The following is a 143,113-nucleotide window of genomic DNA, read 5'->3' as shown; positions in this document are numbered from 1 at the left end:
CGTATACGTCTCAGTCCTCTCCTCACGTTGGCGCCAATTATGTAGGGGAAGCAGTGTGTAACTGCAATTAGTAATCACTCTCATAAAATTACTATTTGAAATATCTCATCACAAATTTTGTATTTTAATAAATAATTAGCGATTAAACATACAGATAACCTGAAGGTTGGAGTTCTTCGGAAGACTGATTTGACTCGGCTCTCATGTCATGCAACACGAAAACAGACACCGGGTTTAATAAGATAATTTATTAAACAAAACTGAGAATGAATGCTAACAAGGGATGCTACATGAAATGCTAATCACGGAATGTGGGTGCGTGTACGTGTACATGTACGCGCGTACGTAAGATTTGTTTTAAAACAATGGTGTATGTGTGCGTGTCGGTGCGGGTATGCGCGTAATTGCACCAGTAATTCTTGTCTCTGGACAAAGGGGGAGGACACACGGTGTGCTTGTGTAGTGTGCATTAGTGGTTATTAGTTGAGTTTTGAGGAGTTAGCTGTGGTTTGGAATAAAACACGTGTGTGATTACTCTACAGGTTACATACGCGATAACGGTGAACCGATTCACATAAATAAGCCACACAGTTAACAAGCATAGCTAACATAACAACGCGAGCTAATGTTGCAAACAGAAAACATAAATTCACCGCAGTCGAACCACTTGGCGCCACTGGCAAAGATGACAGCCATGCGTCTTGCCCTATACATTGTGATATGGTTAGAGAACACATTTGGAGGGATTTTTACCATTCCTCCATGCAGATCTTTTCACAATCATTGATATCCTTGGAATACACCCCTCTTCAGTTCAGACCATAGGTTTTCATGGGATTTTACCTAACCATTTCTGTGTGGATTTTGATGTACGCTTGGAGTCATAGTCCTGCTGGACAATCAACCGTCGACCAACACTCAGCTTCCGAGTAGTGCCAATCAAATTTTGTGCCAAGATTTCCTGGTACTTTGTTGAATTAATTGTGCCATTGATCTTAAATGGTGCCTCTGGAATACTGGTTGCAAAACATCTCCAAAACATAAATGACCCACTGCTGTAAGGTGAAAATGATCAAACATTCACATATGAACAATGAGGTTGTATTCCTCTGGTAGTGGGGGCATAAAATCAGAAAACTCGCTGCGACAGGGGCAATATTCTTTATGGCACAGGCAGGTTTTCTGCAGGGCCCCAGGCATGATTCTCTTGAACTCCCCCCATAATTATTCTCTGCCTTTCAGCTCTCCCTCATTCCTCAGTCACTGAAATGATGCATAAAGCATTGGCAAAGCCAGTTTAGATAATATTCATGTTTTGTATAATTTTCCTTGGCTCAGTGCGACTGGTGCAATGGTCTAATTTCCGTAACAGTATACCTAGGACATCATAACTGTCCAGGAACCTAGGGAAAACTGTACGTCTCAAAGCCATTTGCCTCGACCCCCTGACCAAATTCCACCTCCTGGGGAGGTATGGCTCTAAATTCCAAATGGTTATAAATGCCACATGGTTCATTGTGGACCCATGTTTATCAGGATCAAAGGCCTGGTTTGTGCTTTTAAGGAGAACAAACCAAGCAATCTGGGAGTGTGATTAAATGTGATTAACTAAGTGACCTACCTGTTAAAATAAATTGTCAAAACTTGATCTGTGTGGTTTCACTTACTGACATGTATTTACACAGGGAATGATTAGCCACCATGATTAGCCTTATATATGCCATAGACTGTAATGGCACTTATGTATAGATTGTATAGATATTGTTAATTGTATAGATATTGGGGGGTTTTTTGTATTAGCTATTGTATTGTTGTACTCAGGGTATTCTAGCTGCCAACTGTGGTATGCTAGTTTGGAAGTTGATTGTATTCTTCAATGGTTTGGATTATCTGTATGTTTACACTAGGACTCGGAACTGTACTGTCCTCTCAGGTCCTCTTCGCACTTGTACTTGTGTTTGATCTGCACTTCGTTGTACGTCGCTCTGGATAAGAGCGTCTGCTAAATGCCATGTAATGTAATGTAATGTACTCTGACAGTAAATCAATCTCCTCTGCCTTACCTTATCATTCATGTTGAGAACAGGGATAGCTAATCATGGTCTTCTTGGGTTCCTGAGCCACCAGTTGGACACACCCAAAAGTAGCATCTTACGCAACCTCTGAAATGACCGTAGACATCTAGCCAGCTCGTGAGACGTGCACATAGCGTGCGATGTGACATGTGGTGGGACCAGCAGAGGACTGTTCAGGGAGTACATCTCAGTACAGGATTCCTGTAGCGATCAAGTCTGAATTATAAATAAGAAATCTTCCAAAGGTAGATAACTAATCAAATTTAAGGATTAAGGGCCTTGCTCAAGGGCCCAACAGCTGTGCTGATCTTATTGTGGCTACACCGGGGATCGAACCACCAACCTTGCGGGACCTTGTGGGTCCCAGTCATGTACCCTAACCACTACGCTACACTATTACTTTTTAAAATATATAAATGTAAATATACAAAGATGTTTATTTAGAACATACTGGCTGTTTAAATTAAATAAAAATATGCCCAGGTTTCCAAGGTTTTCAGCAACCTTTCATAGCTAAATTTTCACACCGTGGTAAAGTACTGCTTTGGGGAAAAGCACATTTCTTTGACGGACATAACCAGATAACATTTCAAATTTGTTTTAGACAAAAGATTTGACATCAAACGAGGTCTCCACCCTACGTTTACCACCAATGACCCTAGGTACCAAGAATAAACTGCTAACTGGGCCATATCAGGTCAGAATGTCTTAATCCCTGCGCTTCTCTGTAAACACAACCCCTCGTAATGTAGTGTGTAATACGTAGAATGTGACATGCTTTTAAGGGAATACTTAACATGAAATGAAGTGAATATAGGGTTTGAGTGAGAGTCTGTGAGCAGTGCAATGGTGAAATAGAATAGGCTAACAGCAGAGCCAATTGACATTGTAATTAAGGGTGAGGATTAATGTATGTTCAATGAAACCTAAATAAGTATTGAAGTGGTATTGAACAAAGTAGATAGTCTAGCAATATTGCCAGTGTCAGTTCTGCTGTTAGATCAGAATTAATGTTAAATGTTGTCTAGATTAACCCCTGTAATCCTTAATATTTTAATATGTGACAATAATTACTATAAACTGCTATAATAAATCCATAATGCCTGATTCATATGACAATTGCCTAGTTTTTATTTATTTATTTATTTTTGCACAAGGCTCCTACATCATAACAAATCAATAGAAATATCTCCCTTTGGGGAACAGCCTATGAGTAGAATAATGTTGTTGCCGGCACACCGCATCTCAGTTTCCCGCAAACATACGGGGAATTTGAAATTGCAATTAAAACGGTGATTCTTATTACGGAACGCCTGTGTTTCTATTTCAGCTCTATCCTGAAGATGGCGCTGTTTCAGTTTTAGTTGTTTTAGTGAAGATGAGCACTATGAAAAGTTTGTGTTCAAAAGCGGAAACAGCTACAAAACTGCTGGTCTTAACTGTGTGTAACATAAGAATAAATTCTTAAACATTTATTTGAAATCTTGGAGTCTACATGTTGACATTTTACTGATTTTTTTTTTTACATGAACACTGTAACAGAGAATACTTCCCAGTGTGCACATACCATTGTAACTGAAATTAACAACGATACTTCCAAATGAACAGACCTTCCTGAAATGGTCGCACACAATGCACATAATATCAGGAGGTCAGCAGATCAGAGACATTCAGATATTAACTTGGTTGAACTGTATGCCTTCTAAGGTGCTTAACATCATGCATTCTGGTTTGGTTAAACGTATTTCAGGTCTTGCACATGTTCTGTTCACCACCGAGCAAATTAATGGTCAATAGTAAATGGCTATATTCTTATTGTGCCTTTATCCAAAGCACTGTACAGTTGATGCTTCTCGTTCACCGATTCACACACACAAATGGTGATTGGCTGCCGTGCAAGGCACCAGCTCGTCAGGAGCATTTGGGGGTTAGGTCTCTTGCTCAGGGACACTTCGCCATACTTCGGGATCGAACCGGAAACCCTCCAACAGCCAGACGGCTGCTCGTACCTCCTGAGCCAATGTCGGCAAATTGTGTTTCTGTGGAAAGCTTGACTTGAGGTCTTGCATCAGACCAGATGGCAGATAAAAAAAACCCCATGAAAACAAACCTTTTTAAAAACGACAAGCAAATTTTATGAGAAACAAACCACATTACACAATTCATCAGACAAATTTATTGGATTTGCGTCCAAGCAGGTCTTTTTCCTCAGAGCTAAATCTGTCTTTTTACAGTCTGCCTAAATCTGCCTTAACATAATCAATCCACACTTTGCACTTGAACTCCACCATTAAACTAGCAAAAGTGGATCTGGCCATGCCCTAAATGCACTCACAATTTGCGTTTAGACTATGCTCTCACGCTTTGCGCTTAGACTACGCACTGAAACCACTAAAACAGCCCATTTCGGCTTTGTTCTTTCCCTACAAAAATAAAATACTCAACAACTATGTGCTTGAAAATGCGTTTCTTTATTAAATGGTAAATGGTTGGCATATATATATATAGCGCCTTTATCCAAATGCGCTGTACAATTGATGCTTCTCATTCACCCATTTACACTTACACTCACACACCAACAGCTCTGGCTGCCATGCAAGGCACCAACCATGCAAGGCAGCCCCCATCTATTGAAGAAGATGAAGGGAAAAGCAAACTGCAGTTTAATCAAGAGAATTGCATTTGTCAGGCACTACTGCATGTTTTTTTTAAAGATATTTTTTAGGCCTTTTTCAGCTTTATTGGACAGTATATAGTATAGAGAGACCAGAAGAATGGGAGCGAGAGAGAGGGGAAGACATGCGACAAATGTCGGACGATCGGATTCGAACCGCCGACGTCGCAGCTCGCAATGAGCATGCGGTCAGTGCTCTACAGGCTGCGCCACTGAGACACCCCAGGCACTACTGCATGTTTAAGGATACTTATGACAATAAAATAGTCATTTGGGATGCAAACTCGTCAACAGCACACTTCAGGATCTCCTCTTCTGGAGTGATGACCCACAGGAACCCCAAGTCGTAGCTCACGTGCTTGGCCTTGCCAGCCTCGGTCAGCTTCACCCATTGTGTTCCTGCTTGTTGAAATTCTGTGATGCCATCTCTGTTGGCAGAGCGATGGACACATGAACAGCACAGCTCAATGACGCTGATCGTGCACTCTTGAAAACGTTCATATTTCCCCAACAAATTTTCTCTGTGTTGTACTCAAAGTGAATGCAAAGTAAATGACTTATTAAGTGTATGCTTTGAGGCATGTCCCATGGATGCACCGCTCCACAGTGATGTTTCTAAGGATTAATGTATTTCATTGTAAATGTGACTGTTGTGAAACAGGTTTCTAAAAAATGGAAAGTTTGTAAAGGGTGGTCAAAATGTACTTTAAATCAAATGCAGTTTTCATTGATTAAAATCATTCACACTTTTATACTGAAGTTGATCGTATGCAATATTTGTGACTTGTTCAGAGCACTTGATAAATATCCTGTCACTACGTTGGCAAATTATTGATATTAAATAGAATCACATCAATTTTCAATTTGAAAGCTGCATGGTATAAGTAGCATACACCAAAATTATGTCTTTCAAGAAATGAATTGCCACATTTTTATACTTTGTGTAAACATTTACACAAATGTACATTCCATCAAGAGAATTTATGTTAATGCATAGAAACCATAAAATTTTATTTTTTACTCATCTATGGGAATGTGATCCTATAGTCTGTTTGAATGAGTATCTTACCTGTAAAATACAACTCCCTCTTTATTGACTCCATAGACACTGCCATCCGTTCCCACCTCGACCATCGACAACTCCCCTGGAACCAGCACCCATTCCTCACGGTCGCCCACCGTGCCCTCGCACTGTATCGGACTGGTCCACTGTAAGCACACAGGCACAATTCATTGACTAGGCATCCAAACATGTTGTTCAGGGTACTAGACAGGTATTAGACCTAACTTAGTAGGTATTACAATACAGGTTCACATGTAGTATAAAACTGTTTATAGGCTCACCTCCCGCAACCAGATCCTCTGGTCATCACTGGTGCCCCAGCAGGCAATGGGACCACAGCTGTAGTATGACAGAACCCCAGCCACCTTAACCCAGGGTGTTTCAGAGCTTGTGCTTCTGAAGTTCATAGCGGGGTCCCGGTTCAAACAATACGGTTGATGTTCTTTGTTGACCCCTGCCACAAACTCATCTCCTCCAGCATCCACTTGTTCCAGGCTGCCTGAAAGAAAATGAAGACAGAAAATTACAGAGACGTCATACAACGTATGTTATATATGAATTAATGCCTTATTATCCCTTTTTTTATTATCCCTTTTATATTAATAATCTGTCCTTTGAGGTTTGCATACATATATGATCATGATAATATAGGGGCCTTCACAGTACAGTTACCACATACAAAAGTCTCTCTTCTCACACAATTGTGCAAATATCCTCACCCACCTGGCACTTTAATCCAAGATGTGCCCCCAACAAACTTGTGGATGGTGTTGTCAGGCTCGATCCCCCAGATCCCAGAGGATCCCACAGAAACATGCTTCAGGGTCCCAGGCACCTTGGCCCATGTGTCCCCAAGAAGGATGTAGATTTTGTTTTCTGAATTCACTCCAACAACAAGACCTATCCCTGCGTCGATCTGCTTCAGATGCCCTTTAATTGTTTTACATTTAATTGCTGAGGAGATAAAAACAGATGAAGTGGCATTCCGTCAATAATACACAAAACAGTCACTTATACTGTGTGTCTGACTCAACCGGATAGTAACTGGAGCTCCACTTAAACTGAATTTGGTTTATTCCAGGGATTCTATTCTGTGTAGGATTGGACCAAACACCTACATTGAATAAAAAGCAATTAACAAAAAGCTAACCTTTATACGCATTGCCCATTTTATAAGGTACACGTTGTATTCTGGCTGCAATTCAATATATAAAGCATGCAGACATGGTGAAAAGGTTTATTTGTTGTTCAACCAAATATTAGAACAGGCAAGATACATGAAATGACTTTGACCTTCTTGGTGCCAGACATGGTGGTTCCAGCATCTCAGAAACAGCTAACAGGATATTCACACACTACAGGATGGTAGATGACCTTGTGGTGATCTGCCATTCTGTAGGATTTCAATCCAGTCCCATCAAAGCACACTTCATTCAACAGCTAGAGATCTTGTTGAGCTGATAATTTCTTGCTACTGTTGTTACTTGGCCTAGTTGCCATATGTACTGGAAATGATGTACATGGCTGTACAAAGGTTTCATTGTGAATTGAAGCAAAAAGCAAAAGTTTCCACAAAAGTTGACAAAAAAGATAGATACTTTATTGCCCACCTTTGTGAAAATTTGCTTTTGGCTTCACCATAGTTATAATAAAAACAAGCAGACACACAATACAGGCTACAAACAACACAATACTGACAATATAGGTTCGGACAGAGCATCAGGTGACCAGCTCTGGTCAAAATATTAAGAATTTAGAAATTGCATATTTCTGAAATACATATGTTAAAACAGTGCCATCTGACGACCTGATGCTGAAACGAGCCCTATACTGAAGCAATGCCAAGGAATAGGGGAAGAGACGATGTTGGGGAAGCTACTCTGAAAATGTACTCAACACTAGAAGTAATTACCACACAGCTACCAATATAAAATGACTTCAATAAACTAAAGCTACTTTTCAAAAGTAATTAACTACACTGAGGCTACTTCATGGAAAAAAGGGCCATACCAGATGTTGGATAATGCTGCTCTTTTTAATACTTAATACCATCTTTCAACGATAACAAAGGAAAAGCCAGATATTTTCAATTGGATTTCAGCAGATGAATGCTTAAGATGAGTTATCAGAAGTTACATTGTTCAGATGTAATAAGGAATAGTTAGCAAGTTAACAATAGCTAACCAGACCTATTTCTGACACTTTTCTCAGCCATAACCAAAGTGACCCTTTTCTCAGTTTCCTGAACTGACCAAGCTAAAACAATGGGCTACTTAGTTACACTCCTCAAATGGCAGTTTGTTTATTAAAATGCTAATAAATTGCACCTCTGATTACTAAATAATTTAGCAGTCAACTACAGTTATATCAGGGATGCACCAAAAGAATGTGGAGAGTACAGCCAGGGGTGTAGCACAAAAATGAGGCCCTGTGCAAATGCAGTCTCTGTAGAGAGGACTGGAACATGCTTTATTTGATCTGAATAAAGTCCAAATTACTTTTGTCAGAAATTCAAATAGAATTATTCCATCTCTGTTGAATAACCAACACTGGCAAATGTAGATTTTAGGGATGAATTAAGTAGGGGGCGTGGAATGGTGTGCATGTTGGGCAAGCGCACAGAGCAGTAGGATAGTAGAAGACATGTAAAACTGTTATTGAGAAGAAAATGAATTCCCTTTTGCTCAAAATGAAGGAGCTCTTGGACCATTCAAATGGGCCCCCTGGACCTCACTCTAAAACTGTGGACTGCAGCAGGCCTGCTCCTCCCTGCTCAAGCCCATGCTTCTACACATCCTGGAACTACGAAGTCATCCCCCTACCCTCTGAACTCCACACTCTACATCCCTCCATAAGGACTAGTTTACCGACTAATTTCACACATCAAACTTACAGACGAGCGGAGGGAGGGCATGCCCCTATAGGTGGGTTCCTCCCGAGTTTTTTCTCACCACTGTTTGAGGGTTTTTCTCCCCTAAGGGAGCCGTTTACCTCATATGCTATTGGGGGCTTAGGGCTAATATGTTTAATTATCCTATCTTTGTGACAGGCTTCTGTGAAGAGCGCTATACAAAAATACATGTAATTTAATTTAATTAATTGAACAGAAAGTGGCCTATGTGTAATTCGGAATTACATGTGGATTCAAAATTCTACAATGCTTTAACCCTATTGTAGTCTTAACATTCTGTATACTCCCCTTGTCCAAAGGGTAAAAAATTACCCTCCTTCACTAAACCCCTAAAATAAAGCTGCTTAATTCTATTTTTCTAATCTATTTTGCGTGAAGAAACAGCCTGTCACTCACAAACTTTGTCATCAAATTTAAAGTTGAAAAAAGATTTAGGGGGTTTTCTCTGCTGTCAAAGTATTAAAAGTGGCACCACCACAAATAAATAAGCCCTCTGATCAGATGTGAGAGAAATGAATATTGCGTTTATCCAGAGTACACAGAATACTCCTAGTTCCAAGCATTGAATATCATTTTCCCTTTATAACAACATCCCATCCATCCATCCATTATCTGAACCCGCTTATCCCGATCAGGGTCGCAGGGGGGCTGGAGCCTATTCCAGCATACATTGGGCGAAAGGCAGGAATACACCCTGGACAGGTCGCCAGTCTATCGCAGGGCACACACACCATTCACTCACACACTCATACCTATGGGCAATTTAGACTCTCCAATCAGCCTAACGTGCATGTCTTTGGACTGTGGGAGGAATAATAAATACATAACATAATACATAACATAACGTAATAAATCAAATTGTTTTGCTCACATCAAAAACATTATTAGGCTACATTAACATGAAGTACTTATTAGCAAATAATAATAATAATAATAATAATAATAATAATAATACGATACCTTGGTTTTGCTCTGTAAATATCACCAAGACACAAGCAACGATTAAGATAATTTTTAGAGTCATCATGCACTTGTTATTGTCTTCACCTCTGTTCTGTACAAAAAGTTTCCTGTTACAAACAATATGAAAGGCTCTTGCGGTTTTCCCTGGTTCATTCTGATGCTCAGTCGTATTAAACCCATCATATAAATCTAATTCTCTGGCCCAATTCCCCCCCCCCCGGGTTGTAAGTTAATTTACGACTTGCGCTCGGGGTCATGTTATGAAATCATGCGTGCCAGATATTATATGTGCTAGGCACTATGTACAACACCCTTGTGACACATGCATTCTCCCCATTGACAGTTGATTTCAATAAATATGCACGTCAAAACGCTTAATCTCAGTTACTGTGTAAAACACAAAAACTAAACTCTTTCGACAGACTTCTACTACAAATATATTTTTTGTACCCATTACCAGACTTGAGAGTCAATTACCATCTGTCTCTTCTGTATTGACAGGTATTTGGCTTCTCCCATGCTGAAAGATGACAAAGGGATTTTGCATGCTTGTTATCTCATTTTTATACTTTTTATATAGGAGTGATGGAATGTATCTGAAGATACATCTGAAGAAAGCCCTTAAATTATCCTAAGCGCTGTAAAATCAATGCTTCCCATCCAACCGTTCATACACACACACACCACACACCAATGGTGATCGGCTGCCATGTAAGGCACTAACCAGCTCGGCAAGAGCATTTGGGGGTCAGGTGTATTGCTCAGAGACGCTACGACATTGGGCGGGAATTGAACCGGCAACCCTCCGACTGCCAATACAAGGACTCTAACAAAAGTGTGAACAAACACAGGTTTTGAGCCATCTCATGCATAATTTTTGAAAGATATAAAAATAGTGTGGAAACTTAGGGGAAGGTGGGAATATCAAACAATTAACTCCTCAAATCCAATGTTTAAGAGTGCTGTACTGCAAATGCCATTTCAACTTTGCTATTAATTTCAACTTTCAATAAATCAAAACCTCAACCTTCCTTTACCATTATCATGACCTCTTCTGAATTAGAATCCATGAAGTAATCATTTTTGCTTTCAGTCTTGAAACTTTGCAGGGGGCTGGAGCCTATCCCAGCATACATTGGGCGAAAGGCAGGAATACTCCCTGGACAGGTCGCCAGTCCATCGCAGGGCACACACACCATTCACTCACACCATTCACACCTATGGGCAATTTAGACTCTCCAATCAGCCTAACGTGCATGTCTTTGGACTGTGGGAGGAAACCGGAGTACCCGGAGGAAACCCACGCAGACACGGGGAGAACATGCAAACTCCGCACAGAGAGGCCCTGGCCGACAGGGATTCGAACCCAGGACCTCCTTGCTGTGAGGCGGCAGTGCTACCCACTGCACCATCCGTGCCGCCCAGATATAGAATCTGCAAAAAAGAATTTCCCCAGAAGGGTTAATACAATTTTTTCTACATGTCAGGCAATGGAACCACCCAAGCCGGCAGATCAATTATAAATACAAGAGGCAAAACTTTTGGATGAGGAAAAAAAATCTTGCATCAGAATAAGATTTGCAAGCTCATGCAAATCACACATTTCCTTATACTATTTCATTTTTAAAATTACACACTTTGCATCAATAGGTAAAACAGCAGATAATAATGCAGAGAACACAAAGTGTACCCTAATTCCCAACACATTTACAGACATTGGGAGGGTATGTTTTAGCCGGGAGCCATTTTGAGCTCTGCACCTGTTCTTGTACTGTGTCCAATCGCTGGAAGGGAGCGAGTGGGTGTGGTCTAATGACAGTTGGATTCAGCATAACTGGATCTTACTGGGTCCCATCGCATTTTGCGATTTACATTTGAGCTAAAGGGAACACTGTGGTTATTCTTTTCCAGAATTTTCCAACTAGAAAAACGTTTGTTTTTTTCCTGTTGGATTGAATGATGCTCAATGCACACAGAACCGCTGCTCACTGGATGTTTTTTTGACAGGAGTATTAAAGTAAAACTGTGTTTGCTTTTATATCGACCGCATATAACGTTATTATATGCCGTCGATATGACGATTTTTCCTGTTATTGTTGGTGTTCTTGTTATTTGCTGGTTAACAGTAGCATTGACCAGTATGGGAACCTTTCTCATGCAACCGCTAGCTGTGACGCATAAAACATATGCTGTGTTGTTAGCTTTTGGCTAGCGAAATAATTCATTAACATTACCGCACATTTATTACAGCCACAGAGCTGTTCAGCAAAATGTCAGGCAAGATTAGGCCTACTAGCAGAGTGGCCAGTGTGCTCATTTAAGACAACTAACTAAAGTAACGAAGTAATCTGGTTAGATTCTCTCAGAACACGCTGTGCTGCTTTGTGAAGGCAGGACATCTTTCCGGTTTATTCTGGCTAGCCAAAACTTCCTGGCTTGTCTTAAACTCCTCGTATCCTCTCTCTCTTATTCTCTCTCACCACTGGGATTTTATAAAAACGCAATTGCCTACTCCTGTCACCATCGGATTTGTTATGACAACGATACATTACACACGTTGTGAATATTTTCTAAGAAAAAGGTGAACAGAAAAATCTATCATTTTACATGTTTCTAATTCTACTCCACAGAGTGGTGGGCGTTTTCGTGTTAGTGAGCGGTTAGTCTATCATACAATATGGTGCCTAGCCATTGAACTGACCTCATCATAATACTCTGAATAGAGCTTTTGATCCAGACATCCATCCATCCATCCATTATCTGAACCCGCTTATCCTGATCAGGGTCGCAGGGGGCTGGAGCCTATCCCAGCATACATTGGGCGAAAGGCAGGAATACACCCTGGACAGGTCGCCAGTCCATTGCAGGGCACAGGCACCATTCACTCACACACTCATACCTACGGGCAATTTAGACTCTCCAATCGGCCTAACCTGCATGTCTTTGGACTGTGGGAGGAAACCGGAGTACCCGGGGAGAACATGCAAACTCCGCACAGAGAGGCCCTGGCCGACGGGGATTCGAACCCAGGACCTCCTTGCTGTGAAGCGGCAGTGCTACCCACTGCACCATCCGTGCCGCCATCCAGACATCCATATATGAGTAACGGTTTCGCTCTAGGTTATTTCAGACTTCGAAGGCCTATTGCCTCCAAGCATGTCAAACATGTGCAGATAATTTAGCCTATTGCAAACACTATTCATTACATTATTTGTGGTAAACTACTTTATTTGAAATTAGTATTGTGTCACGTTTCATGCTTGTCACGTCATGTTTCATGTTTATTAATTGTCTTTGTTATTTTATTGTCATGTCACGTATTATGTTAGTCTAGTCCGCCGTTTTTATGTTTTATTTCTTGTTACGTTTCATTATCATTTCATGTTACATTTCATGTTTAGTTGTTACGACTTAATTGTTAGTCTTGTCATGTCACATTATGTAGATTATTGTCATAGTTTTGCAAACTTGTTATGTCACGATTTATGTTTGTTTCATGTTATGTTGTTCTGTTCATTGATTAGCATACAAATTTCATGTCTTTCTGCAAACCTTGCATTCATGCTTTTTCTCTCTCCCTTTCTGTCACTCACGCTTCCCTAATTGTTTCAATTATCCTTGTCTTCTTACTAATCAACTAACTTTAGATCAGGATTGGGTAATACTAACATTCTAACCATGTGTTCATGTTACCTTACGTTTCTTGTGCATGTAATTTACTAATTTACTTACGCTAGGGCAGGTTTATTACTAACAATGACTAATTATCTTGTTGACTTGTCAATCCTCCACACCTGATTTTAATTCTCATGCTGCTCTCAAGCTAATTGTCTGCACCTGTCTACACCTGAATATAAGCTCAGTTTCATGTCAGTTTTTTCTGTGGCTTTTTCCCCTTAATAAAAAATATCAGTCTCAGTTAAAATTACATGGCGACCTTTTAATTTGAACACCGTAAGTAGTACTTCTCTTCATGAAAAGAGCCCAATATTGGTTCAATGTCACATTCCAGCGTTGGCCAATGGTTGTTTTTGCTCATTGGTTCGATGTTGACCCAGCTGTGATGGCCCAACATTTTACAATGGTGGCCCAACCATTTAACTGCACCTATGGCCCATGTCACCAGACAACTATAATCCATACAAGATTCTGCCCTGGTCATAGCATTTAGTTCTGAAATGTTAAGCTATCATGGATGACCACCAAATTGGGAGAAAAATGTGAAAACATACTGTTAAACAAAAGCTTTGTGACTGACCGAGGAACACCAACTAACAGCCCACTTTACTTTTTTAGTCTTGAAATACCAATAACCATGATGTTGCTTTAAACAAACACAGGTTATGAGCCCATCTCATGTATAATTTTCAAAGATATAAAAATAGTATGGAGAGTGTGGGGAAGGTAGGGATATCAAACAGTTGATTAAATCCACAAATCCCATTTGCAAGGGTGCTTGTAACTACCTTTACAACGGCCATTAAAACTTTCAATTAATTAAAACCTCTTCCTTTATCATGACCTCTTCTAGGTTAAAATCCATAGAATAATAATTGCGCTTTCAGTCTTGAAACTTGCTCATTGCGGATATATTTTTGTTTGTGTTATACTGGATATCTTATGGAATTGACATTTGTGTTTAACCATTTGCTGCAAAAAATAATTTCCCCAGTAGGGTTAGGCCTAATACAGATGTCTCTACTTCCTTTCTGCAGCGAGGGCTCTGCTGGGACCCCACAGGTGAATTCTCTTTTGAGAAAACATGTCAAGCAATGGAACCACCCAGGCCGGCACATTGATTCTAAGGTTAAACTTTTGCATGAGGAGAAAAAAAGAATAAAATTAGCAAGATCATGTAAATCAGTGTCAGCTCTTGGCCATTTACCTGGGTGGGACACCACACACACAGGCACGCACAGGCGCACTCACACGCACACACCTTTACTCACCTCCAACCTTTAGAATTAAGGAAAGACGAAGCAATACCAATGTGAACTATATACAAAGACATTTATTTTATCAATATTAACTTTGGAGCCTAGTAAACTGTACACAATTAATAACATAACGAAAAATGTGTCTGGTGCTCCTCTTTAGATGGTATCAGTGTCCCAAAATAATGTGCTAATGCACTGCAGCCAGTGTTTGCCAAGAGCAATGCTACCCTCTGGCCACAAAGTGCACCTGTAGACCTAATTTAGCTGTTCTCTCTTTCTGAGCAGCAAATTCTTCAACAACATTTTGGTTGAAATCAACCTGCATGGCCAAGGCATTCAGTTTAATCCTGAGTCATGGTGTTCCTCAAGAAGGTTTCAATCCTTTTCAGGGTTGATAAGCTTCATGGGTGTAGTGATCAATATCTTCAGGAGAGTCACAGTCTCTGAAAAGGTGTCCTGAAGATTATTGTCCATGAAAAACTGAAACCGTGCTACAGCACCACGGCAAGCTTTGAAATCATCATTGCTGTAGATGTCATGTCCTGTGCCCCATAATTTGTTTCCATGTTTTTCCGTTTCTATGTAGTCCATGTTCCGTTTCATGTTTCTACGTTTGCATTTACCAACTTCCCAGTCATGAACTCTTCTGTGTTTCCTAATGTGTAATCACACTCACCTGAATGCCGTTGTGTCTCGTTACCTGTGTATGCAGTCTGTCTGTTTTATTCTGTTCTTTGCCAGATTGTTATGTGCCCTGCTTCGTGCCTGCATGCTCTCTGGTGGTTTTCTCCTGCAGCAGAAGAAGACCAATAAGTCTAAAAAATAAGTGTAATAACTACCTAATAAAGTGCTCAGTGAGTGTATATATGAATATATTAGACATATTTTTTTACTTCTACTGCTGTAGCCTATCCACTTAGAGTTATGATGCGTTGTATGTTCCGAGACGCTCTTCTGCATACCACTTGCATTACTATCACCTTCCTGTCAGCTTTGACCAGTCTGGCCATGCTCCTCCTTCGTCTCTCATTAACAAGTCATTTCTGTCTGCAGAAAACTGCTGCTCACTGGATTTTTTACAGTTTTTTTGCACCATTCTTTGCAAACTCTAGTGACTGTGCGTGAAAATCCCAGGAGATCAGCAGTTTCTGCGATACTCAAAACAACCTTTGTCTGCCACCAACAATCATTCCACAGTCAAAGTCACTTAGATCACTTAGATTCTCCATTCTGATGGTTGATGTGAACATTAACTGAAGCTCCTGACCCGTATCTACATGATTATATTAGGACACAATGTAGTTACCTGATCTTTTGCATGTTCTCTGTAAAATGCTGGATGTTCGCTTGGAGAGAATCAAGATTCCTTTTCTGGAATTTACCCCTGGTGTAAAATCCAGCTATCACCAGCTTGAAATACCAGCTACTAGGTTTTGTTTTTTGTAGATGGCTTGTTCTGGTCAAACCAAGTTGAGTATGGAGCTGGTCTAACTGGTCAACCAGCTACCAGCTGTTTCAAAACCTAGCTTGAGCTTATTTTTCAGCCGGGACCATGTAGGATGTCAACATGTTGTTGAACAGTGTCAGAAAAAGGCTGAAATCCACATCCTCCAGTGTACTCACAAATCCCTCTGCTTCTCTGACAGTTGAGGAATCAAATTCACCAGAGTCTCTGATTGTCTGAAAACATTGGATCAGTTCAAACACAATATTGACAGCGTGGCCTTAAAAGTGCCAACGTACTGTGCTAGCCCTTGGTAAGACTGTGGGTCACAATTTTTATCAAGCAGACTTGTTATATTTGGAGATCTTAACAAAACATTGTTAGACACAGAGCATGCTCAACTTGAATTGATAAAATAATAAAAACAGGGTTGTGGGTTTGTTTGTATTGGTTATCCTCCAAAGCAATCACGGAAAAGAAACGGGGAAAGACTTCTGTGACAAACAACCAGCCATACACATAACTGTTCCAATTCTATCCTGGCAATAGTCAAGCTCATTGCAGCATTACATCTGGCTTTTAATTCGAATGTACTACATCTCACTTTTAATGCACTGGATACGCTTTTACGTGGCAGCCAGTACATAGATATCGCCACATGTTTTAATGGCACTGTTTAAGGTCTGCCTCTTTTGCAAAATGCTGTTTGTAGGCAGTACCATTCGCTGATTGTGTAATGAGCTGTAGCCTTCGTAAATAAGACGTTAATTTCAGGCAGACTGTGACCGCACCATCACACCCTCAGCAGGCCTCATTTTGTGCTGCGAGTTTCATGCACGTAAATCTGGCCCATATTGTGCATTGTCATAGACATCCTGGATTTTGTTACGTACACCACCTCTGGCTCCCCTCATTACACTGGCCCTATCATATGCTTAAGAGATACACTTACCCTTCTGATCATCTGGGAGCATGATGTCAAGGCACTCAAGAATTGCGGTGGCCATTGCATTAGATGTAGCACTCCGTAGAGGCATAAACTCAAAAAACCTCTCCTGCACATTGTTCCCTTTGTCAAGCTATCGTGCCACGAGCACTTGCTGACATTGTGTGGATGTATCTGCTTGCATTGACAAAAAATCTGTGCCCCTGATTTCTCCAATTATGTGATCCCTCAAAACTGGAGTTATGTGTGTATCAAACATACTTTCTCATGTGTTTCTTAGGTTTTTATGCTTTAATCTGTCTTGATGGTACCCTTCAAATACAGTCATCATCCATGCCTCTGCTATGTGTTGCCACACAATGAAACAGCTTTATTAAATGAAGAGTATTCAAAACAGGCCTGGCGGGTATACACCTGGATTTTCTGGATTTCCTGAGTTCATGTCTCAGTCTCATGACCCATTAAGGCCAGCTGGAAGGCTCCACAGAATTTCACACAATGTATGATTTTAGATAAGACGTGCCGGTTCTTCTCAATGTCTTCATTGTGTTTCCTTATACCAATCCTGTACTCCACATCTAGCATGTTCAGAATTTGCCATTTGGCTCCTGCTCTGCTCCTGCTTCTTGCATTTGTCTGGACAATGCTTCAGATCTATCAATTCTGTGTGAGTCTACACTTTGAAACAGCAGACATGGAAAACGTACAGGGCATTACTTTCACTACATCCAGCCGGCCAAACTTTCTTCTCCTACTAGGTCTGTGAGAATGCCCAGGCGTATTGCCTTCCTTGATTTCCCAACAGCTGCTTAATGTTTATGGCCTGTCTGGTCCTAGCTCCTTCATTTTCAACTTGTCATGCAAATGTTGCTTCTGAAATGGAGTTGACAGAGCCAGATTTTTTTTTCTTCACTGACAGATCAGTGCGCCCCTATTGATCGGCTGCCACTGATGCACTCATACATTTTCTTAACATATCATTTTTAAAAGCACTCACTTTGCATCAATAGATAAAAACATGGTCTTTATCAGGTTGTGAATGACACAATCAGTTTTTTCCCATCTTTGACATTTTCATATGGTTTGAGTTATTTTCATTTTATATTGGTCTAAATATTGCAACAGAAATTCAAAAATGAAAATATTTATATTTGTATGTATTTGCACATATGTATTTTGTACATATTTAGTGCAAGTATGTTTTTCCAATGCAAAATATAAAATTAGGCTCTGCAGTAATGAAGAATCAGTCAAAATGTGTTTTTTATTAAGCTCACCGAAGCAGGCACAGTTGATCTGACAACAATTTTACCATATGGATGTTTTCCTTATTGGTAGCCTTTTGTAACATTCATGCTAACACGTACATATGGCAGATCTGTACATTAATATTGCTACATCAACACTGTGTTGTGGCCTACACCATTTGAGAAAGAATATGCATTCATTTTGACAGTTAGCTGCCACAACATCGAGCACATACTAGATTCAAGTCCAAATGGTTTATTAAAAAATATTCTTGAATCTTTCCAAAATGTGACCTTCTCCTCTGACTGGATTTTATAAGGGCAGCACAGGTGATTATCTTTTTCAATGTTTCCAGAAAACATGACTGGATAGATATAGCAGATATCACAGTAATTATTGAATTGACAAAGAGCTGCATCAATAAATGTAGACATGTAGATGTTTCAGGCCGGGCTTTGGCCTTGTAGAGGTTTTAGGCTGGGCTTTGGCCTTGTAGACGTTTTAGACTGGGCTTTGGCCTTGTAGAGGTTTTAGGCTGGGCTTTGGCCTTGTAGACGTTTTAGGCTGGGCTTTGGCCTTGTAGAGGTTTTAGGCTGGGCTTTGGCCTTGTAGAGGTTTTAGCCTGGGCTTTGGCCTTGTAGAGGTTTTAGGCTGGACTTTGGCCTTGTAGAGGTTTTAGGCTGGGCTTTGGCCATGTAGAGGTTTTAGGCTGGGCTTTGGCCTTGTAGAGGTTTTAGGCTGGGCTTCGGCCTTGTAGAGGTTTTAGGCTGGGCTTTGGCCTTGTAGAGGTTATAGGCCAGGCTTTGGGCCTGTCAATGTTGGGATCCTGCTGGGGGAGGGACTCGGTAGGGAGGACCGCCACACACAAAAAAATGCCCTGATCGCCTCAGAATCATGATCCGGGGCTTGAGACGATGCGGCTTGAAGAAGGCTTGTTGATCTCTTACCAGTGGCCAGGGGACGGGGTCATAGTGGTGTTTCCTGAACTAACATGGGTGATTGAAAAACACAGGGAATAATTGGCAACCGAAATGGGAAAAAATCTAATGAAAAAAAAGGGTATTCTTTTCCATAATTTTCTAAGTTCAATTTGATGTCAGACAACTTCACACAGACTCATCAAGCAATAAACTAGTTCACAGAGTTGTAACACATTTTCATTCTATGTTGTATACTGTATATACAGTACTGTGCTCAAGTCTTAGGCACATGTAAAAAAAAATGCGGAACTGAACATGCTTTAAAAATAATGAAAACAAACATACATACTATACTATACACAGCAGTAAACAGTTAAAACTAAATAAATATATGAAAACTGCATCAAGTCCCATTGGTACACAGTGCTGCAGTTTTATAAGAAAAGTGGCTGGTAGGTTGTTCCAAACATATTGGAGAACTTGCCACAGCCACATGTTATTATGTTGCTGTAGCACATCTGCTTCAAGGTTCTATGTATGTGTTGTGTGACCAGAGATACTCTTCTGCACACCACTGTTATAAACAAATAGTTCTGAACATTTTTGGCTTTCCTGATAATTGGAACAAGTCTGTTTCCCCTCTGATCTCTCTCATTAACAAGTTGTTTTTGGCCACAGAACTGCTGCTCACTGCATGTTGGTCCCACGGTGGTGGAATGACCTCCCGGTGGATGTCAGAACAGCAGAGTCTCTGACCTCCTTCAAGCGCAGACTGAAGACTCATCTCTTCAGGCTACACCTTTCCCTCCCCAACTCACCACCATGATTAGCCTTAGGCTGTAATGGCACTTATGTATAGATTGTATAGATATTGTTGTTTTTTTATTGGCTGTTGTATTGTTGTACTCAGGCTATTCTAGCTGCCAACTGTGGTATGCTATTTTGAAAGTTGATTGTACTCTTCAAGGGTTCTGATTATCTGTATGTTTACACTAGGACTCAGAACTGTACTGTCCTCTCAGGTCCTCTTCGCACTTATACTTTGATTTGCACTTCGTTGTACGTCGCTCTGGATAAGAGCGTCTGCTAAATGCCATGTAATGTAATGTAATGTTTGTTGTTTATTGCACCATTCTCTGTAAACTCTAGAAACTGTAGTGCATAAAATGGCAGCTGTTTCTGAACCACCACTTTGACCATACCATGGTCAAAAACATTTTTTACTTTTAAAAGAAAGTTGTTCTCCAAAATCACCGAGTGAGTGAGCGCACTTTGATGATCTCAATATCCCAGATCTCTACCCGATTAATCAGCCAGCCGATGTATCGGTCGACCACTAGACATAATGCAAAATGTTGTCTAGATTATATCAACAAAGACTGAGAACTGACAGGGACTGTAACACTTCATCATGTAAGCTGGTAGAATGTTTTAGTATAATAAATGCATAATGGCTGAATCACTTGGCATTTGCTTATGTTGTATATAACAAAAAGGTACCCTTGTACTACACATCACATGAAACTATGAATGAAAACATCCCTCATTGAAGACAAACCTATGAGTAGAAGAATGTTGTTATCGGCACGCTCCATCTCTCTTTCACACAAACACATGGGGTGTCATTGAAATAGCAATTACAGACTTGTTTCTATTTTGATTCTGTCCTGAAGATGGTGTTGTTTTAGTTGTAAAGATGAGCACTTACAGGACTGTGTCCAATGTGGGAAATCAGCTTCAAAACTGCTGCTATAAACTGTGTTTTATTGTATTTGTTTAGAATAATTTCTAAAACATTTGATAGGTTTAAAACTAGCAATAAAGCATTTTTATTGATTTTCTTACATGAACACAATTTTGACAGGGATTCCTTCCTAATAATTTGTGTGACAGAGAAAATCCTCTTGGTGACCACAGCCCAGGAGAGGATCTGTTGAGCCACACCATGCTCCCTCCTAGTCCACATTTCCAGTGTGTTTGGGAGCCAGATTGGCAACACCTCTTCTGGAGACTACAGACTTTGTGATCAGAGAGTTAACTGTAACCAACAGACACTGCGCTGATGTAACCAGGGAGGGAAATAGAAACAGCTTGACAAAGAGACATCCATTCATTAAGTCCGATAGCTGTAATGGCCAGTTCTGTATGTATATTCAGAAGCGTAACTAAAAGATCATGAACAGTTTGATCTTGCACGTCTCATCTGTGCACTAGACCTTTTTCCAGAACTATGCAGACTTTGTTAGGTACATCTTAGCAAACTGTCTTTGTGGTTGGTTGGCCGTTTGCATCTTGAGGTGTAGCCTCAGTAGTTTGGTTTGTGAAGACATCCACACCTGCCTCCTGAAGAGTGCCTCTGATCTGTTGGATAGGTGTTTGAGGATTTTTCGTCATTATGCCGAGAATTATTCAATCATGAACTGTAGCGGTATTTACCTCTACAAAAATACCCTTTCATAAAAACCATGTGATTTTTAAAATAACAATCTAGTTTTTAAATTAAATCTAAAATTGTGGAGCACAGAACCAAATCAAGAAAAAAATATGTCTTTGTCATCAAATGTTATGAAGCTCACGGTATGGGACACCAGTTAATATCAATGGATGTGGACATTTTCCTTCTATTTCCATAAAATACTGTAATCTGTAATTGTTTCCACAAAAAAATATATATATTCTGCTTGTTGTACCATGTGATGCCACAAGGTGTCACAGGAAGCTCAAGCAGCCTGATGTTAAATGTAGAAATATTTTGCATGAAACAACTCCCGTTATTACTAGGCACAAATTTACTCTTGCATGCCAGATCCAAGCAGATTCTAATGGTGAGGTGAAGAGATAATGTGAGGAGAGAGAGATAGAGAGAGAGAGAGAGAGAGAGAGAGGGAGAGGGGGAAGACTTTTTGCATCTTCTTTATTGCTCAGAACCAAAAATACAGTAAATGAGACCAACATGTTCTCTACATAGAACCTATACTCTCACACACGTGAGCGTGCCCATGCGTGCACACACACACACACACACACACACACACACACACACACACACACACAGATTGGCAATGTAGGAGAACATTTAATTAAAGATAATTGAAGGTACTGTGTTTTGGGATATATTGCAACTTTCATTGTCTACCTCTGTATTCCTGACCGATACCACACACTTCAGGAAGGAGCAGGCCCTCTTCTCTTCCTCTGATGAAGGTGCCCTTGGGACTGATTGGCTGCTGATATTTTATTTAGGAGCTGTGCTGCCTGGCTTTTAGCAGTGAGGCTCTGACCCACTTCTACACACAAAGTAGAGAAGAGAGCATTATGACACAGCGTAAAAAAACACCTCCCAACCTCAGAGCCGCCCATAGCTCCATTACAAGCATCCCAGAGAATGATCGCACTGTAATCGCACTGAGGCAGCAATCTAAATAACCTAAGACATATTACAATATTAATGTTCCTCGCTCTTTTGGTTATTCACTAGTGTGTGATTCTCAGTTTTCAAGACAATCATTATGAACACATGCTGGAAAGAATTAATTTCATGGGCCTTACAATTTCCAAAATGTTTTCTGCCAGCTGGAGATTTTCCACTCATTTGTACTGTCATAAACCTGATCAATTTTAAAGTAATGAAGTCCCGCACCTAATATGGTCTCCTCCCAGTATCCTGCTGTTCTTCAATTTAAACACCTTTTAAGCAGTCTGTGATTAGAGTCCTAGCAGTTCTAGCGTGTGGGAGCACACACGTGTCTATAGCTACACTTCCTGCAACATATGATGTCACACATGACATCACCACTGGCTCTGTCAGCTGCCATTAGGCAGGTTTGGCAAGGTGAGTTTCCTGTCTGAAATCCATCTGAAATCTTACTCTTTATTCATCTGTAGAAAAGCTGGTAGAAATACAGTTTGCTGGGGAAGAATTGAGAACTGAAAAGTGATTGTGTTTTGTCCTTGCATGCAGTGGGACTGCTACATACAGCCTGATAATGTCATGCACATGACAGAATTTCATTGAATATGCACTGAATATTCAAGGCTATCCTTTCAGACTGTTCGCCATTAATCACTAGCACAAGAAGAAGAGGATGTGTTTCAAATATTTTCAAAGGTACAGACAGAGCGCCACACAGAAGGCATCATGTGAATGTATCTGGGCACCCACTGCATCCTGTAGTTTAGTGCAATCCCCTCCTGTAATGAAAAAGTAAATCCAAAATTCATGTGTTTCAATTTATTATTCAAGGAGAGCAGTGTTAGCTACATGTGCAGGAGTATTTGATCAGAATGTAAGTCTTTTTATGAATGCCTTCACTAATTCTAGTTATTCATTCAGCACATTTTTTTGTATATAGATTAAGATTGATGAAAAAGAGATTGATAAAATTACATAACACATTTTTATTATCATTTCCCATTTGAATTGCCTTAAAGAGTACAAGGAATGTGACCAGACTACTCCAGAATGTCATTGGGTTTATTCTAAAAACACACATGCAAATCCATTCTACTTCAGTGACACATTCGTAATTCAAATTAGTTGTGGATTCATTGCAATCAGGGGGTTAGTTCTTGTCCAGGCATGTTGGTATAATTAGTAATGAAGCAGTATGCTGCCAGCCATCATTCCCTGCAATTCATGTTAGCTACACTCTCAGAAATAGGGTGGGTGTGCATGGCAAAGGGGCATCGGGACTTCGGGTGTGAATGCTATGGCACCTTTATGTCAATGTTGTGGAGACATGTGATAAAATCATATTTGCCTTTCAAGTGATGATCAGCATGGCTACTTCTAGTCTGCTGTTGGGCGGGACAATGCCAGCAAGGACAGGCAGCTGGTTCAGCGGTGTAGCTCACAGTCATCCAGAGATTGTACATGGGGTGCAGTTGAAGGTAGTATCTAGCTTCTTCACGTGTGGACTTCTAAGCCTAGACCGGGGCATAGTACTCTGCATCTTCACCTTCATGCTTTCTAGGAGGTCTTTGAAAGGCAACATTCCGTCAAGTTTCAATCCAGGGTATTCGGGGATAGCATTCAAATGTTGTCGACCATGATACTCACCTTGTGTTTTCTCTCCCTGCTATTGAGGTGGAACATGGCACTGGCTTACTCACACTGAACTTGAGGCATCTGTTCCAGTTCTTCAAGTATGGTGACAGGATGGTCATGTCCTTGGAGAGGCCCTCTTCTGATGTGTCCCACGATGGCTTGCGGAGGAGGTCATTGACGTTGCAGAACATCAACGTCATGATGAACCTTGTGGGATGCCATTCTTTAGTTTTTCTTATGCAGCTTGTGCTGTTGCATTGGCTGTGTCTGGTGTGGAGCTGGAAGCTGAAGGTGCTCAGCATTGCCATTATGAAACTCACCATACTTTGCATACTTCTTGGCGATGGTCAATCTGAGGCATTCAGGCAGGGGACGAGCGCCTCTCTTGTTCATGTCTTGCTGAAAACCTATGCCGTTGGCTTTCCGGAAGCAGTACGTCTTCACTGGTTTCCCTCCGACACGCTAGGCAAGAACCCGAATCCGCAATGCGGCGCCAACAGCAGCTTGCTGTTCGGCCATTTCACAAGTGAAAGGTCCGGGTTGGTGGTGCTGCCTCAGCATGCAGACTAAATGGTAAATGTTTGGCATTTATACATCAGGGCCATGTTGTGTTGTTGCATGCAAATTTTGGCATGCCATGCAGTGCCCAGCCAGTGAATAGTTTCAGGAAGGTCATAATCTCAATGTGGGTTTCCTGCAGTGGAACAATAGTCACTTTGTTGAGGATGGTGATTTGTTCGATGATGTTAGCTTGGTAGTTGAAAGGCCCTCATTGCTGAGCTGCTGTAGTCCTAGACCTTCTGTGGCTGTTGTGGATACCGCCAGGCACTTGAGTTTGTCTTGGTCCTGTTGCCGGCTGCGGACATAGTGACAACATTAGTTTCACTTCTGAGGCTATTTGTGGAGCAGGCCGTGTAGAGTCTTCATCTCCCTCCCTGATGGTTGGTGCTTGTGTACAGGTGAAGTGGGGTGAGGCATGGTGGCTGTTTGCTTATGATCTATGTCATATGACTTTGATAACCTGTCTGCTGCTTGGAGATATTATTTCAGAAAAAGTCTCGTTTCTTAAAAGAGTCGTAAGAACTACGTCATTACACATGTAATTGTTTATGACAAAACATGACCTGAAAACTGACGCAATGCGAAAACTATTTTGAGTGTTGAAAGCCATGTAAAGCCGGCCTGAATCAGATATTTTATAAGAAGTATTTTAGCTTATAGAACAGTTTCTAAAATGAAAGGGTTGATTTCCCACCAGAGAAGTGAGAATAATCGAACCCTGGGGTTACTAGAGTAATTTCCAAGGAGCATACTCTGCCTAGATACAGTACTACATCATATTGCCATATTGGTTGGTTCTTCATCTTGCCCTGTAAGTTGTGTAATACATTGACAATCTCTCATGCAGATATTGATGAGAAGACATCTCACCTGGCGTTTTTCATGCACCGCATAATTATATTTTATCGTTATTACTGTTATTTAATATCACATATTTTGACAGATTATAAAGTATATAACGGCAGTTAAATGTCCTGTACAACTTTATAATGGTGTTACCGATTAAAGGCTGTGATTGGTCAAAATAGAGTGGGTATCTCGGAGGGGGAAAAAGAAACGCAGTGGTTCCAGTCGCCAAAGGGTTAAAAACGTTTTATCGCTTTCGTCCTGTTCTGTAGGAAGTGGGAGGTAGGGAATGGGAACGATTGAAATGCGATCTCGAGGGATAGAAACACATTTTCCTGATTTAGGCTAAACAGGGCGAACACATCAAGTAGCTTATTGCAGATTCAATTCTAGGAACTGGTCAGGTCTCAAACGAATTGAGCGGATTCAGATGTGCCAACATTCTGTGGGATTATAATCGAACATGCTACTCCACAACCATTGAACAATCATATGCATGTCTCGAACGGATATACAGGCGTCATCAGACATGAAAAAATATATGGTTACGTTTTTATCCAAAGGGAACCGTGAGCTTAACAGCTGTGCTAAATTAATTTGCTCTCCCTGAAAGGCGCTGAAATGCATGCACGTGTATCTTTTGCATTTAGACGTGATAGGCTACGGTGTGATGCACTCTCACACACGCATAGCTTAATGCCTTAATACTACAGCTTACGTTCTAAAAGGATGTAAAACATGAATAAATGAATTCGCAACGGCAGTAAGGGGGGGCTGTTGGTTCACTGTCTTATAAAACGGAGCGATCAATGGAGCACTATCAATTCACTATCCAGAAGACACAAATTCTTCAAAATGTCAGGTACACAAAAACACCAGTGACCACAGTGGGTAGTATTTTTAAAAATACATTTATGTAATTACTGTGCACGTTTCTTATTAACCCATATTTCTGTCGTTGGGGCTTGGACTAGCACAGTCGCTGAGGAATCACGATGGATGGAACGACCCAACAGGAAAGTACACGAAGGAAAGGAGAATGCTAAGCTATCAACCGAAACAGAAGAAGCCGAGATGGGGATGCTATTGTCAACAGAACCGTTTTTGTTTATTTCAATTTTCGTGACATCGCACTCCAGAACAAATCGTAGCCTATTACGGCTGTATTATTGAATGAGCAAAAATACTACGTGCAAGTCACTGCCATTGGAAAATAACTGAGGACAATTCAACCGAAAAGAGGAAGGACGTGTACTAGCGTTACACATTTCTATTAACCTAAGAGTTTCATAATCGTGATATTGATATTATTATTATTATTATTATTATTATTATTATTATTATTATTATTATTCGGGGATCGTTATTTAGAAGTCATTCGGTTGCATTCGGGACACTCCCGCAGACTTGCTTTCTCAGCAGATCACAGTATGCCCAATGTTTGCGCGGTGGGGTTTTTTTTTTTTGGCTTGAGTTGAGAATCGGGGCTGTGGCACTTGACTGAAGCCGGGCGGCCGGTGCATGCCGCAGAGCCGCGCGGGGACGCGTTCAGAGCCTTTGGTGAAGAACACGGGAGACTCGTGAAGGGTGAGCCCCCAGCGCGCTACCGCTTCAGCAATGGATGACTCGGGAATTATTCGGCGCCGGAGGTTGCAGGTGAGATGGTTGAGCTGGCCACGCCAGGTTACAACTTTTAAAAATCCAAGTAAGATTGAGTGTATTTCTGCAATTGCAGACAAGTGATTTTACGCAATATTAGCATTGCACCCTGCAATACAGCATGTTTAACATCGTGTATATGCGCATAGTGTATTTTATGAAAACTGGTCTGTTAGAATTATGAAAACTCAACTGATGCAATAGGATGAATAGAACACTAAAACACTTAACATTTTCACTATTGAAGTATTTGTGCCAATGGAACGGTTTAACAAATAACAGTCGCTGTAACTGCACACAGGGGTAACGTCAGAGGAGCCACTAAACTTATCCAAATGTGAAGCTTTTTAAGTAGTAATCAGTCGATGGGGCAACGGGCTAATGGTAATTAATATCAGCAAACCTTTACTGTAAGTTTCCACGGGCCTGCCTTGATACCATCCCTAAATAGACTGTTCACAGCAGCCCGAACTGGAATGTCTATCCCGTTCCACTGGAATGTCTATCCCGTTCCACTGGAATGTCTATCCCGTTCCACTGGAATGTCTATCCCGTTCCACAGTAGGCAGCAGTTGGGCTGGGAAGCAGCTGGGAGGCAGGCCTAGCTGTAGAGGGAATCACTTTCATCTCAGGTTGCTTGATCAGTGCACAAAGCCAAATTATGCACACTCAGAAAAATGCAGCTGTGTGAGGTCTGGTTGGGTGCCTTTCCCCTGCATATCTTCAAAGCCACACAAAACATCTAAACACATTTCAGCATACCCATGCCGAAACTAGGCACAGACTCTCACTGCTACACCGCACACACAACAGCAGTAAAAATAGACATGAATCTTTGAGTCCCTCCCACAGTGATTTCAAGAAGCACACGCTTGTTGTTATCTTGTTGTATATGGAGGCTTTTTTTCAGTGGCTTTTTCTTCCACTGTGAAGTTATCAGCAATTGTCCATACAGTGAAATACACATTTTTTAGACTTGGGGGAATGGTACATATTTTTCTGGTATAAAGGATAATAACAGCCACTCAGCTTTATGTGGTTGGGAATGACGAACAGTTCTGGCACTGGTCTGCTGAGAGCTCCCCAGTAAGGCTGGCTGGGTCCTCGTGAGGCAGCGGATAATACGACGCCCAGTATCCGGGGAGCTGAGGCAGTAGGTGTACGCTGTTGGATACTGCCTCCTGACTGAATGTGATGCTGTAGGAGTCTGTGCATATTGCCAGTGCCCACAGTTCCAGCCCACTGTCTACTCCCACAGTCCTGAATGTTTACATTCTGAATGATTTTTCTTACTTGAGGAAAATTTAAACTTTCAATGGTCTTCACTGCACTCCCCTGCACTGTATGCAGGTACGTGCCGGCATGAGGTGTTGAAATGTACAGTTTGATGTAGTTCAGAGCTATTGAAAGTAAAATTATCAAGGGGACAATATTTCCCCGGAAGTAGCAGATAGTATATTTACTAAAACGGATATTTCCATTTGCTACAATTCTTTCAACAATAACTAATGCAAAAAAAAAAAAAGCCATACCATATGGCAGAATATTACTTAACAGGCTATTATGGATCGCATGATAACTAATTATGACTAAAAGATCCTCAACTGTCACAAAGTACCGGGGAAAAGGCCACTTGAATGCTGGGGAAGGAAAGTCTGGAGCTGTTGGACATTTTGGCTTCCAGTGATTAAACACAGAAATACGCAGCTTAAATACATTCGGACAGATTCAGCTCATGACTGAAATTAGTCAGGGCAGTTGTTAAAAGACATATATCCTTGGTAGTTCACCTATCTTGATTTGATAATTGGTTTGACTGTAGGTCAGAATAGCCCCCGCAGTAGATATGGCGTGTATGTAGAATCCATTTTTATAGCCAAGGAATACATAGCTCTGTATTTTATTTTGTTTTAGTTAAAAAGTAGCACCATCTATAGTGCCTCTTTGAGTTGATATATTAATCTCAAATTGCATGTCTGGATTTAGTGAGATTGCTTCACTTGACAGAGATGGCATACAAATATTTGTGTGAGCAGAGCACTTGCTAGCCATACACGTGTACGCTATTATGGGCAGTTTTACCGAAAAGTGCATATGATGTGCCATCAATATGGATGAAATCAACAAGACCCTGAGACATTTCTGGGATATACTGACTCATATATATATATATATATATATATATATATATATATATATATATATATATATATAGTTATATAATCACATTGGCCCAGAAGGTTTTTTGTCTAGATCAAAAGGTGAATGACACTGTTGGCAATTTGATGTGTGTAGGTACAGAGTAAGGCTCCTGACCAGACCGCTAGCAGGTTACTCCATTCCACAACCCCTCAGTGTACTGTTAGCCTGATGAGTGACAGGTTATTTTGGCAGTGTGGCATTTAGGTTATTGATTTTGTGCAGTCTATGCAGCATTTCCCAATCATTTTGCTACGTTTTCAGACAAAATTATGGGCCCAATATTCTACTCCGGGCAAACAGCCCACCCAATTCGATTAACTACAGAGTGGGCATTTTCTCCCAAGAACCAAAGTGCATGAAGTCATGCATCCATTAATAGCTGTGTCAAGTCTCATTGCTGGAGATGCTTTAGGATGTGTTGTCAGCATTCATCTTCTGTCTGCTTTGCTTTTTATTTGTTGTCCTATCCTAATTACAGGCTCTCAAAAGATTATTTCCAGGAAGTGGTATGGGTAATAGGAGATTGTGATGGCTTCTTTGGGGTGCTGAGAGTCGCCCAGACTACTGTAGCTTGCATATGCGTACCACTCACCTGCTCTTGCCGGCATCTTTGTGAGATGTTTACAGAAGACACTGCATCTCTTATAACCCTTTTTATTGATCTGGAAAAGAAGACTAACATCAAAATACGCAAGTTGAGAAAATCTGTACATAAAAGTATTTGCATGTAACAGCAAACAGCTCTTTTCTTTACAACAAGATAAACAATATGTAGGCATATTGTTTAACTAAAACCAGTGCTTCTGTCTGTTTGAGACTGTGCAGCTCTCAGTCTTTAAATATCTTTGGTGGAGAGGTGGGTGGGGGGTTTGTGTAGGTGGTGAACAAAGAAAAGAAAGCAAGAACTGTGATAGATGTGTGTGTCTGTCGTTTTCTCTCACTCTCACACTCACTCTTACTCAGTGTGAGTTGAATGCATTCTGAACATGTTTGAATGTGCCCTGTATGAATTGTGAATATCAGTTGGATGCTTCCTCTTTCATACAATGCTCCTTTGTGAAATTCTCAATGGGTTTCCCAATTCTTTAAGTGCCTCTCCCCTGTGTTACCTAAGGACAGTGAATTGAAGCACATTTCCTGGCCGGGCTGGTAATACATTTCTGGGTCGTTGCTTTGTGTGTCTGCATTGTGCTCAGGCTCAGTGGTCTCTTCCTCCAGCTGAGAGCTCACGGCACCATCGCGGACTGGCACAGAACCAACTGCCAGTCTTATCAAACAGCAAACATAGATAGGCAAAGGTGTGAGTGAGTGTGTGTGTGTGTGTGTGTGTGTGTATGTGTGTGTGTGAGAGAGATAGGGTGTTGTGTATGCGTATGTGTGTATGTGTGTGTGTGTGTGTGTGTGTGTGTGTGTGTGGCTTTCCTCGGTTCTGTGTGGAAGCATGTTATTACCGTGAAGCCTCTGTCATTCATCATTACGACGGAAATAACGGAGTGCTGCTACACATTCATAAACATGCACAATAAAATACAGTTAGCTCCACTACACCTGAAAGTGACAAGTGTCTGGTGCCGTGGGGGTAGGGTGTGGCGGGGGTTGCTGGACTGGGTGCAGAGTGTATGCACTGTGATGTCACTGAATTCTCAGGCAAGGACTGGCCTATCGGTGAACGCAATGAACAGGAAGCAAAGCAGTCAGCAAGGCTGAACTGAATCTTTTATCCTCCAAGTATCAGCAGCAAGTATCTCGAGTCTGACACTGACAGAATTGTGTGCCAGAGAGCATATTTAGACTTATCCGGCATGGGTTTGCCTTCAGTGTTAGGCTGCAATGTGTGAAAAAGAAGTGGATCACACTTTGTCATCCAGCGCAGTCAGAAGTTCCCAGACGGTGCCGCGATGTCATGTCGCCTCTCTGCCAGGTATACCTCATCCACATTTCTCAACTGAAATTGTGTTTAATGCTGCAGAAGTAGCTCATTATGAGTAACATTTAAAATATCATTCTCATCATCATCGTGAGTAAGAGCATGTTTATTTGTTTCTACCGTACATCATGGTACGAATTCTAAAGAGGACTGCATACAGTTATCACTTTTGTCATGAGTATTGACTCACCCCAGTCATGCTGGGCTTTATTTTAATGAGGCCAAAAAGCCTGGCCTGGGTGCATATGCGTCTGTTGCAAGTGCGTGCGGGTATTTTGGATTAGCATCGTGAGTGTGCAATAATGCGTGTCCGTTCCAGTGTGTGGAGTGGTGGTGGGCGGAGTGGGGTCAGGCATTTTGAGGTGCGTTTTTGACACAAGCGCATGCCTCAGTGTTGTTTTAACAGATTTGAAGGCTGTGAACAAATCAACCGTACCAGGAGGACTTGATGAGAACAATTATATGAGAAATAAGATTTATGGAATAAATAGAATTTTCTCAAGCCATGCAGACTAAAATACTACTACAGTAGCAGTATGTTATTTTAATAGCAAACATGTAATCTGAATTGTCCAGTCAAATTTGCAACTGTAAAATGTATGAAATGTTACAATTTCTGAGCACACAGACAGAAACAAACAACAGCGATTAATGATCAGTTAAAGGTCAATTCTCTAAATATGGTGAAATGCGAGCAATCATTTGTATTATTTTTACAACCCCTTCACACTTGTAACAATTGCATGCAAAACTCAGACTGTATGTAAACATAAAAGGTCACAGGCAACATCTAGGTATAAGGGATGCCGTATCTCAACATACCTTATAGACTATAGGCCACACTAACATGCCTCTCTGTCCTAGACAAGCACATTTTGCGCTCGATGTTGTAGACAGGATGAATTAATTTATATGGTATAGGGGTCCATTCTGGCAGTTTTCTGTTGGTTTGGGATGCCAGGTGCGCTATATCCAGGTGTCTTTCTTAGCCTACACGTTCATCTTTGCTAATTTTAAACCTCGACCTCTCAACAGCCTTTCACAAGCCATCATAACCATGAAAGGTCTCGTTCATAACATTTTAAAGATAGGATTGTACACACACAGACATTTAACACAGCCTCAATCAGCAGATGCCAGGGGCACATTGTGTTTTGATTCGTCCACTTTTGCACTTGTTCTTGCACTTTGTTGTACTTCGCTCTGGATAAGAGCGTCTGCTAAATGCCACGTAATGTAATGTGATGTAATGTAATCATTTTGAAATGCTTATCATGCTTTTACAACATTTTTGTTGTTGTTGTTATTATTAATTAGCCAACATAGTTCTAACATCATCAGAGTAATACAGCACAAATCATCAACCTTTTTCTGTAAATACCAATGTAATAATGGAAACACTTGAAGCATCATTTAATACAGTGCTGAGTGTAGGGCAGACAGTTATGTGTTAGAGTAAAGAGCGAGAGAGTAGCGTGAGTTCAGAATAAACAAAGCCATAAAAACATGGATAGGTGACACATTCATTTTTTAGGGATGATGGAAAGTGTCTTGAGTGTCTGGTTCACAACAAATCCAAAATGGCTGACTAGATTTATACCCTAATCAATAGGGTCCACTGAGTGGTGGAGTGGTATATACAGTACATACACTTAGTAAGCATTTTATTAGGTGTTTATTAGGCTTATTTTTTTATACTTATTTAGTCTTCTGCTGCTGCAGCCTATTCACTTAGAGGTTTGATGTGTTGTGTGTTCAGAGACATGCTTGTACATACCACTGTTGTAATGTGTGGTTATTTGCGTTACTGTCACCTTCCTCTCAGCTCCAACCAGTCTGACCCTATTCCTCTGACCCTTTGCTTCTGCCCACAGAACTGCTGCTCACTGGATGTTTTTAGTTTTTTGCACTATTCTCTGCAAACTCTAGAGACTGTTGTGCTTGAATATCTCAGGAGATCAGCAGTTCTGTGATACTCAAACCACCCTGTCTGGCACCAACAATCATTCCACGGTCAAAGTCATTTTGATCAAATTTTTTCCCCATTCTGACATTTGGTCTGAAAAACCGCTAAACTTTTTGACCACGTCTGCATGCTTTCATGCATATAGTTGCTGCTACATGATTGGCTGATTAAATATTTGCATTAACAAGCTGTTGTATAGGTCTACCTAATAAAGTGATCACTGAGTGTATATGTTATAAATATTATATTATTATTTGACCGTGGAATGATTACAGCAGCAGAAGAACAATAACTCAACAAAAAGTCTAATAATTACCTAATAAAGTGCTCAGTGAGTGTATATATAAAACAGTGTATTATGGATCATTACCATTGATATTGATCCAGCCCCCATCCACACAAAACCCACTATCAGTGCATTGGCTTGCCATTGTTGTTTATTGTAAAGCAACAAATATTGTCAGTTCAGGCCAATACATACAATTTTAAAACATGCAGACATCTGTGTTGTATAGTGTTGCTGATGTGCGGTTACATAACTGCATGAGGTTTCTCTCCTCTCAAAAGTCTGACTGCACTTCACTCAAGTACTTCTCTTCTGAACCTTGAGAGCTTAACCTACAGGGTCATTCCCACTCTCACACTGCCATAACCAGTAATGGAAACGGTCACGCTCAAAGTCACAGACCGCTTTAATGAGACAGGGCAAGCAGTGGTGGGAGGAAGCAGGAAGTTGAGTGTGGTGATGGGAAGTTCTGAGCCCCCATTGGCCAAGTCCCTGGCAGCATTGTCACATGCGGTGACATCACAGTGAGTCAAAGGTGCATGAGGTCACTGTCTGACTGTTGTTGGCTGTTTTAATGAAAGGAGGGCAGCGGTGGTTGGGAGTGTGGAGCGGACGTTGCATTAAATGATTCAGTGTCCTTGACATCCTTGTGTGCACTGCACTATATCCTTCAGTTACAATTTACCACTTTAGCACTCAACGACTTTGCTGCCTTTTAGAATTAGAAGCCCTGGGATTGTGCTAGAGGTCTGAGACTTTGTCCGCGTGTAGAATATGCCTCTCATGTGTGCTTGTTAAGATAGCGTTGTTAAGATTGCATTAGGGTGAGGGAAAGGATTACATGCTAGGACAGAAGATCAATGCCAGCACATGGAAGGAATGTGTGGGAAGATCAGGTATGATCCCAGCACTACTCAAAAACACCTGAGTCATTTCTGAGTCTCTCTCTCCCTCCTTCCTTCTCTCTGTCTCTCGCTCCTGCTCTCAGTGCCAGCTCACAGCGCCTCCTCTCCTCCTTGTTAAACTCTGTTCGGGTCTGGTGTAGACACCCTTCTTCTCAGCGGGGCTGCTGGGAAGGCCGGTTCCTACGGTACGCAGAGCGGGGGAAATGATGGGGAGGCTTCGCCTTTCGGATCACGGGCCGAGAGTTAACCCTTTAAGCACGTCCGGCTCAATCGTATGCGCTGGTGGAAGATGAGAACCGGATCGGGGCGGAGGACTGACAACTGGGGAGCAGACGCAGTGGGCTGCAGTGTAATTCATTCACACTTTCCCGGCTTTATGATGGGAGTGCAGTGCGGCGTGCGCTGATGCCTGAGCGCACTTAGCTGGAGGAAAGCGGCTGAGATGATGCCCTGGGAAAGCCTCTCTCTTTGCGTGCGGTAATGGCGCAGGAAGGAGAAGGTCTGGGTTAATCTCTCTATTAAAGGGGACTATGACTGGGGGGAGGAGGGGGGTTCCGGAGACAGGCTGTCTGACTGTGCGGGGGGAGGGAGGGCGAGAGAGACGGGTGCTGGCTGGCGGGGGCGGAAACCTGCCCCCGCGAAGCTGATTTGAATGTTGTAACATGTAACAGTCCATAACACACCATTAGTTGGATCGATTGACTTTGTTTTATTCTATCCGTTCGGAGGCCAGGTTGCTGTATTCCGCTCTGTCAGTCTGTCTGTATGTAGTGGGGGTGGCGGGGTTGGGAAAAGGGGCTTCAGGCAGGTGTTTGCGTCGTTACGATCATCCATCGAGCCCCAGTCGGCACACACCCATTGAGCCTTCCCCAGTGAAAGCATCTGCTCCAAGATGGAGATTAACATCAGAGGGCAGCGCGAGGTGTGTTTACATAGAGCTGCCTCTGGTGGCACTATGAGAAATTGTTGTTTTATTATCGTGCTATTTGTGAGGCCCAGTGTGGAGCACACAAACAGCCTTTCATGTTGTGGACTGTAATAATGCAGTGGAGATCTTTCCTCCAGCATATTGGATTCAGTGATGACAAACTGAGGCTGAGCACCCAGATAAAGACGGGCTGCTCCTGAGAAAGTTCTGGAAAAAAAAGAGGCTTTCGGAGAGAGACGTCAGTTTCCTAACTGATGCAGAGAGCACACTTTTATCTTGGGTGGTAAAAAATGGGCACATTTAAGAGATAAAGTCATATGCAGAGATGAAAATCTGATAGCAGAGGTGTAAAGTCTAGGGGTCAGAGAGTGAAACTGAGCTGATTTGACTGATTTCCTGGCTGAAATTGTGCTAATTTGCAAATCCAGGTGATTGTAACAAAATCCTGGGGAGGACTTTTACTTTCTGAATTTTACATTGGATTTTACACCTGTCTCTTAGTCTACACACAGAAGGCCATTTAAACTCTTCTGTGTTTAAACACATCAGGTAACTATTGGTGTTTGATTCATTTGGATTCAAAACATGTATCAAAAACCCCTTTCTAGAAACCATTAAACATTTCAGAGATGTGAGGGTTACACATAGACTATGTAAACACTCACTGAGCACTTCATTAGGTATTTATTAGACTTATTTTTTAGGCTTATTGGTCTTCTGCTGCTGTAGCCTATTAGAGGTTTGAGGCATTGTGTGTTCAGAGATGCTCTTCTGCATACCACTGTTGTAATGTGTGGTTATTTGCATTACTGTCACCTTCCTGTCAGCTTTGACCACTCTGGCCCTTCTCCAATGACTTCTCTCATTCACAACATGTTTCTGCCCACAGGAGCGCTGTTCACTGGATATTTTTTGTTTTTCACACCATTCACTGTATACTAGTGACTGTTGTGCATGAAAATCCCAGGAGATCAGAAGTTTCTGGGATAATCAAATCACCCTGTCTGGCACCAATAATAATCCCATGGTCAAAGTCACTTAGATCACATTTCTTCCCTATTCTGACATTTGGTCTGAAAAACAGATGACCCTCTTAACCACGTCTGCATGCTTTTATGCATTTACTTGCTGTTACATGATTGGCTGATTAAATATTTGGTGTATAGGTCTACATAATAAAGTGCTCGGTGAGTGTATATTCAGAGTGTTAAATATTATTTCATGTTGTCCTGAATGTTCCTGACTTATTGAGCACTAGGAGTAATTTTCTTTTCAGCTTCATGAGTACCCTTTGAATTTCCCACACTGTAGGGCTAATTTTAGTACTGAGATTGATCCCTTTCAGCACCCAAGATAGACCTCAATGTCAGTTCTGAGTAGGTGCATTCATTCAGCAAATAAGTGCATTCTGTCCAGAGAAAACAAGGGATTCTCCTCACTATATTGACTTGCATGGACAGTGTATTTGGTGGGGATGTCTGAAATAGAACAAAAATATAAATCTGTTGAAAATATTTGTATTTGTATTTTAAAAATATTTTCACTACTCGAATGTAATGTAAAAGCAAGACACAGTGTAGATTTCGAATGACATTTGACCAGTTAGAAATGCTGCTCTTCAATACTGGTATAATGTGTTTATTCATAAAAGTAAATACTGCATAATCTGTTGGCATTTCCAGAGCCCATAATGGACTGTGACTTTGTTCCACATGATCAGTGAAGCTCATTTGGCTCTGAACACTCATTGAGTGTGTCAACCCCCTCACATTCACATCCCTGGGTGCTGTAATTCTGTCCAGAAACTGTGCTTACATTTCCTTTTGTGTCGGGTGTTCTGTTTATCGCTCAAGACCCAACCTGATCTTTGCTTTCTTCTCTCCTCTCTCCCTCTGTTTCCAGAAGGATCTTCCCCTGCCCCGGAAAAGCAGCAGGTCAGTACACGTTCTGTCACATTCTGCACTGAACTCATGGAACATTGGAGTTAATTTTATGTCTCATAAAATGTGTGTGGGTTGTTCTGATGCATGCATTTCTCTTGATCTCTCTTTCTCTACATTGCAAATTGAAGTGAAGGTTGGGGGAAGCTTGGCTTAACCCAGCACAGCCAAGGTTGTGTAATGCTGACATAAATATAAACTCAAATTGTCAGAAGGAAATCCTTATAAGAGTGATACAAAGCACACAGAAAAGTGATGCAACCAGGCGCTTTATGACAGACCAACTGAGGGCAGTTTTCTGAAGCAACATTGAGGAAAAACACCAAAATATGTAGCAATGCCAGCACGATGTGATCATGTTTATTCAAATGGTAGCATAATATTTTTCAAAAAATTCAATGTAATTATATTTGAAACACAGGTAAGCAACTTTAACCCCACATTTTTCATCATTGATTTAACGGCTAACTGAATTTAGGATATGAGTACAGTTTTCTAAAGATGTAAAATCACACGATCCCATTAGCTGGTTTTAAATGAGGTTACATGATGCCTAAGCAGTTTAGTGCATCAGTAGTAGTGTACATAGAGCGGTGTAGCTACCCCAGAGGACATAGATGGTTATGAGCTCAGGTTTTGAGTTGTTGTTCAAAGGCCTCCGTTGCAGCAGTGGGAAGGTCTGTCCCAGTCTGTGTGTTTGAGGGTTAGCTATATTTTTGCCCTCAACAGCACCCTGAGGAGAGACGGCTATGACAAAAGGTTAATCTCACGTTTTGATCTTGCGTCTGCATGTTTGCTAATCAATCAGGGGAAAACATTTTTTTAAACGAGAGCAGCCTGGTATACTGAAAAGGCAGATCTGGCTCCCAGCACATTTCGCGTTGTGGTTAGTGCGATTGCCTCTCATGCGAGAGACCAGGGATTTTTTCCCTCTTTGTTTCACTCACTTTTAAAAGAAATACAATCCGATAACAAGTTATAATTTTCAGTCCAGGGGTTTGGGTAAAGGCGGTCTTAACTGGGATGGGTCCATTGGAGCAGCTCTCGGTTTGGAGGGTAGAAGGGAGTAAACTGTAGTAACGTCATGCAGAACGTGGCCGTCTGAGCTGAGGGACTCTGTCTCTGTGAGGGACAGCATGGCAGTAGCTGGCCATGGTGCTGAATCTTATCCTCCTCCTGCTCTATCACTTGTTCTTTCGGCCACGTGGCTGTGACGGATGCCCGTTTGATTGGCTGTGGTAAGTTTGAGTGGCGGGACTGATTTGCGGATTCTGTTCACTCATATTGTTATGCAAAGATGTGTTAAATCCTGCGTAGGTAGCCGGGGGTTAGCTCTCTGCCAGTGATTCGGATTTCCTCTTTGGGTGTGTCTTTATTCGCCTGCTCTAAAAACTGTCCTTGCTTAACCCTATATTTTGGGACAAGGAAGTATTTCGGGTTTTTCAAAATGTATTCACTGTGGCACGTTGATTAGAAGATGAGTTTGCTGTAGTGTGTGGATGGCATGCTAAATCCGCAAATACAGACAACTATGATTAACAGTTTTACATCACAAATCCAACCTTCAGCTATTTTTCCTAATTGATTTAGCAGCTAACCAAATTTAAGATGTCAATACTTTGTTTTCTAAAGACATACAATCTCATGATTATATTAGCTTGTTTTACACGATGACTAAGCTGTTTCCAATACAGTATTATTGGTGTAGCAGTCCCTGCACACTGCTGAGCCCTGAAAGGAGAGATGTCTACTGAGACTCTCACTCCAGAAAATGTCATTCACTAAAAGCCTCACTTTGGTAAAAGTGACACAGAGTGAACAGTTTAAAAAGCCCTTCTTCCTCTTGAATGCAGTTGTAATGTAACGTGTCTTTATCTTGTTAAAATAAACAGTCAAACCAAAATCTGCTGTGGTATAGAGCATTATGACCCCAGCAAGTCTTGTACTGCGCTACTTTTGTACTAAAAATACAAGATCGTTGTTCCTAGCCTGCTGTTAAATTTACAGGATAGCAACCGTTTTTGCTCTACAGTATAGTATGCTGATATACAGTACAAACAGAAAACACATTCAAAGCAATGCCTTGTGTGCATTCCTAGTTTGGTGTTGAGTGTCACTACTGTTAGTCAGTATTAGTAATACAAGTTAAACAAGGAAATGTGTGCATTTCTCTGCACCGTTGTCTTTTATTGACAGTCTTTTTCAATTATCTGCTTTATCTGATCTCTGATTCTGCTGTAGTCGGTCGGGCCATGGATTACCGAAGCACAGTAATAACGTACAGACGTCCTTGGTCAGGGTGTTTACCGCTGTTCTTTAATCGCTGTCGGTATGGCTACGCTGCAAAGCCCCGGATGGAGGCTGGGGATTTCTCAGGCACAAACACGCCCTGCACGCGCCACTAGCCCCCGCTCAATGCCTATCACAGCTGGGGACTGTTTGAGCTGTGAATCCTGTTCCGGCTCCCTCTCTGCTCATTTCCCATTCCCCCACCGCGCGCATCCGCGACACAGGGCAGGGCTGGAGGGGATCGTGGAGGAGACACAACGGCCAAATTGAACCGCGATTGGAAAATGCGGGAGTGCGAGCCGATTCCCCCACCCGCCTCACCCCGTTTATGTCTGGTTTCGAATAATTTGTTATTTTCAGCAGATATTGAAAAGGTGCACTTGCACAGATCTCAAAATTGGCTACTTGATGCTGTCGGTGCTTTTAAGTATTATTTTTTTCTCTCTTCAGTAAATGTCATTCACAGGTGCCGGTATATTTGAGAACGTATATTTTGCATGGACCTGAATAACTTCAAATTGCTTCCTAATCGTCACTTGTTTTCTGTGGCAGCGTTTCACAGCATACGCAATTCCATTTCATTCAAGACCTGTTTTTCAAGAGGAAGGGAATGCTATAGCGAGGCTTTTAAAGTCAGATCCGGAAGTGTGTGGTTAAACGGTTACAGAGTTTCTTTTTAGGGGCCGTTTCTTTCTCACTTCCTGAAACACATTAGACTTTGTGGTGAGTTTTTAAGACACAGCTGTTTCACTATTGCTCTACACTATTGCACAACACCCTCCACACCAACACCTGCAGCCAACCATGATAATCCCTCCCTTCTACCCTCCTACCCTCCCTCTCTTTCTCTTTTACTCGCACACGCACACATACACCCTCTTGCTGTCTCTCTTATTCTCTTTCTCTCTCTCTCTCTTTCTCACTCCATCTCTCTCTCACTGTGGTTTCTGGCTCAGTGGCTCCCTCCTCATTCAGATGTACATTAGCCCACAGCCCAAAGCTGTGCACTGTGATTCAGATTTGCTCTTAACAGCGGCAGGCACACGCACGCGCACACACCGCGGGCACACAAACACTGGCGCATGCACGTACGCACAGCCCGTGATGTTTTTTTCCCCCTCCTCGTACTTCCTGCCTTGGCACATTACCCTTGAGAACAGACCCACAATTCCCCCTTCTTCTTCTTCTTCTCTTTTTTTGCGAACCGAGAGAGCAAAGGCAGTCCAGTATCCGTGTGCCTCTCCCTGCTGACATCCCGCTGCAGCTGTCTCGCAGACATCACGGCTGTGTATCTAAAGAGAGAGAGAGACCTGCAATGTCATTTTTGAGGGACAGTGCTGCTTCCTGACTGTTTCACTGTGCTCAGCTTGTCTTGACTCTGGGCGCCCCGAATCTTCGCCAGCAACATGTTCCGACGCACGAAAAGGTAAAAAAGGCTAACTGTAAACACAGAAACAGATGGGTGACAGCGTTCCAGTAGATGTTGCTGCTCTCTCTCCTCGTCTTGTCTCTTGTCCTTGTTTAACAGGGGTTGCTGGCTGTGTCGGTGGTGGTGTGGGTGTTTTTGTTGTGTGTGTTATGATGCGTGCTGTCATCACTGGCTCCCTGTCCTCTTCTTCTCCCGCCTTCTCGTTCTCTTGCACTGGCTCCTCCGTCTCATGTTTTTCGCTAGAGTGAACCTGTGTGGTCTGCCTCTTATGTAAGCCTGTGTCTCTCTGTTAGTGTGTGTGTGTGTGTGTGTGTGTGTGTGTTTATTTGTAAGATTACGGATAGCAAATGTGAATGGTTGCATGTACAGTGCTTTTCGTCTTTGGATATTTGTAACACATGACGGTATGATTCATACGTGTGTCTGTGTGGGGGGAGAGCATGTATGCATCAACATGTATATGTATGTTTATATGGAAGTATTATAATATAGATAGATAGATGTTGTAACTCTGTGTATGTACAGGTTGTATTAGTGGTTGTGTTGAGAGTAACTGTGTGGAAAGGGTGTATTAGTGGTTCTGTTGTGAGTGTAGAAGCAAGTTTATAGTTTGGTGATGTATGATCGTTGCCACCAGCGCTTATCACATTTGATGGTCGGTTGCAATGACTTTTAGTTTATACAAGAATGACGGAGGAATTGATGTCGTCGCTATCATCGTTGTGCCCATTGTTGAGAGGTAAATTGTATTGACTGCTGACCCCATCGCTGGCTCAATTGTCATGACAATCTCATTATACAACATTCTCATCTGTAACTATCTTTAGCGAGGTGTCATCAACTAGCTTCCATGTCTTGAGCTGGCAGTGACTCCACTTCACATTCAAAATCAAAGTCCAGAGATAATGGACTGTTGGTAACAGTGTAGCAATATCCATCAGCGGATCACACTGAAAATCACCTTGCTAAGAATTGGTCGGTGTGTGAAGGTTGTATTAGCGGGTTTGTTGAGTGTGCAACTCTGTGTGTAAAGATGGTGGTAATGGTGGTTCTGTTGAGAGTGTAACTGTGTGAAGGTTGTATTAGTGGCTCTGTTAGGAGTGTAACTCTGTGTGTAAAGATGGTGGTAATGGGGTGTCTCGGTGGCGCAGCCTGTAGAGCACTGACCGCATGCTCATTGTGAGCCGCGACGTCGGCGGTTCGAATCCGACCGTCCGACATTTGTCGCATGTCTTCCCCTCTCTCTCGCTCCCATTCTTCCTGTCTCTCTATACTATATACTGTCCAATAAAGCTGAAAAAGGCCTAAAAAATATCTTTAAGGTTGTATTAGTGGCTCTGTTGAGAGTGTAACTGTGTAAAGGTTGTATTAGTGGCTCTGTTGAGAGTGTAACTGTGTAAAGGTTGTATTAGTGGCTCTGTTGAGAGTGTAACTCTGTGTAAAGGTTGTATTAGTGGCTCTGTTAGGAGTGTAACTCTGTGTAAAGGTTGTATTAGTGGTTCTGTTGAGAGTGTAACTCTGTGTAAAGGTTGTATTAGTGGCTCTGTTGAGAGTGTAACTGTGTAAAGGTTGTATTAGTGGCTCTGTTGAGAGTGTAACTCTGTGTAAAGGTTGTATTAGTGGCTCTGTTGAGAGTGTAACTCTGTGTAAAGGTTGTATTAGTGGCTCTGTTGAGAGTGTAACTGTGTAAAGGTTGTATTAGTGGCTCTGTTGAGAGTGTAACTCTGTGTAAAGGTTGTATTAGTGGCTCTGTTGAGAGTGTAACTCTGTGTAAAGGTTGTATTAGTGGCTCTGTTAGGAGTGTAACTCTGTGTAAAGGTTGTATTAGTGGTTCTGTTGAGAGTGTAACTCTGTGTAAAGGTTGTATTAGTGGTTCTGTTGAGAGTGTAACTGTGTAAAGGTTGTATTAGTGGCTCTGTTAGGAGTGTAACTCTGTGTGTAAAGATGGTGGTAATGGTGGTTCTGTTGAGAGTGTAACTGTGTAAAGGTTGTATTAGTGGCTCTGTTGAGAGTGTAACTCTGTGTAAAAGTTGTATTAGTGCCTCTGTTGAGAGTGTCACTCTGTGTAAAGGTTGTATTTGTGGTTCTGTTGAGAGTGTAACTCTGTGTAAAGGTTGTATTAGTGGTTCTGTTGAGAGTGTAACTCTGTGTAAAGGTTGTATTAGTGGCTCTGTTGAGAGTGTAACTGTGTAAAGGTTGTATTAGTGGCTCTGTTGAGAGTGTAACTCTGTGTAAAGGTTGTATTAGTGGCTCTGTTAGGAGTGTAACTCTGTGTAAAGGTTGTATTAGTGGCTCTGTTGAGAGTGTAACTCTGTGTAAAGGTTGTATTAGTGGCTCTGTTGAGAGTGTAACTGTGTAAAGGTTGTATTAGTGGCTCTGTTGAGAGTGTAACTCTGTGTAAAGGTTGTATTAGTGACTCTGTTGAGAGTGTAACTGTGTAAAGGTTGTATTAGTGGCTCTGTTGAGAGTGTAACTATGTGTAGAGGTTGTATTAGTGGCTCTGTTGAGAGTGTAACTCTATTGAGGGTCTGTGGCAGTGCTGTATGAGCCTGGATGACAGCCACTCTCTCCCTGTCACATGTTGTAGTCTGACAGCATTTCCTTCAGACCTTCATTATCTGACTTCATTTCATGCACATTCAGGGATGAGTCTCCTGTCATTGTGTCCTTGTTACTGCAGTATGATTATCCACACATGTGGCCAGCAATCAGGTCTGTACAACAAGTCTTTTTATTTTATTGCCCATTAATTGCGACTCAATGTTATTCACATTTTAATGGTACTTAATGGTACTTAATGGTGCATGTGTGCATTTGTGTGTACGTGTGTTTGTGTGCGCATGTGTGCGTGCATGTGTGTGTATGTGTGTGTGTGAGCGTGTGAGACTGCAATGTGTGTCTTTTGCTGTTGGTTGTTGTTGGTGTCTTCCTTATAAAGATGTGCTTGGGGCAGTTGACACTTTTTTGTTGTATTATATATGGTGCAGGAAGTAACAGGAAGGAGAGAGTGGGTTATACACAGGGCCTGAGGATGTGTCATGGCCTACATTTAGGATGAGGCTCCTGGGGTTAACAAACACGCATCTCTCTGTCTTTCAGTACCACCGCACTCCTCCATCCCTACTCTCATCTCCTCTGTTTTCTCTCTCCCTTTTCAGAGAGAGAGAGGCGTAGAGAGTATGTGTGTGTCCAGCCAGGCACATGTGTGTGTGTCTCTTGTTTATTTTAGCACACCCTGTGTGTGTATGTGTGTGTGTGCGATTGTGCGTGTGTGTGTGCGTTTGCGTGTTTGCATGAGCAAGTGCACGTGTGCGTGCGCGCGTGTGTGTGTGTGTGTGTATGTGTGTGTGTGTGTGTATATGTGCGTGTCTGTGTGTGTGTGTGTATGTGCGTGTCTGTGTGTGTGTGTGTGTGTGTATGTGCGTGTCTCTCTGTATGTGTGTGTCTCTCTGTATGTGTGTGTGTGTGTGTGTGTGTATATGTGCGTGTCTCTCTGTGTGTATGTGTGTGCGTGTGTGTGTGTGTGTATATGTGCGTGTCTCTGTATGTGTGTGTGTGTGTGTGTGTGTGGGTGTATATGTGCGTGTCTCTCTGTGTGTATGTGTGTGCGTGTGTGTGTGTGTGTGTGCGTGTGTATATGTGCGTGTCTCTTTGTGTGTGTGTGTCTGTGTGTGTGTGTATGTGCGTGTCTCTCTGTGTGTATGTGTGCATGTGTGTGTGCATGTATACGCACGCCATTGAGAGATGTGCGGTATCAGAGCTCTCTCCCCTGGCTCCAGCTCAGGTGTAACACTGTGAAGCCAGGAGACCAGACTTGAGAAAAACATCCACCTCTCCTCAAATCCTATTAGAGCTGTCTTTCACTTCAAGCCAGAAAAGCATTTACACAGCAGTTTACCAATTATATTGACTTCAAATAGCGTGGAAGACAAATCGAGGAGGACATTTGGGTTCAAATGAGGATTCTAGTTCTTTACAGACTCCTCAGGGACAACCTGGGGTTCAGTAGCACAGTCTTCCCTGAGTAAATGCCTGTTTGGCTGTACAATTTCAGAAATAAAGTGACAGTGGAGGTAAATCTTTGTTCTTCAAGGATCAAATTTGCCGAATATAACCCTGAAAGTACAGAATATTCTCTTTGGGTACAAATTAAGAATGTTTTCCAAGCAAAAAAGGTACCAATTAATTATATATTGCTGGCTAGGGGTACAATTTTATGTACTTATAGCGTACCGCTCCAGTGTAGGTTTAAGAACCATTTTTAGTCTTTCAGATGGGCTGCTTCACTTTAATAATGTGCATGCTTCCTATGTAGAAAAACACAGGCACTTGGCTACTCTGAAATGGCTTTTACTTGTCCTTAAATAGTGGCTTATTTTTTATTTATTATGGTTTCTTTCAGAAGAAAGTTGTGTACTGTATATTACATCAGATTCTGGCTCTAATGTCTTCTGGCTTCGGTGTTTTTTAACGCCTGCTGGTCAGATTTGTCCATATTATTACAGTTCTGACCTGTCTACCTCACTGCTCACCACCTGTCTGCAGTACATACACTAACATCAGTGTACTCACTGTCAGTGCATGCTGACCCCATCAGCCCCTTTATGGCTGGGTGCTGAAGACTTGAGAAGGAGTGGTGTATTAGGAGTGAGACACATACATGGGCACACACACATTCACACACTCTATCAGAAATAAAGGTAGGCAAAGTGCCGAAAAAGGTACAAATGCTTTGACGCTGGGGCAGTACCCTATAACTCAAGCAATATATTATTACTTTGTTCCTTTTTTGCTTGGAAAATGCTTGGAAAATGACTATACTTTCAGGGTACATTTGGGAAAATGGATCCTTGAAGAACAACAACAATGCAAATCCACTGTCACTTTATTTCTGAGAGTGCATACACGCACAGAAACATGCAGGCACACAGACACCCGCTGACACACACACACACACGCTGACACACACACAGACACACTGACACACACATACACACACACAGACACGCTGACACACACACTGACTCCCTCAGTGCAGCTCCCTCCTCAGGTGTGTCTGTGGGGATCAGGTCAGCACTGTGCTCATTACAGGCAGAGTGATCCCAGGGCGATGGACATATTTAACAGAGGTAGACTGCTGTATCCAAGTCCCTGATACAAATACTGCTCTTACCCAGACATCTTACCTCACAACATTTCACACTATATTTTTAGACAGGTTTTTGCCCAAGCTAATTTATGGAGAGTAGTTTATGGCAAACCTTTTCCCTATGTTGTACCAAAAACATGCAAAAAAAATGTATCTTTGATTACAAATCATATTGAATCAAAGGAGGATTCCTGTAGATTTAGCCAAGTGAGAGTTAGTTTGCTAATGTGTGTTAGTAGTGAAGTCATCGCTGATCAAGGAGCTACATTGGCAAGCCAAACACATCTCTTATTAATGGTGTATTTGTTCACTGAAGAGGTTTCTCCCTTCAAATGCAGACCAAAGGCACAACATCAGTTTTCGTCAGGCTGCTCTCTGTCTGATCCCACATACTACATTACATTTACGTCTCGCCATTTTAGCAGAAGCTCTTATCCTGAGTGACTCATACATATCACAGTTTTACATAAAATCCATTTACGCAGCCCGATATTCTACTGAAGCAATTCAGGTTAAGTGCCTAGTTCAAGGCTACAACCACTGGCAATCGAACCCTGAACCTTTGACCCTTCTAGTCCAGGCGAGAGTTGTTTCAGGCGAGTTTGGTGAGGCTGTTTTTGTGTGCACGGTGGATGGAGGGTTAACGAGCTCCAGGTGTGAGAGGGTGATGCGTTCATAACGGGACCTCCCTCGTGGCTGGAGCAGACTGCAGTGATCTCAACCCACATGATGCCAGTGGCCTCCTGAGCTGAAGGGAGGAGATTTTCTGCCTTTGTGAAACTGGGGCTCATATATTTGTCTGGAGAAATGTATTTTTTCTCTGTACCATCCCTTTATTCCTGCTCTCTCTCCCTCTCTCTCTCGTTGCTCTCATTCTTCTCTTTCTTTCTGATCTCCAACCCTTTCGTCTTTGTGCCAAATCTGTCTCCCACTCCTTTGCTTTTTTTGAATGTTTTTCTTTTGTTCCTTTATCTTTCTCTGTTCCTCCTTTCATATTTTCATCTCTGATAGAATTTTACCTCCCCACCACCACACCCATGTCTTAGAGACTTAAGGTCCCCTAACAACCTCCATAACTTCTATTTGTGACTCTCTCAGGCCACATTGCATAGCAACAAGCAGCCACGTGATTGGAGCTCGCTGTATACCCCTCCAGATGCAGACACTCCCTGCAGTCTCCTCCCTGTCTCAGACCCTGCTTTCCCCTCCCAGCTGTGTTGTGTGCATCCACATCTTTATCCCTTCATCCTGAAAATGGAGGAGCAGCGCTAAGCTAACTGTACATTTCAACAGACTGTAAAAGGACAGAGGGGGAGAGAAGCTGATGTGTAGCTTCCCTACATGGCTCGAGGCAGTCACACGTTTTGCGCGTGTGCGCTTATTGTACCCCGTACGCGGTGTGATGGAAAGTGGGCCACGGCCCCAGTGACGCACTACACTCTCAGAAATATAATTACAGTGGAGGTCCATTTTTGTACTTCAAACATCAAGTTTCCCAAATGTACCCTGAAAGTACAGTCATTTTCTCTTCGGGTACAAATGAGCATGCTTTCGAAGCGAAAAAAGGTACAAATTAATAATATATTGCTGGCTAGCACAGGGCAGGCCTCTCGGGGAGGTGGGCTGAGGAGGACCCACCCCGGGCTCCCGTAACCACCTGAGGGAACGTCACATGACAGGAAGCCGCTCGGACAGAGTCGCTCGTCGATACGCTAACGATCAGAAGGTCTCGTGTCCTGTCCGCTCTGTGACTCAGCAGGCTGGTCGTGAGCGGTGACTATGCTGTCTGGTTCCGCCCCCCCCTCCTGCTGGGCACTGCACGGTGAAGGTCACTGGCCTTATGGCCACATTCAGGGCTGTACGGACAGTACCCTGGCCCACACAAACACGGTGACATTTTCAGAACGCTCTTCGTTCCCGGCTCATCGGGCCGTTAGTGTTTGTGTACACGATACATCTGCTGTCACGTACATTTCTGCTGCTTTCACATTCTTTTATCATTTATATTTTTCGCAATAAGTCCATCTAGGCCTTTAAAGTTTTGTCTTTGCAGAGATAAGGGTCATCTATCTCTAAGCAGAGGTATCATTTTAAAAAGCCATTAGCCAAACAATAAAACTTAATGAAATTCAGTTTGTTAAGCACAATCCCTCGCGATCTTTACGGCGTCTGTCCGCAGTGAAAACGAAGCGATCGTTAACACGTCTCCGAGGCGTCTTGACTGCCGGTTAATTGTGATCTATTCCGCAGGCTTCTCCTCCTTCCGTTTTCCTTCCCCTCCATCCGTGAGAGGCAGAAAACAAATGGTGGTCTTTAGCCCACTGCTCCACAAAGCGGAAAACGAGAGCTGAGAGCTGAAATCTCTTTAGAATCTGTGGACAATGAGCCAGGCACGCGCATGGCTTCATTTCCTCCCATTCACACTCTCCAGCGCACAAGGAAGCCATAAAGGATAATAAAACCTGCTGTAGTATGGGGAAGCTTGGAGGTGTGGGGCTTTTCTCAAGAAGTCATTTCAGTTATTCAATACTGGCCACTTCATTTCCAAAGTATGAGTTCCTCCATTACACACACACACACACACTCACACAAAACACGATTAACAAGTAGTTCCGTTGTTACACATGTTATAATGTCTGCATATCAAGCGTCTCTGTGCTTGATCTAGTGCCTCTGTGTGGGGGTCTATAGGGTTGTTCATGTGTGTGTCTGCAGGTCATTTCCTTTGTGTTCCCCAGTTTATCTGCTGTGTGTCTCTGTACTGTATGTGCATTTGAGTGTTGGAGATGAGGTTGATAGGAAGCTGGTGTATTGATTTTGCTGCAGGCTTTTCAGTTTAGACCAGTTCATCGTGCGATCTGGCTGGAATGGGAGAGAAACTGCCTCAGAGAAGAATTATCACGCCGGCATCCTCCCCTCTGAATTTAACACCCTTACTGATCACACCTCTCTTCTGTGCCTAGTACACTCTGCTCCTGCGGGCCTCCAGTGGAGGAGTCATTATTTCACGGCGTACTGCAGGACTGGGTTTTGAGATGCACGTGAAGTAGAGGAACTCCTGTTGGGAGGTCTTAACATGCTGTGGTTATGAAAAATACATAAGTGTGCCTGCCAAGAAGAACTGAGAGTAATGATGACAGGCAGTATACTGCAGAGAGTTATCCGCCCAATCATGGCACTTCTTTGTGTGGCTGTATTACATGTTGTCCTTGCTCTGTACAGCTGTTGTACACGCTGTCCTTCTTCTGTATGGCTGTAGTACACACTTTCCTTGCTCTGTATGGCTGTCATACACACTGTCCTTGGTCTGTATTGCTATAGTACACACTGTTCTTGCTTTGCATTGTTGTAGTGCTCTCTGTTGCTGTAGTACCTGCTGTCCTTGCTCTGTGTGGCTGTAGTACATGCTGTCCTTGCCCTGTATGCCTGTAGTATATGTTGTCCTTGCTCTGTATGGCTGTAGTATATGTTGTCCTTGCTCTGTATGGCTGTAGTACATGCTGTCCTTCCCTTATATGCCTGTAGTATATGTTGTCCTTGCTCTGTATGGCTGTAGTACATGCTGTCCTTGCTCTGTATGCCTGTAGTATATGTTGTCCTTGCTCTGTGTGGCTGTAGTATATGTTGTCCTTGCTCTGTGTGGCTGTAGTACACGCTGTCCTTGCTCTGTATGGCTTTTGTACACACTGCCCTTGCTCTGTGTGGCTGTATTACATGCTGTCCTTGCTCTGTGTGGCTGTAGTACATGCTGTCCTTGCTCTGTGTTGCTGTAGTACACGCTGTCCTTGCTCTGTGTGGCTGTAGTACACGCTGTCCTTGCTCTGTGTGGCTGTAGTACACGCTGTCCTTGCTCTGTGTGGCTGTAGTACATGCTGTCCTTGCTCTGTGTGGCTGTAGTACACGCTGTCCTTGCTCTGTGTGGCTGTAGTACACGCTGCCCTTGCTCTGTGTGGCTGTAGTACACGCTGTCCTCGCTCTGTGTGGCTGTAGTACACGCTGTCCTTGCTCTGTGTGGCTGTAGTACACGCTGTCCTTGGTCTGTGTGGCTGTAGTACATGCTGCCCTTGCTCTGTGTGGCTGTAGTACATGCTGTCCTTGCTCAGTGTGTTCCTGTAGTTGTGCACGGTGTACTATGGCGTATGGTTGAAGGATTATGTAGGAGGGAAAGAGGAAAGGGCGGGGCTTACACCTCACTGCACAGCTGCAAAAAGATAATTGCTCATTACGTTCAGGCACGACTCATTACCGCCATGGCGCAGACTTGACATGTGACCTGACAGCTCCCTGATTGGTCCGAGCTGGGAGGCCTGAGCATGCAGCGGCTTAAAGGAGAGTAGAGAGGAGGGGAGAGGCATCATGCCTACCGGGAGCTTCACCAGTGCCCCGAAAACCAGAGGTGCTCTGCCTCTAGTTATGTACTGAGAGAGAGAGGTTTTTACAGTCATCAGCTTTGGCGGGCTATGTAAAAATAGACTGATGTGAATGCAATAATGTAGCTCAGTTCCGCTAGCAGGGCTCTTGTGCGCTTGAGCCTTTAACCTTTGACCTTTTGACCCGATTGTCTCTAATGTCAATTGAAGGTTTCTCAATTGTATTTTAACCAGACATTCAGGAGCAGCTCTACAGAAACAGCAGTCTTTGTCTTGGCAGAGTATGGTGGCCCAACAGTTCAGATGTGGAAGCACAGCGTTGAGCGCACAAATTGAAGTGAATAACATTGGCAGCTCGCTGAAGGAAGGCATGTCAATGCCCTCCGCCGCATCTGCATATTCATATCTCTTGTCGGCGAGCGGCAGGGCTGTGAGAAGCAGCAGACGCGGGAGCAGACGCGCGTGCCGGCGTCAGGGCGTATTAGCGACGGTCACGTGTGGCGGGAGCGTCTCGTTCCGGAGCGTTCCGCCAGCCTGCTCGCGTGGCCCGGTGTCAGAGCGCCTCCAGATTTATGGCCCTCCTCAGACAGAGCGGGGATTGTCATCCGCGCGCGACTCGAAGCCGTGCGGGCGGGAGAGAGGGAGTGCAGCGGGGTGACCGTGACACGCTGGATCACCCTCACACTCCCTGAGCTGCTGGATCTCCTCTGAGTCTGCCTTCCTCCCTTTCTCTCTCTCTCTATCTCTCTGCCCCCTCCTCCTCCTCCTCCTCCTCCCATCACTTTGATTTCTAAGCTCTTTGTGTCACAGATTTACAGGGTGAGACTTAGCTTTCGTATCTGCTGTCAACGCTCAAATTCTTTTCAAAGCTGGTCCTATTTTTTAAGAGGAAAATACATTATTTCTCATACCATTACAATTGCGTGTGATGAAGTTTCATTTATGAGGAGCTGATGGGGAATTTCAGCCCTGTTTGCACAGATTCCTCTTCAGCTGGGCGGAGGTTCTTTATGACTGTTCTTCCTCTGTGGTTCAGGGTGTAATTAAGCAGAGAGATGAAGGAGAGGAGGAGGGGAAAGAGACAGAGCAGATAGGGAAAGAGAAATGGAAATGACATTGGGAATACATTTCCTATTACAATCGGAAATGATGTGTATTATATTTAGGTCACAGCATTTATTAGCATACGTTAGCAAATGTTCCATGAGCTCAATTCTGTCATTTGTATATTGTATAATGGGATAATTGGATATACACTCAGTGATCATTGTATTAGGTATTTATTAGACTTATTGGTCTTCTGTTGCTATAGCCTATCCACTTCGGGATTTGACTTGTTCTGTTTAGTTGCATGTAGTTGCTGCCACATGATTGGCTGATTAGATATTTGCATTAACAAGCTGATACAGGTGTTCCTAATGAAGTGCTCACTGAGTGTATGCAGTACTGTGTAAATACTCCATATATAAAGAGAGAGAGAGAGTGAGAGATGGAGAGAGAACAGAAGCATCAGCTGTGCAGATTTCTCATGTTGGAGGCTCAGAGAGCATTAGTGGGTAACATCATTAAGTGACTGGAAGCTGCCGGCATATCGCACATTTAAAAGACTAATGCATTCCCTTTAAATATTTAAATATGCCACATTTTTTTGTCATTCATAAATGGAGTATCTGTCTGGCTGATGTTAGTTCAGCTTGAGTTCTGATCACAGTCCAGTGAGAGACCTGTGTAATTAATTGATTTGTTTGTCTGCCGTCTAAGTTTACTATTATATTATTTTCATGTAGATAAAATATTTCTTCATTGATCATTTTTGAGCGTTCCGATGAAAACCAGTTGGTAGTGCAGACTCTGTGTATGGAATATCTATGACTAAAATAGTTTGTGCTGGAACGGTATATATTGGTATATAACTGAAATGTGATTTTCAGTGGGACAGAGATGGTGCTCACATGCGATTGTTATTTGTTTTGGTGTCAGGGTGAAACAAAACAAGGTCTGATTCTTATCTAAAGGCTAGCAACTTTATAGTTGAAAAACGATCTGCTTTGTAGACAAGACAGTCATAAGTATGGTATCTTTGTTGTGGAATGAGAACCCTTAAAACCACCATTATTGTCTGTGCCCTTTTGCCATCTGTGTTTCTTTGTTATCTGTTTCTGTCACTAGCGAACTCTGCCCGTTATATTGTGTCTGGTTTTGCTCTGTTTTTTTATTTTATTTCTCTGGTTTTGATCTCTGCCTGGTTTTTGGACTCTGCTCTCTCTTCCCTCCAGTTTTGAACTGTTTGTGGATTACGTTTTGGATCTGCCCTCTCTCATTAAAGCCTGCCTTTTTCATGTTATCCCTGAGTCTGCTATTGGTATATTACAATGTTGTTTCAAAGAAGCCGTCCAAAGGCTGCTAGGTTAATATTATAGGTGCAATGAGACCATCTGAAGAACGCTAGCTATATATGTACAAAGTGTCCATAGCCCCCAGCGGTATAGATTCAAAGAGAACCACTCCAACCTGCCAACTTCATATCATGAGCAAATAGACTGTCTAAAGGTTGGCAGAAGCTCTGAAGATGGCCAGGTTTATACAGTGAGAACAGAGACTGTATGTAGGCCGCCGGCGTTATAAGAGTAAAGAGACCAGCCGAACACTGCCAGCTTTATTTGTGTAAGAGGACCCTCTTCCTGCTCTCGAACCAAACAAAGGCTGACAGTTTTCCCTTCACGCTCAGGAGAGGAGACACCATATTGTCTCTGAGTATTTGCTTTTGTTTTCGGAGCCAACACAGCAGAAGGTGTAGCAGGTTACAGCTGCCATATTTCCAAAGAAGAGCTTATTTTTCTTCATACATTTTTTACGCTCATTATATATTCCTGTGTCATGTTGTTCACTAATGCCTGAATTCCCATGACGATGCACCTCCTAGTTTTCCACTCCCGTTATTGCCAGGGGAAACCATTTAAATGACTCTTGCTCCAACCAAGCTGATCTTCTCTACCACGTAGAGTGTGTGTGTGTGTGTGTGTGTGTGTATGCATCTGTGGTTTTTGTATGTGGATGTGTCTGTGTACATACGCGTCTGTGTACAGTATGTGAGCATGTGTGTACACATGGACGTATTCACGCTGTGTATGTACACAAGACGTCAGTGGTGAGGTTGGTGCAGTGGGGAGCATCTCTGATGGCTTTCTTATGGGTTGCCTTCTGACCGGCCTCTGACAGGCTAGCCCTGGAGGTGCGCGCTCAGCTCGTTTTGAGGCCACTCCTATACTCCAGGACACACATCCGTCTTGCTCTGGCCTCGTAGAACAAGCCTGATGAGCCTGCTGGATCAATACGCCCTTCGTCGGAGATGGGAGGCCAAAGCAGGAAAGCTGCAGGTTGTTCACAGCATATTCCCCTTTGCCTGATCATTTCGGTGGCACTCTGCAGCTCCAAAAACTGAAAAAAACTACCTTTTGTTCCAAAAGGAACCCTGTGTTTCCAAAGAAGAATTGTATCTAGTTCATGGGTTCTTTGTCAGGCAAAATGGTTCTTAGTCTGGGAGCTCCACAGCTATGATTGAGGGTTCCATAAATAGCTAAAAATGGTTCCTCTATGGAGACGAGCCAAAGAACCCTTTCTTTCTGCGAGTGTACAATAGTCCATTATGTCAATATTGGTGGGTTTTGTGGTTGTGAGGGAGTCAAATATTCAGGTGTTCTGAAGGCTGTGCTTGTTGTCCCATATTGCCACCTGTCCATCACATTTACTTCCTGTCAGTAGTCACTTGATAAGGGCTGGTGATGTCATGTCATGAGAGCCTTCACCTGAACATGTCACAGTTCTGTAATCACCTGATAGGATGGAATGACCCTGGACCAAGACCGGCACTCTCCATTAACACTCACCATTGTTACCATGAATGGGCAGGCATGTAACTGGAGTAATGATTATGTCATTCAGAGTGGACTGAGATGGAGAAGGATAACAGTCCTGAGGTTAAGAGGTTTTGATTTTGTCAGTCAGTCATTTTGTAAATAAATCCTCTGACAAAAATGACAGAATATGGTAAATGGTTGGCATTTATATATCGCCTTTATCCAAAGCACTGTACAATTGATGCTTCTCATTCACCCATTCATACACACACTCACACACCAAAGGCAATTGGCTGCCATGCAAGGTGCCGACCAGCTCGTCAGGAGCATTTGGGGGTTAGGTGTCTTGCTCAGGGACACTTCGACACAGCCCAGTCGGGGGATCGAACCGGCAACCCTCCAACTGCCAGACGACTGCTCTTACTGCCTGAGCCATGTCGCCCCTATATACACTACCACATACAATATGGTATCCATATTGAGCTTCTTGTACACCTGAATCCTACACTGATGGAAACGGTTCCATTTTTATGGGTCCAGGGGTACACGTGGTACAGAGTGAGGGTTCTGTGTCTTTAGCAAGAAGCTAATCTTGCCTCATGATCTGTGGAACGTTACATGGTTGCAGAGATTTTGTATGTCACCCATCATCAAACGTGGGACTAAGTCATTTTTAACGAGTAATTCAGTCTCATATTCAGACGTAAAATTGTTTTTCTGTTACTTTTTTGGTAAATGGGGCAAATGAGATCACCGATGAGGCGAGACAGTTTGACTTATTTCAAGATTTGCCAATAGCAAAGACAATTACACTTGTCAGGCACGAAGTAAATTAATTAGTTACTTACTTAATGCTTTCTACATGAGAGACATATACAATTTTCAGTCTGCTTGTAAGACTACAGACTTATTAAGACAGACCTTTTTTGTAGTGATCACAGAGAGGTTCTTCATCTCGCTGTGTGAGAGGTCTCAGTGACAGATGTGTCCTGGGTTTGGGGAAACACGGTTAACATCAAGAGAGTTGAACTCTCTCTGGTTTACTCATCACAGCGCGTCATTATTCTTCTTCTCCCATTTTCTTTTCTTTTCTCCTCCTCTCTGTGTCATTATCCCACATGAAAAGGGACTGGTCAGGACTTACAGCTGGGAAAATTGAAATACATTGTCACTGGGGCCTTCCAGCTGTGCTGATCTGGCTCATATACTGCATGTATACGCACACACGCCAACACACACACACACACACACACACACAGGCACAGTCGCAGAAACACTGGCCTCACATTCTATTTATTATTTCCTTTGAAGGTTATCCTTTGTAATTGTATTATTTTTTGTGGAATTGAATTATATTGGGATGTATTCCATTTTAGAATTTCCACTCTGTATCCTTTTATTTCTGTTTCAAAACCCTATCTTCACAGGACGATTCAAAATTACAAATTTAACCTATAAAAGATATGTAATTATTTGATGTGTTTACGGAGAGTTGTGATGTTGTGATGTCTTCTCCTTGTGCCTGGTACTGAAGCCCTGTGTCCTCTGCATTGACAGCTGCCGCACCAGTAACAGGAAGAGCCTCATCTTGACGAGCACCTCCCCCACCCTGCCCCGCCCACATTCCCCACTTCCAGGTCACATTGGTGAGTAGGATAAAATAGAATGGCTGTGGTTGTTTCTCATGGAAACTCTGAGTTAGGACGATCTAGCAGCCGAGCATTAACTGGGCAGATTGCATACTTGCTATTTCAATTTGGCCATCATTGAGATGGAGCTGTTCCATGTCGACCTTCTCACTGATCTATGGGCTTTAGATTAGCGTTCATGTATATTCTTTTATGTCTGTCGTTCATACTATATCACACAACTGACATATGGAGGAAGCATGTACTGTATGCTTTTTTGAGATGCTGTATATGCTGTATATGTATTTTGCCCTGCTGATTGGGCCCTATCTCTCCGTGCTTGCAGGGAGCAGCCCTCTGGACAGCCCCCGAAATTTCTCCCCCAGCACCCCAGCACACTTCTCTTTCGCCTCGTCCAGAAGGTACGTCTCACAGTGCCCAGGAGAACTGTCCGACCCCTCTCTTTGCATTCTCACACCTCAAATCGAGGCTAACAGATGCTAACCTTTCCTGTCATTATGTAACGGGCTGAGCTTGGCTAGTTTGCTTGTAAAAGCACAGTGAAGTGCGCTGAACGCTTGTAGCTGGTTACCGCAACAAAGCTCCCCGATGACATAACCCTCAAATTCAAAATAACATTGTTGCACTTGGCTGAGGGTGATTTCTCCTTTAGCTGACTGGTAACACGTTTGTCTAAGAAATCTTTTGAAGAGTGAGAGGCCAGGCTTCAAATCGCACCTCGTACTCTGTGAAATCTCTTAATTTCTCAGAATTACATCACTAACAGTGTAACTAAAAGGCTGCAGGTTCAATCCCAAATGGGGAAGGCCTGCTTTGTACTTGGATTGGTTCAGTCAGCGTACAATCATTTCACTAGCCAATTTGTCTTTATGAATATAAGTCACTCTGTGTCTGCTAGGTAAACACTGTGGTGTGTGGTTACATAGTCCTATTAGCACTGCACACAAGCCTGCACACAAGCCTAGTGCTCTGGCTGTTCATACAGACACAATGGGAAATGATTGTGTCTTTTTAGGTAGCAGTAATAGAGATACTTGGTTTGGTTTCTGCTCCCCTCCAGCCAGTCTGCAATATTAAACAATCAGGTCAGTGAGTGAGTCACCCTGGTGCACTGTAAGTGCCCTCTCATCCTCAACGCCTTAAAACAATCGGACTTATTTCGGGCCCTGGCCGAGCTTGAACCGTTTTATTTGGGAAAATCATCTTCTTTAGTTCATTTATTTTTCTCAGTGCAACAGGTGAATGGATGAAATGCACGGTAAGGCAGTGTTATTTACACAGAGGCCAACATCTATAGTTATTTACACTGAGGCAAGTTTGATTGGGCCAATATCCATAGTTATTTACACCAAAACAAGCTGATTGGGCCAGTGTCTGTAGTTATTTACACCAAGTCAAGTTGATTGGACCAGTACCCGCAGTTTGTCACTTTGGGTCAGTGACATGACAGAGACACAGATGGATGGAGAACTGAGCGTGGGGGACTGTCACAAATGAACATATTTCTTGATTCACTTGACATGAGAGTCAGCCTGTGGTTAGCTGGAGAGGTGAATGGAAGGATTGAGAAAAAGGAAGCAATATCTCTCTCTCCCAGTCTGTCTCTCTCTCTTCCCCTCTCTGTTTCTCTCCAGCCTATAATATAGTTCATCTTACTTTGTCTGTTTTGGACGTGTCAAAATAAATATGACAGGCTGACATAATGTCCAGGAGTGAGCACCACAAGGGAGACTCCTGAATATCTTATACCCTCATGAATGATGGTCACACATTCATATTCCTCAGTCTGTAATGTAATATCTTTATCAAAAGGACTGTGAAATATCTGAATGTCAAAATGCACTGTGTATCTGAAAAGGGGGAAAACACTTGTACTGTACAATGAATAGCATGTTATTTGTTCTGATCTTTCTCATATTTTTAAATTGCTTTACATTACAGCTCTACAATAAAGCATGGTAATTCAGAGCAGTGGTTGTATGATTGTCCATCATACAGCTCCATTTAAGAAATAAGAGATGAGCTCAGTGGGCGGCACGGATGGTGCAGTGGGTAGCACTGCCGCCTCACAGCAAGGAGGTCCTGGGTTTGAATCCCCGTCGGCCGGGGCCTCTCTGTGCGGAGTTTGCATGTTCTCCCCGTGTCTGCGTGGGTTTCCTCTGGGAACTCCGGTTTCCTCCCACAGTCCAAAGACATGCAGGTTAGGCGGATTGGAGAGTCTAAATTGCCCGTAGGTATGAGTGTGTGAGTGAATGGTGTGTGTGCCCTGTGATGGACTGGCGACCTGTCCAGGGTGTATTCCTGCCTTTCGCCCAATGTATGCTGGGATAGGCTCCAGCCCCCCTGCGACCCTGTTCAGGATAAGCGGGTTAGGATAATGGATGGATGGATGGATGGAGATGAGCTCAGTTGTTTCCCGGGAGCTAACTGCAGCAGCAGGTGGAGTTGTATAGTACATATAGTGAGCTCCATAAGCCTTGGGACAAAGACATCTTTTTTTTATTTGGTCCTGTACGCCACAATTTTAGATTTGTAATCAGACAATCTCAATCTCTCTCCATCTCTCTCTCTTTCTCTCTCTCTGCATTGAATCAGAGACAGATCTTTGAGACAGACTGATCTCCTTCCATTGGCCCTTTACGGCAGCCATCATGAACTTGTGGAAAGATTTTGAAAAATGTGGGCCAAACATTTTAGACAGTGTTAATAATATATTAATCCATAGATTAATAGTTACTGAAGAGTATTTTATACATTTTGGTTTCACCATGTAAAAATTATGAAGTACATTGCTCCCCTTTTATATATAATCCCCCCATTTCAGGGCACCATAATATTTGGGTCAGATGGCTTCACAAGTGTTCCTAATTGCTTCCTTACTGCAGGTATAAGAGAGCTTTCTAGTCTTGATTCTAGTATTTTGATTGCCTTTGGAGTCTGTTATCGGTCAACACCAGGACCAAAGTTGTGCCAGTGGAAGTCAAGGAAGCCATTATATATATTATATAGAAATATAAAAAAAACAGACATAGGCCAAACAATATGATTACCAAAATAAACTATTTGGAACATCATGAAGAATCCTGTGGTCAGCTGAGCACAGACTGGAGAAAGTCTTCTCCTTTTAACTGCGTCAAATAAATCTCATTTTCTGTTTCTGTATTAACCCAGTGTCTCTCTCCTGGGCAGCCATGGCCACAGAACAGACAGGTAACACTGAACACTGCCAGTGCTCTGAGTTCAGATTGGTCTGTCTGTGTCATTGTGGAGAGGCCGGGGTGGAGCTTTACATGGTGTTGTTACTGTAGTGACTGTACTTTACATGGTGTTGTTACTACAGTTACTGTACTTTACATGGTGTTGTTACTGTTGTTACTGTACTTTACATGCTGTCGTTACTATAGTTACTGTACTACATGATGTTGTTACTGTAGTTATTTATCTTTACATGGTATTGTTACTACAGTAACTGTGCTTTACATGGTGTCATTACTATAGATACTGTACTTTGCATGGTGCTGTTACTGTAGTTAATGTACTTTACATGGTGTTGTTACTGTTGTTACTGTACTTTACATGCTGTCGTTACTATAGTTACTGTACTACATGATGTTGTTACTGTAGTTATTTAACTTTACATGGTATTGTTACTACAGTAACTGTGCTTTACATGGTGTCATTACTATAGATACTGTACTTTGCATGCTGCTGTTACTATAGTTACTGTACTTTACATGGTGTCGCGCTCATCTGCGTTCCTCTGCTGTCTGTTTCTTGGCGTGCCAGCAGTAGTCACATCCAGCTTCCTGTGGTTTGTTCTTGTTTGTTTGATTGGTTTGACTGTTTGATCAGGCTGCGATCACGTGACCCGTACACGCATCCAGCACCGTACCGTCCCCTTGGTGACGGCTCTGTTTCTGAGTGCCATTGCTGCAGTGCTCTGTTGAGTGTCCATGTCTGCTTGACTTTGTGTGCGTGTAGAGATGGGAGCAGCACTGAAAACCCTGTACAGAAATTGTCGCTAAGGCAACCCCTCCCCCGCTCCCATCGGAAAGAGTGATGGCGGTTCACCTGGGGCTAATCTGCTCTGCTGGTCTCTCCGCAGGGCCGACGGGAGGAGATGGTCTCTGGCCTCGCTGCCCTCCTCTGGCTATGGGACCAACACGCCCAGCTCAACGGTACTACTGACCTCATGACATAACTCTTGCATAAAGTCTGCATTAAGTCTCTCTCTGTCGCTCTCTCTCTCTGCCTTCCTCTTCGCTCTCTCTGCATTGAATCAGAGACAGATCTTGGAGACAGACTGATCTCCATCCATTGGCCCTTTACGGCAGCCATCATGAATTTACAGACAGATTTTGAAAAATGTGGGCAAAACATTTTGGACAGTGTTTATAGTATATTATACCATAGATGTACTGTATACATTGATTTAAAAAAGCAGATGCTATTTGTTATATCCATTTTTATTCTTTTTTTTTTTTTTTGAGGAACCAAGAGTATACCTATGACGGGCCACATTTGACCTGCCAGCCAAACAGCCATACTGTAACCACTGATTCCCAGTATGAAATCGCACCAGGGTGGTACCTTTCATAGACAGGACACTGCATTGACAGGGACTGACTTGCCCCTTACTGTTGTAACTGTAGCCTGTCTCCTAGGTGATAATGGAACTCTGATGTGAGAGCATCACTGAGGGGCGGAGCAACATGCTGCCGCTCCTGTGATAGGTCAGTCCGGTCAGTGCGACGCTATGCTTGATTGCTAGGTTGATTAGCACAGCAGTGTTCAGAATACCGCATGCTGATAATATGCATCTGAAGAGATCTCGTCAGTGGCATTTGTGTATATTAATTAGGTGAAATTTTTTTTTTTTTAATTCAGTTTAATCATATTATAGGAACATAAGCACTTTAAAAACAGGAATATTCATACCTGATTGTTAATTCATACCCAAGTTAATTTGCATATATTTGCATGTTAATTTGCTAAATGCTGTTACGTCGTTTTGTTCTGGCACTCACTGTGACTGATATCCCTGGCCATTTACATGTGCAAACGGGAAGCATGAACACTTGCACACAGCCTGTGACGTCTCTTAGGCTCTACGGTAGGTTCAGTTCCCAGGCACGGCCCTGCCATGGTACCCTTGAGCAAAGCACTTAACATGAATCGCTTCAGTAAAAATACCCAGCTCTATAAATGGATTGTTTCTAAAGAGTCGAAGCTGTGTAAGTCACTCTGGACAAGAGCATCTGATAAATGTATTGTTAGCAGATGGCCTGTCCTTTCTCAAAGGGACGAGTAACAGGACAGAAATCCACCCAGCCGGCGTCCATGACAACCGGACTGTACCCAACATGAATATCCTCTGTGTGCCACAGCCCCACCACACTGCAGATTACTGCAGAGTTAGCTGCTCTCAGTGACAGGGAGAGAAAAGACAAACCCAGAGATACAAAGTGCATACTCTGCATTATGCATACTGTGTAAGCTGTATTTTGGCTCAATTAAAAAAAGGTAATTGGTCTTATAAAGGCAAATCTAATGTCAGTTAAAAGAGATGCCTGACCTCTGGACCTACATTCTTTGGTTTGTCTCCGTCTCCCGTTTGTGTTCTTTATCGAATCCTCCATCATAGTTGTGGAGTGTGAAAGACAAAGAAAACCATGACAAAGAACCATTTTGCCGGACAAAGAATGCTTGAACTAGATAGGGATCTCCTTTTCGGAGAGTGCAGTGTGCCGTTGTCCGGCCTGAGATGGGCGTGGAGGTCGTGGCTGGAGTGCGGCGGTGATTGGGCAGCTGCCTGTGCTTGGCCCCGCCCTGTTTCAGAGCGGCAGGCTTTGACACGCCTCATTACACCACTGGTCAGCTGCGTCAGGGCCTGCACTGGACCTGCGCGGAGGGAGGGGGAGAGAGAGAGAGAGGGAGGGAGAGAGGGAGGGAGAGAGAGGGAGGGAGGGAGGGAGAAAGAGGGAGAGAGAGGGAGAGAGGGAGGGAGAGAGAGAGGGAGGGAGGGAGGGAGAGAGAGGGAGAGAGGGAGGGAGAGAGAGGGGGAGGGAGGGAGGGAGAAAGAGGGAGAGGTAGGGAGGGGGAGAGGGAGGGAGAGAGAGAGAAGGAGGGAGATAAGTACCTGGAAAGAGGGAAATGAGGATGATAGATTCAAAGGAGATTTACCCTTGCTCTTTTAAGAGTGTAACCCCTCTTTTTCCCTGATGTTTCTCTTCCTAATTATTTAGTTGATGCTTTGATTGTGATTGACTGGGCCATTAGTGGTTGCTGGCAGGCTAAGTGTTTTTATTTGGGGGTGGGGGGTGATGAAGTTCTTAATGGATGTGAAAGAGATGGCTTTTGGATATCCCAAAACCCTGAGGCGGCCGTTTATTAGTCTGAAGTTGACTGAAGGTGGGGGTTTTTTCAGCAGGGCTGAGGGGTGAGGGGAATCCCAGCATGTTGTGTTTACAGATGTTGAGAATGCTTGAGGAAACTGAGGGAACAGCTATTTTTTTACTGCCCCATCTGAGTCAATCTGAGCAATACCCATGCCTGTTAGGTGTTGACCATTCTGAGAGACGAGACTATACTTGTTTCAGTCTGGCCTGTGTCATTAGGTGACTAAATCCAAACGCCGAATCAGCGGGATGCATTTGACTTTGTCCTGCTAGTTTAGGGTGGTCTTGTGACCGCCAGGGTTGCTCTGGAGACTGTTACAGACTTGAGCCAAGACGTTAGTGAAGAGGTAGGTCTACAGGAGGAAATACTGGTCTATAAGTATCCTCTTAGCCGTGGTCACCTCAAAGAGATGTCTCGCCTGTGTCCAATGCTCTCTTTGCAGTAGTACGGTGTGTGGCCTGTTGTGTTGAAAATAGCCTCTAGTATGTGCCCTGCCACAGTGCTTTGGGTCGGTGTGTCTGATACAGTCCTTTTGTGAGGGCTTAGGTACAATTGCTGATTCCATAATGGTGAAGCTTGTGTGAAAAATCCACCGAGAAGCTATGGAAACAGTCAAGGTTTCTCATTATACTTTCTTTACCTTCCTCTCCCCCTGCTTTTCTTTATCTATTTTTATATCAATCTCTTTTCACTTCTGTCCTTCATTCCACCCCCACACTCTTTCCTTCTCTCACCTCCTCCACTGTGCCATCCTCCTACCCACTCCTGTCCTCTGTCTGTCCCTCTTTGCCTCTTTCGCTTTCCTTCTTTCCATCCCTTTTGTCTCCCACCTCATTTTTCTCTCTTGCCCCTCTCCCCTTTTTCTTCTTCCTGTCTTTTCACTCTTTTCTCCCCTTCTGTGTTTCCTCTCCTCCACCTCTCCCTCCCTCCCTCCACCTCTCCCCCTCTCCTCCCGCTCTCCCTCCCTCCCTCCCTCAGTCCTCCAGCTCTTCCCAGGAGCGACTGCACCAGCTGCCGTTCCAGCCGACCCTGGATGAGCTGCACTTCCTGTCCAAGCACTTCGGCAGCACGGAGAGCATCACCGACGACGACGGGGGCCGGCGCTCCCCCCATGTCCGGCCCCGCTCCCGCAGCCTGAGGTCAGCTCCACGGGGCCCCCCCGTCTTAACCTGTACATCTCCGTAACTCTCGTAGCACTGAGCTACAGGGCCCGGAGATTGGAGCAGTCCCTTGTGGTCAATCCCTGATCGGTTGGTTATACCATTGTATAGCCAATGGGGCTCGTTTCTGAGTGTCACTGACTGCCATTCTCTCTCTCACTCCTTCCAGTCCGGGACGCTCCCCATCCTGCTATGACAACGAAATTGTCATGATGAACCATGTCTACAAAGAGCGCTTCCCTAAGGTCAGACATTCACAAAATACACATGCGCAGACTCAGACCCAGATGTAATAAACCGCCCTACACCAACCTCACTGTAGCTTGAGGGTAATGTTCGCCCCATTGGTCCCCTGGCCCTGTCGCCTCTCCCCCAGGCCACGGCCCAGATGGAGGAGCGCTTGGCCGACTTCATCCAGCGCTACTCCCCCGAGAACGTACTCCCGCTGGCCGACGGGGTCCTCAGCTTCATCCACCACCAGATCGCCGAGCTGTCCCGCGACTGCCTGGCCAAAGCGCGCGACGAGCTCATCACCACCGTCTACTTCTTCGAGCTGCAGGAGAACCTGGACAAACTCCTGAACGACGTGAGTGACCCCCGCCCCAGCTCCGATCGGACAGGCCTGGAGCGGGGCCCTGTCGGAGCCTGTCTGGGCCTCTTTGCTTTGTAAATCAGGCGTGGTTATTAGGTTAGCTCTCATTTGATGGAGTCGGTTTGCTTTTCGATTGAATCCCAAATTACTTTGTTTGCTTGGGCTGTTATTTTCTGAGCCGTGTGTTAATTGGGTTATATTGAGTCGGGTTTTATTTGAGCCGATTTGATTAAGGGCCTGTTGATGTAGTTTATTGCTAGTTTAATAGTGCTGCTGCGTGCAGTGTCTCAAATATGTTTTCCATATTGCTCTCAGGCTGAATTAGCTCCAGATGAATGGTATGTTAGCAGTGTGCTTTCAAATCAGATAAAAATAGAATGACATTAGTACAGAAAAGTACACAGATGGATGATGGTAATGGCTCAAATCTTTATTTAAAGTGTTTGGCGTGGTATGATTGTGTCTGTAGGTTTGGCTTAGTCTTTTGGTCTTCTGGGATTTGGGTTTAGTTTCCAAGTGAATAAATCAGTTCTCTCTTTCTTCATATTGCCCACTCATTCTCTGTTCTCTTCTCATTCTACCTACCCCCCCTTCCGTCCTCCTCTCTCGTTCTTTCTCTCTCTTCTCTACTCCCTCTTGCTCCTCTCTCCTCCTCTCTCTTCTCTACTCCCTCTTGCTCCTCTCTCGTCCTCTCTCTTCTCTACTCCCTCTCGCTCCTCTCTCGTTCTTTCTCTCTCTTCTCTACTCCCTCTTGCTCCTCTCTTGTCCTTTCTCTCTCTTCTCTGCTCCCGCTCGCTCCTCTCTCCCAGGCTTATGAGCGCTCAGAGAGCACAGAAGTGGCCTTTGTGACCGAGCTTGTGAAGAAGCTCCTGATCATCATCTCCCGCCCGGCCAGGCTGCTGGAGTGCCTGGTGAGAGAGCGCTCCTTCCCTTCAGAGTCACTGGCTGCACCAGCACCAACATGGCTTTCTCACACCACAGACCAAAGACATGCAGTTTCGTCAGCACGCCACAGACCAAAGGCCCACATTAGACCCACGTGCAGTTACCTCAGCACGCCACAGACCAAAGGCCCACATTAGACCCACGTGCAGTTACCTCAGCACTCCACAGACCAAAGGCCCACATTAGCCCCACGTGCAGTTTCCTCAGCACTCCACAGACCAAAGGCCCACGTACATCCTGCACTGTGCCCAAAGCGGTTACTTTAAAAGCTTTCTTCACTTCACTGACAGTCAAGGATCAAATTTCCCAAATTTACCCTGAAGGTACAGGGTATATTTTCTTCCTGTACAGGCATGACTAGCCCAGCCAGAATTAGGTCATGCCTCAGGTGCCTAACATCCCCCACTCCAGGAGATGAGCTGTCTGTATCGACAGAAGCAGGTGGATTGATGGTCAAACTCAGGGAGTCACTAACACACACTGTCATTAATCCCTCCTCAGTCTGTGTAAATACTACCAGGTCTACTGACTGCACAGTACTGGGCAGTTGTGTGTATAATGGTTAGGGAACCAAGCTTGTAAGTGAGAGTTTTCAGACTTGATTCCCAGGTGGGGTACTGGCATTGAGAGAGGTACTTAACCTGAACAGCTTCTCTGTAAGAATGTTTACTGAAGCTTGTGTAAGCTGCTGTAGATAAGGGCTTCTGTTGAAGGCCTGAATGTAAATCTTCTACCGAAGGAGACGTGCATGTAAAACAGCCAACTATAAAAGCAGGTCAAACACACAATTGCCCTGTTTCTCTTGGTGTGTGTGCGAGGCATGCTAAAACAAATTTTAAGATGTATCTTTTCCAGTGTTGTCAGCTAGGAGGACTTCCCACCAGCTTGCCTCGCACACAGCGAAGAACGTGTGCTGTTTAGAAAGACACAAAGCAGTATAGCATCTGCCCACGCAGGGAAATGAGAGTGTGTCAGCAGTGTGCTTCATCTGGCTCCTCTCAGTTGGCTTGGACTGTGTTCAGCACAAGGAGAGACTCGAATAATGGCTGCGTTGTTAAGAGCAAGCGTAGATGGAGAGCGATATTACACCAGTACTCTGATTGATGGAGTCCACCACCTGTCAGCCTATTGTCCCTAGCCTGCTCTGACTAGCTCTCTAGTTGCCCGGGTGATGAGCTGGTGAGGTCAAAGGGGTCGGCCGCATCGTAGAAGCAGCTAAGCGCTATGTGCCAATTATGTAATTGAATGAAGGCAGACCACATTTTGTTAGTTCAAGCACGCTAAGCGCTGGTGTCAGCGTGACTCATTTATCATCCATTCACTTATGTTCAGGCCTGGTATTTGGACTGGTTATATGTCACAGACATCGTAGCGGGTTATTATGCAAAGCACGATGAGTTTCTCCATGGTCTTCATTCACTCCTCCATGTTAAATTATATGACACGCAGTAGGACATTGATCTAAAAAAGCAATTGAGGCTCCCCCTCATCTTCCTAGGTGTAGCTGTCTCATATTACAATGCATATATTACAGCTAAGTAACTTCTGCTTTATTGATTACATTGTACCTAGCCTGTTTGAGGCCCATGGTCCCATGGGGAGGTTATGTATTGACTTGTGTGTTGGCCCATGAGTGTTACGCTCTATGCATTCCCTGGCAGGAGTTCAACCCAGAAGAGTTTTATCACCTGCTGGAGGCCGCAGAGGACCACGCCAAGGAGGGACACCTTATGAAGACGGACATCCCGCGTTACATCATCAACCAGCTGGGCCTGACCAGAGACCCTCTGGAAGGTGAGACAGAGAACGGCATGAAGGGAAACGGGCAGAGTGACATTCGGGAAGATTCAGATTGATAGCATTGTGTCATGTTTGCTTTGAAAACGTATAATCAAAGCAGTACAGCATTTCATTTTCATATCATTTAATGATACTGGGGTGTGTGACGTTGTATTGCAGCATTTCATTACGAGAAGCTATTTTTAGTTTTGTGCCATTTTGTTTCAAAAACACCATGACTTGTGATGGAGCTGGCAGCTATTTCGTTGAAGTGCTATAAAAACCACAACCATGTAGATTGCTCAGGCTTTTCAGAGATTAAAACAGCCCCAATGATGTTTTTTTGAAATAAGAGGTAATGCATTATATGAATAATATATCATTCCTTTTTTTCAATAGCGCAATCAAGCTTTATTTTATACCATGCATTTTTGTAACAATGGCTTTTCTGATTCCAACAGTACGATATGTTTGATTAGACCAAACTCGATAAAAGACTCCCCACCCAGCTATATTACTGCAGACCAACAGGTCTTCGTTGATGTGTTATGTCTTCTTCATCTCATTCATTTATCTCCTTAACATAAATGTGTAAATGCAAGAAGTCATTTGTCTGTCTCATTGGCTCAATAGTGTTGGTTTCAGTGTTGTGAGCAGAGTTGTCTGTTTCCAGAAATGGTGAATCTGGATAACTATGATAGCGAAGGACCCCACACCCCCGAGACTGATGATTCTGCAGAGGTGAGACTCTCTCCTCTCTCTCTTCTCTCTCTGGGGGATCCAGCTCTCTCTCTTCTCTCTCCCTCTCTCTGGGGGATCCAGCACCCTGAGTCCTCCAGTTCCACAGCCTTTTAGTTCCAGTACATTCTGCATTAATTACTCAGAACAAGCAGCAGTTAATCCCAGTAATTGAGCCTGTTCCGTTCAGCAAGGAGCCGAGATAAAACTCCTAAAATCCTGTGGCCCTTCAGGCCTGGTATTAGTCCCCCATTTGTGACGAGCAGACTTGGCAGACTTGGCGGTGTACAGGTGCAAGGACAGCAGGGAGGCTGGGGCAACCCTAAATGCACTCTGACAGTCCTGCACTCTGCAAGCGTCTGTTTCTGCACTTTCAATCTCCGACCGCTCTGCTTTCCCCAGGGCAAGACCAGAGCCAAAAAGCCTCCCAGTGAGACAGACTTTCAGACCATCAAGCTGATCAGTAATGGAGCGTACGGGTAAGTGCTGGGATAGGGCAGCCCGGACTGTCGCATAATTGATGTTGGGAGGGGGGTGGAGAGGGTTGAGGCTCACCTCAGTGGTACTCACATCACATTAGTGGGTTACTTCAGGGGTCCCCAGTCTTATGGGCCAGTGTATAGGTGCAGGCTGTTATAGCCCTGTACTAAAACCCCTGAATCAATTAAGGCAGGCAAGGGCCGATCCGCTTCAGGTTTTTGTGCCAACTTCTGCTCTTAATTATTGAATTACGGTAGCTAAATAATGTCTTGATCAGACATTTGTGTATTCTACTCTGCTATTCTATTCTGCTAAAGTACCGGAGTGAACCAACATTATTTCTAGAGCTGTCAGAAAAATAAATTAAGGTAATTGCTTGAAACAAAAACCAGCTCGCAGACCGGCCCTCCAGGACCACAGTTGTGCACCCCTGAATTAAGGACTTGACTGAAGACCATGAAAACTTTATGAGTTTGGTGAGGTGTATTAGTGTTGGGTAATCCTGATCATCACGGTTGCAGTTAGAGCCTGCAGGTGGTGTGTCTAACTGCCCATGCGCCTACATTTCCCACAGTGCCGTGTACCTGGTGCGGCACAGAGAGACCCGGCAGCGCTTTGCCATGAAGAAGATCAACAAGCAGAACCTGATCCTGAGGAACCAGATCCAGCAGGCCTTCGTGGAGCGAGACATCCTCACCTTCGCCGAGAACCCCTTCGTGGTCAGCATGTTCTGCTCCTTCGAGACCCGCCGCCACCTCTGCATGGTCATGGAGTACGTGGAGGGTAAGCGCAGGAGGAAGGGTTCGAGCCTTTCCTCATCTTCAGCCTCAGACACCTCATATCTCACCTCTTAACACACAGCCGGGTCTGTTTTCTGTACATCGGCTTGTTTTATTAAATGCTGCAACCAGGGGGAAATGTGTCCAAGTCCAACAAGGTGCACTGAGTCAGACCTCTGCAACAACAGCAAGACAAACAAAAACAGACGTTGCATATCAGGCCCGTTCAGGCTGCCTCTCTCTCTCTCTCTCTTTCCATCACCTGTGTCACCAGGGGGAGACTGTGCCACTCTCCTGAAGAACATTGGGGCGTTGCCAGTGGAGATGGCACGTATGTATTTCGCGGAGACTGTGCTGGCCCTGGAGTACTTGCACAACTACGGCATTGTGCACCGTGACCTCAAGCCTGACAAGTAAGCCCCCTGCTGGTTGGGAGTGCACTGCATGGAAACTAAAATGGGGGCTGCTAAGCCTCAGTGTTGCTTAATTCAGAGTGCAGAAATGTAAGGCCTCTCTCTCCCCTTCCTCAGTCTGCTGATCACCTCCATGGGGCACATCAAGCTGACAGATTTCGGCCTGTCCAAGATGGGTCTGATGAGCCTCACCACAAACCTGTACGAGGGGCACATTGAGAAGGATGCCCGCGAGTTTCTGGACAAGCAGGTAGAGAGCCTCGGCTTGGTAAACAGTGAGTGTGTGTGTGTGTGTGTGTGTGTGTGTGTGTGCGCGTGTCATCGTCATTACGGATTCAGGATGACTTCACATGCGCTCAGCTTGTACGGGAATCACAGCAGTGACTCATCGTTTTTATATAAATCCGTTATCATCAGGAGCCTGTGTGTATGGCTTCAGGCGATGTGTTTATTTTACGCCAGGCTTTCGGTGGGCTGAGAGATTTAAACTCATTGTGGTCCTAAAGGAACTAAAGGAACAGGTGCATGATCCCCATCCTTAGTGACTGCTGATTGCATGCTGTATTGGCAGTTTGTGCGCACACAGCGTGCCACAATATACTCCAGTGTTGTAGTCAGCTTTACTATGCTCTGTTGTAGAAGCTTTGTAGTTATTTCCCTTGTTGTGCTTTTAACTGGAATCAGAATCGCTATTTGGCAGTAACTCCCACCCAATGTCTGTTTGCATCTCAGTCTGCCTGATTTTATTTAATGAATACACATTTGCATATGAAACAAATTCATTTTATCATGTTTTATTGATATTTATTTTGATTAGAGGAGAGATTCGTGCTCATGGAGAAATTAAGTCCCCCAAGTTTTTCCTCTCCTGAAAGGCGTAGACCCAAGTATAGCAGTTCTGATTATTGGGGTTACAAATTTGGCTGTCATAATTTCTTACAAAGTCACGGGCTAACTGGTCATGAATCTCCTTATTGTACACCCATCAAGTTGACTCATTTGAGGGAATATTGTGAGATCTGAATCTGAGAACTTGTTCCAGCATTCACACTACAGAGTGCAATACCACACTGTCATCGGTTCCCAAATGTGATCTCATGAATTTTTCACCAAATCATTATCGTGTGTTTTCTCCTGGGCGTTCTGCAGTTGAAGCGGTTGTAAAATGGCGAGTATTGACGAGCTCACCCCTCTCTCAGGTGTGTGGCACCCCAGAGTACATCGCTCCGGAGGTGATCCTGAGGCAGGGCTACGGCAAGCCGGTGGACTGGTGGGCCATGGGCATCATCGTGTACGAGTTTCTGGTGGGCTGTGTGCCCTTCTTTGGGGACACACCAGAGGAACTCTTTGGGCAGGTTATCACAGGTCAGCTCACATGCCCCTCTGTCACTCTACCTCTGTTCGTGGTCTCTGAGTATGTAGGGTGATAGTGTACAGAACTGGGCTTGAATGTTGTGGGAAAATGGTAAATCTTTCTGCTGTAAGGCCCTCTGGATAGACTTGGCTCAAGTACATAATTGTTTACTACTTAGCTTGTCTTGCGTATTAGAACCTATGAAATAGTGGTTGGCTCCATTGCACCAGACAAGATCATTCGAGCACAGAAAAGTATTTGAATCCAAAAGAATGAGGTATTTCACCCAGGTTGGATAAGATGTGCTCTTTCCTCTCTAGTTTCCTCTTTCTCTTTGTGCTGTGCTTCCCCTTGTTCCCATTTCGGTCAAGGTGAAAGAAACTGAATGAAATGTAATTAGATGTTTATGTTCCTGTGTCATCCTGTTCAGATGACATTGCTTGGCCAGATGGCGACGAGGCACTTCCTGCCGATGCGCAGAGCCTGATCTCCGCCCTGCTGCAGACCAATCCGCTGATGCGGTTGGGCACAGGTATGCGCACGATGGGGGTATGCATTTCCTGTGTGGACAGTGCACATTATTGTATCCGGACAGAAGTCATCTGCACTGGACACAGTTTTCAAACCATGTTCTTGGGTCCTCCCTGCCACCAGGGGGAGCGTTTGAGGTGAAGCAACACGCATTCTTCGCCGAGCTGGACTGGAACAGCCTCCTGCGGCAAAAAGCGGAGTTCATTCCCCATCTGGAGTCGGAGGAGGACACCAGCTATTTTGACAGTGAGTCTATTTTACTTAATGCCACCGTCTAGGGCGGCCTGTAGCGTAGTGGTTAAGGTAAATGACTGGGACATGCAAGGTCGATGGCTCTAATCCCGGTGTAGCCGCAATACGATCTGCACAGCTGTTGGGCCCTTGAGCAAGGCCCTTAACCCTGCATTGCTCCAGGGGAGGATTGTCTCCTGCTTAGTCTAATCAACTGCACGTCGCTCTGGATAAGAGCGTCTACCAAATGCCAGTAATGTAATCTCCCCCAGCCCTCGATTGCTGGTGGGTGAATTCACAGTGTTGAAGGTAACCTGGCAAAGGTTTTAGTCCAGGGGTACACAGCTCTGGTCCTCGAAGGCATACTGGTTTTTGTTGCTTGAGTCAATGAAATAATTAAGACCAGAAGGCACAAAATCCTGAAACGGATCGGCCATTGTTGTGCACCCCTGAGCTAGTTTGAACTGGCCAACCAGCTGCCAGCTGTTTCAAAACCTAGCTTGAGCTGTTTTTTTCAGCGGGGGGTTGTGTCCTGACATGCTCTGTTGTCCGGTTTAACTCCTTCTCAGCGCGATCTGAACGCTACCACCACATCAACTCCTACGACGAGGACGACACCAACGACGACGAACCCGTGGAGATCCGGCAGTTCTCCTCCTGCTCCCCTCGCTTCAGCAAGGTCACCCTTCCTCTCTCTGTCCCTCTCTCTCTCCCCCTCCGGCCCTCCTTCCCACTCTCTCCCTCCGTTTGAATCTGAAGCAGCACTTGTGGGAGCGACCTGACCGCAGACAGACAGCCCAGAGCGGCACAGAGAAGTGCTCAGGAGAAGAATAGCTGCTGAATAGGGCCGGTCTCAGACGGACATTGAGACCAGCAGCGTCTCCATAGACACACGACCCACTCTTCTCAAACCCACACAGCCCTTCAGTGGTGTACAGATTTATCTGTTTGATGAAGTACCGTATATCTAATATATTAGGCCATTGATCAGACATTCTCATGCATTAACCAGTCAGATTAGTCTTCCCAATAAAGCCATCATTGGCATTAATGCTCTCCCTATCTCCTACAGTGCTACCACAAGCCGTACGAGAAAAACAGGCAGTCGTATCAATACCACTTGTGATTTAAAATTGGGCCACTCTATTCATTTAGGCAATTGTGTTCTTTTGTGTTTTTGAATTCACATACATGCATTAAACTAATATTACAATCAGTAGCGGATAAGGGAGCTGTTTTGCTGCAGACATACAGCTTAATCACACTGCATTGTGCAGGCCACATTATTAGCTGGATATTTTGTCAGGCAGATAGCCAGAAAGAAGAAAATGAACAAATTCCAGATTTTGTTTTCTCTGTTTTGCACCTTTTCAGCAACTATTTGTGGAAATCTAAAACATTCTGTTGCTAATGGTTATGTTTGCTGTGCAATTTTTTACTTCCAATTGTGAAAAGATACCCATAGGAAATGAATGGTTTAAACCAAATGAAAGGAGGAAACAGACGAACATGTACCACATGGGCTGAAGTACGTAGGCTGCCAAAGAGAAAGCCTTTAGAACAGAGTGACTGAGGAGAAAAGCACAGCTTCTGGGCAAACTAGAAAAATGCTCTTATTTAGTTGCTTGGCAGTGCCTTTGTTCTTGTCAGAATATTAGCTGGCTAGGAGTAAGTGCCTATACTCTGCATAATGCCCCATTTCATGACTAAATTTATACTGGTACATTTAAAAAAAATCTGGAGGCACCTATCAGAAAAGTAAATAATTACCAAAATGTGAAAATCAAGCACAAAACATATTCCATTGTTCTGTACTGAACATCTCATCGTTGAATAGTTTAAGGCTCAGGTTTCCATGGCACCATGAAACTCTTATTTTATTAGAATTTTCAGGTTCTTGTTCAATTAAACTGCCTGCCAGAGCAGTGCTGTTGGCTTACATTCAAATTCTGATGTGATTAAGGCTGAAGGAAGGAGCTGAGAATCTCATTTTCACATGATTAATTTGACCTAGATTGTTATCTCACTCCAAAGATAATTTTTCTTTGTTCTAGCTTTGCTGTCTAGCTCTGTTCAAGCTTTGTTCCAGCTTGATACTGTTATGTGTGCAGTTTACAAATATTGTGGGCATTGGTGCAACTGTTTAGAATATTCTATGAATATTCTAAAAATAGAAATGACTTTCGATGGCTCTTATTTTTCACAATGTGTACGAGTCTTGCTTTCTGTACTTAGTCTTCTGTTTCACCCCTATGCTTGCTTCCTACAAGCAGCTGACAGTTATTTAAGTAGGCTATTTATTCGAAGATAGCTAGGCTATTTAAAGAAAGCCCCTCCCCTCCACACAACATTCGCTTCTGGTTTTTATCATATTTTTTTGTCAAATTAATCAGTGGCACCATATACTGTGTCTTGGAAATAAATAGATATGCACCACAGAAAGGAAAACCCAAAGCATTGATATTAAGAGTAAACCCTGGGGAGGAAGTGGAACCCCGCCAAGCCCATTTCATCAGGCACATTTAATATTTCATTTCATGACATGGGCACTATGGCTATTCTACAGTGCTTATTCCATATAAGTAAAGGGGTTTTTTCTTCACTGGTGTATATACCCCACAGTGCTCTCTTAATGCTATGGGTCGAGACCCGGAATTGGTTGCGGTAGGAGTGTATGGTGGGTCCCAGAATGAGCCTGTACTCCTCTCAGCAAGGCTAGTATGTGTATTTTTCTGGTCCCTGAAAAGTACTACATTTCAAATTGGGTCCTGATATTAAAAAGTTTTTATAATTTGGGTCCTGTTATTAAAAAGTTTTAAGAACCGGTGCCCTACAGTATATTCCTTATGTGCCAAATTCTGCTGCCAAAAAGTGGAGAATGAAGGGAGAGGAGAAGCTTCTCACGACTTGCGTAACTAATGATTACACAATCTGGTATGGTGAATGGCACTCGGCAGTAACGGCAGTCGGCTGGGCTGTTTTTAATTCGGTCTCATTGAGAACTCGGACGAGGCCAACGGGCCCTACCCGCTGTCCCTTCTCCTGGCCCTCCTCCTCCACACAATGTCTTATTCACATACGGCCTGCCGCTGCTGAAAGCTCTTTGTGCAGAATCGATTAATGCCAAACTTTCTGCTTCGCTTCTGTAAACAAATTGCATAATCCACTTTAGGACTCGAGTAGTGTCCCTCAGACGCACTTCTGCAGCCCTCCCTCACAAGGACTAATACATTTTATTCTCATAAATAATGGATGCTCCCCTATTAAAAACATATTGCCTCTGCCCCTTCTAGGATTAAAGGAACACCGTCTGAGTGTGCCTACAGATAATGCGAAAAGAAGTTGAAGAAGGTAGAAAAGGAGTGAGTGAAACAGAAGAGGTAGAAATTAATTTTGAGGGTAGAGGACAAGAGTTTCTCGAGTAAGGACTGTGTGTGGATGCTGTACTACGGTTCATGAAGTGCAACGCTGAGAGACTCAGGCTTCCTGCATGGTCACTGTGTTACCCAGTTTACTGTGTGTGGCTCTGCTTTTGCTAACGGAGGGTTATGTGTGTGGTGTGCAGGTGTACAGCAGCATGGAGCACCTATCCCAACTGGAGCAGAAGCCCCCCTCTGTCACCAGGAGGGGAAACAAAACCCACCGTGAGGACAAAGTGGCCAAGAGGGAGAGTCTGGGCAGCTTCACCATGCGAGACAAGAGCTGGAGGACGGGGTCCCCCGAAATGTGAGTAACGGCTGGTTTACACTGCATCAACTTTAGAACGTTCTGGAACGTTCTTGAACGTTCTGTGATTTCAGTCGAGCGAAGGTTGTTCGACTGAGTATAAAGCTTTGAGTATCAAATCTTTAGGAGTATGTATAACCGGGACGGACCCAGGTAGGAACACAGACAAGAAGATGGCAAGGTTGCTAACGCTAGCTAAGTCATTTCAGACAGCTTCTGTACACACATCAGGATGCAGATGTTTATCGACTGGGATCCAAATCACTTTATCCTGGCAGCTTGCGGCAGTGAGAGGAGTGCAGGGCTTATGCTTACTGTGGGCAATCAGCAGCTGTATCGCCTGTATCTGAACCTGGGATAAACATGAGGGAAGCAGTGGCCTTATTGACAGCAGAAACCATGCTGAGAGGATTACTGTATTGTGTGTATTGGAGAAGAGATTATCTTAAGCCTGTGCTTTGTAACATGTGTGGGTGTGTGTGGTTCCCTGGCCTATAGGAAGCGTCTGTCCTGCTCCGAGTCCTTGTATATGGAGGGGGACTCCAGCCCCCCCTTGGGGGCCCGAAGGAGGTTCTCCGCCCTGATGGACACGCACCGCTTTGCCTCCCCCCTGGAGGGAGATCAGGAGTTTGGTCCCCGCCAGGCCCCTGTAAAGGCCAGGGGGGCCTCTTTCGAGGGAGCGACATTGCCACATTCTGCCCCGACAGAACAGAAAACTCCCCCAAAAGAGGGCAACGGGACAACCCCAGGAGGTAAGGTGGTCCTGGAGGAGGTGGTGCACATCACTGGCTATAATCTATTATTCACTCATTTCATTTTATTGTGTTTAAATACAGTTTAGGTACAACCACAAAAGCAGACAATACCATGAATAGAATTCTAATTTGTGAAATGAATGAATAAATTAACTGCTTCTTAGTTAACCTACTCCTTACAGGATTTTATACCACGCTCTTGGTGAATATGCAATTCTGATTGGATGCTAGGCAGGGATTATTTTCATATATATGGACAATTCATCAATTCAAATTGAATAATATATACAGTCATGAAATTACAAAAAGCACATACATTTCTGAATTACCCACAGAATGAGTGTGAATTCATTTATTTTCAGTTATTTTTGCACAAAAAAGGTTTTAGGGCCAGATTTACGTACACAAAGCTCACATCACAAAATGCAGCTTGACTATGGTGTGTTGGTGCGGTCACAGTCTGCCTGAAATTAACGTCTTATTTACGGAGGCTACAGCTCATTACACGATCAGCGAATTGGACTGACTACGCCCCCGGCATCATGCGTTAGAACCGTGTAATGACCTCCTGGTCGTGGATTATTTCTTACGTGATCATTTACAATCTTTCTCTCTTTTACAATTTTTCCAGTTTCGATCATTTTTAGTCAGTGGAATATTGCACAGTGTATTACATGACATAACGCTTTTTTTTTCAGACAAGCCACTTCGGCCGGGCGACGCAGCAGGGGCGGTGAGCGCAGGCCCCCCCGCTGCTGCTGCCGTGGCGATAGCCCGGGACACGGTGACCCCTGACCCCCTGGGCCTGCGGGCCACCAACGACCTGGTCCTGCGTCGGGCGCGGCACCAGCAGCTGTCCGGAGAGAGCGAGAAGCGCAGCCCTCGAGCCGGAACAAAGGTCATCAAGTCCGCCTCTGCCACCGCGCTGTCCGTCATCATCCCTACAGGTACAGCGGCCCGCCAGTAGAGGGAGGCGTGGAGCGCGCTTCTCCTTCCTTTGTGGATCCACATTGTCATTCGCAAAAACAGCATAACAGATGTAATGCGTTTATTGACTTTTAGGATTTCAGCAACATTGTGTTCCTGCGCTGTATTTGTAGATTTATCTTTTCCCCTGTCTGTGTGTTTGGGTCTGTCTGTCTTTCTTGACAGATGATTTTTGCCTGTACTATCTCTTAATCTCTCCCCTGTCCCTTCTCTTTATTGTACCATATCCCACTTTTCTTGCTCTCTCCGCCTCTTTATCCCTCTCTCTCCGTCTAATTCCCGTACTCCTCCTCTGCCTGTTTCTCTGTCCTTCTCCCTCGCCCTCTCCCTCTCTCTTTCCCCTTCACCCTTTCCCTCCTGTCTCTGTCCCATCTCTCTGTATGCAGTGGAGCAGCACGGCAGCTCTCCGTTGGCCAGCCCCATGTCCCCCCGCTCCCTGTCCTCCAACCCGTCATCCAGGGACTCGTCCCCCAGCCGGGACTACTGCCCGGCCGTGAGCGCTCTGCGCTCGCCCATCACCATCCACCGCTCGGGCAAGAAGTACGGCTTCACCCTGCGCGCCATCCGCGTCTACATGGGCGACAGCGACGTGTACAGCGTGCACCACATCGTCTGGGTGAGGCTGAGATACGGAGCTGAGAAATAACACGGCGCTGTGCGACTGCCGTAACTCTCAGAGCGCTGAAGCAGTTATGTGCGTTCCCGTAATTGGTCCCAGTGTGCCTGCGAGCACTCGTGTTTTTGAAAATGTCTGTTGGTTCGTTCTCAGCATGTGGAGGACGGAGGCCCCGCCCAGGAGGCAGGGCTGTGTGCCGGTGACCTCATCACTCATGTGAACGGCGAGGCCGTTCATGGATTGGTCCACACAGAGGTGGTGGAGCTCATCCTGAAGGTGAGGGGGAGAGGAATTTTTACCTGAGGGGATAAGCAGACAGTGTGCACCCAGTGTTTATGGGAGTTGTAGTATCACAACAAATTATTTTAGATGCCTCTCTTCATAATTAATGTTACTGAAATCTCACCTGCCAGAGTTGGTAGTAAGACTAAAGGAGTTACTAGTTTCTGCTTAATTTCGCCCAGCTGGTGGTGGGTGTTAATGTCAAACCCTGGCTGCCCTGGCTGCCTGTTGTTTTTGTGTTACAATTACAATATGCTGTGTTCCTTCAGAGTGGCAACAAGGTGACAGTGACCACCACACCCTTTGAGAACACCTCGATCAAAATTGGTCCGGCACGCAAATCCAGCTACAAGTCAAAGATGGCACGCCGTAACAAGCGGACAATGGCAAAGGAAGGACAAGAGAGGTACACCAGGTCTTCACTAACAGTGTTAACATGCCCATATTTTTTAGTTAAATTAGATGTAAATTATAATCTCTCTCTCTCTCCCTTTCTCTCTCTCCCTCCCTCCCTCTCTCCCCCCTCTCTCTCCCTCCCCCTCTCTCTCTCTCTCTCTCCCTCCCTCCCTTTCTCTCTCTCTCTCCCCCTCCCTCCCTCCCTCTCTCTCTCTCTCTCTCTCTCTCATAAAGCAGTAAGAAGCGGAGCTCTCTGTTCCGGAAAATTACCAAGCAGTCCAACCTGCTGCACACCAGTCGCAGCCTCTCCTCGCTCAACCGCTCTCTCTCCTCCAGTGAAAGCCTCCCTGGCTCGCCCACACACAGCCTGTCAGCCCGGTCGCCCACTCAGAGCTACCGCTCCACCCCCGACTCCTCCTACCTCGGTAAGCACCGTCTACATGGCCCTGCACCCACTCCCCCAGACCCCAACGACACTGTTCACCTCAGTCTTCACCCGATCTCTCCACTCTCTAACCCTTTCACCTCAGTCTTCACCACCGCTCCACACTCTAACCCTTTCACCTCAGTCTTAACCCCCGCTCCACACTCTAACCCTTTCACCTCAGTCTTAACCCCCGCTCCACACTCTTAACCCTTTCACCTCAGTCTTCACCCCCGCTCCACACTCTAACCCTTCACCTCAGTCTTCACCCCCGCTCCACACTCTAACCCTTCACCTCAGTCTTCACCCCCGCTCCACACTCTAACCCTTTCACCTCACTCTTCACCCCCGCTCCACACTCTAACCCTTTCACCTCAGGGGCCACGGTGCCCGAAAAGCCCCTCTCTGGGAGAAGCTCAAAAATAATCTCTCCCAGAAGCCAATTTTCGGAGCATTTTAAGGAGATTACAGCGTATCATCCCCCAGTGATGGGGTCCCTGTGCGTGCGTGTTTCAGCCAATTACCGCTAACGCTGCAACCCAAAACGCAGAAGCGGTGTAGCCGAGCAGAACCGGTTGAAACCAGTTCTCCTCCTCCTCCTCCTCCTCCGCAGGCGCTTCGTCTCAGAGCAGCTCTCCGGCCTCCAGCACGCCCAACTCCCCGGCAGCGACGCAGCACATGCGGCCCAGCTCCCTGCACGGCCTGTCCCCCAAGCTGCACCGGCAGTACCGCTCAGCCCGCTGCAAGTCCGCCGGCAACATCCCGCTGTCCCCGCTGGCCCACACGCCCTCGCCCACGCAGTCCTCGCCCCCGCCGCTGCCCGGCCACACGGTGGGCAGCTCCAACACCACGCAGACCTTCCCCGCCAAGCTGCACTCGTCCCCGCCCGTGGTGCGGCCGCGGCCCAAGAGCGCCGAGCCGCCCCGCTCCCCGCTGCTGAAGCGCGTGCAGTCGGCCGAGAAGCTGGGCTCGCCCCTGTCCTCGCAGGACAAGAAGGGCGCGGGCGGGGTGGCGGGCGTGGTCCTGCGCAAGCACAGCCTGGAGGTGTCGCACTCCGAGTTCCGCAAGGACTCCTTCCACAGCGAGCTGGGCCTGCAGAGCCTGCTGGAGACGGAGGGGGAGAACCTGCCCCCTCACACGCCCTCCTGCCCCTCCCCCACCTCCTGCGAGACGGGCGTGCTGAAGCCCGCCAGGAAGCTGGGCAGGCAGGAGTCGCCCCTCAGCCGGGACGCCCTGCTGGCCGGGAGGGAGCGCTTCGACGAGTCTGCGGAGGGCGGCTTCAGCGACAGGCTGGGGGGGGTCCAGACGCACCTGCATATGCAGCCCGTGGGTACCAAATCCCCGCTGGCAGAGCCCTCCAGGGCCAAAGCAGAGTCCCACCCAGCCCCGCTCACCCCGTTGTCAGCCCACAGAGCCAGCCCCGTGGGCCAGTCCCCACATCCCAGAGACTTGGCTGTCCCCTCTGTGGACAAAACCAGCCCCAGGACCCCGGAGAGGAGCCCTGCGCTGAGCCCGGCCGAGAGGGACAGGAAGCCGCAGGGGCCCCAGGCTGAGAGCAGCTCCAGGGGCCCAGAGAGGGAGGTGCAGCAGGAGGCTGAGAGGAGGCTGGGGCCTGCCAGAGCCAGCCCACAGTGGGAGACGGCAGGGCGCAGGGGCCCGGACAGAGCCCTGGGTCCGGTGGTGACCCCTGCAGAGGCCCCCAGGACTGGCCTGGGGGACGGCATTAGGAAAGGAGCGCTAGGCAGCAGTTACAGAACTCCAGACACCAGGGCTAAAAGCTCCGCAGTCCCACTCTCTGCACTGGCTCCTGCCAAGTCCAGGCAGGACAAGGGCCCGGCCCCAGTCAACTGCTACCGGGGAGCGCTGGACTGGGAGGAGAAGTGTCTCCTGGAGGTGGTGGAGGAGCACTCACCCTCCCCGACCCCCTCCCCCACCGCAGCGTCCCCCGGCCCCGCCAAGTCCCCCGCCGATAAGTCCAGCTTCGTCACGCAGCTCACCAGCGTGGCCAAAACTGTGCTGGGGCCCATCAAGGGGGGCTCCCAGGAGCTGCTCAAGGGGAAAGACGGCCCCAAGGCGGCGGACAGCAGCTCTGTGGGGAAGGCAGAGCCCTCGTCTGGGAGTCGCCCGCCCCCCGCGCTCCCCCCCTCCTCAGGACCGGTCACCTGCACTCCGGTCGAGAAGACGGAGGCGGCCCACAAACACCACTCATGACTGCGTCAGAAGGTGGGGAGGGGAGGGGAGGGGAGGAGGAGGGCGGTGAGCTGGGGATGACTTGCATTTCTGTGAGTTTGAGAGCAATGCACAATTCCAGGCACTTAAAGGAGCATTCCAGCCATGTGTGAAAAGACATGAAACCTGTCCATGAAACATACTCAGAAAATGTATAGATTAAAATAGACAAGTAAAACAATTGTAAAGGTGCTTCAACGGCTGTTTTCAATTGTGTACATACAAGGTGTTTCCTCCACCATATATTATATATACATATAAATATAAAACATATCTGTGTGAATGCATGTTAAATATTGTCTGTACATATGAATATTCTAAAGATGAGGATAAAAGTGCTTTACTGAACTACAAATGCTGAATACTGTGAACACCAAATCCAGTCACTCCAGTTATGTACCATCGTGTAAACGCCTGTGTTTCTGTCTCATTATCAAGCAGGGAAGTGGAAGTGGCATATCTGCGGCTGCAGAAGAGATGTTATTAAAAATCCATTGTTACAAATTCTGTATTTTGTGGAAAACAAAAATAGATAAGAAACGCTTTGTGTCTCACTGATGAGCCCATTTTACATTAGTAGAGTGAGACTGGAAGACAGCGACTGTCTTGCAAATTACCTCGTCAGCCTCTCTTCCATGAAAAGCCTGTGCGAATGTTTTGTTTTGTGACTAGCAGGGGTGTCCCAGATCTCGGAGACTAAGTAGATTTTACATGCTTCATAATGAATTAGGCTACGCCTTGCCAGCGCCATGTAACATTCTGCGTCTCCAGCATGGGACGGCCTGGATAACTGCAATGGCGGTTGGGTTTTCCGGGAAGCATTGCGTGTCAAAGTCCACCCATTTGCAACTGGCCTGTCCCGCCGTACTGTATGGGTCAGCGACAAAAGAAAAAAGCTGAATTTAACACCATGGATGGCAGCTGAGGGACACACAATGCAACGACGTGTATGTGAATCAGTTCTCATATGCAGAGGAATGGAAGCTACCTGGGCACGTGCCACAGGGCTCTGGGTAGTACTCTGGGTAGGCCTTTACCTCAGTGGACATGGTGACTGAGTTCTTCATTGCACTGCTTTGCATATAATACAGTAGGTTAACGGAAGGGAATAAATGACCTGCTCTTCACACATTTTAAGTATGATACACAAAAGTTGAAGATGCAACCTTCTGAAAGGAGATAGACGCACAACAATGTGTGCTGTATGGGTACAGACACCAGAGGCCCTCTTTTCTTCCGTTGGCTCATTCAGACTTTTAGCCAGGGAAAATTGCATCTGTAGGCTTGTGCTTAGATTCTGAGTGAGTTTGTAAATAAATACTTTTAAGGGCTGGATCTAGAAGCAAAGGGGAATCCTGACTGTTGTTCATGTCGGACCGTCTGGTGTTGCACAAAAGATGCCATGTACTCTGTGTAGAAAGAGCCTATTTCCCACCAGTAGTGGCGCTCTTGCAATGTATTGCTATTTTCTGCACTTCTAATTTTCCAAAAGATGTTGACTGGACTAGGACCCAAAGGGTATCTGATAAAGACAGAGATATGTTGTGTTGTTGTTAGAAATCTATGGCAACCCACACAATTTAATAGTTTCAGAATCATTTAGGATTTGATAACAGTAGTTCAGTTTCCAATAGAGCCATTTGTATGAGTGTACGTGTATTGTATTTATAAAAAGTTAAGCCACAAAAGTGTCTTTGAATATATTGTTTCCCGTCATAACAGATCTGTAAAAAAAAAAAAAGACTGGCTAAGAACTGTTTAAAATAAATCAGTGTGAGATTCCAAGTAGAGAGAAAAAGATTCTTGAAAATGTTCTGGATCACTGTGCAAGACATCCATCCTGATAAATTGGGTGGTCTTTCTCACAAATGTAGACATTCACACATGCACACTTTGTATGCAACAATTCAGCAGTGTCAAATACTATGTCTGAAGGGTAGAAGTGTCAATGTTGTACTTGTGTTATACAGTTCTGTTTACAATGTGAGAGGAGGAATGAGAGCAGGCTGATATACAACTTCTGAGAGAATTTATTTCCTGCATTTTCTAAACCATATCACCATCTAGTGGAAATTATTCTGTAAGCCGTTGCACAGAATTCTACACTCTGCAAATGCTAAGAGAAGCAACCAACGTTCTATAACACGTTGACAACATTTTTAATCAAACCAGACCAGGAGTGCTTTATTTTCTCTGACACATTCATCTCACCATTGCCAAGGAGCACCTTAACGTAGCCTCACATACTTTGTTTAAACAAGACTTGCCCGTGTTTATTTTCTCATTTACTTGTATATCTGATTGACAGCTCTTTCCCTCATGCAGTGTGTGGGTGTGTGTGTGTTTGTTGTTCACCCTGAATAATACATTTCACTTTGTGTTCTCCTCAAAAATAGTGACATAAAAACATGATCCAAAGCATAACCTAGAAAACAGCCTCTTCATAAAAGATGTTTCATGTATTTTAATTAATATTAGTAAATTTTATTGGGAGGTTAATTACTAAGAAGACAATTCTATCGATGAAAATTATCATTGCTGAATTTGAAGACCATTTGAATGTGCACTCTGTCCACTCATTACATCTAGTGTAAGGGACGGTGGTGTGATTGATTGATTTCATTGCTATTCATGTGGCACAAGATAAAGGGAATTCAATATTTTTGGTAACATCATTGTTTACTTGTATGTCAGATATTTGTCCCCTGTATCATATTCTTACACACGCACACATCAATGAATTAAAATATGGTTGTTACAGAGTAGTACAGTCAGTAAACTGTGTTGTGAGAAGAAAAAAAGTGCTCACTTTTGAAGAAACTATGGTGCCCACTTTTCAGTGTGTTCATATTTTGAAAGCAGGTTTTCCTAGTCTATGCTTGAATAACGTTATGTGGTAGTCAGGTGTATGTGGTGATGGCAGCGTGTACTCATTGTCATAGTATAATTTTTAGAAATCATCAATTTTAAAATGCACTTTATTTTAAGTCTGATTTTATTTGTGTATGAGGTTTGTTTGTATATGTATGTATTATCTGGGAGAAAACTATATAAATATATACATATTTATTATTGCAATCATTGAGAATGACTAATAAGTCTTATCAATTTGTGCAGTCCCACTTACTTCAGTATTGCACTGTGGGTTGCAGTACTAATTGTATTGTGTAAGTAGCCTATGACTTTTTATCTTTATTTTTTAATCTATATTTATTTGTTCATTTGTTTTCTGGGGCACTTTTGATGTGATTTTGATGCAGAAGACACCTGAAGTGCAGTAAGTGTAATAAAATACAGAGAAAATATGAATCATCTTTTGTGTTTGTCCAAGTGTGTGTGTGTGTGTGTGTATGAAATAAATGTATTGTAATTCAAATTATTAAGAGCAGTATTGTCAGATTTCAGATGAACTACCCAAATACATTAAAGTAAGGAACACTGAGATTTGGTAAGTTTTTTGTTGGAAGGCTTAGTTGAAAGGCTTGCCAGAGAAAATCCTGAAAACAACATCCACTTATCTCTCTTCATGGGAGAGAATAACTGCATTGTACTGGATTTTGTCCCTTGTTAAACATAGATTCTTCAATGAAATTTTTGATAGACAGTTAAATAAAAACACATTGTGATAGTGACACAATTGCTGTTGTTTTGGTTCTGTATTGCAGCACATTGGTATTTAAATAAAACAATGGAGGGTCATGTATGTATAAAAGGAGCTGTAATCCCTACATGGATCACCCAATGTGGATGTAAAAAACCCACAATTCGACATGTTTGTTTAGAAGAGCCCTTCATGCATATTTACTAGTTATGGATTTCATGCTTTAATTTGTGGAAGAAGTCGCTTTGGATTAAAAGCGTCTGCCAAATGACTAAAATGTAAATGTTAACACTTTTAACTTAATATTTATTGTTTTATTACAAATCCAATGTGCTGAGTACAGAGCCAAAACAAAAATTGTGTCCCAATGTCCGAAATACAGTTAAATACTTTTGCATTGAGTGTATGTGTGTGTGTGTGTGTGTGTGTGTGTGTGTGAGTGTGTAAGAAGGAAGTATAATCAGTTGGTCCCAAGGTGAAATAAAAATGCTACTCTGATGGTGCAGTTCTTGAATATGAATTTAAAAAATGTCTCTTTCAGATAAACAGCAATAGTACACTCAGTGGCCACTTTATTAGGTAGACCTGTGTACCAGCTTATTAATGCAAATACTATATAATCAGCCAAACATGTGGCAGCAACCCAATGCATATAAGCATTCAGACAAGGTCAAGAGGTTTGATTGTTGTTCAGACCAAAAATCAGAATGAGGAAGTGACTTTGGCTGTGGAATGATTGTTGGTGGCAGAAGGGGTAGTTTTAGTGTCTCAGAAACGGCTGATCTTCTGGGATCTTTACACATAAAAGTCTCAGGACTTTATAGAGGATGTTGTGCAAAACAAACAACATCTAGTGAGCAGTGGTCTGTGGGCAAAAATACCATGTTAATAGAGAGGTCTGAGGAGAATGGCCAGAGTGGTTCAAGCAGGAAGGAAGGCAACAGTAACTCAAATAAGGAAACAGGAAGGCAACAGTAACTCAAATAACCACAAGTTACAACAGCTGTATGCAGAAGAGCATCTCTGAACAGACACGTCCAGCCTTGAAGTGGATGGGTACAGCAGCAGAAGACCAATACGACTAATAAATACGTAGCCTAACCTTTAGGTATTTATTAGAATAAAGTGGTCACTGTGTACGGAATTAAAAGACGGAAAAGACTTCTGATATGACATAGGGTCGTTACCGCAGGTCTTTATAAAAGTCGGTTAAAAAACAAAAGTGGAACATACTGCCATCTACTGTGCTAGGGTGTGAATCGACGGAACCCTTGGATCAACCTTTTCCGCATTCCTTTATCACAAAAAAAAACTGGATAGACAGCGAACATGACGTCATTTGAGGTAAATATAATGCCCAATGAATTCTTCAACATTTTGCATACAGGCAGGACATCAACCAATCAATAAACCTTGTGTTTGTTGATTAACCAATAATATTGCACAGTTGCAAGTCAGGAACGTATCTAGTTTCCGGAAAAGAGAACAGGAAGTTCATGTTTTCTTACAGTAGATCATTAGCATCTGCTAGCAGGGTTGTTCACTGGCTATCTTATTTTAGTTTTACGAACTATGCATTTAATATCGTCGTGATATTAAATTATGTAATCATGAAAGCACAGCGGATACAATTGTTTTGCTCTGCAATGGGTTAAATCGGTAAGTTTGTCCTGGCTTTGGAATGAGTGTTCGGTTCAGTATACTGTCAGGCGACTTGACAGGCACGGTTTAATTGCCGTGTGAGCATTAGCTAGCTGTCTGTTTTAGGTGGGTTTTTGAGAACATTGTTGACTCAATGTCGAGTGTAGATATTTGATAATTTGATAGCATTACGTTACGTTTGCTGTGTAGTTAGCTACTCAATTAGCCAACTTGCACTAGTTAGCAAGATGGCTAGCTAAAGTTATCTCTACGTATATTATGATGGTGTATCAAATTGCTAGCTGTTGGATAGCTTCTGTGCTATGGAAGCGAAATGCCTTTCGACTGGCATTTGGTGATATGCAGCAGCTTACACAAGTTTGCGCTATGGGCAATACGTAGTGCCAGCTATAACATTGCATAAAAGTGATTTGATAGGTGGAGAACTTACGTAGCAAGATATCAGGCTACCCGGTACTGTAGCTAACGTTACTATCTTGTTGGCTATCTCATTGACCCCCTCTCTTTGAGGTGAGCCGCTAGTTCGCTGTATACATGTTAACGAAAATATTACCGATTCACACATCTAGCTAGGTAAGTAGCTTGCTAACGAGCCAGGCGTAACTTACCGAACTAAAGTGATCGACCCATATATGCACCATCTATCAAATGAATGTGTCGCTCGCTGAATTAGTGCTATGGCTGTAATCAAGTTGGTTGAAAATGTTGGCTCTACCTGCCGTTAATTGACTGATTAATTGAAAATAATTTAGTCAGATTGTCTGATAATGAGATGGTTCGCTTGCTTATCCAACCGACTTGCAGGGATAACTTACTTATTCATGGATAATGATTAGCTAGTTACAAAAATAAAAGTTTATCATATACAGACTCCACCCATCATGTGCACTTTCGGCAAGACGCCCCTGCCATCGATGACGGCGGCGCAAAAATCAAATCAGTCAGTCATGGCTTACAAGATGAGAGTGTGTGAAGGTCAGTCGGTTACTCTAGTAATGATTTGTCCGTAAACTGTTATTGTAAAATATTAACGTCGCCTCTGCATCTTAAAGGTTATTTGGAAACTGGTAGTTGGGTTAAAAAAAATATATATATATATACTACGTACGAGAAGCATACTTCGCATTTCCCTCATTGTAAGTGCTTTGCTAATCGGATTTAGTGAACAATGTAAAGTTAGGAGTTGAAAGTCTCTGGGCAGTTCCGCTTCTTTGAAACAGTGACACAAAATGTTCCAGGAAATCAGTGGCTGTGGTTTACCTCGAATACTTTTATCTGCCATTAGAAACAATATACAACTTGTAATACAACTTTTAAACCGAAGGAGGTGTGTGGTTATTTTTCTAAATATGAGTGTGAGGCAGTGTAGGCCAATCGGATGTGGCTATCTGTAAATAATGCTGGAGTTCTTAAGTGCTTCCTAATTGAATAAGGTAACGACAGTGGCCAGCAGAAACCAGTTTTTAACAATCTCTTTGTATTTTCTTAAACCACATGACAGTGCTGCATGTGAACGTAATTTCCCTAACATAGTAAAGACTAAAGGCGGTGCGGTTTGTGGTTACAAATGAGAAACGCGCGACTGTTTTGTGAATGTGCCCTGTGTCTTCTCTAACGTTAACTAGTTGCATTGTCATTGTATAATTATCCACTTACATAAAACATGTCTACGTCTATCCACTTTGACGTTGCTTAAAATCAATTGAATAATTTGTTTTTCCAAGTCACAGACAAGACGAATATGATATTTTAAGTGAATTTCCTACACTGGCATCAGCTGTTGTCGTCTGAAAATTGACGTAGGCTAAATCTTGAGTCCAGAATTGGATCTCCTGGACCAACGCATAACTTCATAAAGTCACTTAATTTGTTTATCGTCATTTCGATGTGGACTGTGCTGTCTTGTTTTTACTCCGTAATGTCCTTCGACGAAACGCTGTTTTAATGAAAAAATTACATTCTCATCCTGTCTGGCATTCTGGGAAGGGCATTCCAAAAATCTGCTCCCTACTCAGGTAGTGAATAAAAAATTGAAATGCCAAAAAATAAATAAATAATACTTGATTGTGGCCAATATTGCCTCTGCACTGTGTTATAGTTGGAATAAAAAAAGAATATTCTAATACGAAAATGGGTTATTATATTTTCTGTTTGGGTTCAGCTATTATAACATAATATAATGTCAAGAACTTGCCTCTCAGCCCAGCACCGCTCAACTTTTCCTACCTCTAGTGTTCTTAATGCTTAGTTTACCTGAAAACAATACTGTATCCAGCACCGTATCCAGCCTTCAAGACCCTCAGAGTTTTTACCTCCACTACATCACATGGTGTACCATTATCTGTAATTCATGACCCGCCACACAAAACCTTGTTCCAGAATATCCAGTTTGTTCCTTGGCTCAGGTCTGTTGGCTGGGAAACCCATGCCATTGGAATAATGTCAGTGTCATGCTTATCAAACTACTGGGCACCTACTCATGTTCTGTTGATTTGATTACTGGCATCTTAAAATGCAGAAAAAAAACTTGTATTTAACATGGGCTGAGGACAACTGTTCAGCACCATTACCTGATGATTTAACTTTTACCTTGTCTTTTAAGGGCATACATACACCCTAACCGTACCTGAAGAAACCCCCCCTGCACCATTACTGAGCAACCAGCTATATTTGTATAGTGCTTTTTACAATGCAAGATTGTCACAAAGCAGCTTTGATGAGCTGCTCCACTGGCTCCTCCTGTGTGGTTTAGTCTCAGACGTGCGCTCTCTGCCTCGCAGGTTTCGCTGGCAATGCGTGGTCCTGCTGCCCACTGTCTCCCGCTGTGGTAATGAATTCAGTGTCCCCCACCGCGGCACAGTACCTGGGGGGCAGTATGCAGGACGAGGGGCTGGCCCCGCGTCCTGAGCGACGGAGGACCCCGTCCTGGGAGCCCCGGGGCCACTTTGGGCACGGCGCGGGGTCGGAGCCCATCAGGGAGGCTCCTGGAGAGCCTGACGAAGTGGACCGGCTCAAAGCCAAGCTGATGTCCGCCTGGAACAACGTCAAATACGGTATATACACTATACACACACACACACACAAACACACATAAAAGCCAAGCTGATGTTTGCCTGGAACAACGTCAAATACGGTATATACACTATACACACTCACACACGCACAAACACACAAAAGCCAAGCTAATGTCACAACGTCAAATACGGTGAGCGCCAAAACATGCACACTATACACACATGTGCACACACACACATACACGCACGCATACTATGTGCACACAATTGTACAGGTGCTCCTAATAAAGTGCTTGGTGAGTGTACATACGGTATATAAGTGTACACAGACACACGCACACAAAAGCCAAGCTGATGTCCGCCTGGAACAACATCAAATACAGTGAGCCTGAAAACGCGTCCATCTGCCTATAGACCTGGTTGGTAGGGAATTTGCACACTTGCGCACGCACACGCACACACACGCCACGCACACGCACACGCACACACACACAAAAGCCAAGCTGACGTCAGCCTGGAACAATGTCTGTAGATGTGATGAATGTATTCCCCTCCCACTGCTCTTTGTGTCTGATGATAAATTGGTTCTGTAACAAACTACATATTCAATAACAGTTCTATTAAGAAAGCCAGAGTTGTTTGTTCAGGTTTGTTAATAGTTGTAGTGCTTAGTCTTGCTGAAGTTGTATTTTACATGTGTGCTTCTCTTACTGGCCCACCCAGGCTGGTCAGTCAAGACTAAAACCAGCTTCAACAAGACCTCCCCTCTGATCCTGCTGGGACAGTCCTTTCTTCTCAACCATGAAGGTAGTCTAGCAGTCAGTCCCCCTCCCTGAGAGCACTCAGTACTGTTGATCTGTAGTGCGGGGGGAAGCAACTTTGGTTATTGCTGTGGCCAGTGCTAATATTAATGGTTATTCTTTAGCCACTTAAAGTGTGGTCATGTAAAGGTATGAGCATAGATATTGTGATTTAAACGTGTGCACTGTGTTGATAACAGACTACATGTCCATGGTTGGTGGGAGAATGCATGTCTGCATGTACGTCATTGTGAGTTGTGTGGCCATGCTCACCCTCTTCCCCCTGGGCTTGCTGTCTCTCCCAGACGAGGTGGAGCGTTTCCGGCTGGCCTTCGTGTCGCGGCTGTGGATGACGTACCGCCGCGAGTTCCCCCAGCTGGAGGGCTCCACGCTGACCACGGACTGCGGCTGGGGCTGCATGCTGCGCAGCGGGCAGATGCTGCTGGCCCAGGGCCTGCTGGTGCACCTTCTCCCGCCAGGTCAGGACCCCTCGCACGGCGTCACGTCACGACCCGCCCCTCCCATGCCGTCACGTCACGACCCGCCCCTCCCATGCCGTCACGTCACGACCCGCCCCTCCCATGCCGTCACGTCACGACCCGCCCCTCCCATGCCGTCACGTCACGACCCGCCCCTCCCATGCCGTCACGTCACGACCCGCCCCTCCCATGCCGTCACGTCACGACCCGCCCCTCCCATGCCGTCACGTCACGACCCGCCCCTCCCATGCCGTCACGTCACGACCCGCCCCTCACATGCCGTCACGTCACGACCTGCCCCTAACATACCGTCATATTGCCTCTCTTTCTGACAGGCTGGTAGTGGGTTGCTGCTGCAGCAGGTAGAGTTGTATAATATCTATGGTGCCTCTCTGTGACAGGCTGGTAGTGGGTTGCTGCTGCAGCAGGTAGAGTTGTATAATATCTATGGTGCCTCTCTGTGACAGGCTGGTAGTGGGTTGCTGCTGCAGCAGGTAGAGTTGTATAATATCTATGGTGCCTCTCTGTGACAGGCTGGTAGTGGGTTGCTGCTGCAGCAGGTAGAGTTGTATAATATCTGTGGTGCCTCTCTGTGACAGGTTGGACTTGGCCGGATGCCCAGCAGCTCACTGACGTGGACATGGAGTTGCTGAAGCCTCGGTCTCCGTCCCGCACCGGAGGGGTTCCCGTCCCCTCCTTTCCCACCGCGCGGGCCCCAAACTCCACCCCGAGGGGCCGCAGCAGCGCTGGGGGCGAGGGCTCGAAGCGGGGCCAGAGGAGGGGTACCGAGACCAGCCGGGACAGGCAGACGGAGGCCACACACCGGCGTGTGGCATCCTGGTTCGGGGACCAGCCCCAGGCCCCGTTCGGGGTGCACCAGCTGGTGGAGCTGGGGAGGAGCTCGGGGAAGAAGGCTGGGGACTGGTACGGCCCCTCCATCGTGGCACACATTCTCCGGTGAGACCCCTGACCGCACATGCAAACACACATACAAACGCACATACAAACGCACATACAAACGCACTTGCAAACGCACTTGCAAACGCACTTGCAAACGCACTTGCAAACGCACATGCAAACGCACATGCAAACAAGCCAGAGCTGGCTCAAATGCATAATTTTTGGAATCAAATATTTTTCCGTGTTCAATTGCACACTCTCAGTCCAACAGCGGCTTCTGTCTTTTCCAGAAAAGCAGTTGGTAAGACCTCGGAGGTTCACAACCTGGCTGTGTACGTTGCTCAGGACTGTACTGGTGAGCTTTCTGTATTTGTCTGTGTGCTCTTAACCTGCAGTCACATCCAGCACTGACCGCTCGCATTTTATGCTTTATTGACATTAATATTTGACTCCCTTCTAATGGAGATGCATTATTCCTACCTGCCTTTCCTCTTAAAAAGACATGGCTTCTTAATGAAGGCTAATCACCTTGTTTGTTTCTGTGTTCCTGTGTGTTATCCTGCTGTGTGTTTGTTCCTGGCCTGTGGCTAACAGCCTGTGTGTCCCTGCAGTGTACAAAGAGGACGTGGTGCAGCTGTGTGACCTGTCTCTGGCCGAGGGCTCTGAGCCCAGTCCGGGGTGGAAGTCCGTCATCCTCCTGGTGCCCGTGCGACTGGGCGGGGAGTCGCTGAACCCCTCCTACATCGAGTGTGTGAAGGTACGGTTTGGCAGCTGAGCCACACGCGTTAACGCGGAGCCCAAATTTACATTACATTTACATTTAGTCATTTGGCAGACGCTTTTAATCCAAAGCGACTTACAAGTGCATAGGTTCTACCATAAGTCAGAGCATCATATCCAGAAACTAGCAAAATACACAGGAAATGCTGTTCTAAACATAGTTGTCATCAGAAGTGCATATTATTTATTTTTTTTATTTTTTTTGGGGGGGGTTAGACAAGGGTAGGGATATCAGAAAGGAGGGGCAGGGGAAATCAGGAGGGAGGACTAAGGCAGAGTTTGAAAAGGTGGGTTTTGAGTCTGCGTCGAAATAGGGGGAGGGATTCTGCTGTTCTGACAGTGGTAGGCAAGTGATTCCACCACTGAGGAACCAGAACGGAAAACAGGCGTGAACGTGCAGCTCGACCGCCAGGTGCACGTAGAGAGGGAGCTGGGCTGGCCTCACTGCATTTCCTGTATTATGTGCGTTTCATATGCAGGGTAGTAGGCTGTGGTGAACTTCATTTTTATCGGTGATATATTCGCGAAAGGTACATAAGAAGTGGGTTTTGTGTATTAATACTAACCCTAGCCTGTACTGTCTGGTGATGTGAGAATGTGTTGCCTTGTGTTGGCTCACTAGTGATCCGTTTGACCCCTGCTCTTCCAACAGAACATCCTCAGGTTAGAGTGCTGCATTGGGATCATTGGTGGTAAACCCAAACACTCACTGTTCTTCGTTGGGTTTCAGGGTAAGGCCAGAGCCACACCTTTTTCTCCCCCCCCCCCCCGTTTTTACCGTCCTGGCTTATAAGCACTCCTCCAGGCCACTGAGTGGTGCCCTTTTTCCGTAAATGAACGTGCTGTTTGTGTGTTCCAGACGAGCAGCTGCTGTATTTGGACCCGCACTACTGTCAGGCTGTGGTGGACGTTACGCAAGCCAACTTCCCACTGGAGGTAAGATGGATCCCAGCCCTTTCTGCTTACCTGGCTGTTCTGTTTCACCCACCTTCATTAGATTCATCTGTTCATTTGTCCATTTTAGATGTTGCTGTCGAACAGTTTTTCACCAACATGTCAGTTGAATGAAAAATAACCTGTGTGCATGTGTGCGTACATTTGTGTGCTTGTGTGTATGAGTGTGTGTGTGTGTGTGAGAGCATGTGATTTACAACCAGCTTGGCTTTCCCCAAGTGAGTGTGTGCTCCGCTCTCTCCCACAGTCTTTTCACTGCAGCTCTCCCAGGAAGATGAGCTTCAGCCGCATGGACCCCAGCTGCACCATCGGCTTCTATGCCAAGAACCAGAAGGACTTCGAGTCCCTGTGTTCTGCTGTGAGCGAGGTGAGTCCATCACCCTCCTGCCTTTAATGGCTACGATTGCATTGTAAAATATACGCCGATGAGCCAAAACTTTATGACCACTCGCAGATGAAGCGAACAGGATTGATTATCTCGTAAGAATGCCGCATGTTAAGGTCTGCGATATATTAGGCAGTCAACAAACTGTTGACAAGAAACGTGTTCACTGTTTACCTGGGGAAGAGATGGCGCCAGGATGCACTGTGGGAAGTGTGATGCTCTGAGCGATGTTCTGCTGGGAAACCCTGGGTCCGGGCATTCATGTGGATGTCAATTTGACACGTACCACCTATCTAAACATTGCTGTGGACCAGGTACACCCCTTCATGTTAACGGTGTTCCCCGATGGCAGTGGTCTCTTTCAGCAGGACAATGTCCCCTGCCACACTGCACAAATGGTTTGCGGAACATGACAGAGTTCAAGGTGTTGCCCGGTTCCCAAATTCCCGAGATCGCAATACAATCTCGCATCTGTGGGATGTGCTGGAACAACTAGTCCAATCCATGGTGGCTTCACCTTGCAACTAACAGGATTTAAAGGATCTGCTGCTAACATCTTGCCAGATGCCGCAGGGCACCTTCAGAGGTCTTGTAGAACCCATGTCTTGGTGGGTCACAGCTATTTTGGCAGCGCGTGGATGACGAACCGCAGATTAGCCAGGTGATCATAATGTTTTGGCTCACCGTTGTATACTGTATGTGTCAGAACTTATTTAAAGTTGATAAGAAATGAGACTGACTGCTGTCTTTCTGTCCTTGCCCCATCTGTTCTCTTCAACACCAGGCTCTCTCTTCATCCAAGGAGAAGTACCCAATTTTTACTTTTGTGGAGGGCAAAGGGCAAGACTATGGGCTGGAGGGCCAAAGTGGGCCCCCAGGCAACTCCCCCGCCCACATCCTCCCCCCGGGTCGACCCAGCCGGAGTACTAAGAGGAGCAGTGTGGATGAGTTTGTGTTCTTGTGAGCACCCTTGCAGAGGTATCGCTCACAACCCGAAGAGAGAAACAAGATGGCCGACAAAGGCTTCTTCTCCAAAGCAGACTGAACAAACGGCATGGATTTGTATTGTCTCTCTGTGCAGCTCAAGCTATGTTTTCTTCCTCCTTCACCCATGCAGGTGTTACTCATCTGTTGCATTGGCCATAATTTGTATATTTGCTTGGGCTAGGCAATTGGTAAGGGGTATTGTAAGGCAACAATTTCACAATTCGGTTGCTTATGAATATTGAGAAGTTCATGTAGATCAGACATAAAGCAATACAATATGATTGGATGTAAAACCAATGTTGAATATGAAGATTATGTGTTTTTAAGTTTTATGACCCAGAGATATGACCCTTGCTCTTTTGGTTTTAATACAGACCCAGTGTGAAGGAATTTAAACACTGATGGGCACTTCACCTTTCCTGGATTCAATGTTTTTAATCGCTTGTTATTAATTTTTATTGTTTTTACTAATTTATTACATATCGAGCCGTTTTCATCTGCTGCAGATCTTTTAAATGTTCAGGAGGTTACACACAACAATGGAAGCAGCTCAGCCCTGTCTTGTCTTGTTTTTTTACTAGTACATCATAAGTCATGATTTAAAGTGCACACCCTATTCACATCTCAGTCCTGTAGTGTAACAGTGCTGCCCATTTGCAGTGTACAGTAGCGTTACAATTGTCGGTATCTCACCTTTCAACACTACAATTCAAATGATGGGGTAATTGCCTCTTGCCTGATTCTCTATTGGCTCACTGCACATAATGAATCTTCTTTCCGTGTAGACTACACTGACTTGCAATGTCCTTGTCAATTGGCTAGTGTACTTTTTAACTTTATTTATTCTTTTTTCGATGTTGAGTGCTGTAGCAATCAATTTATGTAATTGTCCGTGTTTTAAATTGGGCTTCTTGAACTGGTTCATAACTCTAATTGTGCATTTCTAACCCCGTAATGCACTGTGCTGTGGAATGCAGATGTCTCTATACTAAAACTCACACACCGCCCTTTCAAACAATCAGAAATCCACACATTGAGCTTGTGGCTCATTTTAGCGTTTTAAATTGTATTTTAATTTTTATTGTGTCCTCTTATTTCTGGATGTGAGTGAGCATGCATCTTTTGTAGAGAATAGTGCCAGGGTTCAGTGTCGTATGTATGAGTGAACCTGAGAGAAAATATCTTGAGTTTGAGGGAAGTTTGGAGGGGGAGGGGGAGAGAGGCACAAGAACAAGCACTACTGAGACCAGGGTAACAGTCTTATCCCAGAACTGTCTGAATATTTCAGGAATGACTTGTGGGCATTGCAGGTCTTAAGATGTACTGGAAATCAAAGTAAGCTTGTTACCTCATTTTAGGATCTGTTGCATCACTGACATGATGGGGGGGGGGAGTCTTGTTTAAAAGTATGTATATGACTCCAGCTTTTTCATGTCAAGCATGAACAGCCAGAACCGTATTATTGGTCATGTGATATAATGGCCTTCAAGGGAAATCTGCATGCCTGACACCATGTGATGTGGATAAAGGCTTCAAACGTAAAACCATTGTTTTGTTTAAGAGGGCCACAGACATTTTTATTTTTATTTTGCTCAAACCTTTACGCATAACTTGATAAGCAGTTGGATATTTAAAACTTATAACCATCATTATTTGAACCAATTAGGTCATGGGAAATTTGTTGGTAAACAAGCATCGAATCCTTGCATACATAGAGTTGAGATCCTTGATGTAGGTACTTCAACTTGAATTGGCTTTAAGTACAATAGTTTGCTTTCAAAGAACTCTCTAAATTGTATCTTAGGTGATAGTATAGCAAAAGAGTCATATTTTCCGGAGAGATATAACTAATAGTAAAATTGATTTGGTCTGCAGTTGATGCATATGTTACCTTGAGCAAATGAACATTTTTTTAAAGTGCAGTTAAGGAATCCTCTGCCTATTTATTTACATGACAAATGTGTGAAACTGCTGTAAAGACGATGTAATAAATGAGTTTTTCAAACACTTCCGTTGTATCCTCTTCTCTTTCATGCCTCCTGGAAAATGCTGGTGGTGTAATATGTGCATTTTTTACATTTATTATGAGGATGAATTTAATTGTGTTTTCCCCTGTACTATACAGCATACCTTTATTGGTTGAATAAAGTATTCAAAAGCACAATACACTGAAGAAGCAATTCTGACCCTGAATTTTTGTCAACAAATTAAATCTAAAGCATTAAACAAAATCTCAAGAGTCTTGGGTACGTCTAGCTGTACTGGTAGAGAAGCTGTCTTGAACTTGATAAGCACGTTTTCCAGTCTATATGACATGTCTCTTGGACAATTCTGCTTCTTTCCTGACCTGTTGTGTAGTTGCTCTGGAGTATTGCAGTTGCACATCTTGTAACTGCCCAGGCTACCAGGTAAGTTTTCCATGAGGCAACGCTTGCCTGGGCAATGCTATGGCATGCTGGTGTCAACCCACAGACTCCTGCCACAGTTCATTAAAGAAGGTGGGGAGCATGACTGTGAGGAGCACAAGGCCCCAAAAGTGAATTTGATCAAATGTGTAAAAAATAAAATAAAAATACTTGTCCACACAAATTGCAAGCCTTGGTGTATGTATGGCCTGAATGAGGGAAGCACATAATATATATATTTTTTAAATAGGTAGACCCACAATTCAATTATTCATTTGTTTAATTTATTTATTTTTTTGCAGCTGAGCTGTCTTGGTTATGTTTATGTCATTTTCGCAAAATCAGGGAAAACAGATCTAAGAAAGATATATGAATAAGAATAAGAAATAATATTCACGGATAGGTGATGTTATCCAGCTGTACATGGGTAGTGGCACCCATCCCCCACAATCGCACTTCGCCTGCATTCTGCAATGCCTTTTTCCCTGCAGTAGCGCTTCAACTGAGCATGCTCCGTGACTTAACGATGAGTCCCGTTTGTTTTCCGGTTGCCAGGTAAAATGTAAATCCCTCCTTTTGTGAAACTATGGATGTCAGTCTTTTCTAACTCACTCCAATGAACAGAGCATGTATGAAGGATTTTCTTTACAGCTTAGCACCCTTTTGTATTTTAATTAAATCCCAAATTGTAGTTTACATCCTACATTCATCCATCAAAAACATTTTGTGTAAAACAAATGTTATTCTAAGTCTGCTAGTGCTAATCACTAATTATGTGCTTTCAGCAATTCAGGAATGTGTCCAAGCCCCATATGAACAGCTAAACATTATAAATACATTTAGAAAAGTGTGTTATCTATCTAATTTATTTAAGAACCATAAAAAATATAGGAAAAGTTCATTCCTTTTACTGGACTCCTCTGGACTAAGACTAGCATATGGTACAATAGTCCATACACATAACAAAGAACAGCCAGCATGTAATTATGAATTGATTTAATCGAATCAGCATTGATAACTCAGTCAAATTCAACTGACAGCTCAGTTGAACTGAAAACCACAGGCTGGGGGGGGAGTCTATCCCAGCTTGCAGTGTGTGAAAGGCAGGTATACACTCTGGACAGGTCACCAATCCATCGCAGGGCTCACACACCATTCACTCACACATTGATATCTACGGGCAACTTAGAGTCTCCAATTGGGCTACTGCATGCACTGAGGGAGGAAACCAAAGTATTTGGCAGAAACCCATACAGACAAGAGGAGGAGGGCATGCAAACTCCACACAAACTCCACTCCGCCCTCCTTCGGGATTCAAATTTGGTAACCATGTTGTACATTGGAATTAGAGTATGAACGCACAGCTATGCAGATATCTATTTATGATATACCAATGTCTCCACAGAAACCTAACAGCATAAAGTCCTTAACAATAGGAATTGGTGCCATGCCATGATTTTCAATTGTCTAGCTGTTTTGCTTCTATGTTCACAGTTTGTGATCTTTATCCAGTGAATTTTATTCATTTTACCAATTTATTTTGTCCTGGGATGGAGCCATTTTAAAAATGTTTTATACATTTTATGATCAAATTACTTTCCCCTCATATATTGTCCACGTTTGCCTATTTACCCTTGTATATCCTACATCTAATATACAGTGGTTTGTCCAGGAGGATTCTATTTTATGTAATGTTTAAAGAAAACCTGGCAACCCTATTTTGTCGGCAAAAGAAGTACAGGGGGGCGCTCCAGCCTCTGTGTAGCTTAGGCGCAGCAGTACAGTGAACGGTACAAGCTGATGAGCAAGGGGGGTTGGAACGAAAGTAATAGCTGGTTTGGCCGTCCTTTGTTTTAAGCCAGCTAGCTAGTGATGCTAGCTAGCTAGCAACCGAACTGAGGAACACGAGGGGGGCGGGGAGATCTACAGAGGGAGTGTGGACTGGGAGACCTACATCTGCGGCCGGTAAGTCTATAATAGCATCGTATGCTACAATTATTTATTTAACGTGCGCTAGATAGCTATTCATTCCACAAACTTTGCTACCGTATGAATAATTTTACTCAGTATGTTTTTCTTTGTTTTGCTCTAGGATTTGCCCCGTTTGCACATTTTTAACGGCCTTTTTCTTGTCCTAATATTAGGCTAATAATCGGTGGACAGGGATGCAAGCTAACGTTAGCTCGAATATTTCTTTCCGCTCTACATCGATGCTGTGAAAGAATTGCTTTCTTTTTTTCCTGAAAACTAACGTTACCTGGATATATGAGGAATTCTGGTGTCGCTATTAATCAACGAGCGAATATATGTTAATGCTGTTTGATATCATTATTATTATTTTCCGCGTGTCCTTTTCATTCACAACTGAAGTGACTGAATAATTTACCTGTCTACCCAATTTACCCAATGAGGTATCCGTTGATTGGATAATTAACGTTTTAGACAGTAGCTAATTGGTTACCTGCAATCTAGCTAGCCAGCTGTCACAACTCTAGGGCTTGGTTTGGGACACTGTCATGTTCATATGCAAAACAATCTAGCCTGCAGTATTCGTATCTATTTACAGCTTGCTAATCAAATGACACTCAAGTTGACACTTCAAGACACTTCAAGATAGACTTGCATGTTGTTTAGTTTAACTTAATAAAAGCCTTTGGGAATTGGGCTTGTTCATTTGTGCAATATTGCTCACACCAGGTACAGCATCAAAGCAGTAATGGGCTAGTAACCCCATACTCATCGCTCAGGTAGTTTATAATGGTTGGGTCATGTCAATATCATTACACACAATATTGAGGGGTGACATTGGCACAATTAGTGATTGGCCAGACTGTCTTCACACCTGACTCCCAGGTAAAGGGAGGGTGGAAAACCTGTAGTTCCCGGACCTTGAGGACCATGATTTGATGATCCCTGTAGTAGACTATCCAATTGTATTAAACTGAAATCGTCTTGCTCTGCACAAGATGAATGATTATCATACTGAGCTGAAGATCGATGTACTCGCCCATTAGAATGTGATGTAATGTCATGTAACGTCACATTTGCTAGCGGATGTTAGCATGCTCAACATCTCTGAACTCCTGCAGAAACCACAGCTGACTGGTAGTCATCGCTGGCATTATCCACCACTGTAAAGATGTAGCCTGGGTGTCGGATTAGAACCACATCCCAGGCCAGCCACGCTTCACAACCAGAAGTAAGATTAGCTTGAATAGTTAGGCTCGGCTACCCAACCATGGGAGGGTGGAAAACCAGCAGTTTTTGGCCCTTGAGGACTGTGACTTGATAATCCTTGTCTTAAGGGCTAGTGAGGCCTCAAATACCCACTTCAGCCAAGCCTGCACCTGCGGACTCCAGAGTGAAGTGAAAGCAAGTAGCTACACACATTTCTGTCAGGGCCCAGTGCTTCATTTCGAAACTAGTTACCTAATCAGGCTGTTGCTACTTGGTAGCTTGGATGGAGAAGATGGTAGCCCGAATACTCATGGGTCAGTTTCAGAGTTTTGAATGAAAGAATTTGGTTGATTGATTTGGGATTGAGATGCATCCTCTAGAACGCCAACGAAAACAGCAGTGAAAGGCTAGCGGAATCTGAAATGAAACTCTGCCCTTCCATACTATGAACGCTGCTTAGTGTGGTGCCTGGGTTTCAAAGAAGGAGTCCATGGATCCTAGGAGGTCTTTGAAGGTTCTGTAGGGGTCCATGGCTAGATTTGGCATTCAATTATTGCATACATATTTGGGATATTTATTTTTAGAAACATAACCTTAACTTTGTCTGTGTGTGGGTCCCTGGATCAGAAAAGGTTAAAACCCCTGGTTTAGTGGGGGAAAACAGCCTGTTTTGATTTAGAATTTGTTTTCACCAAAGTCAGACATAGGAGTTGACTGTGTATTCTGCTGACATTGTTATACAGAAAGCAATGCTTTCAGCATGCATGTTTTACAGTGTAAGAGATTTTGAGATGTTTTGTGAGCCCCTTTGCCTCATGCCTGCCTTGTCTTGAACCATATCTGCTTGATGTTATCTGGATCTCTGTGCAGTATCCATTTAGAGCAGCAGGCTTTCCTTTCTGTTTCAGCTCCAGAAATAAATCTGACTAGATAGGTGTCCAGTTTATCATTTCAGTGAAGGTTGAAATCAATAGTGCTCAGCCAGCCCAACAACAGCTCGGCTAATTTGTTCTTGTCCATTTTTGCAGATCTCCCATTTGTTCTGTATGCACTGGTCAGATCAACAAACCGTGAATATACTTTAGTTTATTCAGTTTAATTCTGCTATAAAAACAGGCAGGAATGCTGGCAAGTCTGCCCCCTCTTACCCCTCATGTATTTGTCTGTGGGTTATGTTCTTTTCTTAGAAGATCTAGTGCAGTGAAACAGGCTTGGATTGGGTGTCACTCAGTATCTTTATTCCCTGATACTGCAGCTTAGAGTACAGGCTTCTTCCATCAAGAGATGTGACATTCCATCTGTATCATTAAATTAGCTGAACTGTTTTAGAAAGTCTTTGGACCCGTTCTCATCGACCACATAAGGCCTCTTGCAAAACCTTTGTCTGCGTCTGCAGAAATGAACATGAAGTGGTTGCTGTAACTGCAGCTTTTCGCAGACCACATCTTTTAGCCGTCTGACTTCCGATCCCAGAGGCTTTATGGCTGTGTCACATACACCTGAGAACGTCAGCTGACACATGACTTGTGCTTCGGTCAGGTGTCACTCAACAGAACAGAGCAGGTATTCATTATAGCCCTGTCAGCGGTGTGTTCAGTGCTTTGATATGTTGTGGTTTTGTTTTATATGGTATTCTGTATCATTGGCTATTGTTACATGACAGTCAATGACTGACCAAGCTTAGCTGTGTAGTTACATAAATGGACCAACTGTGCCTATGCAAAATAAAGTCTGTAGATGGCAGACTACTCACCTAAGAAGTTGATCATGCTACTGAGAATGAATTAGGCTACCCATGATTATCTGGAATAAATCATTTAACAAGCCAACAACCACGTAGAGTGGATCGCAAAAGTAATCACATTTACATTTTACTATGCTACAAAAAGATTTCTAATGCATTTGTTTGGGATTTATTTTTATTTAAAGGTAACTGGTCCATTGCAGTAGAATAGAAGATCTAAAACTTTGTGTGATTTAAATAAATATACGTAACCAGAGAATGTGAATTGCAAAATTGTTTTTAACATACTAATGCATCCTTTTAACATACTAATGAATACTTTTAACATACTAATGTTCAGGCTGACATGCTGGCTGTGAAACAATATTTCTGGTCAAATGTTTCATATTTATTAACAAAGCATCAGGTTCTTTCAATAAACTTCATGGGGTGTTGGCCACAGGATGAAGCATCAGAATACTCAAGCATACTGTTAAATGGGAAACCCTGGAGCTGGCTAGATGATGGGTAGCTACCACAATCCACAGACAGGTCACACATCGTTATTGATTTTACAGTCCTCTTTCTTTGTATTTCATCGCCTTGAAAAACACAGAAAACTGGTCACTATTGATATCACTAACCTCAGTTTTACTGAGCGTGACATGGCTGTACACTAATCTGTGCTACTGGGCCATTCCACGTGCTGCTTTTCCGCTTACCGGTGGGCCAAAAAGTTTAATTATGTTACATTTTATACGCTTGGGCAAGCATATTTTCTATAAGTGACCTTCCCTTAAAAGATAATTTTGAGCAAAGTCTTTCAAGTTTCTCATTTTCAAGCGTTCAAATTATTTAGTTTTTTCTCTAACTAAATTAACTCATTCTGGCTTTCTGCCTGCAGGGGGCAGTGTGTGCCAGTTTGTGTCCGAACGAGAGCGGCTGAGACATGTCCACTCCAGACCCTCCCATGGGAGGGACTCCCCGGCCAGGCCCCTCCCCAGGCCCTGGGCCCTCCCCCGGAGCCATGTTGGGGCCCAGCCCTGGCCCCTCTCCGGGCTCCACCCACAGCATGATGGGTCCCAGCCCGGGCCCGCCCTCCTCCGGACACCCCCTCCCACCTCAGGGACCAGCGGGATACACCCAGGAGAACATGCACCAGTTGCACAAGGTAGGGGGCAACACTTTAGAGCCAAGGAGAGTGCTACTTCTCCCAACTTCCCTGTGACTTTGGTGGAAATGGTTAGATTTCCTGCCCTTTTCTGACAGTGGTCTTTTGAGAAACACACACTGCTGCCTTCTGAATCTGTAAACTTACTCTGCACAAGCTGGCCAGTCTCCTGTCTGAGCCTCGACTCTGTCCTTAGCCAGCTTCGTGTTTTGGGGTCTGCAGTGAGTAGGGTTGCTTTAAGTCAGCTGGTTTGCATTGGTTACCCCTGCATTAGCTCCGCACCAGTCTCCCAGAGCCTGCCATTTGTAATGAATGAGAGACGTGTCTCTCACCCAGTCAGTGCCTGCTCCTTCCTGTACTACATCGCTGACTCAGAGATGTTAAATAGTCACAGGCTTTCAGGGAAGTGCAGTGGAGAGCTTCAGACACTTTTTCTGTGATCAATTATTTTTATTCATTATTGTTGAGCATAGAAATACAAAAAAAGATAGAAGACATATACAGAAATAATAGTGATAATAATAAAAGTAATAACCTAATCCCAATCCCATAAACCGGGCAACTCTATCCGCCCATCATAGAAGCAGAACGATTATTACAGGCGAAGAGGGCTTCAAACACTGGATGACGTGCAGGCACGGGTGGCATAGAGGAACATTAGTGAACACATTGGGAGTGATGTTGTGTGTAAGTGTACATGCTGCTGTGTGCTCTCCTCAGCCCATGGAGGGCATGCATGAGAAGGGCATGCCTGAGGACCCTCGCTACGGGCAGATGAAGGGTATGGCCATGCGTCCTGGGGCGCACAGCGGGATGGGACCCCCGCCCAGCCCTATGGACCAGCACTCCCAAGGTACATGGCCTGGCCGCCGCGAATGCTACGCATGTTAGAGCTAGCATTTTATTCACAGGATCCTGCGCCTGAGACCGCCATTTTGTTTATACATGGACACAAAATGTATAGAAAGTACACTGCTATGTTCATGCAGTCCACTGTTTTCATGCAGTGAAATGTATAAACTGGAAAATAATATTTACTCTTGATGTTAATAATAATATTTACTTTTGAAAGCATGTCATTTCTAGTTGTAAGATTGAGACCTGTTCTGCATGGACATTCGCTACATATTCACTTCTGTTTGGCAGCCAAGTGAAAGCGCACCCTGCTGACAAGCCATGTTAATTACACAGCAAACGCTGTCTCCAAATGGCCAAAACCCCATCCTCAATTTGTGGCCATTATAGGCTCTTTGTTGCTTATACTGTATAAGATTTTTTTTTAAAAATCTAACTAGTCTAGTCAGGTACACCTGAGTACGTCAGCTGACACGTGTCCCGGTCAGGTGTCACTCAACAGAACAGAGCAGGTATTCATTATAGCCCTGTCAGCTGTCACTGTGAGTTCAGTGCTTCGATACATTGTTGATTTTGTTTGATACGGTGTTCTGAACATGGTTTATCTGTGTCATTTGCTAATGTTACACGACACTCTATGACTGACCAAGCTGTGTAGTTAAATAAATGGATCTAGTAAGCCTATGCAGAATAAAGTGAGAAATGTTTTTTTTATTGCACCGGTTCTTTAGAGAGATGTGTATTGCATACTTGTTCAGCAGTAGGAGCAGCAGCTGTGGTGTTTTTAAGTAAAAGATGCTGAGCAGTACAGACAGCACAAATCAAAAGGGGGGGGACGGGGGGGGGGCAGAGTGAGGGTTGGACGGGAGTGAGGGGAGTGGGTGTTTCTATTTTGGCTCCAGACCGAGACGGTGACGGGGTAAGTGGCGCAGTCTGGTCTGACTCTCTGAGTCACTGTTGTGTCTGCGTCAGTCGATAAGCAGAATTAGACGGCTCAGTATTTTCCCATAAATCAAGCGTGCACTAACCCCAACTGACCATTTGACAGTTTGTATATTTACTCTGCTGTAACACCTTGTCTTGTTCCGACTCTGCATCCAAAACAGAATGTTCTTCCTAGTTATATTAAATATAACAGGGATTTTTCTCTTTTTTTAGAACAGAGTGTCCTGTTCTGTATTAGGTAATATGTAGCTTTGCTTTGTGACTATTTTGTGAAATCACACACCTTTATATGTACATAGATAGATAGGTTGTTACATTTATCTAGCACTTTTCTAGATATCTAGGGGGCGAAATGGCTCAGGCAGTAAGAGCAGTCGTCTGGCAGTCGGAGGGTTGCCGGTTCGATCCCCCGCCCGGGCTGTGTCGAAGTGTCCCTGAGCAAGACACCTAACCCCCAAATGCTCCTACAATTGATGCTTCTCCATTCACCCATTCATACACACACTCACACACCGACGGCGATTGGCGAGCTGGTCGGGGCCTTGCATGGCAGCCAATCGCCGTCGGTGTGTGAGTGTGTGTATGAATGGGTGAATGGAGAAGCATCAATTGTACAGCTCTTTGGATAAAGGCGCTATATAAATGCCTGCCATTTACCATTTACCATTCTAGATACTCAAAGCGCTTTACAGTAATGAGGGGGAAACTCGCCTCTACCACCACCAGTAGCACCCACCTGGCTGATACACAGCAGCCATTTTGCACCAGAATGCTCAATACACACCAGCGGAGGGAGACAACAATGTTTTTTGTCAATTGAATCAGGGAATGATTAGGTGGCAGGTTGAAAGAGCCAAGTTGGGAATTTAGGCAGAATACCGGGGTACCCCCGACACTTTGTGATGAGTGTCATGGGATCTTTAATGACTACAGCTGAGTTAGGACCTCGGCTTTACGTGAGTTAGGACCTCATCTGAAAGACGGATCTAGTCTCTGCTCACCTGTGGCCTCTCTCTCTCTCTCCCTCCAGGTTACCCCTCTCCTCTGGGGGGCTCTGAGCATGCCCCCAGCCCTGTCCCAGCGAACGGCCCCCCCTCTGGCCCTCTCATGCCCTCGGGCCCCGGCAGTGTGACCCTGGAGGGCGGGGACCCCCAGGCCCTGGCCCAGCAGAACCGGAGTGGTGTTCAGGCCGGCGGCGGGACCCCTGGGTCCACGGGCACCGCCGGGGGGCCCACCCCCTTCAACCAGAACCAGCTGCACCAGCTGCGGGCCCAGATCATGGCCTATAAGATGCTGGCCCGCGGGCAGCCCCTGCCGGACCACCTGCAGATGGCGGTGCAGGGCAAGAGGCCCATGCAGGGCATGCAGCCGCAGCCCGTCACTAGCCTGCCCTCCGCCCCCGGGGCCGGCCCCGGCACGGGCCCCGGACCCACCCCCGCCAGCTACAACAGACCTCACGGTGAGGGCCCCAGAGGGTAGGAGCAGCCTGTAGCCTAGAGCCGTGGTCACCGGCCCTGTTCCTGGAGGTCTATCGTCCTGTAGGTTCTCACTCCAGTCCTAACGAAGCACAAATCATTCAATGGCTAGTTGAGCTGCTGTGCTGGCGTGCCGAATTAGGGTTGAAATGAAAACCTAAAGGATGGTAGATCTCCAGGAACTGGGTTGGGTACCACTGGCCTAGAGACTAAGGTGCTTGACTGAGACCTGGAAGGTTGGTGGTTCAAGTAGTGCAGCTGTTGGGTCCTTGAAGCATGACCCTTAATCCCACATTTCTCCAGGGGGGATTGGCCCCTGCTTATTCTAATCCGCCCAACGTCACTTTGGATAAAGGCATTAGTTTAATAACTAATGTAATGTAATGGATAGAGGCTCCCACAAGTCATTTCCCTCTTCAGTTTCCTCATAGGAGTGCCTAGCTGTGCAGTTCAGCTGAGCAAAACCATGTAATTAATCATGCATCAGGGTAATTTGGGAAAATAATAAACATGAACAGTGAAAAGTGACCTTTACTGATGAAAAATTATAGAATTACAGGGGAAAGACATGCAATTAATCATATCTTGTATATTACAAGCAGAATTGATTGAAGCATGGATGGTTTGCCCTGTGTGTTCATTCGAAAATGAGCTCATTTTGTATTATCCTGCATTAGGAATGATGGGCCCCAACATGCCTCCCCCGGGACCCTCTGGTGTTCCTCCAGGAATGCAGGGACAGCCGCCCAACGGACCGCCCAAAACCTGGCCGGAAGGTGAGAGGAGAGGGAGGCCTGTGCAGAGACAGTCATTACATTACATTACATTACATTATTGGCATTTGGCAGACGCTCTTATCCAGAGCGACGTACAACAAAGTGCATACCCATAACCAGGGATAAGTTCGCTGAAAGACCCTAGAGGGAAGTACAAGTCCACATGTCCAAGTCCAAGTACAAGGGAAGTACAAGTCCTGCCATTTTGTTCAGTTAAAATACACATATATATTTGGATCAATATTTTGTGCCTTATGGTCTGGTGTGCCCACTTTATCCAATTCCACTTTATTCTCTGGCTTGCTGTTTTATTTGCAATTATAGATGAGCTTTGGGCCTAACCAGGCCCAGATCTGCCGAGATGATATTATCAATGTGCTATGCTATGCTATAACCAGGCATAGTTGTGGTTTCTCTGTGTTTTCGTGGAGTATTTACCTTGGACCAGCAGACCTGTTGTGTTAACGCTGATGTTGGTCCTCCTGCTTCCTGTCCCTAAGGCCCGATGGTGAATGCGGCCGCCCCCTCCAGTGCTCCTCAGAAGCTGATCCCCCCCCAGCCCACGGGCCGCCCATCTCCGGCCCCCCCCTCCGTGCCCCCGGCCGCCTCCCCCGTGCTGCCGCCCCAAACCCAGTCCCCCGGGCAGCCTGCCCAGCCCACCCCCATGGTGCCCCTGCACCAGAAGCAGAACCGCATCACGCCCATCCAGAAGCCCTGCGGGCTGGACCCGGTGGAGATACTGCAGGAGCGAGAGTACAGGTGCACACGCTCACTAAAATACAACACACATTATTCAAAATGGAGACCAGTGGGTCTAAACAGGGAAAGAAAATATCAAGCCTGCATGTACAGTGGATGTACTTTGGTGTGGTGTGACTGTCACTGGGTTGTGTATATTGTACAGTAAGGTTAGGAAACCACCAAAAATACTTCATTATTTTGCAGACACTTTACAGAGCTTGCCTGGTGTATTGAAACTGATGCTCTCAAACCTGCCTTCCTGTCCTCTTGGTCGACTCAATTGCACCAGGCAAGCTCAATCAAGCACAGAAAAGTATTTGAATCCAAAACAATGACATATTTTACCAAGTGTGCTGAAGTGCAGGAGACAAATGCACCATTCTGCAGACAGCCATGTGTTCCTCATGAAGATTTAGGCTGCAGGGAGGGTAGCCGGGGGCTTGCTGACTGACCACCCCTCCCTCTTTAACATGTCTGATAACAGGCTGCAGGCTCGCATCGCTCACCGCATCCAGGAGCTGGAGAACCTGCCGGGGTCTCTGGCTGGAGACCTGAGGACCAAGGCCAACATAGAGCTGAAGGCTCTGAGGTTGCTCAACTTCCAGAGACAGGTATGGACACACTGACCCACACCCGCTATATCGGAAGCCAAACATTTGGTATTTTTTGTCACACATTTAAACAGTATCTCCTCCAAGGCCGTTTGATGTTTTGGCAAGCGGATTGAACTGATTTGTTGAGGAGATGCTCCTTTTTAAAAGTTGTTCACAGAAAATTGCCACGACAAACAACTTGGCCGCAGTAAGCCAATAAAAGAGTGTGTCTGGATTTGACATAAAAAAGCTATTTGACATAAAATTATGTAATTTGGTCATTTGGTTCTGCAGAAGCTAAGTTATATTAGCTCTTGTCTTTAAAAGTCAGGTTTCTCTCCCCCCTGCCCTGCAGCTGCGTCAGGAGGTGGTGGTGTGTATGAGGCGTGACTCCGCCCTGGAGACGGCCCTGGACGCCAAGGCCTACAAGCGCAGCAAGAGGCAGTCCCTGCGAGAGGCGCGCATCACCGAGAAGCTGGAGAAGCAGCAGAAGATTGAGCAGGAGCGCAAGCGCCGGCAGAAACACCAGGTACACCCGCACTGCAGGCCTCCGGACAAGCCTGGGGACTGGGGCAAGGGTTACCACACAGCTCCTGGGTAATGGAGGGTGGCTTTGGTCCGCTCTGAGGGCTGTGGTGAAGTGGAGTTTAAACTATGCGCGGGGACCAAGTGTCGTGTTCTTTCTTCCCTCTGCAAAGGAATACCTCAACAGCATCCTCCAGCATGCCAAGGATTTCAAGGAGTACCACCGCTCCATCACCGGAAAGATCCAGAAACTCACCAAAGCCGTGGCCACCTACCACGCCAACACTGAGCGTGAGCAGAAGAAGGAGAACGAGCGCATCGAGAAGGAGAGGATGAGGAGGCTGATGGTGAGGAGTGGAGGAGAAATGTGCACACGCACGTGCACACACACATACACACACGCAACACACACACACACTGTCCCATGCACACAGACACACACACATACACACACTCACTGACTGTGATACCTTTCCCCCAGGCTGAGGATGAGGAGGGCTACAGGAAGCTGATCGATCAGAAGAAGGACAAGCGCCTGGCCTACCTGCTGCAGCAGACGGACGAGTACGTGGCCAACCTGACGGAGCTGGTGCGCGCTCACAAGGCCGTCCAGGCCCTCAAGGAGAAGAAGAAGAAGAAAAAGAAGAAGGTAGAGAGCAGCGCTGTGCGCTCACTCCTGTCCTGATGAAGCAGCACACTGCTTCAGCCAGGTTTACTTCACACTGTTTCCTGCACTTTCACTCAGCCAATCAGCTCTCATGTCTTACTGTGTCCTGCACTTTCACTCAGCCAATCGTCGTCGTGTGGGCAGGTGTTGTTCTTTCCACTCCCCCAGGCCCGGGGGCGAGGGGCTATCCTTTTACCCCCCCAAGCCTGGGGGGGGGGGGGGGGGGGTTCACCCGGGCTATATTTCGGGACACACCTCCAGCAGCCATGCCACCGAGTCATCATCCAGAACCGTCAGACCATGCATCCCGTTGGGTGCCCGATAGAGGAGTACAGGATGACACGGTCTGCGGTTTGTTCCTCTGCGCCACACTCACAAACCACACTGGAAGCCAAGCCCCATCTGTGCATCGATGAGCGGAAACGCCCGACGCCGGTCCGGAGGCGGTTAAGCCTCACCCATGCCAGTCTGGGCAGGTCCACCCCGATAGGGGGGAAACCGACGTCGGGGATGAAGCCACGGAGTCTGGAGGTGTTCTCCTCCCACTCCGTGCTCCAATTGTAGTCCGCCCATCGTGCCGCACTGATGTTAAGATCTCTACATTGCTGCAGGAGTTCCTGTGTGGCAGGCACAAATGGGTGTCTCGACTTGAGGCGCCGGGGAGGCTCAGCTGTTACAGCGAGCCTTTCATGGAGCAGATGGTTTGGCTCCATGGCCCGGCACGCGAGACGTGCTGTGGCCCCAGAGCGGCGAAGCCCAGCGGGCTGGATGCCTGCAAGGATGGGAAAGTTGTCCACAGGGGTGGAACGCAGGCATCCTGTCACAATGCGCAAGGCTTCATTGATAGGCGTATCGACGAGGCGAGTGTGGGCACCATGCTGGTGCGCAGTATTCACTAATCGAGTACACGAGAGCCAGGGCTGCCGTACGCAATGTTCTTGCGCCGGCGCCCCGGCCTGACCCGACGACGACGACGACTCAGCCAATCAGCTCTCATGTTTTACTGTGTCCTGCACTTTCACTCAGCCAATCAGCTCTCACGTCTTACTGTTTCCTGCACTTTCACTCAGCCAATCAGCTCTCACGTCTTACTGTGTCCTGCACTTTCACGAATTGAGGATAATGTATTGTATTAGGTAATATGTAATAATAGATAATATCTGCTCAGTGAATGTTGTTGTGGCTGGTGTGACTTTCACAGCAGAAGCTGGAGAATGCTGAGGGTCAGACTCCTGCTCTGGGTCCTGATGGAGAGGTGAGTGTTGCCCCAGACATCCCTATTTATTTATTTAAAAGGGACACTAAGCTACAATGAATGTATCAGCAGTTCAATGCACTTCAGTGAACCAGCCATATTCCAGCACATAGCTCATTTTCCTCTATAGTGTTTGATCCTACATGGAAATGGGCTTCTGTTGTAGCAGCAAGTCGCTTCAGCCTGCATACAGGTCAAGCTTTGCTGAACCGCCCAAGAACATGAGGGCGATACATAGTTATTACATTGGATATTTACATTGGATAATTGGACGTACATTGTTAAGGTCATTCCTCCATGTTCTCCTGCACCCACAGCCCCTGGATGAGACCAGCCAGATGAGCGACCTGCCAGTCAAGGTGATCCATGTGGACAGCGGGAAGATCCTGACCGGGGTGGACGCCCCCAAGGCCGGGCAGCTGGACACCTGGCTGGAGATGAACCCAGGGTGAGAGCATGGAGGCCGGCCACAGCGGCGCTCAGTGCACAGAGCTGGGGGTTCGGCCCTGCGGTTAGCGTGCTAACAGGCCCTTATGGAGACCAGGCGGAAACCACACCACTAGGTTTCTCCACACAAGCGATGCACCTGTGTCCTTCTGTCAAGCCGTGATCAGGCACTTTAACCCAACGTAAACCCATCTGCTTCCTGTAGAATGGGGGTGGGACTGACCTGGCATGGCATAGGGGAGGGGGGGATTGCGATTGCTGACTGGGGGGGGGGGGGGTATGGTTGAGAGTACGACTGTTCTCCACCCCACTCTGCCATGGTGCAGAGTCATAAGGGCACAGTGTGGCTTTGTGCAGAAGGGCTCTTTGTCTGAGGCTCTGTATCAGCCCTGAGTGACCCTGGGGTGGGGTAAGACAGGGTGGCGTGACATGAGCTGTTCCCTCTGTGTCCCTCCCCAGGTACGAGGTGGCCCCCCGCTCCGACAGCGAGGACAGTGGTACCGAGGAGGAGGAGGTATGGAGCGGAGGAGCGCCGTGTCTTCTGATACCACACTTTCATTCTTTCTCTTCTTTTTCTTGTCCCTCTTTTCTTATCTGTGTCCGAGGGACTTGATCATAGTACATAAAACTGGCACAGGTTTTTTATATTAGGAAGCAGTCTTCTCTAGCAGGGAATTTCTGAGTGAATTGTAAGGTTTTAAGGTTTAAAGAGTAAACCTTGCATGTATTGTCATTAAATACATGTTTGTTTTCTGCACAAACACTCTTATTTAGGGGGGGCTTTGCACATCTTTGCACCATCCTAAGCTGTGGTTTTAAAGAGTAATAATTACACACATTTTTTTAAAATGATATAATTTTAATATATCATTTATATATAATGATATAAGTAATGGAATACATGGCATGGATTGAAATGTTTCTCTATAAAGCAGGCATACAGACACGTTTACAACTAACAAAGTTTGATCCTGGGTGCAATTACCTTTTAAGGTTATACAGCCAGTTTGCCAGTCTCTACAGAACACCGTTGCCCTGGTGTGACGTGTGAGCGTAGGGGTGGGAGTGCACCTGGGCAAAGTGAACGAGAGCCCCTGTGTGTGCACATGGAATTAGTGTGTGCCCCCCTCCCCCACAGGAGGAAGAGGAGGAGCAGCCCCAGCCCTCCCAGGCTCCGGTGGAGGAGAAGAAGAAGATCCCCGACCCCGACAGTGAGGACGTGTCGGAGGTGGATGTCCGTCACATAATCGAGTAAGACCCCCCCCCCCCCCCCCCCCCCAAACACACTGCTCATACAGCTGGTCTCTCCACAGACACACTGCTTATCCTGCTGGTCTCTCCACAGACACAGTGCTTACACAGCTGGTCTCCCCACAGACACACTGCTCACACAGATGGTCTCTCCACAGATACACTGCTCACACAGCTGGTCTCTCCTCAGACACACTGCTCACACAGCTGGTCTCTCCTCAGACACACTGCTCACACAGCTGGTCTCCCCACAGATACACTGCTTATCCTGCTGGTCTCTCCTTAGGCACTGCTCACACAGCTGGTCTCCCCACAGATGCACTGCTTATCTTGCTGGTCTCTCCTCAGGCACTGCTCATACTGCTGGTCTCTCCGCAGGCACTGCTCACACAGCTGGTCTCTCCTCAGGCACGCCAAACAGGATGTGGATGATGAGTACGGCAGCGCGGCCTTCGCCCGCGGGCTGCAGTCCTACTACGCCGTGGCTCACGCCGTCACAGAGAGGGTGGACAAGCAGTCCTCTCTGCTGGTCAACGGGCAGCTCAAACAGTACCAGGTAAACCCCTCTCCCAAACCCGGCAGCCATAGACACAAATCCAGCAGCCTCACTCTGCAGTGACCCTCCTCCGCTCCCCAGATTAAAGGCCTGGAGTGGCTGGTGTCCCTGTACAACAACAACCTGAACGGGATCCTGGCAGACGAGATGGGCCTGGGGAAGACCATCCAGACCATCGCCCTCATCACTTACCTCATGGACAACAAGCGCATCAACGGACCCTTCCTCATCATCGTGCCCCTCTCGTGAGTGCCTGCACCTTCTCTCCGTCTGCTCACTCTCTCCCTGTCTGCTCACCCTCTCCCTGTCTGCTCACTCTCCCCCTGTCTGCTCACTCTCCCCCTGTCTGCTCACTCTCCCCCTGTCTGCTCACTCTCCCCCTGTCTGCTCACTCTCTCTCCCTGTCTGCTCACTCTCTCTCCCTGTCTGCTCTCACTCTCTCCCTGTCTGCTCTCTCTCTCCATGTCTGCTCACCCTCTCCCTGTCTGCTCACCCTCTCCCTGTCTGCTCACCCTCTCCCTGTCTGCTCACTCTCTCCCTGTCTGCTCACTCTCTCTCCCTGTCTGCTCACTCTCTCTCCCTGTCTGCTCACTCTCTCTCCCTGTCTGCTCACTCTCTCTCCCTGTCTGCTCACTCTCTCTCCCTGTCTGCTCACTCTCTCTCCCTGTCTGCTCACTCTCTCTCCCCGTCTGCTCACTCTCTCTCCCTGTCTGCTCACTCTCTCCTAACAGTAAAACAAAAATTGTGTAATGTTTCCTGTCACTTTCAATCGTTAATCGAAAATATGCCTTTAGAACTGTTATTTTTATCTTGCAATACCACTTGAGGGCCACTGGGTGGCAGTAAAGGCATGCCTCTTCCTGGTTTTTCCTTGTTGCAGAACTCTCTCCAACTGGGTGTATGAGTTTGATAAGTGGGCTCCATCTGTGGTGAAAGTGTCTTACAAGGTGAGTGGTGCTTTGTTGGGTCTTGGATAGCGTAGTATTGGAGAATAGCGGGTGTAGGTTCAAGTGGAGAGTAACGGGCGAGTGTGGAATGAGATGTTGGCGGCCTGTAGCGTAGTGGTTAAGGTAAATGACTGGGACACACAAGGTCGGTGGTTCTAATCCCGGTGTAGCCACAATAAGATCCGCACAGCCGTTGGGCCCTTGAGCAAGGCCCTTAACCCTGCATTGCTCCAGGGGAGGATTGTCTCCTGCTTAGTCTAATCAACTGTACGTCGCTCTGGATAAGAGCGTCTGCGAAATGCCAATAATGTAATGTAATGTAATGTTGAAATGCCTCTGAGGCAGTGACTGCGCTCTCTCTCCAGGGCTCTCCGGCTGCCAGACGGGCCTTCGTACCTCAGCTGCGCAGCGGCAAGTTCAATGTGCTGCTGACCACCTACGAGTACATCATCAAGGACAAACAAGTGCTGGCTAAGGTGCCTCTTATGTACACATGCACACACCTATGTATACACACGCACATACCCACACTCACACATGCATACCCGTACACGCACACACCCACATATACACACACGCATTCCCACACACACGCACGTACCCATACACGCACACACACACATATACACACACACGCATACCCACACCCGCACATGCATACCTGTACACTCATACCCATACACGCACACACCCACATATACACACACGCACGTATACCCACACCCCTGCACACACGTACCCATACACGCACACACACACATACCCACACCAGCACAGGCATACCTGTACACGCATACCCATACACATATACACACACGCATACCCACACCCACACATGCATACCCGTACACGTACACACCCACATATACACACACACACACAACTTCTTAATTCCTCCATGTATTCTTCATGTGAAACACCTTGAACTCTTTGTAGCTGAGAAATATAAACCAAAAAAAAAAAAAACGAAGGCTCTATCTAAAAAAGCCTTTCATGTCCCTGCCGAACATTAAGAACACACCGACATGTTTCGGCCAAATCTTCATCTTTGTAGCTGTACTGTAATGCTGAAGTTGTGAACTGCAGAGCCTGACTTCTCACTGAAAGGCACTTGGTTGAAGCGGTAACTCTCTCTCTCGCTCCGGCAGATCCGCTGGAAGTACATGATTGTGGACGAGGGCCACCGCATGAAGAACCACCACTGCAAGCTGACGCAGGTGCTGAACACACACTACCTGGCCCCGCGGCGCGTGCTCCTGACCGGGACCCCCCTGCAGAACAAGCTGCCCGAGCTCTGGGCCCTGCTCAACTTCCTGCTGCCCACCATCTTCAAGAGCTGCAGCACCTTCGAGCAGTGGTTCAACGCCCCCTTCGCCATGACTGGGGAGAAGGTGCTGTCTCCCGTGGTGACTGAACCTGTGCCGAGTGACTGAACCCGTGCTGAGTGACTGAACCCGTGCTGAGTGACTGTTCAGGTGTTGAACAGTGCTCTCCCCCCCCTCCTCCCCAGGTGGACCTGAACGAGGAGGAAACCATCCTGATCATTCGCCGCCTGCACAAGGTGCTCCGCCCCTTCCTGCTGCGCAGGTTGAAGAAGGAAGTAGAGGCCCAGCTGCCTGAGAAGGTGTGTCTTCACCTCCCTCACACACACAATACACACACATACACATGCAGTACACACACACACACACACACACACGGGGTGACATTGGCTCAGGCCGTCGGAGAGTTGCCGGTTCAATCCCGCCCTGGGTGTGTTTAAATGTCCCTGAGCAAGACACCTAACCCCTAGCTCCTGACAAGCTGGTTGGTGCCTTGCATGGCAGCCAATTGCTGTTGGTGTGCACACAAACACACACTCGCACTCTGGCACTTGCATACACTCGCATACATGCATCAAACGCACGCAAACACACAATCAGACACAGGAGTTGGCTGTAATGCTGGTTCTCGGCCCGGTCTCTTACAGGTGGAGTACGTGATTAAGTGTGACATGTCAGCTCTGCAGAGAGTGCTGTACAGGCACATGCAGGCCAAGGGAGTCCTGCTCACTGACGGCTCTGAAAAGGACAAGAAGGTGAGCAGGGGAGAGAGAGAACTGTGTGTGTGTGTGTGTGTGTGGGTGTGTACATACGTGCGTGCATGCCTCTCTGTCTGTGTGTTTGATTGTGCCTTTGTATGCGTGTGTAAATTTGTCTGTGCCTGTGTATGTCTGTGTGTGAATGAGTGGGCATGCATGTGTGCACGTGAGCGGTGTGTATGTTTTATTCTAAACTAACTAGACAAGCAGCCGTAACATGACTTCTGCCACACTGTTGCTTTAGCTGCGTTATCCACAAACGAAATGATGAACAACTGCGTGTGCGTGAATGTGTGGTGTGTGTGTGTGTGTGTGTGTGTGTGTGTGTGTGTGTGTGTGTGTGTGTGTGTGTGTGTGTGTGTGTGTGTGTGTGTGTGTGTGTGTGTGTGTGGTGTATTCCAGGGCAAGGGAGGCACTAAGACCCTGATGAATACCATCATGCAGCTGAGGAAGATCTGCAATCACCCCTACATGTTCCAGCAAATCGAGGTACAGTGTTCCCCAGGGCCACACTCAGGTATAACCCTGCCAGTTCACACTGACACGTCATGACACGTCTGCAGATATCAAACTAGCCTCCAAGTCATTTCTCAACTCAACTGCCTGATGGAATTCCCAAATGAAAGCAGCGCCGTGTTTCTGAAAGTGATCTCCTTCTGCAGGAGTCCTTCTCCGAGCACTTGGGCTTCACCGGAGGCATAGTTCAAGGGTGAGTGTGTCAGGAGTTTTCGGCGTTGGCCTGTGATTGGCTGTGGGTTCCCCTGCTAACCGCTGTCGTGTCTATCCCCCTCCCACAGGGCGGACCTGTACCGCGCCTCAGGGAAGTTCGAGGTACTGGACCGCATCCTGCCCAAACTGAGGGCCACCAACCACAAAGTGCTGCTCTTCTGCCAGATGACCTCACTCATGACCATCATGGAGGACTACTTCGCCTACCGCAGCTTCAAGTACCTGCGCCTGGACGGTGAGACCCTGCTTCATAATCTGAGCCTTTGCCTTCTCAAATATATTTTATGTACTGTACACATGCATACATTTCACTGTTCAGGTATATGCTTTGAACTTTTGTGTCTTATAAGAACCTCACCTGAAAGATAGTCTGGGTCTGTGAGGAATGAGATGAGCAGGCTCTGTCACCACATTTGCACAAACATATCTGTACGAGATATTGTGCTGTTTGTAAAGAAGGGGTTTGATGTCCCCAAGGGGCGGCCTGTAGTGTAGTGGTTAAGGTGAAATGACTGGGACACGCAAGGTCGGTGGTTCTAATCCCGGTGTAGCCACAATAAGATCTGCACAGCCGTTGGGCCCTTGAGTAAGGCCCTTAACACTGCATTGCTCCAGGGGAGGATTGTCTCCTGCTTAGTCTAATCAACTGTACGTCGCTGTGCGTCTGCCAAATGCCAATAATGTAATGTAATGTCTCTGCAGGGACTACGAAAGCAGAGGATCGTGGGATGCTGCTGAAGACGTTCAACGACCCCGCCTCCCAGTACTTCATCTTCCTCCTGAGCACGCGGGCGGGGGGGCTGGGCCTCAACCTGCAGTCGGCCGACACCGTGGTCATCTTCGACAGCGACTGGAACCCCCACCAGGTACGACCTGCCTGTGAACGTCGCCGGTCAACATCGCCGGTCAACGTTGCCGGTCAACATCGCCCGTCAACCTCGCCCGTCAACCTCGCCCGTCAAGATCGCCCGTCAAGATCGCCCGTCTTTGTCCCAGGGGGATGCTAGTGCTAGCACGCTCTCTCCTGGAACAGAGGATATGGTTAATAATATGGTTCTGTGTATAATTTATCATCTATCTCAAAGTACACACACAAACTCACATTCGGTGGCCATCATAATTTTTGAGAAATACCTTGATCTGGTAAGTGGCTAACAAACACCAAGTGTTCCAAATTGAAAATGGGAGATGGTAAATGAAACTGCTAAACTGTTTCTGATCTGCGCTGAATATCGTTGAAATCAGCAGATTACGGCTGGCTGTTTGTCCAACCCTGGTGTTTATTGTAAATGGTAAATGGTTGGCATTTCCAAAGCGCTGTACAATTGATGCTTCTCATTCACCCATTCATGCGCACACCAATGTGATTGGCTGCCATGCAAGGCACCGACCAGCTCGTCAGGAGCATTTAGGGGCTAGGTGTCTTGCTCAGGGACACTTTGACACAGCCCAGGCGGGGGATCGAACCGACAACCCTCCGACTGCCAGACGACTGCTCTTACTGCCTGAGCCATGTCGCCCCTTATTGTAGGTGACCCAAGGAGAGAAAATATGAAATATTCAGCGAGATGCGAATCCCTAGTGCGTTTCTGTCCTTGAGCAATAGTACCCAAGGACTATGTGTCTCATGGTCTCTTCCAGACTAAGCGGCCAAAACCGAGTTTCTTTTCTGATACTCATTTCCTGGACATTTTGAGAAAGCTGAGATGGTGCTCACTAGAGCCACTGCGGTTGGCAGCGCTTTCAATGCAGTACGCTCAAGTCAGTGGTACAATTGCGATAAAAATACAGTCAATCATTTTTTCCCACAAGAAAATGTGATGTGCAATCTGTGTTTTTCCTTCATCTAATGTCCCCAAGTTATTATGTTATTAGAACAATACAGAAATGCATTATGGACGAATCAGGGACAGATTACGCCACTCTCTCTCACAAGATTATTGGTGGAGCCACTCTAAGCTTCCCGACTGTGCTCCAAATATACAATATGTCGGCGCTGTTAAACTTTACTTTCTGCAGTTTGCTGCAGTTGCACACCGGGGACCGGGGTTCGATTCTCGGTCCTGCCAATCAGCCAAGTCTGGCCGGCTTACGTGGAGCAGCAATAATTGGCTCGCTGCTCCAGAGGGAGGGACTTGGCAGGGTTAGTAGATCGCCGCACAAACAAGCACCCCGAGCGCCTCGGAATCACGGTCACGACTTGTGAGACGAGACGGCTTGAAGAAGGTGTGTCGCTCTCCTGCCGGCCGCCGAGGGACAGAGTGTGGGCGGTGTATCTAATACTAGCTCTAATTGAATCAGACGGGGTCCAATTGGCTACCAAATTGGGAGAAAAAGGGAAAAAATCGGATAAAAATATTTAAAAGAAACTTTACTTTCTGGGTTTCAAAACACTTTTCATGGGCCCATGGATAGTCATTGGGTGATGTAACAGGCACTTGGTCCATATTGTTTCTACAGTCTATGTTCCAGATCCGTGTGTTGTGTTGCCACCATGCCAATTGTCTAACCTCCAGCTCTGTCATGTTTTCTCTCTCTCTCAATCTTCTCCTCCTTTCCTTCCTCCCCTCGGTCGGATCCACGCTCCTCCCTCTCCTGGTTCCTCTCGCCCCCCGCGGTTCTCCTCGTTCTCTGGATGTTCTTGTTCCCCGGTTCCTCCTGCTTTCTCCCTGGTTCTGTCCCTTTCCTCCACGGCCCCCCTCCGGTCCCCCAGGACCTGCAGGCCCAGGACCGGGCCCACCGCATCGGGCAGCAGAACGAGGTGCGCGTATTACGCCTCTGCACTGTCAACAGTGTGGAGGAGAAGATCCTGGCCGCCGCCAAGTACAAGCTCAACGTGGACCAGAAGGTCATCCAGGCCGGCATGTTCGACCAGAAGTCCTCCAGCCACGAGCGCCGTGCCTTCCTGCAGGCCATCCTGGAGCACGAGGAACAGGACGAGGTCGGGGGGCGGCGGACTGGCTCTGTGGCGGGGTGTGGCACAGTTGGGGTGTGGGTGGGTGTGACCACTTCAACCCAATAGCATACTGTTTTAACTGTGAAATGCACCTTCTGTGGGGGGGTTCCCTCCTAGTGATGAGAAAGTGAGACTTCGTGGGCTTTTCATCGGTGGAGCTACAGTGAACAGGCAATTGATTACATCTTCGAACCAATCAAAAGAATGTCCTCTGCACGGTAGAACACAATCATTGGTGTAGAGTATTGAGGATGTGATGGCTCCTCCCATTTTGTGGTTGATGAAGCCTCACTGGCCCATCGCTGATTTCAGTTCAAAATGGCCTCCTGGGTCAAATATGAATGCCATCTACAGGCTATGAGTTGAGGAACTGCTAGCTTTCATGAACAAATCAAGTCCAATGGCGATGCTATTTAGATAAAAAAAATTATAGGACCAATAATATCTGGGATCCCCAATGTTTGAATAAGTTCCATTTCAATTCAGTAAAAACCAATGAGAACCACCACACCCAAAAATCCACAAGTAGCAAATACATGGAGACTAAATAAAGGGAATTAACTTCTAACCACAGAAGTTTACATTCTGTGGTGTCTCTCTTTCTCTTTCTCTCTCTCTCTATTTCTTCTTCTCACTTGCCATCTTTCTCCCATGGTAGGAGGAGGATGAGGTACCTGATGATGAAACAGTGAACCAGATGATTGCCAGGAGCGAGGAGGAGTTTGACCATTTCATGGTCAGTAACCTCCTCCTGCACAGTGTCCCTGTCGGCAGTGCTTGCCGAGTTTAACAGCTAAGATTGTGGCTGCTATGCTACGTTGTTACTGTGGAAGGAGAGTCTATCTGGTCTGGTCTTACCTTTCATTGCTTGCAATGTTACTTGCCCAGCAATTTGCTGTAAATGTAAAGCATTTTACAGTAATTTACTGTACATACATTATAATGGACTGGGAATCATAATCAGTAATATTGTTTTTTCACCTAATTTCTTACTTAAAAATGGAATTTCAAGTTTTCGGTTACACCTTATGTCTGGATATGTTGGTGACTCCAAATCTCAGCATATGTCTGTTATGCCTTCGATAAGGGTATGTCGTTTATGCCTGACGCTGTGATATTTTGGTTTTACCTGGTTTTGGGATATGACGATCATGCCTGATGTTGTGACATGAGAACCACAGTACCCCTAAATGCAAAACCTAATGGTGAATACTGTGTCCTGCTGTCCTTCTGTCCGTCTGTCTGTCCGTCCGTCCGCCCCGCAGCGCATGGACCTGGACCGGCGGCGGGAGGACGCGCGGAACCCCAAGCGGAAGCCGCGGCTGATGGAGGAGGACGAGCTGCCCTCCTGGATCATCAAGGACGACGCCGAGGTGGAGCGCCTCACCTGCGAGGAGGAGGAGGAGAAGATGTTCGGCCGCGGCTCCCGCCAGCGCAAGGAGGTGGACTACAGCGACTCGCTCACCGAGAAGCAGTGGCTCAAGGTCAGGGGGGTCAGCCATTTTAAAAAATATTTAGAAGTAAAAACTTTGATGTTAATAGACCTTGTTTTCTCTCTCTCTCTCTCTCTCTTTCTGGCTCTCACACACACACACACACACACACACTCACACTCTCTCTCTCCTCTGCAGGCTATAGAAGAGGGCACGCTGGAGGAGATCGAGGAGGAGGTTAGGCACAAGAAGACGACGCGTAAACGCAAGCGGGACCGCGACCTGGACATGCCCGGCCCGGCCACGCCCAGCTCCAGCGGCACCCGCAGCCGCGACAAGGACGAGGAGAGCAAGAAGCAGAAGAAACGCGGCCGGCCGCCCGCCGAGAAGCTGTCCCCCAACCCCCCCAACCTCACCAAGAAGATGAGGAAGATCGTCGACGCTGTCATCAAGTACAAGGACACGTGAGCAGCAGTGTTTCATCGAGTAGCCAAAACCGCGCTGCTTCGTAACGCTGTCTCATAGTTGCCGATTGGCTGAAATGTTGGAGTACATCGAATTTGGACATACAGAAGGAGGACAACATATTGTTTTAGAATGTGAATTATAACTGCATTTACATTCTTAAAATGGATGCCTTGTATACCGTCACAGCATTCTTTCTGTCCTCCCCGCTTCCATATTTTGGGAATTCTTGGTTTCAGTTCCCGGTTGCAATTATATCTGCCTGACTGTGGATAGTCTTCAATCGTTCCCCTTTGTGTATATTCACAACAGGTGTCAAATCAAAATGCTTAGCTTCAAAAAAGGCAGGCAGAACTTTCAGACTATGAAACTGCCCATCTGGTTTGTATTTGGTGAGGCACTGTGTCAGCGCTAACCTAACGGCACCAGTGTGTGGGGCCATGTTTGCTGACTGGAGTCTCTGACTCCCATTCCACAGGAGCAACGGGAGGCAGCTGAGCGAGGTCTTCATCCAGCTGCCATCACGCAAGGAGCTGCCCGAGTACTACGAGCTCATCCGCAAACCCGTCGACTTCAGGAAGATCAAGGTTCCAGCCTCTGTCTCCCCCTGCTGGTCTCGCACAGCCTGTATCTCCCCCTGCTGGTCTCACACAGTCTCTATCTCCCCCTGCTGGTCTCACACAGTCTCTATGGCCCCCTGCTGGTCTCACACAGCCTCTATCTCTCCCTGCTGGTCTCAAACAGCCTGCATCTCCCCCTGCTGGTCTCACACAGTCTCTATCTCCCCCTGCTGGTCTCTCACAGTCTCTATGGCCCCCTGCTGGTCTCACACAGCCTCTGTCTCCCCCTACTGGTCTCACATGGCCTCTATCTCTCCCTGCTGGTCTCACCCAGTCTCTATCTCCCCCTGCTGGTCTTACAGTCACTCTGTTCCCACAGGAGAGGATCCGCAGTCACAGGTACCGCAGCCTGAGTGATTTGGAGAAGGACGTGATGCTGCTCTGCCAGAACGCGCAGACCTTCAACCTGGAGGGCTCCCTGGTGAGACGACACACACACCTGCACACGTACATATGCACACACACATACACACCTGCACACACACACACACACGCATGCACACACACTGTGTGTTTTCTGGCCCTCACGGGTCTCTGTCCTGCATGTGTTCCCTGTGTGTTGGGGGAGCAGATCTATGAGGACTCCATCGTGCTGCAGTCCGTCTTCACCAGCGTGCGGCAGAAAATTGAGAAGGAGGAAGACAGCGAGGGCGATGACAGTGAGGAAGAGGAGGATGAGGCAGATGAAGGCTCAGAGTCTGAGTGTAAGTCTGCTTTGCCACGCCCGCCACAATCCACCTATAGATCTTCTGAATGCACCATTTTAGTGCCGTATACCCTGGGGCGTGCTCTGTTCCCTATGCTGTGTAACTGTCTCTCTCTCCTGTGGTTTGTGCCTGTGTCTCTGTCTCTGTCTCTCTCTCTCTCTCTCTCTCTCTCTCCTGTGGTTTGTGGGTGTCTCTCTCTCCTGTGGTGTGTGGCTATGTCTCTCTTTCTCTCTCCTGTGATGTGTGCCTGTGTTTCTCTCCTCTCTCTCTCCTGTGGTGTTTGGGTCTCTCTCTCTCTCTCTCTCTCTCTCTCTCTCTCTCTCTCTCTCTCTCTCTCTCTCTCTCTCTCTCTCTCTCTCTCTCTCTCTCTCTCTCTCTCTCTCTCTCTCTCTCTCTCTCTCTCTCTCTCTCCCTCTCCCTCTGGTGTGTGGGTGTCTCTCTCTCTCCAGCCCGCTCAGTAAAGGTGAAGATCAGGCTGGGCAGGAAGGAGAAGGGCCTGGAGCGGGGGAAGGGCCGGCGCAGGATGGGGCGTGGCTCCAGGGCCAAACCGGTGGTGAGCGACGACGACACTGAGGAGGAGCAGGAGGAGGTGAGCCAATGAGGAGGGCCTGTTTCACCGTCTCTCTCTCTCTATCCCTCTCTCTCTCTCTCTCTCTGTCTCTCTCACACACACACACACACACACACATGCATACATACACACACTGAGGAGGAGCAGGAGGAGGTGAGCCAATGAGGAGGGCCTGTTTCACCGTCTCCCTCTCTCTCTCTCTCTCTCTCACTCTCCCTCTCTCCCTCTCTCTCTCTCTCTCTCTCACACACACACACACACACACACACACATACATACACACATTGAGGAGGAGCAGGAGGAGGTGAGCCAATGAGGAGGGCCTGTTTCACCGTCTCCCTCCCATGCATGCGCACACGACCAAGTGCACACACACACACACACTGAGGAGCAAGAGACATAGAGCTGATGAGGAGGGCTTGTTCAAACAGCCAGTATTGGTTTATCAGACCTGTTATCCTGATAGTTAAAGTTCCTCTTCCTCTCTGTGCTAGCTATGCTAATGGATATGAGCAGTTGCTTGTCCTGAGGGGTATGAACGGGGCTGCAGTCCTCAGACAGACGCTGATAATGCACGTTACTGCTGGTACACTGGGCTTGAGAGCTGACTCTTATCCCCACTGTGTTTCAGGAGCCTTCAGCCAGTGGCAGTGAAGAAGACTGAGCCACAGCTGAGTGGACCAATTACCCACAGTGACTCACATCCTTGTCTTCTGCCAAAACAGCCCTAGGGTAGTCTGGGACATGTAGTCAGGGACTTGTGAGGATGGGGTAGTTTTATATAGATAGGTTGTTTTATGTGGATAATGTATCCAATGATTAAGTTAGTATTATGAAATGAAACGATGAAGGAACTCATACGGAAAATATTCACTTCCGTATTTGTACTGCTATCCCAGTATATAATGGGACCATTTGTCTAGTCTTTGTTAGTTTTTTTAAATATTATTAGGTACGTAGCTAAGCAACTGAACCATGGACCATAAAGACAGTTTTAAATTAATTTTTATTGTATTTATTTGTCATGTAACTTAAACTCACCATGTTCCGAACAGAACAAGGGGAAGTGGACGCTTCCACCAGAAGGTGACGTCAGTTCAATGGCATTTCTTCTCCTGAGGAATGTGATTTATGATTATGGTTGCTTATTGACTATCTCAGACACTAAAACACTTTAATTGATGTGTATTGGACCAATAGTTATAGAGAAAATGACAAATAACTGCACAACGTCCCTGTGTTTGGAAGACTGTGTTAGCTCACAATGGTCCGAACACCACCGTATAAGGCTGCCCGGTTCGTAGTCTCTCGTTAGCAACAGCTTCCCCACCACAGTGGAGCACTATTACTGTGTCACTGTATGCTGAAATGGAGTGCGTATGTGACTCGTACCAAGTTTTTATGAAAGCTGAAGGAATGATGCTTCACACACACACACACACACACACACACACACAAAAACCAAAGCTGATCTGGAAGTAATTTTTTAGTTATTGGTCATAAACTGTTCGGAACATTGTGAGCTAACTTGGTGATCGGAACATGGTGAGTTTACGTTAGTTTCTTTCCAAAGCGAAACTGAATGTGAGCTTTTAGAGTCTGTGTATTATTCCAAACCCGTAAATGCACGTGTGTGTTGTATCTGTAATGCTCTCTGTATGGACTATAATTTAAGAAGAACAAAGGGAGTGGTAGTTTGCCTGTCTCTGGTATGGGTGCAGCTGTTTCGTGTTGGTGTCAGTGGATCTCAACAATAAAAAGATAAAAATTAATTAACTTTTAATGCATTTTCATTACTACTTTATGGTGTATGAGACTTCAAATGTATGATCCTGCTGCACACATAAACTTCCTTAGCTGTAAACGGATTTGTTCTGCATTCTGGGCCAGATCTGAATGATAATGTTTTAAAGCTAAACGTGGCCAATAGGGCTTGAAGATGTTCTGTAGGACTCTATGATGAAGTGTCACTTACTCAGTTGAGTGTTCTTTCATTTCATTGAATGATAGACTTTTTTATTGCTGAGACGAATGCCCAAAAACTGGAAGGGGATTTGATCATTTACATCCCAGAGTATTTTCTTGAAGGGAAAGTCTGTGTTTAAGTCAAGCCTTCCTCTAAAGGTGGTATTATTGCAATTAGATATTCAGCCAACTAAAAAATGTCTGAGTATCTAATTGCCACCGATCGATTTTTGTACTAAAGTGGTATGACTATTTTAAGGGACAAATAATCTGAAGATGATTGCTGTATCTTTTTTTACACAAACACACACACCAACCAGACAGCATGAATAAGGTAATAAGGTATATTCATAAGCGGTTAACACCATATGTAAGCACCTTGTTGGAACGAAAACAAACTTACCTAATGTCCCTAGGAACAGATGACATAAACACGGGGTTATGAAGTTCTCCTCACTCACTGCTTTGTGTTTACATTGACGGAAGAGTGACCTACTTTTTTCAACTAGCCTTTGTACAGTGGTCAGGAGCTTTAGCCTGGCTGTGATTGCAGCAAGCCTGTAGCACTAGTTGTGTTCCTTTGATAAGCTCAGTCATCTGTGTTCAATTTTGTCCTTTTGAACACAGTGGCTGCTGTGTGTTGAATTGACGGGATCAAATTCGGGGCAGTGAAGATGAGGATGCAATGTTGCCCTGAAGCCCGTAGATGGCGATCACTCTAAACAGCATGTCTCTTGATGACTGCATGCATTTCCCTATTAGGGGTTTTAAGCTGAAGTTCATACAGTACATGGTAAACTGAAAACCACTCTTCTGTGATTTATTGGAGTATTTAATCTACTTAGTTTGGCTATGTATTAGATAGCTGGATTTAGAGCCATGAAAGTATGGGCATTGCTGTAAAACTATTTTATAGGAGTACATTTGTATGTTTATGCCTGGTTGTGTCAGGTGATTTTGAAGAAAACCAAAATAAAAATCAAGAACTAGAGTCAGGAGAGCCTGTTGTGGGGACATGATAATGCCGTAACATACATTTTAGCTTATTTTGTTCATTGAAAAAAGGCTTTATCTTAATGAATTGAAGGTTATCTGATTTAACGTAATGCACATTGATCCAAAAGTTGGATTTATGTCTTGAATTGGCCTGATTTATCAAGTGTAAAAAAATACAAATATATTCCTGAATCAACTTCTGGATATATATGTACATCCATATATGGTTGGTTTATATAGATTTGAAGAAATATTGACATAGAACCTCAGGTATTTGGCAAAAACAACTCAGGAGATTTGTGTACATTTTGTGACAAGAAAAATGAACACCAAGCATAAGCGTTACGTTTGTGCCAGCTGAAATGATGCAAGACAGGCTTGCTTGTTTTTGAAGCCGTTTAGGAAGTATCAGAACAGCAGGTAGTTTTTAAAAAGTAACCTTGAAGCAAGTGGTTGAAGAATAACGAACCGACAAGCAGAGCGTTTCTGTCGTTCGATGCTTAGTTTTTTAGACAAACATTAAAATGGGCAGAATTGAAGGTAGATGTGTTGTATTGCTCAATATACTTTCGGGGGGTACTGTCAGGGCCCCCATGCTGCCACTGTGGAGAAATTTGTGGCTGTACCAGGAGCTTGGTTCAGAGGAATTTCTTTTAACTTCTAAGGAGTTGTAGCATTTAACCACTACCGGCTGCTTGCATTCCTCAGAGAGTAGGTCGTGTTTGGTTTATATGCACTGCGCAATTTCAACAAGCAGGATGAATTTTCACACTTGCCGCAAGGTTCTGGTCTGTCCTTATTTGACATCCCTATATGCATATGTAAGGAGGCAGGACAACTTGAAAAGTCAACTGTTGCTCAGTGACATTTTTTTAATGGAAATGAAAGGATGGGGGTGAAATGTCATGAGAACAGAACCCTGCTTAGGCTAGGTTTCTGCCTACCATGGGATCAGTATGGTATCAGATGGTTTAAATTTGTTGCCCTAAAGATGGAGGGCTGGGAGTGATTTACTGATTTTAGTGCCACACATGGTATTCATCAGCCTACCACATCATGGTGAGGTGGGGCTTTCTTTAGGAAGTGCTTTGTGTCTCCACTTCCACTCGGATGTGTAAATTTGGAAGACATGCTAAACCTATCGGACACTGAGGGATTAGCATTGGGAAATACTTATGCTTGTGACTAATTTACAGACCTGTGAGGAAATGATGGAACTCATGACGGCGGCCAGAGGGGCATCCGCCCTACACTGCAAAAAATGTTGTAACAAGCGTTTTTAGTCTTGTATTAATACTTATGATCTTGTTAATCCCTCCCAAGTAGGAAATATTAGCTTGTTTCAAGTTGTTTCAAAAGTGGACAAGTTTTCTCACCCCACTGGCAAGTCTGGAAATGAATCAAATTTTCTCACCCCATTAGCAGTTTTTTTAAATATATTTCCTGTGAAACAAATTGAAGCTGCAATAATCCTCAACAGAAAAAAAAAAAACCTGGAACAAGATGGAATTGAGCAACTGGTTTGTTTCAAAAAAGGTTGGCGCACCAACAGACACTTCCCACTCAGTGTGCTAACTCCTTTCTGTCAACACGAAAGTGCCTCAAACTGCTATGCATTAGGTGCGTGGTTGCAAACTTTGTGATTGATTACAAAAACCAAATTCCTCTGCTTAAACACTACATAAAATGTGTATGGTGCACAGAAGGTTTAGACCAAATTTCAGGTCAGATGTATTATGCTGTGATGTTTAGGTGAAATCAGAGGACATGGAGCAATAATCTAAGCAAGAAAGAGCACCAAAGCCCTTCAAGCAGAGGTGGCCAGCCCTGTTACTCAGGTTATTGGGGAAAGCACTTACAGCAATGAAAACAAAAGCCTGCAGACCTTGTTTTAGTAAATAGATTCCCAGAAATATATTACTATATACAATAAATATACTGAATATGCAAAAGAAGCCAGTAAAGATGTTTCTCATTTCCCTTGTACTTTACTGACAGGCCAGCCTTACTGTAAATTACACTGCTCCATGAGTCAATAGCCAATGGAAATGAACAAATGTGCATACCTGTGGTTTGGGGATGGGTCATTTATTTTCCCAGTGTGTACAGATTAATGTTGCTCAATGGTGAATCTGCAGTTGTCCACTCGGGAAAAACTTGTTTTATGGTGAACTATGCAGGGTGTGTGTGTGCGCATGTCTGTGCATGTCCATGTGTGTGTGTATACTGTATTGCTTCACCTATGCAGCTTGGTCTAAGGCTGACTAGGTCACAGGGCCTTTGTATTGTCCTGGGAGAGAGCCCCATGTCAATAATAGTATAACAAGTATTAGAATACATTTCCCATGCCAAGCAATCATATATCAAATACAGTGCTAATGTGATAAGGTGGAGTCTGAAGAATGATAACAAGACTTCCGCTTCTTCAGCAGTCCCCATAAATGGCTTTCCTGTCTCTAATCTTATCAGCCATTTTGTGGATATCATTGTAGTCAATCATGTTATTAAGGCCATTGTGGAGCGCCTCCCTGTGGCAGGCTGTGGCACAGTGTATGTGGTGAGGTCGTAATCTAAACAGCCTTGAACACTAGAACAGATATTCAGCTCCTATTTTCCCCCTAGTCACCAGGCCTTTGATACAGTGATCTTTTGTATGAACTCCAAATCCAAGGACAGACTGATAATGCAAATTCTTCAGCTGTGAAAGAAAGAAATTATCTCGGAAAAACCTTTACAAATATGTCAGTGTTGTAATTCAATTGTATTTTTTCCAGTGGTACAATTGTACAATTTCAGTGGTGATATGATATTGAAATGGGAAGGACTAGCACACAGAAACAACCTGGTGTTTCAGCTCTCCTGATTGCCTCACACAGCAGTCAGCACCACAATCAAAGCAAATGCAAACACATGCATTTATATTGTTCATTTTACAAAAACTATCGCAATATGTTTCACAGTATTTCTGGTCTAAACCCCCACAAAGCAAGCCACACATGACAGAGGGAGGAATAACTCGCTGGGCCATGTAGAGCAGAACTGAATTAACCAGACTCAGTGGAGGGGGAAGGGGGTCGTAGACTTAAGGCAAGGACAAGTCCATTTTCAGGCCTTCAGGTAAATACATGGCAGGTTGTGTGAAGCATCTGGATGCGACAGCGCTGCGGGAGCATGTCGGCCTGGAGCAGAGGAAGGGGGCAGAGCACAGGCCCTGGAAGGGCTCGTCTCAAGACTTTGGGGCAAGTGTCCGCTCAGTAAGCCAGGGATCGGGAGTTATTCGGGAAGAGCTACACATAGAAGATCCCAAAAAATACGCAGTGAAGACGGCAACATAAGAGCCCGTCTCGAGTCTGCTATGACAGCTTAAGTAGCAGGTCATAAAATCGGCTGTAAAAATGGGGTCTAAGCCACACTTTTCACCCCACAATGCACCATGCCAGAATGCTTCTCTGGCTCTGTGCCTGGCCTATAACTGTTTATAGGCTTCACTATAAATGTATGTACGTTTTCTATATTTAGACTGAAACATTGTTTAAATGTTGAGGAGACGGTACCTGATAGCCTTTGATGTTCGGAAAGGTTATTCCAGAGGTACAACTTGTCCTGTGCTTTGAAACTCTTGGCATGACAAGATAATCTGCATCTTGAAAGTAAAGTAACTTGACAGATACAATGATATATCCATGTAGCACAAAGTTAAAAGCAGTACCTTAGAATCACCTCAATGCTTAACGGGTAATTATGGACAATGGGTGATACATGATCCCACTGACAGTATGTGGAACCTGCTGTTACATGTGGTATTCAGATTTAAGGATGGCTTTTACATCTTTGACCAATTTCATGGGGGGTTTTTTTTCCAAATCTGAGAACATATGGACAAGAATGATCTCAACACATGCCAATGCTCAGACTGCAGACAGATGCACTTTTCTTTTTCAGACATTTGTCTACAGACACGGCGGAATTAATATTTCTGATCTTTTTTTTAAAATAATTGTACCCAAAGCTGAGAAAGAGGCCTGTAAAACGTAACCCTGCGATGACTGTGCAGTGCCCTCTTCCTGCATTTATGGTGTAGCTGTTTGGCCCACAGACCTGAAGAAAAACAAGTAAAAAGATTTTTTTAGAAAACAGAAAAAAAAAGTGTTTGGTAGCTGATGTGAGTTTTTGTAAGCAGAAGTTGAGTGGGAAGATTAGGTGTGTGAGGTGTGGGAGTTGACCAGTAACGCGGTCCACGGTGGACACGTGGAGGAGGGGGGGGGCCAGCGTGCGTTAGTGAGCCTCCTCATGGAGCAGTGCCCTCCACTGTGCCGTGTCACTGCCCCGCCCCTCGGGTCAGAGAGCAAACGAGAGAGGGAGCCTGGGAGCCTCAGCTCAGTGTGGGCTGCCAGTGGACGGTGATTCACCATGTGACACACTGGGATTCCCATCGGGAACACCGTAGGGATATCCGGATTGGTAGGGGAGCAAGGTTGCTTGTGTGCGTGTGTGTGTGTGTGTGTGTGTGTGTGCTTGTGTGCACATGTGTATGTGCATGTATGTGTGTGTCTGTGTGTGCTTGTGTGCACATGTGTGATTGTGTGCATGTGTGTGTGTACGTGTGTGTTTGTGTGTGTGGGTTATTTCCTTCAATATTTACTGTCTGCTTGGATTTACAGGTGCATAAAATACATTTTTCTCAAACCTTTATTTCTCCATTTATTCTAAATTTGCTGTTGCCTTCATTTTGACAATAAGATAATATAAAAATGAAAAAGGTTAGGTATTAGGGAGACCTAACGAGCTGGTCGGGGCCTTGCATGGCAGCCAATCGCCGTCGGTGTGTGAGTGTGTGTATGAATGGGTGAATGGAGAAGCATCAATTGTACAGCGCTTTGGATAAAGGCGCTATATAAATGCCTGCCATTTGCCATTTTGCCATTTGACCTGTACACCAGCTTGTTAATGCAAATATATAATCAGCCAATCATGTGGCAGCAACTAAATGGTAAATGGTAAATGGTTGGCGTTTATATAGCGCCTTTATCCAAAGCGCTGTACGATTGATGCTTCTCATTCAGCCATTCATACACATACTCACACACCAATGGCGATTGACTGCCATGCAAGGCACCAATCAGTTCATCAGGAGCATTTGGGGGTTAGGTGTCTTGCTCAGGGACACTTTGGCACACCCAGTGCGGAACCCCTCCGACTGCCATACAACTGTTCTTACCGCTTGAGCCAATGTCATGCCTGAACTAAATGCATAAAAGCATGCAGACGTGGTCAAGAGGTTCAGCTGTTTTTCAGATCAAATGTCAGAATTGGAAAGAAATGTAACTTTGACCATGGAGTGATTGTTACCAGACAGGGTGGTTTGAGTATCTCAGATACATAATGAAGTACTCACTGAGTGTAGCTTCCCAGTTAAATATTTATATATTTTATGATGCATTCTCCATTGTGTTTCTGAAGATGTTTTAAATGTCCATGGGTGATGTTTATCCTGTCTATAATTTACTTATTTCACCTGTTTAATACAGGAAAAAGTATTTCATGGTCATTTACAAAACTGATGCTAAGGACCCCTTTGCCATTCTGTGCCTAAATTTAACCATTTTGATAGCTGTTTGTGTCATGATGTGTCATATTATGCTGAAACTTTTTGTGATTATCATCTTATTTTCCTCAATTCAAATTTTCCTCATTCAAAGCCATTGTACATTTACTGGATACATTTATATTTACTTAATATATTTGCATTTATATAATTGCAGTAAACGATTGTAATGTAAGGCGGCACGGATGGTGCAGTGGGTAGCACTGCCGCCTCACAGCAAGGAGGTCCTGGGTTCGAATCCCCGTCGGCCAGGGCCTCTCTGTGCAGAGTTTGCATGTTCTCCCCGTGTTTGTGTGGGTTTCCTCCGGGTACTCCGGTTTCCTCCCACAGTCCAAAGACATGCAGCTTAGGCTGATTGGAGAGTCTAAATTGCCCGTAGGTATGAGTGTGCGACTGAATGGTGTGTTTGCCCTGCGATGGACTGGCGACCTGTCCAGGGTGTATTCCTGCCTTTCGCCTAATGTATGCTGGGATAGGCTCCAGCCCCCCTGCGACCCTGTTCAGGTTAAGCGGGTTCAGATAATGGTTGGTTGGTTGGATTGTAATGTAACGCGTATGTAAATGGAACTCCAGCACACGTTGTCCTCCGCACGTCTTCAGGGACACACCGAGCTCCATGTAAACACGGTGATGCATTTGAGCGAGAGTAGTGAGCGACCCTGGGGTTTATGTGCTGAAGCACAAGTCAGGCAGGCTGCAGTATAACTCTCTTAAACTCTATGGGGTGTCTCTACCCTCAGACTCTCGGGCTGCAGCAGAGCAAACACGGGCTTGTATATGGCCGATGTTTCTACCTTACCGTTGCACGGTAGGCATCGCCATGGGGGTGTATGCTTTCGGCTGGGGTTTACGGCCTGACAAATATATGGTCTCCGTTGAGGATCAAACGCCCTCGGATGGTTTCTGGTATTTCCATGTCACTGTGGTCTGCCCCGTTAGGGCATTATGTGTTTCTGTTTTTCAAAATAATATGAAAGTGTTATGACTGAGTAACATTGCGCAAACCATCAATTAAGCCTTATTTACGTGAACCATTCTGTCAATTCAGAGTGCTTAACATAAAATGAAGATGAAATGTTGAACATAAATCATACATACACTCACCAAGCACTTTATTAAGAACATTTTAAATGTATGTATTCATGCGATTACCTAATCAGCCAATTGTGTGGCAGCAGTGCAATGCATTCAATCATGTAGTTACGGGTCAGGAGCTTCAGTTAATGTTCACATCAACCATCTGAATGAGGAACAAATGTGATCGAAGTGACTTTGACCGTGGGATGATTGTTGTTGGCAGACAGGCTGGTTTAAGTATCTCAGAAACTGCTGATCTCCTGGGATTTTCATGCACACTAGTCTCTAGAGTTTGCAAAGCATGGTGTAAAAAAAAAACTAAACAAATAAATCGAGTGAGCAGCAGTTCTGCAGACAGAAACGCCTTGTTAATGACAGACATCAGAGGGGAACGGCCAGACTGGTCAAAGCTGACAGGAAGGTGACAGTAATGCAAATAACCACACATTACAACAGTGGTATGCAGAAGAGCATCTCTGAACACACACCACATCATAACTCTAAGTGAATAGGCTACAGCAGTAGAAGTCTAAACAACAAGTCTAATAAATACCTAATAAAGTGTTCGGTGAGTGTATGAATTGTTTGATTTGATTACAGTGGAAATAAAAAAAACTGGTACTGTATGGACATATGCATGTACACTGTTACATGTCTGTTGTCAGCGAATATTGTAGGTTATATATTATATTATATACACTAAGTGACCACTTTATAGGTATTTATTACACTTAATTTGTTGTAGCCTATCCACTCAGTGATTTGAAGTGTTGTGTATTCAGAGATGCTCTTCTGCACTGTTATAATGTGTGGTTATCTGCTTTACTGTCACCTTCCTTTTAGCTTTGACCAGTCTGGCCATTCTCCTCTGACCTCTCTCATAAACAATGTGTTTCTGCCAGCGGAAATGCTGCTCACTGGTTGTTTTTGGTTTTTCACACCATTCCACGGTCAAAGTCACTTGGTTCACATTTCTTCCCCATTCTGACATTTGGGCTGAAAAACAACTGAACCTCCCAACCACGTCGGCATGCTTATTTGCTGCCACATCATTGGCTGATAATATTTACATTAACAGGCTGGTGTATAGGTCTACCTAATAAAAGTGATCACTGAGTGCATCGTGTTGTTTGAAAAAATCGGTGTCGTGCTGGTACTGGAAACCCTGGGTCAAGGCTGCACGTTTGTTTGTTGCTCTTTGCCCACTGTTTTTAAAAACCACTGTGTGAAGTTAGTCTGAGCCTGATTTTGCTGAAGGTAATCCAATGGTCAACTGGGGACAGCTAGACTTTGCTCTCAAAACATGTTCATTATATATGTTTATGGGCCATAAGGTTGCCATAAAAATTCTAAAAAACAGTGAGATTTTTGGGGGGAGTAAGAAACAATCTGATTGCAATCTGTTGTATTAATCAAAAAAAATCTCATAATGACAATAGTTGGAACATGGAAATTTTACTGTTAAGATTCAGTGCTTCAGTTACTCTGGTTTTTGGTTTCTTTTTAAAAGTTTAGATTTTATTAAAAGCACGATTTATTACAGCTTCAGCGTGTTCTTTCCTGTTATGTGCTTTTTAATATATACTTTAACACACATAATGCAGAATCAATATTAGCTATGTGGGAATTGACCACGAAAACTCTATGTGTACATTAAAATGTAAACAGGGCCGTTTCACCGAGAATTCACTTTATGTACACAATCAAAAGCAAAGGGGGAAAACTGATACCCAGGAAGGAGGCTTCTGGAGTGGAATTTGGTCAAGATTCCTGGAAACATCTGCTCTTCTGAAGTAATCATTTTGCCACTCCCCCTCCTCACATTCTTTGGGTTTATTTTCTGCTGTGATTTACCTACCCACCCACCCCCACCCCCACCCCCCTGGCTGTAGGTCTCCCCTGACAGAGCCCAGACCCCTGAAAGCTACTGTGCCCCAACACGCACACCCTCCCAACACACCTTCACACACCCACCCACACCCCTCAGCAACCCCAACATTAGCCTCCCCCAAACACCACACACCCCAACGTGTTACGCTTTATGAAACTCCGCCCCAGTAGTACTACAATTCTAAATCACGCCACTCTATAAATCCCTCCCACAATTTTACCACATTGAAATGCCCCGGTTTGTTTTCAATTCTTGATTTCGCATTGGTGCTTCCTACGCAAGAGCACGCTGTGCGCAAACTCAGCATCCATTCGCCCGTATACATCCATTTCTATGCGATAGCCAACAAGTTGTCTGACGTTCTAGGCAATATTATCTCCCCTTTCAATAGTTACTGTGCTATTCGTACAAAATATCAAGTAATTAAGGCGGGAGCCACCTAAATATATAACTTTAGTCAGAACAGAAGGGAGCCGAGGAGATGCTGATAACAGCTCGGTTGCAGAGTGTGCAGCTGTACTTATGTTGTTTGGTCTTCCTGGTCAACTATTTTGTTCAATCACGTAAGTTATTATATATATGTAAGTATGAAATTTGTATTTTGTGTGTATTTCCATTTATATAATTGAGAGACTGCCGTTTTAGCATTTTTCTAGATGTCCAGTAACTTTTCAGCAAGACTTTCCCTGCTTATTATTATTTGTGTTATTAATAATTACATTAATGCCATTTAGCAGACGCTCTTATCCAGAGCGACGTACAACAAAGTGCATACCCATAACCAGGGATAAGTGCGCTGAAATACCCTAGAGGGAAGTACAATTTCAAATCAATAATAATAGTATTATAAACTTTAAATTGTGTGCATTGTTTTTTGTGACCATTTGGTACATTTGTAGTTTTCTTGCAACAACAAATGCAGATTTTGTCTTTTTTTTAATCGAAAAATGTTAACATGGCCATTTCCACGGAGGAATACACTTACATATACACATAAATTACAAATCTGAGTGTAATTTCTTTATACATTTTTAAAGGGGCAAAATCATTTAATGTCTATGTTTATTCGGCTTTTGGTGATCTGGGGGTCCCGCTTTTAATCAGATGCCTCACTTTTTTTCTGTGAAATCGCATGTCCTTGAACGAACCTATAGGAGGGGTTTGGGAGCAGAAGGGGTGTTTACTTTACAGGCGGGATAACCTAGCCACGTCGAACCCGTTTGACTTTTCACTATCATTGCATTGATTGTCAGGCTTTACAAAATGTCTTGAAACCAAGTTATTTTAATTAAATGGCTATGTATTTCTGTTGCTCCTGCGATTACGCCTATCATCTTGCAGAGCGCCACCTCGTCGCAAATAGCATTTGTTTCACTGATGTGTTATATGAATGGGCTTGCGTCCCTAGCCTAGGATGAGCTGTCCTTACAACTAAACTTCTATTACAGGGGCCAATCAGAAAAGGCAATGTGTTGAGATTGCTGTATGACGTCATGTTGGTTTCAGGTTTCCAATGGCAGTTACCGTGGGTGTTCTTGGAAAGCGAGTTAGGAAATCTGTTACGGGAAAAAAGAGTGTTTTTTTTGTTTGTTTTTTGACAATGATGTATATAGGTAATAAACAGTTTATTTGGACCTTTTACGAGTCATTTTACTCATATTGCGATTAGAAATTGCCAAAGAAAATGTACCGTGAGTGCAGGTAACCTATAGATAATGTAAAGTTCGCAATCCATTATAACTGACTGTAATTCAGCAAATGGTAGCGCTTGAACCTGATAAGCGCTTATTTTTATGAATGTAAAACACTGCCCTCTACCAATCGGTGCCTCTGCAGCTGTTTGACAATGAAAGGCGACCTTTCAGCGTGCAGCACAGTAGGCAAAACGGCACGTGTGTGGGTGGATGAATGTAAACCAGATTGGCCCTACTTCATAAAAGCAGCGATATCAATAACCGATACGCTGCCCATATCTTGTGGTTATACATTAACCAATTGCTATGGAAGTCATACAGGTGATGACTGTGTTTAGCAACAATGAGAAATTGTGTTTTCCTGACCACCGTGAATTGATGTGTTGAAACTGCAGAGAAGGGCTGTGATAGTGTAAAATTCCAAATTGTGATATCATTAGATTATTACAGTAACTTCACTTGTCAACGATGAGCCAGTGGGTGCTCAAAGACAGATTTGCAGTGGTCTTTGTGTGAATTAGCACTATGGCAGTGTGGGTAGGGATTTCAAATGATCCATCAGAGGCATTCCAATGTAATAATGCCATTTGATCTTGTGAGGTTGAAATGGCAGTTTCTCCATTATTCAATCTAATGCAGAAGTGAGAATTGTTTCAATTGTTTTGCACAGTTGATCACTCTGACTTCATGCTGCGTATGCAATATAAACAATGTTTCTCTAAAGCATCATAAGAATTGACTATGTCCACAAATAGTCCATGAAAATAGTCCATGGAATCCAGAACATGTGCATATAATGAATTCTCAACACATCACAGCAGATAATCTATTTATAAGGCAGTTTCTTTCTGTTACCCTGTTACCCAGGGTGCATCTGTAAATCATGGTTTCTTAAAAGAGTAACATCACAATACATAAAACTTCCACTCTGTGTATCCTGTCCACTATAGAGCTGATCAATAAAACACACAAGGCATGTATAGGTGATAACATCAGGGAATAACAAGCTTGTTTACGTTGCCACGTTCCTCCATTTCCCTGTTAATATATAAGCAAAACTGGACTCCCTCCTGTGATAAGATCCCCGCTATAAGAGCTTGTAAGTGGAGGTGGCTGTCACATACTTTTGGTGGGCTTTGGTGGGTGAGTACAGTTAACTGAAAATATGTATACAAATCAGTTTCAGTTATATACTATAGGTCATAACAGTAAACCAGGTAATTTAACCATGGCTTTATTTACAGGCCTGTCCTTTAGGAATGAAAGAAAATGAGTGCACTGAATCTACACAAGTATGCTCTCTGTGGGCTGGAGAACTGAGCAGTAAAACAGAGCCTGTTTGGGTTGAGATGCGGGGGGGGGGGTTGGGACTTGACCTGGCATAACTCATCCCACTGGAGTGAATGAATAAGCTGTTGAAAAATAAAATGGGTGATGGAGGCTTGTGCGTCTGGTTTCGCTGCTCCTGGCGCAGTATATCTGTCAGCCTGTCTCGGCCCAGAAAGCGCGCCTGCTTCCACCAGCGAGCACAGCACTCCAGGGAAGGCTGGGATACTTGGAAAGGCTTTTTCCAAGAACGCACTGTTGGCAGAGCGCCCTGTTTGCTCTGTGGAGGCTCTGAGTTCTGTGTATGGCTGTGTTTTAATAGTCGGGGGCATCCAAGGGGAATGAAATGATACAGCTGCCGTGAACTAGGATGTCCCACATCTCCTTTTACAGTAGCGGGGAATTACCATGCATGGAGGGAGGGAATGTGCAACGCATCCTGTCAGACTCTATACGGAGTGTGAGGGTCAAAGCGACATGAATGACAATTAAGCACCTTCCTTTGTTGCTGTAGAGACACACTAACACACTAACACTTGCATATTGCACCTTCTGAACATTGGCTACTTCATAATTCACCAGCCTTTGGAAGGAATCTGATTGAGGATTATTCGAGTGTATTCAGAGAAGGCGTACTATGACAAGCGAATGAGTTAAGGCTAAATGAGTGACTGTGCTGATGAGGCAGCCATTGTGGCTGAAGAACAGAGGGATTTTGTATGGGCAGCCCATGGTCACATGGTCTGTGTACCATGGGAACAAGACAGCAGCATTGTCAGGGCCATTATCTCATTAGAAAGACACAGTTGGGTGCTGTCTGTTCTCATTGCTATCTTTGGAAAAGGCAAATTCAAAGTCGAAACCTATGGATTTTCAGCTATAAATTACATACGGTACCTTTCTTATTAAATTCTGTTAATAAACAGATTGAATTTTCTCCAATATGGTCAAGCCTTCTTTTTTATCTGTAAATAGCACTTCCATTAGACATTACATAAATGAATTGTGTTGTTTGTTACCCATGATAAAAACATATGTTTGTCTATTTTTACAGAAAGAAAATTGTCTTGAAAAATACACTGAATACAAGATATTTGAGTTTATTTAACTCTGAGAATCATATATTGCAACACAACATCAATTATACTGACCCCTGCCAAGCCAAGTGCCATGGGTTATGTTATATCTGCGGTATTGTGGGAACCTTTTGTAGCTATTGGTACAGTATGAAGTTTTTTAAATTCCCATAGTTTGTTGGTACAGCCCCCAACTTCTTTGTTGGTGCCTGTTGGTCCCTTGTGATGTTGAATCCCTCTGGATCCAATCAGCAACTAGTGGTGTGATTATAGAACTCCTCCTCTTAAAGGGACAGTTTGGTTATTTATGTCTTCCATGGCCTGAAGGTAAAGCATAATTCTAAAATCGAAGGAATGGAATTCTTTGAATGACAGAGGATTTGAGGTTACCCATTGTTCAGGGATCCCACTCTGCTGTGGAATTTCAAGAGATCTCTATGGAGCTCCAGGCATGTGCAAGAGACCATTTGGTCACATGGACGTTTTCATGTATTTATATTTACATTTTATTTCATATTCCATTCATATCTAGACTCTTCATTTTACTTGGCCGCTCACAGTTTCACAAGCCCTACCACTGGCACTGTCCCAAGAAACTCTTTGAAATACCTGTTTTGTGTGTGGCTTTTTTAACCACTGAGGTTTGCCAGCAGGGAGTTGCCAGGTAATTAATTTATATTATAAATGAACACCTGTTATTATTTGAACAGTGTGTCAATTTCCAGATGGCAACTGAACTATGGCCCAGTGCTGCCTACATTTGCAGTTCAGTTGGCCCACACATGCCACGGAATGACAAACCCAATCTGAAAAAGAACAGACAAGGTCTCCTGTGTACATCCTTTATGGTGGTGAAAGAAAATTGAGATGATTTCCCCCCATCTAAACCCCAAAAAGAATATGTGGGGGAGGGAGAATGTTGAAAACCAGGTGTCTCTTCCTCTTCCTTAGCCTGAAGCATAACTGCTACTCTCACTATCTCACAGTCTTGGTCTGTGACACACACATGAACACTCCTGGGTGCGCTCTTCTACACACCCACTGCCATGCAATTTACTTTGGTTGAACCAGGAAGGTCTTTGTTTTTCATTTACAGTTGGTCATAATCACTGGTTGGTGGTGTATTTGTCAGTGTAGATAACAGTGTAGATAACAAAAAATGTAAACTCATTGACGGTGCTATGAGTTGCATTCTGTGTAAATGTGACATGGGTTGACTCTACTCATGTAAAAGCGAGAGATGAGGCTGATGAGGGATCAGATTCTCTGGGTGCATGTTCAGTTGTAACCATGGTCCCTGATTGCGTGTGGGATGTCCCTGCACAGATGCATCGGCCTGTAGGGCGAGGCAGTTCCAGTGTGGCAACGGGAAGTGCGTCACGTCGAGCTGGGTGTGCGATGACGGAGACGACTGCGGTGATGGCACTGACGAGCTGCCCGCCACATGCTGTGAGTACAGATCCCAGAGGTCCCAAACTGCCAAGGAGACCGCAGAATGAGACAGCCAAAAGTATTTTATTCAATTACCTCTGAAGGCACTGATCTGAGCCTCTGTCTAGACCTGTGAATACACCTACAGATCTAACCCCCAAATCTAAACCTAAACCTAAGGATAATATAAACCTAAACCTCATCGATCATCAGATGAGAATATTTTCTTGCAGGTACAGAGGCTGATAGACCCTTGCCCTGTTTTTGCTTCCTCAGTGGCTAAGACCTGCAAACCCACAGAGTTCGCCTGCGGCGGCCGGCTGAACCGCTGTGTGCCCAGCAGGTGGCGCTGTGATAGCAAGCCTGACTGTGAGAACGGGGCGGATGAGGAGAACTGTGGTGAGCCGCCCTTATTCACCACACCCTCCACCTGGCCAATTCTATACCCAAACTATACCTTTCCTACCCTCCACCTGGCCCATGCTCCACCCAACTTATGCTTTATCTACCCTCCACCTGGCCAATTATATCCCCAAACTATACCTTTTCTACCATCCACCTGGCCAATTCTATACCCAAACTATACCTTTCCTACCCTCCACCTGGCCCACTCTCCACCCAACGTATCCTTTACTTACCCTCCACCTGACCCACTCTCCACCCTACCTCTACCTTCCCTGCTGAAAAAAACAGCTCAAGTTCAGACCAGCTCCATACTCAACATGTTTTGACCAGCTGATAGCTGGTAATCCACCATCCACCATCCTCTACCTTACCTGCAATAAATCCTACCTTCTAACCACCCAATCTGTAGTTTACCTACCCTCCATCATACCTACCACCTTCTCTACCTTATTCATCTTCCAGCATTTAGCATCCATTCACCCTCTGACTTACCCAACATCCATCCATCTTCCACTTTACGAATCCTCCACATACCCTCCACCCTCTGTACCCTCAGCCTTAACCCCGCTGCATTGTGCCAGTCCCAGCGTACGTGCACCCACGGGGCCTCACTCTCCCTCTCCCTCTTGCGGTCTTCCAGAGCCCAAGAAGTGCACGGACGATGAGTTCCAGTGTAAGAGCGGCCAGTGCGTGTCCGTCTCCTTCGTGTGCGACGAGGACGTGGACTGCCTGGATGGCAGCGACGAGGACTCCTGCCCCGCCTCCACCTGCAGCTCCACGTCCTTCCGCTGCAACAACTCGCAGTGCGTGCCGCGCCTCTGGGTCTGCGACGGCGACGTGGACTGTCCGGACGGCTCGGACGAGAGCGCGCAGAGCTGCCAGGGCAAGGCCCCGCCCGTGCGCACCAGGATCTGCTCCCAGCAGGAGTTCCAGTGCACCAGCGGGGAGTGCATCCACTCCAGCTGGAAGTGCGACGGTGGGGCCGACTGCAACGACCACTCCGATGAGGCCAACTGCAGTGAGTACCGGAGGTTACTTCCTGTCCAGGGCACTTCCTTTTTACTTCCCCCGGCGTCTACTTATGTGGGTCTCTGCCTTCATCCATCACCTACTTATGTCTCTCTCTCATGCTGTCTCTCCCAATTTGTTTGTTTTCATTTCTATTACCATGTACGTTAATGTGCATCTAACTCTTTCCCCCTCTCTGGTTTTAGGCAAGCCCACTTGCCGCCCAGACGAGTTCCAGTGTAGCGACGGTACCTGTATCCATGGCAGCCGGCAGTGTGACCTGGTGCACGACTGCAGGGACCTGAGCGATGAGCTGGGCTGTGCCATGAGTGAGACCCGTTAATTTCATTCATTTATTTCCTCTGAGGACGCTCCGCTTTCTGCTCCTCCTCCTCTGCACCCTTCCTCACTCTCCCCTCCTCTTCCTCTCCCCGTGTGCAGCACAAGCGTGCGAGGGTCCGGCTCGGTTCAAGTGCCGTAACGGAGAGTGCATCAGCATGGACCAGGTGTGCAACCGCAGGCGTGACTGCAGGGACTGGTCTGACGAGCCGCTCAAAGACTGCGGTGAGTGCGAAAATACCCCTGGGGAAAATATAAACTGCATATAAAAAATGAACAGGTGGAAGGTCATTTTTCGTCATTGTTTTGGATTCACATGCTGTTATGTGCTGGATTGATCTTGCCTGGAGCCAACCAGGAGGACCAGAAGGCAGGGTTTGAGAGTATATGTTCCAATAGTCCAGCCAAGCTCAGTAAAGAAAAGTGTAGAACAGTATTTGAATCCGAAACACCTATGTAATCAGGTCTGACCAGAAACACAGGAAAATATAACTCTGTCCCCGAATAGGTTTAGCCTAAAATAAGTGGCAGTTTGGGTAGTGTATTGGTGTGGAATATTGAGTTGAGTGACACAGCGATTGTGAGCTGGATTTGCTTGTGTGTCTGCAGCTACCAACGAGTGCCTGGCCAATAATGGAGGCTGCTCCCATATCTGTAAGGA

At 45.0% G+C, this 143,113-nt stretch overlaps 5 protein-coding genes across 9 annotated transcripts in view; 4 read left to right on the top strand and 1 right to left on the bottom strand.

Annotated features, from left to right (window-relative positions):
• Positions 1-4,410: 4,410 nt before the first annotated feature.
• LOC133122796 (fish-egg lectin-like) lies at positions 4,411-9,827 on the bottom strand. The gene is made up of 5 exons (XM_061232957.1): positions 9,684-9,827; positions 6,536-6,766; positions 6,094-6,311; positions 5,819-5,958; positions 4,411-5,177 (listed from the first exon to the last, which is right to left on the bottom strand). Exons 1-5 carry the CDS (start codon positions 9,748-9,750, stop codon positions 5,000-5,002), a joined length of 834 nt encoding a protein of 277 aa, XP_061088941.1. The 5' UTR covers positions 9,751-9,827; the 3' UTR covers positions 4,411-4,999.
• Positions 9,828-40,912: 31,085 nt separating this feature from the next.
• Positions 40,913-84,316, top strand: mast1a (microtubule associated serine/threonine kinase 1a). Its single transcript, XM_061228013.1, has 26 exons — positions 40,913-41,163; positions 56,100-56,188; positions 56,517-56,592; positions 60,297-60,369; positions 63,569-63,729; positions 63,920-63,995; positions 64,127-64,336; positions 65,152-65,253; positions 66,949-67,081; positions 67,740-67,807; positions 68,207-68,283; positions 68,859-69,067; positions 69,338-69,476; positions 69,594-69,726; positions 70,676-70,841; positions 71,261-71,362; positions 71,485-71,607; positions 72,162-72,271; positions 75,158-75,318; positions 75,817-76,070; positions 76,772-77,020; positions 77,447-77,676; positions 77,830-77,952; positions 78,228-78,364; positions 78,592-78,779; positions 79,392-84,316. Exons 1-26 carry the CDS (start codon positions 41,144-41,146, stop codon positions 80,987-80,989), a joined length of 5,007 nt encoding a protein of 1,668 aa, XP_061083997.1. The 5' UTR covers positions 40,913-41,143; the 3' UTR covers positions 80,990-84,316.
• Positions 84,317-86,112: 1,796 nt separating this feature from the next.
• atg4da (autophagy related 4D, cysteine peptidase a) lies at positions 86,113-96,576 on the top strand. 2 transcript variants are annotated; one of them, XM_061228062.1, is made up of 11 exons: positions 86,113-86,267; positions 89,051-89,323; positions 90,008-90,091; positions 90,390-90,563; positions 91,163-91,520; positions 91,754-91,818; positions 92,075-92,220; positions 92,896-92,974; positions 93,103-93,179; positions 93,445-93,564; positions 94,367-96,576. In XM_061228062.1, the coding sequence occupies exons 2-11, from the start codon at positions 89,101-89,103 to the stop codon at positions 94,544-94,546; spliced, it is 1,506 nt and encodes a 501-aa protein (XP_061084046.1). In that variant the 5' UTR covers positions 86,113-86,267; positions 89,051-89,100; the 3' UTR covers positions 94,547-96,576. The 2 variants fall into 2 exon arrangements, with proteins under 2 accessions (XP_061084046.1, XP_061084038.1); XM_061228054.1 differs by lacking the exon at positions 86,113-86,267 and adding an exon at positions 87,110-87,245.
• A 2,185-nt stretch (positions 96,577-98,761) lies between these two features.
• Positions 98,762-125,411, top strand: LOC133118211 (transcription activator BRG1). Of its 3 annotated transcripts, XM_061228041.1 has the most exons (34): positions 98,762-98,939; positions 102,779-103,045; positions 103,766-103,898; positions 105,876-106,304; positions 106,998-107,096; positions 107,597-107,855; positions 108,322-108,448; positions 108,786-108,959; positions 109,129-109,302; positions 109,437-109,604; positions 110,824-110,877; positions 111,195-111,325; positions 111,784-111,838; positions 112,463-112,575; positions 112,984-113,131; positions 113,213-113,376; positions 114,012-114,078; positions 114,444-114,554; positions 115,227-115,469; positions 115,589-115,702; positions 116,048-116,155; positions 116,561-116,647; positions 116,821-116,867; positions 116,956-117,122; positions 117,590-117,753; positions 119,601-119,828; positions 120,502-120,579; positions 121,109-121,327; positions 121,475-121,740; positions 122,220-122,328; positions 122,681-122,782; positions 122,933-123,065; positions 123,518-123,657; positions 124,271-125,411. In XM_061228041.1, exons 2-34 carry the CDS (start codon positions 102,824-102,826, stop codon positions 124,301-124,303), a joined length of 4,866 nt encoding a protein of 1,621 aa, XP_061084025.1. In that variant the 5' UTR covers positions 98,762-98,939; positions 102,779-102,823; the 3' UTR covers positions 124,304-125,411. The 3 variants fall into 3 exon arrangements, with proteins under 3 accessions (XP_061084025.1, XP_061084017.1, XP_061084008.1); XM_061228033.1 differs by lacking the exons at positions 98,762-98,939; positions 102,779-103,045; positions 103,766-103,898; positions 105,876-106,304; positions 106,998-107,096 and having other exon boundaries at positions 107,726-107,855; positions 112,954-113,131; positions 119,601-119,882; XM_061228024.1 differs by lacking the exons at positions 98,762-98,939; positions 102,779-103,045; positions 103,766-103,898; positions 105,876-106,304; positions 106,998-107,096 and having other exon boundaries at positions 107,726-107,855; positions 112,954-113,131; positions 119,601-119,882; positions 121,109-121,740.
• A 10,034-nt stretch (positions 125,412-135,445) lies between these two features.
• ldlrb (low density lipoprotein receptor b) overlaps positions 135,446-143,113 on the top strand; it is a 16,332-nt gene continuing 8,664 nt past the window's right edge. For both annotated transcript variants that reach the window (XM_061230732.1, XM_061230731.1), the window contains exons 1-7: positions 135,446-135,736; positions 140,596-140,718; positions 140,977-141,099; positions 141,746-142,123; positions 142,320-142,442; positions 142,555-142,677; positions 143,062-143,113. The exon at positions 143,062-143,113 is cut by the window's right edge and continues 68 nt beyond it. In XM_061230732.1, the coding sequence (XP_061086716.1) occupies positions 135,655-135,736; positions 140,596-140,718; positions 140,977-141,099; positions 141,746-142,123; positions 142,320-142,442; positions 142,555-142,677; positions 143,062-143,113 (1,004 nt within the window). In that variant the 5' untranslated portion in view covers positions 135,446-135,654. The remainder of the gene's footprint in view (positions 135,737-140,595; positions 140,719-140,976; positions 141,100-141,745; positions 142,124-142,319; positions 142,443-142,554; positions 142,678-143,061) is intronic.

The sequence above is a fragment of the Conger conger genome, chromosome 2, assembly GCF_963514075.1.
Source record: "Conger conger chromosome 2, fConCon1.1, whole genome shotgun sequence".
NCBI classification, from domain to species: Eukaryota; Metazoa; Chordata; class Actinopteri; order Anguilliformes; family Congridae; genus Conger; species Conger conger.
Note: the sequence above shows the minus strand (reverse complement) of the source record. Positions and strands in the feature narration are given on the sequence as shown.

Coding starts and splice junctions, on each gene's coding strand:
- atg4da (XM_061228054.1), top strand. CDS start 87,152: ATGTGCACTTTCGGCAAGACGCCCCTGCCATCGATGACGGCGGCGCAA. Junction 92,975..93,102: donor GTTCTTCGTTGGGTTTCAGG/GTAAGGCCAGAG, acceptor TGTGTGTTCCAG/ACGAGCAGCTGCTGTATTTG. Junction 93,565..94,366: donor TGTGTTCTGCTGTGAGCGAG/GTGAGTCCATCA, acceptor CTTCAACACCAG/GCTCTCTCTTCATCCAAGGA.
- mast1a (XM_061228013.1), top strand. CDS start 41,144: ATGTTCCGACGCACGAAAAG. Junction 75,319..75,816: donor AGGACGGGGTCCCCCGAAAT/GTGAGTAACGGC, acceptor CCTGGCCTATAG/GAAGCGTCTGTCCTGCTCCG. Junction 78,780..79,391: donor CCCCGACTCCTCCTACCTCG/GTAAGCACCGTC, acceptor CCTCCTCCGCAG/GCGCTTCGTCTCAGAGCAGC.
- LOC133118211 (XM_061228041.1), top strand. CDS start 102,824: ATGTCCACTCCAGACCCTCCCATGGGAGGGACTCCCCGGCCAGGCCCC. Junction 114,079..114,443: donor TGGTGAAAGTGTCTTACAAG/GTGAGTGGTGCT, acceptor CTCTCTCTCCAG/GGCTCTCCGGCTGCCAGACG. Junction 114,555..115,226: donor ACAAACAAGTGCTGGCTAAG/GTGCCTCTTATG, acceptor TCGCTCCGGCAG/ATCCGCTGGAAGTACATGAT.
- LOC133122796 (XM_061232957.1), bottom strand. CDS start 9,750: ATGATGACTCTAAAAATTATCTTAATCGTTGCTTGTGTCTTGGTGATA. Junction 6,312..6,535: donor ATCTTGGATTAAAGTGCCAG/GTGGGTGAGGAT, acceptor ATTTTCTTTCAG/GCAGCCTGGAACAAGTGGAT. Junction 5,178..5,818: donor GAGGGAGTTGTATTTTACAG/GTAAGATACTCA, acceptor CTCTGCCAACAG/AGATGGCATCACAGAATTTC.